The following is a 144,179-nucleotide window of genomic DNA, read 5'->3' on the forward strand; positions in this document are numbered from 1 at the left end:
GCATGAGAGAGCCCCAGTAAGCCAGTGACTCAGCCCCTGTAATAGGGTTAGAGGCAGAGAATCCCAGTGGAAAGAGGGGAACCGGCCAGGCAGAGACAGCAAGGGCGGTTCGTTGCTCCAGAGCCTTTCCGTTCACCTTCCCACTCCTGGGCCAGACTACACTCAATCATATGACCCACTGAAGAGATGAGTCTTCAGTAAAGACTTAAAGGTTGAGACTGAGTTTGCGTCTCTGACATGGGTAGGCAGACCGTTCCATAAAAATGGAGCTCTATAGGAGAAAGCCCTGCCTCCAGCTGTTTGCTTAGAAATTCTAGGGACAATTAGGAGGCCTGCGTCTTGTGACCGTAGCGTACGTGTAGGTATGTACGGCAGGACCAAATCAGAGAGATAGGTAGGAGCAAGCCCATGTAATGCTTTGTAGGTTAGCAGTAAAACCTTGAAATCAGCCCTTGCTTTGACAGGAAGCCAGTGTAGAGAGGCTAGCACTGGAGTAATATGATCAAATGTTTTGGTTCTAGTCAGGATTCTAGCAGCCGTATTTAGCACTAACTGAAGTTTATTTAGTGCTTTATCCGGGTAGCCAGAAAATAGAGCAATGCAGTAGTCTAACCTAGAAGTGACAAAAGCATGGATTAATTTTTCTGCATCATTTTTGGACAGAAAGTTTTAGATTTTTGCAATGTTACGTAGATGGAAAAAAGCTGTCCTCGAAATGGTCTTGATATGTTCTTCAAAAGAGAGATCAGGGTCCAGAGTAACGCCGAGGTCCTTCACAGTTTTATTTGAGACGACTGTACAACCATTAAGATTAATTGTCAGATTCAACAGAAGATCTCTTTGTTTCTTGGGACCTAGAACAAGCATCTCTGTTTTGTCCGAGTTTAATAGTAGAAAGTTTGCAGCCATCCACTTCCTTATGTCTGAAACACCTGCTTCTAGCGAGGGCAATTTTGGGGCTTCACCATGTTTCATTGAAATGTACAGCTGTGTGTCATCCGCATAGCAGTGAAAGTTAACATTATGTTTTCGAATGACATCCCCAAGAGGTAAAATATATAGTGAAAACAATAGTGGTCCTAAAACGGAACCTTGAGGAACACCGAAATTTACAGTTGATTTGTCAGAGGACAAACCATTCACAGAGACAAACTGATATCTTTCCGACAGATAAGATCTAAACCAGGCCAGAACATGTCCGTGTAGACCAATTTGGGTTTCCAATCTCTCCAAAAGAATGTGGTGATAGATGGCTAACAGCCTGCTGCCTGGCCTGCACCCTATTTCATTGTGGAGCTAGAGGAGTTAGAGCCCTGTCTATGTTGGTAGATAAGATGAGAGCACCCCTCCAGCTAGGATGGAGTCCGTCACTCCTCAGCAGGTCAGGCTTGGTCCTGTTTGTGGGTGAGTCCCAGAAAGAGGGCCAATTATCTACAAATTCTATCTTTTGGGAGGGGCAGAAAACAGTTTTCAACCAGCGATTGAGTTGTGAGACTCTCTGTTCTACTTCCGGCGCCGACTGAGATGGCCGCCTCGCTTCGCGTTCCTAGGAAACTATGCAGTTTTTTGTTTTTTTTACGTGTTATTTCTTACATTAGTACCCCAGGTCATCTTAGGTTTCATTACATACAGTCGAGAAGAACTACTGAATATAAGATCAGCGCCAACTCACCATCAGTACGACCAAGAATATGTTTTCCGCGACGCGGATCCGGTGTTCTGCCTTACAAACAGGACAACGGAATGGATCGCATGCAGCGACCCAAGGAAACGACTCCGAAAAAGAGGGAAAAGAGGCGGTGTTCTGGTCAGACTCCGAAAAAGGGCACATCGCGCACCACTCCCCAGCATTCTTCTTGCCAATGTCCAGTCTCTTGACAACAAGGTTGACGAAATCCGAGCAAGGGTAGCATTCCAGAGGGACATCAGAGACTGCAACGTTCTCTGCTTCACAGAAACATGGCTTACTGGGAAAACGCTATCCGAGGCGGTGCAGCCAACGGGTTTCTCCACGCATCGCGCCGACAGAAACAAACATCTTTCTGGTAAGAAGAGTGGCGGGGGCGTATGCCTCATGACTAACGAGACATGGTGTGATGAAGGAAACATACAGGAACTCAAATCCTTCTGTTCACCTGATTTAGAATTCCTCACAATCAAATGTAGACAGCATTATCTTCCAAGAGAATTCTCCTCGATTATAATCACAGCCGTATATATCCCCCCCCAAGCAGACACATCGATGGCTCTGAACGAACTTTATTTAACTCTTTGCAAACTGGAAACCATTTATCCGGAGGCTGCATTCATTGTAGCTGGGGATTTTAACAAAGCTAATCTGAAAACAAGACTCCCTAAATTTTACCAGCATATCGATTGCGCAACCAGGGGTGGTAAAACCTTGGATCATTGTTACTCTAACTTCCGCGACGCATATAAGGCCCTGCCCCGCCCCCTTTCGGAAAAGCTGACCACGTCTCCATTTTGCTGATCCCTGCCTACAGGCAGAAACTAAAACAAGAGGCTCCCACGCTGAGGTCTGTCCAACGCTGGTCAGACCAAGCTGACTCCACACTCCAAGACTGCTTCCATCACGTGGACTGGGACATGTTTCGTATTGCGTCAGATGGAAATATTGACGAATACGCTGATTCGGTGTGCGAGTTCATTAGAACGTGCGTCGAAGATGTCGTTCCCATAGCAACGATAAAAAAAACATTCCCAAACCAGAAACCGTGGATTGATGGCAGCATTCGCGTGAAACTGAAAGCGCGAACCACTGCTTTTAATCAGGGCAAGGTGTCTGGTAATATGTCCGAATATAAACAATGCAGCTATTCCCTCCGCAAGGCTATTAAACAAGCTAAGCGTCAGTACAGAGACAAAGTGGAATCTCAATTCAATGGCTCAGACACAAGAGGCATGTGGCAGGGTCTACAGTCAATCACGGACTACAAGAAGAAACCCAGCCCAGTCACGGACCAGGATGTCTTGCTCCCAGGCAGACTAAATCACTTTTTGCCCGCTTTGAGGACAATACAGTGCCACTGACACGGCCTGCAACGAAAACATGCGGTCTCTCCTTCACTGCAGCCGAGGTGAGTAAGACATTTAAACGTGTTAACCCTCGCAAGGCTGCAGGCCCAGACGGCATCCCCAGCCGCGCCCTCAGAGCATGCGCAGACCAGCTGGCCGGTGTGTTTACGGACATATTCAATCAATCCCTATACCAGTCTGCTGTTCCCACATGCTTCAAGAGGGCCACCATTGTTCCTGTTCCCAAGAAAGCTAAGGTAACTGAGCTAAACGACTACCGCCCCGTAGCACTCACTTCCGTCATCATGAAGTGCTTTGAGAGACTAGTCAAGGACCATATCACCTCCACCCTACCTGACACCCTAGACCCACTCCAATTTGCTTACCGCCCAAATAGGTCCACAGACGATGCAATCTCAACCACACTGCACACTGCCCTAACCCACCTGGACAAGAGGAATACCTATGTGAGAATGCTGTTCATCGACTACAGCTCGGCATTCAATACCATAGTACCCTCCAAGCTCGTCATCAAGCTCGAGACCCTGGGTCTCGACCCCGCCCTGTGCAACTGGGTACTGGACTTCCTGACGGGCCGCCCACAGGTGGTGAGGGTAGGCAACAACATCTCCTCCCCGCTGATCCTCAACACGGGGCCCCACAAGGGTGCGTTCTGAGCCCTCTCCTGTACTCCCTGTTCACCCACGACTGCGTGGCCATGCACGCCTCCAACTCAATCATCAAGTTTGCGGACGACACAACAGTGGTAGGCTTGATTACCAACAACGACGAGACGGCCTACAGGGAGGAGGTGAGGGCCTCGGAGTGTGGTGTCAGGAAAATAACCTCACACTCAACGTCAACAAAACTAAGGAGATGATTGTGGACTTCAGGAAACAGCAGAGGGAACACCCCCTATCCACATCGATGGATCAGTAGTGGAGAGGGTAGCAAGTTTTAAGTTCCTCGGCATACACATCACAGACAAACTGAATTGGTCCACTCACACTGACAGCGTCGTGAAGAAGGCGCAGCAGCGCCTCTTCAACCTCAGGAGGCTGAAGAAATTCGGCTTGTCACCAAAAGCACTCACAAACTTCTACAGATGCACAATCGAGAGCATCCTGGCGGGCTGTATCACCGCCTGGTACGGCAACTGCTCCGCCCTCAACCGTAAGGCTCTCCAGAGGGTAGTGAGGTCTGCACAACGCATCACCGGGGGCAAACTACCTGCCCTCCAGGACACCTACACCACCCGATGTTACAGGAAGGCCATAAAGATCATCAAGGACATCAACCACCCGAACCACTGCCTGTTCACCCCGCTATCATCCAGAAGGCGAGGTCAGTACAGGTGCATCAAAGCTGGGAGCGAGAGACTGAAAAACAGCTTCTATCTCAAGGCCATCAGACTGTTAAACAGCAATCACTAACATTGAGTGGCTGCTGCCAACACACTGTCATTGACATTGACCCAACTCCAGCCACTTTAATAATGGGAATTGATGGGAAATGATGTAAATATATCACTAGCCACTTTAAACAATGCTACCTTATATAATGTTACTTACCCTACATTATTCATCTCATATGCATATGTATATACTGTACTCTAGATCATCGACTGCATTCTTATGTCACTAGCCACTTTAACTATGCCACTTTGTTTACTTTGTCTACATACTCATCTCATATGTATATACTGTACTCGATACCATCTACTGTATGCTGCTCTGTACCATCACTCATTCATATATCCTTATGTACATATTCCTTATCCCCTTAAACTGTGTATAAGACAGTAGTTTTGGAATTGTTAGTTAGATTACTTGTTGGTTATCACTGCATTGTCGGAACTAGAAGCACAAGCATTTCGCTACACTCGCATTAACATCTGCTAACCATGTGTATGTGACAAATAAAATTTGATTTGATTTGATTTGCTGTAGAGCTGATCACTCCCCCTAACTGGGAGGGGGCCAGAGACAATTACTCGATGCCGACACGTCTTTCTAGCTGATATGCACGCAGAAGCTATGTTGCGCTTGGTGATCTCTGACTGTTTCATCCTAACATCGTTGGTGCCGACGTGGATAACAATATCTCTATACTCTCTACACTCGCCAGTTTTAGCTTTAGCCAGCACCATCTTCAGATTAGCCTTAACGTCGGTAGCCCTGCCCCCGGGTAAACAGTGTATGATCGCTGGATGATTCACTTTAAGTCTAATACTGCGGGTAATGGAGTCGCCAATGACTAGAGTTTTCAATTTGTCAGAGCTAATGGTGGGAAGCTTCGGCGTCTCAGACCCCGTAACGGGAGGAGTAGAGACCAGAGAAGAATCGGCCTCTGACTCCGACCCGTTGCTTAATGGGGAAAACCGGTTGAAAGTTTCTGTCGGCTGAATGAGCGACACCGGTTGAGCGTTCCTACAGCATTTCCTTCCAGAAACCGTGACAAAGTTGTCCGGCTGCGGGGACTGTGCCAGGGGATTTATACTACTATCTGTACTTACTGGTGGCACAGACGCTGTTTCATCCTTTCCTACACTGAAATTACCCTTGCCTAACGATTGCGTCTGAAGCTGTGCTTGCAGCACAGCTATCCTCGCCGTAAGACGAGTACAGCGGCTGCAATTAGAAGGCATCATGTTAATGTTACTACTTAGCTTCGGCTGTTAGAGGTCCTGACGAATCGTGTCCAGATAAAGCGTCCAGAGTGAAAAAGTTGAGGAAAAAATAAATAAATATATGAACGGTAATTAAAAAGTGAAAACCGTAAAGTTGTCAGGTAGCAAAATAGGTTGGCAACAAAACGCACAGCAACTCGAAAAAACAGCCACCAATTGTGCAAGTTCTCCCACTTAAAAAGATGAGAGAGGCCTGTAATTTTCATCATAGGTACACTTCAACTATGACAGACAAAATGAGAAAAAAAATCCAGAAAATCACATTGTAGGATTTTTAATGAATTTATTTGCAAATTATGGTGGAAAATAACTATTTGGTCACCTACAAACAAGCAAGATTTCTGGCTCTCACAGACCTGTAACTTCTTCTTTAAGAGGCTCCTCTGTCCTCCACTCGTTACCTGTATTAATGGCACCTGTTTGAACTTGTTATCAGTATAAAAGACACCTGTCCACAACCTCAAACAGTCACACTCCAAACTCCACTATGGCCAAGACCAAAGAGCTGTCAAAGGACACCAGAAACAAAATTGTAGACCTGCACCAGAATGGGAAGACTGAATCTGCAATAGGTAAGCAGCTTGGTTTGAAGAAATCAACTGTGGGAGCAATTATTAGGAAATGGAAGACATAGAAGACCACTGATAATCTCTCTCGATCTGGGGCTCCACGCAAGATCTCACCCCGTGGGGTCAAAATGATCACAAGAACGGTGAGCAAAAATCCCAGAACCACACGGGGGGACCTAGTGAATGACCTGCAGAGAGCTGGGACCAAAGTAACAAAGCCTACCATCAGTAACACACTACGCCGCCAGGGACTCAAATCCTGCAGTGCCAGACGTGTCCCCCTGCTTAAGCCAGTACATGTCCAGGCCCGTCTGAAGTTTGCTAGAGAGCATTTGGATGATCCAGAAGAAGATTGGGGGAATGTCATATGGTCAGATGAAACCGAAATAGAACTTTTTGGTAAAAACTCAACTCGTCGTGTTTGGAGGACAAAGAATGCTGAGTTGCATCCAAAGAATACCATACCCATACCCCTACTGTGAAGCATGGGGCTGTTTTTCTGCAAAGGGACCAGGAAGACTGATCCGTGTAAAGGAAAGAATGAATGAGGCCATGTATCGTTAGATTTTAAGTGAAAACCTCCTTCCATCAGCAAGGGCGTTGAAGATGAAACGTGGCTGTGTATTTCAGCATGACAATGATCCCAAACACACCGCCCGGGAAACAAAGGAGTGGCTTCGTAAGAAGCATTTCAAGGTCCTGGAGTGACCTAGCCAGTCTCCACATCTCAACCCCATAGAAAATCTTTGGAGGGAGTTGAAAGTCTGTGTTGCCCAGCAACAGCCCCAAAACATCACTGCTCTAGAGGAGATCTGCATGGAGGAATGGGCCAAAATACCAACAACAGTGTGTGAAAACCTTGTGAAGACTTACAGAAAACTTTTGACCTCTGTCATTGCCAACAAAGGGTATATAACAAAGTATTGAGATAAACTTTTGTAATTGACCAAATACTTATTTTCCACCATAATTTGCAAATAAATTCATTAAAAATCCTACAATGTGATTTTCTGGAATGTTCTTCCTCATTTTGTCTGTCATAGTTTGTCTGTCAAAGTGTACCTATCATGGAAATGACAGGCCTCTCTCATCTTTTTAAGTGGGAGAACTTGAACAATTGGTGGCTGACTAAATACTTTTTTGCCCCACTGTATCATGGGGTTCCAGTGAGTGGTTGGACTGGTTGGATACACGATGATTAAGGCAGCTAGCAAGCTAGCAGAAGGACGTCGCAATGGAGGAAAGTCTGTTTTTGCCTCCACGTGCGGTGACGTCGATAGACCAGTCATGATGGATTAGTAGGGTTCCGAGTAACAGAGGGGTCCAAGTCCAATTGGCAAAATAGGTATAGTGGCCCAAGTATTTGGCCGATGGTTCTATTCAGCTAACAGTCCAATATGCTCTAGACAACTAGCGGGCCGCATCTAGCAGGCTAGCAGATGGGCATTCAGGAGAAGTCACGGCATAGGGGCCAGTTGAGTACCCCCTCGAGCTGGTTACGTCTGTGAGTTGCCTCTGCCTTGAGTCTCCGAACGTAGGGGAGACAAACACACCTACAACGTGTGAGGTTCTGCACTGCGGCAGTCTCTGAACGTAGGGGAGACAAACACACCTACAATGTGTGAGGTCCTGCACCGCGGCAGCGTAGCCTAGTGGTTAGCGCGTTGGACTAGTACCTGAAAGGTTGCAAGTTCAAATCCCCGAGCTGACAAGGTACAAATCTGTCGTTCTGAACAAGGCAGTTAACCTAGGCTGTCTTTGAAAATAAGAATTTGTTCTTAACTGACTTGCCTAGTTAAATAAAGGTAAAATAAAAATCAGAAAAGTAGTTGGTTTCACTGTACAGCCTTACCTATGGATTGTGATTCAATGACACAAGGTATCAGTCTACTGAGTGACACCCAGAGAAACATTAGGGTCATAGCTCTTATTGCGGGACTCTGAAACAACTGAATTGAGTCACATGTATTGTCAACCTATGTGTATTGAATACCATTCAGAGGAAAAACAATACTGCGTGGATGTTTTGGAGTCTGATTGGGAAAAAATATCTTGGATATTGAGTAGACTGATACCCCATTTAATTGATCCCCAATCCTTAGGTAAAGCCGTACAGTGCAATATGAACGTCAATACACATAATAGGCTGACTGGGGAGGAGATTTCACACAGTCACAGTCCCGCGATAAGAGCTACAACACTAATATTTCGTAAACTCTTCACAGTTGTGTTCTGTGGGTGTCATCAAGTAGACTGATAACCCATTTCATTGCTTCACATTCCAACCTTGTTTAACATTATCTAGTCTAAACATGGCATAATTCCACCAATTGTAACCTTCTGCATCACTTTCAAAGAGGTACTTTTATTTTGAAGGCAAACCGCAAATTCCACTATTGTGCCTAATCCTTATTGTGGCTAGCTTTACAACACACAACCTGGTCCGGTCAAGGCGTCCTAGCCAGATGAAGCTAGCTGGCTGCTTATAACGTTATCTTTGGGCATTAGGCCTTGCTCGCAATCGGCGTTCCAATTAAGTGTTTGATGGCGTTGAGGTCAGGGCTCTGTGCAAGTTCTTCCACACCGATCTCGACAAACCATTTCTTTATGGACCTCTCTTTGTACACGGGGGCATTGTCATGCTGAAACAGGAAAGGTCCTTCCCCAAACTGTTGCCACAAAGCAGGAAGCACCGAACCGTCTAGAATGTCATTCAATGCTGTAGCATAAGATTTCCCTTCACTGGAAATAGCACAAGCATTTCGCTACACTCGTATTAACATCTGCTAAGCATGTGTATGTGACAAATAAATTTGATTTGATTTTGAAATAAGAGGCCTAGCCTGAACCATGGAAAACAGCCCCAGACCATTATTCCTCCTCCACCAAACTTTAAAGTTGGCACTATGCATTGGGGCAGGTAGCGCTCTCCTGGCATCAGCCAAACCCAGATTCGTCCACTGGACTGCCAGATGGTGAAGCATGATTCATCACTCCAGAGAACGCATTTCCACTGCTCCAGAGTCCAATGGTGGCAAGCTTTACACCACTCCAGCTGACACTTGGCATTGTGCATGGTGATCTTAAGGTTTGTGTGTGGATGGAAACCCATTTCATGAAGCACCCAACGAACAGTTATTGTGATGATGTTGCTTTCAGAGGCAATTTGGAACTCAGTATTGATGACTATTGCAACCGAGGACTGACAAGTTTTTACACGTTAAGCACTTTAGCAGTCCCGTTCTGTGAACTTGTGTGGCCTACCACTTCGGGCTGAGCCTTTGTTGTCCCTAGATGTTTCCACTTCACAATAACAGCATTTACAGATTACGGGGCCAGCTCTAGCAGGGCAGAAATTTGACTGAAAAATTCCAACAACTGACTTGTTGGAAAAGTGGTATCCTATGATGGTGCAGCGTTGAAAGTCACTGAGCTCTGCCAATGTATATCTATAAATATTGCATGGCTGGGTGCTCGATGTTATATACCAGTCGGCAACCGGTGTGTCTGAAATAGCACTATATACACCACATACACTATATAAACAAAAGTATCTGTGTCTGTAAACATTGAGGGGATTCTATTAATGTTTCCGATTAACCGGTTTAGCATTGATTGCATTCGTTTTGGAACAGGGCTGCCTCCCGGGCATGAACCGGTTGTCCCGTTTTAAAGTCGGTTCAAAACAAAAGTGATGTAGGTTAAGCACTAGGAGTAATGAGTAGGATTATTGTTTGTGCACATGCAAAAGTGATTGCTTTTGATAAACACGCTTTATCTGCCTTCCCAATGGAAACTAGTTTAAACATTCGAACATATGTTATTTGGAAAATAGTTGTTGTAGGCTATGTTTAGGAATGATGCATTACGCTGCCTTGTTGACAACATGACCAAGCGGCGCAGAATAGGCTCCCTCACTGTCTTTGCCCGTACGTACCACGGGCCATGTCCCAGTGCACCTAATCGAACTCCCTTGCCGTGGGTATGGAAATTGAAGAGTTCCCTAGTTCCGCCACTATCACATTTCTGCTTCGTCACTCTCACTGAGTGTTTTGTTTGCCCAAGTGATGATTGTATGGGTTATTTCAGTTATTTATTTTGTCGCAAACAGCCTACACCCTTGGATAAGATAAGACGAGTTCAGCTTGGTTTGGTTCTTTTGCTGCTGCTGTCGGTAGAAAAGGTCGCGGAAGTATTGGGTCCAATCTGCACAGTGACAGACTGCAGCATCATCGTGATACCGCGTGACAGTGGCTTGGGATACACGCGCAAACGACTCTTTGGTTGAAAAATATGGCGACCGGCGGTTTTGTACAGAGATACGGTTCACGTTTGCTTTTCTCGGGGACCAGTGCATTGTCTGGCAGGAAAACAGGTGAGCAAAGTTGGTTATTTAGCAAATGAATGGGCTGTTCTAGGAAACTATGGTCATAATTTTGACAGCAACCATATAGCCATCGGTTGGAAAACACAGAAACCATCGGAGAGAATAGTTCCCCATTTGACAGCATTTGCTTAAAAACCTCTTAAGGATCGGAGGATCACCTAAAATGACATACACAAATCTAACTGCCTGTAGCTCAGGACCTAAAGCAAGGATATGCATATTCTTGGTACCATTTGAAAGGAAACACTTTGACGTTTGTGGAAATGTGAAATTAATATAGGAGAATATAACACATTAGATCTGGTAAGAGATAATACATAGAAAAAAACATGAGTTTTCTATTTTTGAAATGTAAGAGAAAGGCCATTATATGATTTAGGAGTCAAGGCGCAATTTAGATTTTGGCCACTAGATGGCAGCATGGCATGCGCTCAGTTTTAGACTGATCCAATGAACCATTGCATTACTGTTCAAAATGTTGTATCAAGTCTGCCCAAATGTGCCTAATTGGTTTATTGAAACATTTAAGTACATAACTGTGCACTCTCCTCAAACAATAGCATGGTATTCTTTCACTGTAATAGGTACTGTAAATTGGACAGTGCAGAAAGCTTGAATTTTTGCTAATCTTTCTAATATCAGATATGTTTATGTCCTGGGAAATGTTCTTGTTACTTACAACGTCATGCTAATCACATTAGCGCATGTTAGCTCGGAAACCGATCCTATAGAGGTAAAACACCATCCCCTTTGCATTATCTTCTTTTTGGGAAAAAACTACAGAGATAAACTTCCTTTTACATTTTCCCTGCGCAATATGATTTTCTTCCTTGCAGATATGAGTCAAGGCCAGGGTCAAGCTCCTACAGGGCAGGACCAAGATCAGGTCACTGGTATGGTGTGTCTGGAGTCTGAGCTGCAAGATGGACAGTAAGATCTTATCACACACCCATCACACAATCAGATAGCTTATTTATATTATAGTACTTCTGCTGCAAATGTAAGATACTAAGTATATTATTCCATAGTAGGCCTAAAGGTAGAGTATTACACACTGACATGCAAGTATTCAAATAACAATATTACATTCATGTAATTACCCATAATTGGATGTTAGAGGCAATATGTAAAATACAGTAACACAACTTTATTTGATCCTTTCCATGTTCTTCTTATATTTGTCAGCTATCTAAATGTGACTATCTGTTCTTGTCTATAGGATGAAGGAGGTGGAGGTGGATGAGCAGAAGATTCTATTGGTCCGTACCCAGGGCTTGTACAGTGCTGTAGGGAGCAAATGTTCCCACTATGGCGCTCCTCTAATCAAAGGTATTATCTACACACACATGCATGCACAGAACAACCGCCCACATGCACGCACACTCACCGGAGGGTAAGCAAGTCATTGCATGTTCATGGCTGGGCCATGAGTTAACAGTTATTATTTATTCTAAACCATTGTGTTGAAAATTGGGTCAACCCATACAGGCTTGTTTGTTTTGGTAGTCTATTCATTCATGTAGAGTGTATTTACATAGAGAACACTGTATTCAAAACTCTGTAATGAAAAATGTCATCTGTCAGGCTTGTTGAGAGTTCTATTGATGCAAGTGCACAATAATGGCATTTGTCAAGGTGTGTCATTCACCATGCTCTCTGGATGCTGGCTATGCCCTTTTCATACGTCTCACATTACAATCTGATTGGGTGCAAAAAACGTCAGTGCCGCTATCATTAGTCATAATCGGGTCAAAGTAGGTCGGTACGGTCCGGTGTCCTGGTAAGTATATCGTGGGGGTAATAAACACAGTTATTAGTCACATTGGAGAGTGGAGAGAATATTGTGACTACTGTAGTGTTTTGAACAATGAAAATGTCATGCTCTCTCACGTCACAGGAGCCTTAGTCGGGGACAGAGTGAGATGTCCCTTTCATGGTGCATGCTTCAACATCAAGACTGGAGATATTGAGGAGTATCCTGGCCTGGACTGTTTGCCTAGTTATAAGGTATTGACTTGCTTTATATTAATAATGCAGTTCAATAACTGGGGAACAATAACTGTGAATCAATGGATACTTTGTCTTGAATGTGTTGACTCTGTCACCTACACTAACTCATCTTTATTTTCGAAGGTCAAAGTTGAAGATGGTAAAGTCTATGTGTCAGTAAACAAAAAGGTCAGCAAGAATGCATGATTTTCTCAACATAGTCTCTCTTTCCTAAATGTACATGTAGCTTAGTGAGTACATTTGGTGCGTAGATGAACCTTATGACTAAAGTATCCATGATCTCCTCAGTCTCTGAAGGTGTACAAGCGGGTGAAGGATATGAGCTGCAGAGTGTCAGGGGTCAGGCACACCATCCTGCTGATAGGAGGAGGTGAGGATTGGGCCTGAAATGTCAGGAATAAGGGGGAGGCTTCTTCAGGGAGTGGAGACCTCAAAACTAAATTATGTGTGTGTGCAGGACCTGCCTCTTTGCTGTGTGCCGAGACTCTGCGACAGAACCGCTACGAAGGTCGAATCGTCATGGTGACCAGGGACACCCTGCCACCCATTGACAAGCCCAAGCTCAGTAAGGTAAGGGTGAATGGTCATGGGTCAGTTGAAAGCTATTCTAGAACACTTCCAAAAAGAGCATCTTTTGAGCCCACAAGGTATGTGAAGTTATTTTAGTATCCACAAAGTTTGTAATGCCCCTTCTCATCCTCTCTTGCTACTCCTCCTCAGGCAATGCATTTGGAGAGTGCTAGCCTCCTCCTTCGGCCAGCTGACTTCTTCCAGCAGTATGATATAGAGCTGTGGACGCAAAAGGAGGTGAGACCATGGGGAGGAATAATGTGGCAATAATTAACCTGTTGACAAAGCTTACTGGAGTATCTTTTTATGAGTTGTTAGCTCACACAATGTATTGAAGCCAGATAGATAATGTAGCATACTGTCTTTGGTCAGTAGCACCATGTGATCTAACTTGTGATCAAAGCCCTGGCGTAATCTAAATGTGTGTGTGTGTATTTGCCTGGGTTGTTTGTAGGCAGTATCTGTGAGCCCAGTGGAGAAGACAGTGAAACTGAATGATGGCTCCTTGCATTACTATGACCAGCTGCTCATATCAACAGGCTGCAGGTCAGTGGCCTGTTACTGTTACCCCTCCCTTATCGAACGCCGTTTGGGTCCTTGTGTGTCAAAAAGATCCACGTTAAATTATACTATTTGATGTGTCGATTAACAAAATTCTATTATAGAATATTGTGTGCGCTGACTTTGCTTGTGTAGGCCTAGCACCACCACTACAGTCAGTAGCACTGTCAAAGCTGTAAAAAAAAGTCTACAAATAAGCACACACACCGGCCCCTATTGATGTGTTTACAATACCGCATTGATAATAAGCCATAATTTGTTTGACTGAATGGGAAAGCAGTGTGAACAGCCTTCTATACTCCGCTTCCATTGTTTTGATCACACGGAATGGGATATGTTCAGAGTAGCTTCAGAAAGTAATATCGACACATATACCGATACGGTGAATGAGTTTATCAGGAAGTGCATAGGAGATGTTGTACCCACTGTGACTATTAAAACCTACCCCAACCAGAATCCGTGGATAGATGGGAGCATTCGTCAAAACTGAAAGCGTGAACCCTCGCATTTAACCAGGGCAAGAAAACTGTGAATATGGAAGAATACAAACCGTGTAGTTATTCCCTCCGCAAAGCAATCAAGCAGGCTAAACGTCGGTATAGCGACAAAGTTGAGTCCCAGTTCAACGGCTCAGACATGAGACTTACAGTGCCGTGCGAAAGTATTCACCCCCCTTGGCATTTTTCCTATTTTGTTGCCTTACAACCGAGAATTAAAATAGATTTTGGGGGGTTTGTATCATTTGATTAACCTAACATGCATACCACTTTGAAGATGCAAAATATTGAAATTATGAGTGAAAACCTCCTTCTATCAGCAAGGGCATTGAAGATGAAACGTGGCTGGGTCTTTCAGCATGACAATGATCCCAAACACACCGCCCGGGCAACGAAGGAGTGGCTTCGTAAGAAGCATTTCAAGGTCCTGGAGTGACCTAGCCAGTCTCCAGATCTCAACCCCATAGAAAATCTTTGGAGGGAGTTGAAAGTCCGTGTTGCCCAGCAACAGCCCCAAAACATCACTGCTCTAGAGGAGATCTGCATGGAGGAATGGGCCAAAATACCAGCAACAGTGTGTGAAAACCTTGTGAAGACTTACAGAAAACTTTTGACCTCTGTCATTGCCAACAAAGGGTATATAACAAAGTATTGAGAAAAACTTTTGTTATTGACCAAATACTTATTTTCCACCATCATTTGCAAATAAATTCATTAAAAATCCTACAATGTGATTTTCTGGGGGTTTTTTCTTCTCATTTTGTCTGTCATAGTTGAAGTGTACCTATGATGAAAATTACAGGCCTTTCTCATCTTTTTAAGTGGGAGAACTTGCACAATTGGTGGCTGACTAAATACTTTTTTGCCCCACTGTATATATTCCTAATCCATTCTTTACTTAGATTTACCTGTATTTTGGGTATATGTTGTGAAACTGTTAGATATTACTTGTTAGATATTACTGCACTGTCGGAGCTAGAGGCACAAGCATTTCTCTACACCCACAATAACATCTGCTAAACACGTGTATGTGACCAATAAAATTTGATTTGATTTGATTTATCGTCCCTAGATTGAATAGAGTACTTGTCAGCACTAAGCAAGAGGAGGATATTTTTAGGTCCTTTTGTTGACTACAGTAATCAAATAAGGGCACATTTTAAAGAATCAGTCACACTGGTCCCCTACCTGTCTTGGTATATGCTACCTAGACAATGTCAGAGCCATAGCTATAGGCCTACAGCGTTTGTCACCACATTCTCCATGACAATCACATTCTCATTTGAATTGGTGACCATTTGAAATATAGATGTCAAACTCTACTGAATCTGTATGCCTATCTAATGATCTGTCCAATGCTAGCATACTAGCATGTTAGCTGTCGTTTTACCCACGTCTCCCTCTCTTTCTGCCTCCTTGTAGGGCGAGGCCTCTGAGCTGTCCTGGCTCTGAGTTGGAGGGAGTGAGGATACTGCAGAGCTACGAGGACGCCAAGGAGATCCACCAATCCTGTGTGGGAAAGAAGGCTGTGGTCGTTGGAGCCTCCTTCATAGGTTAACCATAAAGAGATCACTTCATACTGTTCACTGAGGAGAAGTCCTATTTTTTTATTTAATTTATAAATGAAATGTATAAGTAGTTTGTTAACTATAGGTTTGTGACTTGGTTGCTTACAGTAAGTAGAGGTTGTTGTATTTGATTTGTGTGCCTCAACCAAGTTTTCCCTCCTCCATTTTTACATCATAGGTATGGAGGTGGCATCCTACTTGGCAGACAAAGCTGCCAGTGTGGCGATGGTTGGCAACGTCTCATATCCCTTTGAGAGGTCCCTGGGCCCAGAGATTGGGAAGATGACAATGCAGGTCTGAGACAATGGTTATCATATGTAATGTACTCTACCTGATACAATTACCCACCACTAGGCTGCAAACGTTTATGATTATGTAACTCCCAAGTTTTGATAGTATAACTCAAACACAAGTGTGTGTTTCTCCTCTGTCGAAGATGTTGGAGGAGAGCAAAGTCAAGTTCTACATGAACGACGGAGTGGTGGAGATCAGAGGGGAGAATGGCAAGGTATAATAAATCAATATTCACCCAGCAGCAAACATCACCACAACTTACGTCACTCTAATACACGTCATGGACATTCTCTCAAGACCCATAGAGATGATTAAGATTGAACATTGTTGTTCGTATAGGTGAAAGAGGTTGTTCTGAAAAGTGGTGCGGTCGTGGAAACGGATGTGGTGATAGCAGGGATCGGTAGGTAATCTGATACTTCTGCATATCCTTAAAGATCTATAAAGGATCCATTAGAGTTTCCATCAGCTCACACTTTCCCTGTTAAATCTCTCTACATGTTCTCTGTGGAACTTTCCCATCCTATTTCCACAATTGGTTTGAATTAACCAGACCTAGGTTCAAATAGTATTCGGTGTCCGGCAAGCTCAATCAAGCAGAGCTGAAATATTTTAATGAAAATAAATACTATTTGAACCCAGGTCTGATAGATGGGGTTTGACAATGTTGGAGGTATTGATGTAACCATCATGTTTTCTCCTTAGGTGTCATCCCTAACTCTGACTTCCTGAAGGAAAGCCAGGTGGAGGTGGATTCTAGAAAGGCTGTCATCATTGATAAGGTAACCATGATGATGGTTATCATTAACAAGCTATAGTTATGTTAAGGTAATAACTATGGTACTAATGGTTTACACTCCCCAACACATTGCTGCTTCCCTACAGTTCATGAGGACCAACATTCCAAATGTTTTTGGAGCAGGAGACGTGACGTCCTTCCCTCTCACCATACGGAAAGACCAGAGGGTCAACATTGGACATTGGCAGTTGGCATCAGCTCACGGTAAAATCTAATTTTATTTGTCACATGTCTCGTAGAAAAAGGTGTAGACTAACAGTGAAATTCTTACTTACGGGTCCTTTTCCAACAATGCAGAGTTAAAAATATATATGGCTATATATAGGGAGTAGAAAATAACATGGCTATATATAGGGAGTAGAAAGTATCATGGCTATATATAGGGAGTAGAAAATATCATGGCTATATAAAGGGAGAAGAATACAATATGTGTTTGGACCATAATAGATCCTTAGTGATGTGGACACCGAGGAACTTGAAGCTCTCGACCCACTCCACTACAGCCCCGTCAATGTGAATGGGAGCGTGGTCAGCCCCTCATTTCCTGTAGTCCACAATCAGCTCCTTTGTCTTACTGACATTGAGGGAGAGGTTGTTGTCCTGGCACCACACTGCTAGGTCTGACCTCCTCCCTATAGGTTGTCTCATTGTCAACGGTGATCAGGCCTACCACTGTCGTGTCGTCAGCAAACTTAATATGGTGTACAGGAGGGGACTAAGCATGCAGGAGGGGACTAAGCACGCACCCATGAGGGGCCCCCGTATTGAGGGTTAGCGTGGCAGAAGTGTTGTTGCCTACCCTCACCACCAGGATCCAGTTGCAGAGGGAGATGTTCAGTCCCAGGGACCTTAGCTTAGTGATGAGCTTTGAGGGCACTATGGTGCTGAACTCTGAGCTGTAGTCAATGAACAGCACTCTCATGTAGGTGTGGAGTGCAATAGAGATTGTGTCATCTGTGGATCTGGGGAGGTATGCGAATTGCAGTGGGTCCAGGATGTCTGGGATGATGGTGATGATGTGAACCATGACCAGCCTTTCAAAGCATTTCATGGCTACAAATGTGAATGTTATGGGGCTATTGTTACGGTTTTCTTCCGTCGAAAGAGAGTCGGACCAAAATGCAGCGTGGTTAGTTCGATACATCTTTAATGAAGAAAAAAACACGAACAATACAAAAACAACAAATGGAATGAGAAAACCTATACAGCCTATCTGTTGACAACTAACACAGAGACAGGAACAATCACCCATGAAACACTCAAAAGAATATGGCTGCCTAAATATGGTTCCCAATCAGAGACAACGATAATCACCTGCCTCTGATTAAGAACCGCCTCAGGCAACCATAGACTTTCCTAGACAACCCTACTCAGCCACAATCCCAATACCTACTAAAACCCCAATACAAAAACACACCACAAAATAAACCCATGTCACACCCTGGCCTGACCAAATAAAGAAAGAAAACACAAAATACTAAGACCAAGGCGTGACAGCTATAGTCATTTAGACAGGTTACCTTCGTGTTCTTGGGCACAGGAACTATGGTGGTCTGCTTGAAACATGTAGGTATTACAGACTGGGTCAGGGAGAGGTTGTGGCCTTGTGAATGTTAACCTGTTTAAAGGACTTACTCACATCAGCTACGGAGAGCATGATCACACAGTCATCCGGAACAGAAGGTGCTCTCATGCATGATTCAGTGTTGCTTGTCTCGAAGCGAGCAAACAAGGAATTTATCTCTTCTGGTAGACTCGTGTCACTGGGCAGCTTGTGGCTGGGTTTCCCTTTGTAATCCATGACAGTTTACAAGCCCTGCTACATCCAATGAGCGTCAGAGCCGGTGTAGCAGGATTTCTTATATGCATCCGGGTTAATGTTCAGCACCTTGAAAGAGGCAGCTCTAGCCATTTAGCTCAGGGCGGATGTTGCCTGTAATCCATGGCTTCTGGTTAGGATATGTACGTACGGTCACTGTGGGGACAATGTCATTGATGCACTTATTTATGAAGCCGGTGAGAAAAAAAAGACTGCTATGCCTGTATTCTTCATTCATGATCCTGAAACTTTTGTCCCTGCCTATCACTAACACACCTGATTCAGCACAAAAAAACAGAAGTCAACCACTATGGATATGGCAATGAGAGAATGTCAATTGGTTGGATGTTAGAAATAGAATTAACATTTTTAACGTGTTTGCTTTTTCCTCAGGAAGGGTTGCAGCACTGAATATGTTACAGAAGCAGATTAAGATCGATTCTGTTCCTTTCTTCTGGACAGTGCTGCTAGGGAAGAGTGTCCGCTACACAGGTGATAATCCGAGATGAGATAGTGATGCCTCTAAACTCTTAGAAAAAGGGTTCCATACGAGTTCCATGTAAAACCCTCTGGAAAATGTTCCACATGGAACCCAAAAGGATTCTACCTGGAACCAAAAATGGTTCTTCAAAGGGTTCTCCAATGGGGACAGCCGAAGAACCCTTTCAGGTTGTAGATAGCACCTTTGTTTCTGTTTCATTCTACACTCTTAGAAACAGTCACTGTTCTATTAACTTATAGTGCATTCGGAAAGTTTTCAGACCACTTGACTTTTTCCAAATTTTGTTACGTTACAGCCTTATTCTAAAATGGATTACATAATTTTTTCCCTCATCAATCTACACACAATACCTCATAATGATGAAGCAAAAACAGGTTTTTATAAATGTTTGCACATTTATAAAAAATAAAAATCATATTTGCACAAGTATTCAGACCCTTTACTCAGTAATTTGTTGAAGCATCTTTGGCAGCGATTACAGCCTAGAGTCTGTTTCGATATGACGCTACAAGCTTGGCACAACTGTATTTGGAGAGTTTCTCCCATTCTTCTCTGCAGATCCTCTCAAGCTCTGTCAGGTTCGATGGGGAGCGTCGCTACATGGCTATTTTCAGGTCTCTCCAGAGATGGTCGATCGGGTTCATGTCCGGGCTCTTGCTGGGCCACTCAAGGACATTCAGAGACTTGTCCACTCCTGCATTGTTTTGGCTGTGTTCTTAGAGTCGTTGTCCTGTTGGAAGGTGAACCTTTGCCCCATATTCTGAGGTCCTGGAACAGGTTTTCATCAAGGATCTCTCTGTAGGCCTCCCGGGTGGCGCAGTGGTTAAGGGCGCTGTACTGCAGCGCCAGCTGTGCCATCAGAGTCCCTGGGTTCGCGCCCAGGCTCTGTCGTAACCGGCTGCGACCGGGAGGTCCGTGGGGCGACGCACAATTGGCCTAGCGTCGTCCGGGTTAGGGAGGGCTTGGTCGGTAGGGATGTCCTTGTCTCATTGCGCACCAGCGACTCCTGTGGCGGGCCAGGCGCAGTGCGCGCTAACCAAGGTTGCCAGGTGCACGGTGTAGCCTCCGACACATTGGTGCGGCTGGCTTCCGGGTTGGATGCGTGCTGTGTTAAGAAGCAGTACGGCTGGCTGGGTTGTGTATCGGAGGACGCATGACTTTCAACCTTCTTCTCTCCCGAGCCGTACGGGAGTTGTAGCGATGAGACAAGATAGTAGCTACTACAACAATTGGATACCACGAAATTGGGGAGAAAAAAGGGGTAAAATTAAAAAATTAAAATAAATAAATAAAAGGATCTCTCTGTTCATCTTTCCCTTGATCCTGACATGTCTCCCAATCTCTGCCGCTGAAAAACATCCCCACAGTATAATTCTCCTAACATGCATTACCATAGGGATGGTGTCAGGTTTCCTCCAGACGTGACACTTGTTATACAGGCCAACGAGTTCAATCTTGGTTTCATTAGATCTTGTTCTCATGGTCTGAGAGACCTTGTGCCTTTTGGCAAACTCCAAGCGGGCTGTCCAATTTGTAAGTCGCTCTGGATAAGAGCGTCTGCTAAATGACTTAAATGTAAATGTAAATGTCTGTCATGTGCCTTTTACTGAGGAGTGGCTTCTGTCCGGCCACTCTACCATAAAAGCCTGATTGGTGGAGTGCTGCAGAGATGGTTGTACATCTGGACGGTTCTCCCGTTTCCATAGAGGAACTCTGGATCTCTGTCAGAGTGACCATTGGGCTCTTGGTCACCTCCCAAACTTCTTCCATTTAAGAATGATGGAGGCCACTGTGTTCTTTGGGACCTTCATTGCTGCATTTCTTGGTACCCTTTCCCAGATCTGTGCCTTGACACAATCCTGTCTCGCAGCTCTACAGACAATTTCTTCTACCTCATGGCTTGGTTTTAGCTCTGACATGCACTGGCAACTGTGGGACCTTGTATTGACAGGTGTGTGCCTTTCCAAATAATTTCCAATCAATTGATTTTACTACAGGTGGACTCCAATCAAGTTGTAGAAACATCTAAAGGAAGAGCAATGGAAACAGGATGACCCTGAGCTTAATTTCGAGTCTCATAGCAAAGAGTCTGAATACTTATGTAAATAAGGTATGTTTTTTATTTTTAAGAAATTTGCAAAAAATGTATGACAATTTTCACATTGTCATTATGGGGTATTGTTTGTAGATTGATGAGGATATTTTTATATAATACATTTTAGAATAAGGCTGTATCTTAACAAAATGTGGAAGAAGTCAAGGGGTCTGAATACTTTCCGAATGCACTGTATGTTGTCTTATTTGTCTCTCATACCTATCGTTTCCAAGGCTACGGTGAAGGATACACAGAGATCATATTCAAGGGCAAAGTTGAGGAGAGGAAGTTCCTAGCTTTCTATATCAAGTAAGTGACAATGCATTGCTTTACCTTCCCTTTCTGTTTTGGTTGGTAGTTTTGTAAATGTCATATCTGTGCATAAGATGCATCGTGTGTAGTTGGGCACAACATAGGAAAATGTTTTGCAGCGGAAATTAAAATGAACGTTCTTATTGGACAGGACAAGTTCTGTTTTAATATGTTTCCTGGGGGCCTTCCTAGTGGCGCAGCGATCTAAGGCATTGCATCGCAGTGCAAGAGTCGTTACTACAGACCCTGGTTCATTCCCAGGCTATGCCACGTGGCCGGGAGTCCCATAGGATGGCGCACAATTGGCCCAGCGTCGTCCGGGTTTGGCCGGGGGGCTTTACTTGGCTCATCGCGCCCTAGCGACTCCTTGTTGCAGGTCGGGTGCCTGCAGGCTGACCCCGGTCGCCAGTTGAAAGGTGTTTCCTCCAACACATTGTTGCGGCTGGCTTCCGGGTTAAGCTGATGGGTGTTAAGGAATGCGGTTAGTCGGGTTATGTTTTGGAGGACACATGACTCTACCTTCGCATCTCCCGAGCCTGTTGGGGAGTTGCAGCGATGAGACAAGATTGAAAAAGGGGGGTAAAAATTGAAAAAGACCATTTAAATAAATATAATTTTCCTTGAACACAACTCTGAAAGCATACATATGTGATAACCAGGGATGATCAGGTGGTGGCAGCAGCCAGTCTGATGTTTGACCCTGCTGTCGCTCGACTGGCAGAGATGATGTCAAACGGATTAGTCATAACCAAGGCACAGGCACAGTGAGTTACCATTTTATATGTACACAAGCAAGAGAAATATATGTGAGAAAGAGGCAGTGTGTTCATGCCTTAGAATGGTGTTAAGTTAATCAAAATGTTGTATTTCCCACATAATCTTAGTTTACGTCTCTTTTGTAGATCTGATGACCTCAGTTGGTTGCAAATGTAAACCTCCTCTTCCTGCAACACTCCATGGTCAACGCCCGGTCCGACGGTATCTCCTTTAACACTCAAATCAATGGATATAAAAAAACCGAACATTTTCTTACTCCTCTCTCTAATAAAAAGCCAAATGGTCTCAGGATTATGTTTGCTGATCGAAAACTACTGGGTGTTCTGTGTGATCTGTAGTGTTTTAAATATTTTTAGGAATAAAAGGACTATTCTATGACATGTCTTCATTGCCTTTGAATGTCTTTACAGTTACAGTATTTGGAATAATGGTAGTCTATCACACCTTTTCTCAATAATACCATATGCTGTGGTTCAGGTGGTGAGAAATAAGAGTAGTAGCCTCAGGATATCACGGTCCTCCAGTATCCCAGAAGCCCCGGCCCGCCCTAATATTGAATGTGATGCGTTGCCTGTCAGGACTGGAGTGGGGGGAAGATAGAAAGGTGTTGAAAAAGCACTGGATTATGGAAGTGTAACAGCATATGAAACAGCAGCTCAGACATCTTTTAAAAAGATAGATGTAATCCAGGCCCAGTTGTAAGTGAACATTTAAGAACACAATACTATGCCTTCTTGAATATATTCACAGATGGATCTAAGGACCCTAAAACAGGGAGGACAAGTTCAGCTTTTAGTGTTCCTGAGTTGGCAGTGACAAAAGAGCAACAAATCATTTATCTGTTTACACAATGGAGTTGATGGCCATACTCTTGGCTGCAGAGTGGCTGGAGGAGACAGTGTAGTCATCTGCTCTGACTCTGGTGTAGCACGGATTACCTTAAATTAATTTGTGTCTCAGAGCAGACAAGATGTATTATATGAGATTTTGTAAAGGATGGCTAAAAACAGTGGTTAGAAGCAAAGGGAGGTCCTCAGGCCGAGAGAGAAGGGAGGAAAATTTCATCACAAGGCTGAGACTGGTGGGGAAACATCCAACTGGGAGGTGTGATCATTGTCAGGGGGAGATGAATACAGTGGAACACATTCTATTTCAGTGCCAGAAATATTGGAGGGAAAGGGAGCGATTGTTATTAGGTTTGAGGAGTAATGAGGTTGAAGACAAGATTAAGTGCAATGCTGGGGAAATCTTCAGGGGGATGTAGTATTTAATTATGTATTTCGTTGATGAAAATATTGGGCAGGATTTAGGCCTTCGCTGTCTCTGGTTCACACTCCAGTCCAGTTGGTGGCGGTAATCCACCTTAAAGTTGGTTGCCAACCGCCATCTAAAATCCCCAGAAGGAGGAGGCGAAGGCTCTGCTTTCTGCGGTAGCTAGCTAGTTGTTCATGATGATGGAGGAGGAAGAATTGGAATTTGCGGAGGATTTGGAAGCGATTTTGCACCTTACTCCTGAGGTGCAGTTGGCCATCGAGCAGGTAATCGTGTGCTAAGTGGGATAGTTTCTTATCTGCAATGAAAATAGTAATTTGTTTACAGGCATGAGCTAGATAGCTTACCTAATGTTAGCTGTGTTGTTATCCTAGTTAGCCTGCTAGCTACATTAGGCTTGTTAGCTGTTTTAGGGACCTTTGCGTACAGCTAGATAAGTTATTTTCAATACATGTAAACAGTCATATTGTCTCTGAAGTTTTGTATTTCTAGCTAGGTAACGTTAACTGACTAGCTAGCTTTGTCTAACAGCACCCTCCCCTTTGGTAAAAAAAACAGACAGGTTGCCACCCCGGCCTTACTGGTGGTACCTGTCATTGAAACTGACACTAACACGGAACCCAACCCGGGTGCGCCATCGTGCATAAATATATTTTGTCCCCCCCACACCACGATACCCAGGTTAAAATATCAAAACAAACTCTGAACCAATTACATTTATATGAGGACATGTCGAAAGCATTAAACATGTATGGCAATTTAGCTAGTTAGCTTGCACTTGCTAGCTCATTTGTCCTATTTAGCTAGCTTTCTGTTGCTAGCTAATTTGTCCTGTGATATAAACATTGAGTTGTTATTTTACCTGAAATGCACAAGGTCCTCTACTCCGCCAATTAATCAACACAAAACAGTCAACCGAATCGTTTCTAGTCATCTCTCCTCCTAGGCTTTTTCTTCGCTTGACTTTATATTGCCCTGAGGCACTGTGCGGTCACCCATAAGTGATGGTTGCGCTTTGGGTGCAGGTGGTGGGACTTCAACCACCGTTGAAGAGGCTGGATATGGAGCAGGCCCAGGGGAATCAACAAGGCAGGTTAGGGCAGATACCACCCACCCCAGTCGAAAGTGTTCGAGGCAAGATAAGATCGCCTTAATGCTGCTGGTGGGCAGGCGTGCTCTCATGAGAACTGAGTCCAGTTCCATGCCAATGAAGGCGATCCTCTGGCTCTCCAGATGACTACTTGTTGTTTACAATAATGCCCAGCCCACTGATGTGGGTCAGGAGCATGCCTCTATCTGACAGGACCTGGGTCCTGGTCTGGGCACAAATCAGCCAATCATCCAGGTAATTGAGGATCAACAGTCTTTGGGATGTGAGAGGTGCCAGGTCAGCCCTCCATGAACTTTGTGAAAGTGTGGGATGCCAAAGAGAGGCCGAAGGGAAGAACCATGAATTTGTAAGCCCTCCCTTCGATAGTGGATTGGAGGTACTGCCAATGAACTGGGTGAACAGGAACATTGATGTACGCATCCATCAGGTCAAGCGTCACAAGCCACTGGTCCCTGGACACGGCCTGCAACACGCGGCTGGGAACAGCATGTGGAACGTTAATACTTTCAAGTACCCATTGAGGTTGCGGAGGTCCAGAATCTGTTGAAACCCTCAGTCTCTTTTTGGGACCACAAAACAAGTGGAGTAGAACCCACCTAGCTGTTCTGATGTCTCAATCATGCGGATGACACCCTTGTCCAGGAGTGAGGAAATCTCCAGCCGCATGGTTTTCTTCAGGGGGTCGGCCACTGTGATGACACGAAGGCCCCTGAAGGACGGATGCCGGAATTGGAGTCGGTACCCCTCGAGCATTGAAGACAACACCCATGGGGACTCCACACACTCCTCCCACTTTGACTTTTGAGACTGGGAGAAGCGGCCAAGGAAGGATGTGTCAGGGGACCTGCCGGGGCCCACCTCTCCTCTGGCGCCCCGAGCACATCGGTCCCCCAGGCACGTCCCTATGGTGGTGACGGTTGACACCATCACACCTGTCACAAAGGGAAGCCATATGCGCAGCCAAGCCAATAAGGAAGCTTGGAGGAATAGGAACCCGGTGAGGGATAAATTATCCAGTACCTCTCCAAAAACCGGGAAAGACCCATGTGGGAAAAACAGGCTGTCGCTTCACCTCACGCTGTGCCCCTCCTCATTGTCGTCCAATAACACGAGGTGATGGGGCAGGATAGGGACCCCACCCTCGTTCGGGTGCAGGTGGGTGGCGACGGGTCGTCTGCCTTGGACCCGGGGCCTGAGGAAGTGGCATGAACTGTCTCAGGGTCTCCCGGTCCCCACGAACCTTATCGGTCTGCTCTAGAATGTCATCAACCTCTGGGCCAACGTCAGCCTTGGGGTGAGGGGCAAATGTGTTCTGGAGAGCAGCTGGCAGACGGGATTGGGCCAGCCAGAGATGGCGCCAGGAGGTAACCACCTTCCCCATGGCCCGTCCGTTGGCGCAGGCCACATCCCTCTGGAGCAGGGAAAGCAGGCGAGACACATCTATCACTTCCTGGAGGAGCTGCTATGTGCCCTCTTGCAGCAAGGAAAAGAGAGTCTGCAGGTAGGCCTGCAGCAGCATGGCCATGTTGGTAAGGCGGCCAAGAGAGCAGAGGGACCCATATGTGGCTTTCAAGTCGCATCAAAGACTCTGCGGGGGTCCTGCCTTCAGTCGCGGGTTCCGCTCTGGCAGAGGCCCAGCCGTCCTGCAAGGTCTCGCGGAACTCAGCAGAGATGGGGACAGATGGCGAGTCATCACTCTCCACCAGTTGATGACCAGTGCAGTGGCTACCTGAGTGAGTAGGCTCCTCAGTGCCAGCATCGTCCCCCAGGAACAGCCTATCACTGGCCAACAGGGGACAGCTGTTGTTGCCATCTAAGCTGTCAACCTCCTGACGCAGGGCATGCGCCCTCCTTTCAAGGTGGTCCCAGCGGTCTGACTCTGGGCCCAGTAGAGGGACTAACAGCTCGTTGCCGCACCACTCATGAGGGAGGGAGCTCCTCCCCAGCCAGAGCCCCAGCCTGGCTGACCCATTTGCGCATGGTCTCCAATTGTGCCAGGTCCAGGCGTTCTAAGAACACCACACAAAACAGGCATCCAGTATGGCTCAAACCCAGGCAGTGCATACATACACAAGGTATGTGGATGCCAGCATCACAGCTGTCACAACGGGAAGCCATAAGCTCAGCCAAGCCAACAAGGCCACGGAGCAGGGGTCCGACGCCCTGTGAAAGATATGTCGTGACCCGGATGGAGGTATAGGAACCCAGGGAGGGATAAATTACCCGGTACCTCTGCAAACACGGGAAGACCCCTTTTAGGAAAAACAGGCAAACAGCAACCAGGTAATGGATTTGATTTATGTGTTTTACACCAACTGCAATATTACCTAGCCGGTTTAATATCCAAGCAGTAAACAAAAAACAGCACCATATGATGGTGTAACTCCACCAAGGAACTCCAAAGTAAGTGTCTCAACGTAGTGGCAGCCCACCACCATACCCTTGCAGTCTGCAGGAGAAAGAACAAGAAAACGCTGTAGGGGAATTAGCAGAGAACCGGACAGCATGTTAAAGCAATTCACAACACACACAAAACAAGCCAGTCTGCAAGTTGTGTAAGGTTAATACAGTTTGTGGCAGCAAGAGCCACCAATATATTAATGGATGCACACAGAGTCGTAGTGTAATGCTAAAGGAACACAAGCACGGAAGATGCAAATCAACCACGTGCAGCGAGTGGAGCACTCTAGAGGAGGGGCTGGCCATGTGGCCAGCTGCTCCAGGCTGCAAACTGCCAGTGAGTATATTTCCACGCAAGATATTACACTTACCAGTGATTTACCAAGCGAATTTCAAAAAGTTTGTACCTCAAACCATACGGACGTCCGGCGAGAAAATGAAAGAACGTGTCGCGGCAGTGGGGTCTATATATAGGGGCGGACCCCAGCCGTGACACAGGTGTACACGTGAGTTAATCTGTAAATCCTTACCTCGGATGTATCCCTTCACCGTGGAGTGATCCAATATAGTGAAACAAGCAACAACATGTATTTAATGAGCCATATTTATATGCCTTAGGTTTTCCCCAGTCAAGACCCATTGGACAGAGCAGATTTTAATGCTGTGGAATACATCAATACATTGTTTCCTACTGAGCAGGTAAGACTGGAGTCCTTCACAGAAACTAAAGTCCCTTTATATTACACCAAGGCTCTAGTCTTGGATACTTAAAAAATGTATTTATTTATTTTTATTTCACCTTTATTTAACCAGGTAGGTTAGTTGAACAAGTTCTCATTTGCAAATGCGACCTGGCCAGGATAAAGCAAAGCGGTTCAACACATACAACAACACAGAGTTACATATGGAATAAACAAACATACAATCAATAATACAGTAGAACAATCTATTTACAGCATGTGCAAATGAGGTAGGATAAGAGAGGTAAGGCAGTAAATAGGCCGTGGTGGCAAAGTAATTACAATATCGCAATTAAACCCTGGAATGGTAGGATGTGCAGAAGATGAATGTGCAAGTTGAGATACTGGGGTGCAAAGGAGCAAGATAAATTAATACAGTAAGCTATATCATTTCATACATATGTTCTTGTTACATGATGATACAAAGTTATAGTCTAGCAGCTGGCTGACACCACACAAATTTTTCCTGACTTCAGTCTGGAAAGGGACTCTGCCACAGCTACGACCGAAAGTTACTTTTTGTAGCAGGTTAGGGGAGCATTTTCACAAACCCTAAACTTTTTCCTAACATGAACTTAATTCTCCTAATCTGCTGTGTTCATTCTGCTAACCTGCTGCCTAAGTTATCCTAACCTGCTACAAAAAAGTCACTTACGGTCATAGTTGTATTGAAGTGGCGTGTTTACAGGGAATCTCGTCTGGAAAAGCTCTGTGATGTTGTAGGCATGATGCGTCGAATTACCGATTGAGGGGATTCATTTAACCTGCCCTCTGTTGAACCGGTCTATGGCCCCCGAGCACCCGACCCCTTCCAATACAACTGTTGAATTTTCAAATCCAAACAACTCTTTTTTTATTGTCACATACACGGGACAGGTGCAGTTAAATGTGTTTTCAACCCCCCCAGGAGAAATCTCCTGGGGGAAAAACGTTTGGGAGAACGAACCAAAGCTCAAATCAATTTTTGTGTGAATATGGAACTGACAAACTGACTCCTGTGAACAGACAATTGTCAGAGCTCTCCCTCGCTGTTTTCCACGTTAGTCTCGTCAGCCAGGCTAAAAAAGGCCATACAAATGTAACAATCTGAACCTGCACGATCATAGTAAAAATGATGTCCTCAAGCTTCCAGTAAAGCGAGACACAACTTCCTCTTGAATTATGGTTGAACAGTCTCTTTTAGCCTCCGGAAGATGCTAAAATCTCTTGAGTAGGTCGCTAGGTGTTGAAATAAAGATGCTTTAGTATTTTTAAGTGTATACTTTTATTTTTTTTGCTTGCTCTCCTCACTTTTCAAAACATTTATTTAAACATTAAAAAAATGTGTATGGCCTAGCAAAACAAAGGTCTTATTGAACTAGTAGAAGGTAATAGTCATGATGAAATGCCCACTAGATGGTGCTGACTGTGTACCTTTAACATTAGAAAAGGATCCATCATCCAAATCAGTCCATACAACTTGGTTTTGTATGAAGAATGGATTTGAGTTAATACATAATCATGATACCCCTGTGTTTCCTCAGTCACTGGCTAATATAGATGATGTGGTCAACAAGATCCGTCTGAAGATTCGGTGAGTGACCTCACTTTATTATTATTATTATATTTTTCATGAGTTTAACAGAATGTTATTTATTTTGTGTGTTCAGGTGTCTGGATGACAACATCAGGACGGTGGTGAGAGGCCAGACCAATGTGGGCCAGGATGGCAGACAGGTGAGTGAGGGGAACGTCTGGGATTACTCTTCAGTGTGTGGCTACCTGTTGTTCTTGGATCATTTTCCTGCAAAATACCCCTGACTCTGTGTAAATACTTAGGTTGTTGGTTGTTATTTATGAGCTAATTTAAGGATTACGGTGTGTGCATGTGTCAGCACGTGTGCATGTTTGGAAGGGTGCTCGTATGTATGTATGTATGTATGTATGTATGTATGTATGTATGTATGTATGTATGTATGTATGTATGTATGTATGTATGTATGTATGTATGTATGTATGTATGTATGTATGTATGTATGTATGTATGTATGTGTATATGTGTGTGTTTTGGTATGCTTGGTATGTAGCACTGGGCTCAGCGACAGAGTGCTTTGATAGATGAACAGCAGTAGCAGCTTACTGTGAGACCCAGTAGGGCCTTTTGGTGGAGAGAGAGACAGCCAGTCAGTCTACACTGGTGAGCCCCCACAGAGGGTTGACTTTGTGGCTACAAGACAGTAGCATGTTGCTGCTGCCTCAGTCTCACACTCTCTGTACACACCTGCTGTGTCTCACACACACACACTTCATCCATCCAACAGACTGGTGAACTGAGATGTTTTGCAACCTTTTCCCCAGTGTTATTACTCCTAACCCAGACAAATGTGTTGGTGCTCCTCTTTCTGTTTCTCTGTCCTCACTAATGCCATGGAGAAGGACAGGATGAGTCAGAACCATCCCGTTCCCTACTGCTGTCCTACAGGGAATGATTCCCCTCCTTTATTCAGGGGTTAAATTTGGACCTGTGATTTGGTGTCTCGCCGTTTCTAATCTGAGAACGTCAGAAAAAACATTGATGTACTGTAATGCAGATCCTCGCTCTGTCAGGGAACTGTGATTTTGAGGGGAAAGTGACACCTGATGGGGGAGCTGTTTCAGTGTGTGTTGCGTGTTTCTGTGATGGTGGTCCGGTCCTGCTCTGTTACCGCTGGATTATCGGAAATGTTCTGGACAGAATCCACTAACCCGTGGGGTTGGTAAGCGCGAAAGCATGGCACTCTACTGTACCGTTGGGTTTCTGGTCTGGTGGTCTCGTAGCCGAGGGCCTCTGAACCATCCGCATCTCCCACAGAGCTGAGGGAAGATCCTTTCTGCAGATGGAAAGATGGAGAGGTGTTCATTGCAGCCAGAGATGGAGAGAGCGAGAACAGGAGAGGAGAAAATGACAAAGTTGTTGGGTTGGGTGCACACTTGCCTGGCAAGCTAGTTTGGCAGTGTGTGTCCCAAGGTGCCAAATCCACCTACTTAATTGAGCGCTCCTAATGACAAAGGGCAAGCCAGTGAACAGAAAGTTGACAAAAGATGGATGTAAGAACGGAGGTGGAGAAGGGCTGGAAAGATTCCCCTTATATTTAGTCTGTAGCGGCGGCAGACTGGCAGTGATCATCAGAGCAGGGTACGGATGGAGATTTAGATCTCCAGGGGAGGGGTAGATGAAATCAGAATGCCAGGGATATGCCAGAGATATTTGGAGCAGATGGGGGAATTTGGGTGTATGTATGTGGGTGCCTATGAGAGGAGGAGGGGGCTCTTTGATGTTGTTGATTATGATGGAATGAATTACACACACACTGGAAAATCATTCCATTCAGTCTTCTCGAAGCAGTTCGGACTATTTTGTTGTCATTTGTTGTCACAAGTGGTCTGGCCAGCCCATCGTCATGGTAACATGGACCAGAAGGCCAAACATGTCTCACTGGTTCACTGCAGTTTAAACTGCCTGAATCCCATTTAAGTCAACTCTAGTTGCTTCCATTACACCCCATTCTTTTTGGTCTTTACAATCGCACAGTAAACAATTTATAAGTGATGAATAAGTCGCTCTCAGACATACTATTGTTCTCCTGATTATGAAACTTTGCAGACAAAATAAAAAAGGAAACTGTTTCTTCCCAGAGGAAATGGATTCATTGTTCTCAACAAGCTTATTGTGGCTGCATTGAGTATGGAACAGGTAGTGGCGGAGGCTCGGTGTTGGAGGGAGAGTGGGGCGTTATAGGAGTGGGAGAGAGGCTCATTAACAAACCAAACATTTGTTATCAATGACATGTAGCCCAGCCATCATGCCAGAAAATGTTAACTGCATTGAGCTTGCATAGCTCAGTCACCATAACCATTATCCAGCTATACACTGTACATTTCCCATGTGCAGCTAGATGTCCCCACATGGTCAGGTCAGCTGTGGGGCTTTATGGTCGTCAATGAGGCAGCGGATGGGGATCCGGCCGGCGGGCATGTGGATGGGTTATGGTTATTGTGTGTGCATGCGGATGTCTTACGTGTGTTGCAGATGTCTTACTGTAGCTCCTGGCATCTGGGATGTATTTATTAGGAACACTGAGACGGAACCTCCTTGAGAAGCAAACATAACATTAAATATTTCATCTAGGGGAAGTTTACTGAAAGGGAAGATTACTGCTTCAAGTTGGGTTCTCTGCTCTTTCATCTGCTTTGTCTCTCAGTTTTTCATACCATGTACTTTATTGTCCATTTTACATGGAATTTCATTTTGTGACCTCCGCATACAAATACACAAACACAACACACATCAACAATATATTACATGGAGTACAGAAAACTCTCGGTCACTCTCTTCCTCTGTCATTCATCTCTCTCTTTCTTTCCGTCTCTCATTCTCTGATGTCTCTGTTGATGTGTTGCTTTTTATTTTCCCCCAAAACAATATGAACGTATCCTTTAACACTGGGTTAATGTGAAGGTTACCATGTACTTTGGACACGCTAGTAGTGGCCCACCCAACCACAGATATAGAATGACTAGAGTGGACATGCCCATACAAATCTATGCTCATTCTATTTCTATGGACCAAGCATCCAGCTCTTTATACTGGATTCTCAATGCCTTTGCCCTCTCCTGTAATATACCAGAACATATTTCTGTCCCTGTTATTATAGAGTAATTTGTGCAGAGAATAAGCTACTTATTGTGGCCTCGCCTGTTTGCTTTATGAACAAATGTGTATGTTCAGTATGATAAGAGCTTGGTACATATGAAGAATGCCTTGTATTCTGTTTATTGAATGTTGAAAAAGGTCTTAATTTACTATGCACAACCTAGGCCTACCCAATAAACTACAGGGTATATGGATAGGAGGAATGCGTGACTTGTCATTGTGGGGGACATCCACATCTCTTCATATCTGTCAGTGAAGAAACAACCCCTCTAACAGCCCCCTGCCTTCCCCTCCTCCAAAAATCTCCAAATAGAGTCCACATGTGTGGCAGACAGTGCTCTATTTCTGCAGGGTTGAAATATGCCCCCCCCCCCATCTGGGACTGCGTTGGAACAGAGGATGGATGGGGGCGTAGTAGAGATAGCGATCTCAGCCAGGCAGACTAGTGCTGGGCTGTGGTCTCCCGACACCCTTCCCAATGCTCAGACACTTGGGCGATTAGGCTAAACATAGGAAATTAATGTTAGGAGGAGAGAGGCTAGGCAAGCTGGCTTCTCAGGGTCTTTATCAAGGTCTTCAGACTATGGGCTCTACTCAGCGTGTTTGTCGGTTATGTGTGTGTGTTTTTGGTATTGGTTGTTTGGGCCTCAGGCTGTTATGGAATTGGTATTCTGGTGGGTTCTTAATGTGTTTTTAAAGGTAGTTTGTCTCTCGGGGCCTGTTTGAATCAAAATGACATCTGGAGGTCGACAGATTATGATTTTTCAATGCCGATACCGATTATTGGAGGACTAAAAACAGCCGATGCTGATTTTTATATGTGTGTGTGTGTAATAATGACAATTACAACAATACTGAATTAACACTTATTTTAACTTAATATAATACATAAATAAAATCTATTTAGTCTCCAATAAATAATAAATCATGGTCAATTTGGTTTAAATAATGGAAAAACACAGTTGGAGAAGAAAGTAAAAGTGGTAGAAGAGAGTGAGAACATATGAAAGCTGGTGGTTCCTTTTAACATGAGTCTTCAATATTCCCAGTTAAGAAGTTTTAGGTTGTAGTTATTATAGGACTATTTCTCTCTACCATTTGTATTTCATATACCTTTGACTATTGGATGTTCTTATAGGCACTATAGTATTGCCAGCCTAATCCTGGGAGTTGATAGGCTTGAAGTCATAAACAGCGCTGTGCTTCAAGCATTGTGAAGAGCTGCTGGCAAACGCAGGAAAGTGCTGTTTGAATTAATGCTTATGAGCCTGCTGCTGCCTTCCAACGCTCAGTCAGACTGCTCTATCAAATCAAAGACTTAATTCTAATTTAATAAACTCACAGAAATATGAGCCTTAGTTTCCGGATTTGACCATATTAATGACCTATCATTTTGAAAACAAACCGTTTATTCTTTCAGTGAAATTCGGAAGCATTGCTGTTAAATTTCACAACCTTCAATGTTATGTCATAATATGTAAAATTCTGGCAAATTAATTACCGTCTTCGTTAGGAAGAAATGGTCTTCACACAGTTCGCAACGAGCTAGATGACCCAAACTGCTGCATATACCCTGACTCTGCTTGCACAGAACGCAAGAGAAGTGACACAATTTCCCTAGTTAATATTGCCTTCTAACATGAATTTCTTTTAACCAAATATGCAGGTTTAAAAAATGTATACTTGTGTATTGCTTTTAAGAAAGGCATTGATTTTTTATTTATTTATTTTTATTTCACCTTTATTTAACCAGGTAGGCAAGTTGAGAACAAGTTCTCATTTACAATTGCGACCTGGCCAAGATAAAGCAAAGCAGTTCGACACATACAACGACACAGAGTTACACATGGAGTAAAACAAACATACAGTCAATAATACAGTAAAAAAAAAATAATAATAATAATAATAAATTTTTTTAAAAAAAGTCTATATACAATGTGAGCAAATTAGGTGAGAAGGGAGGTAAAGGCAAAAAAGGCCATGGTGGCAAAGTAAATACAATATAGCAAGTAAAACACTGGAATGGTAGTATTGCAATGGAAGAATGTGCAAAGTAGAAATAAAAATAATGGGGTGCAAAGGAGCAAAATAAATAAATAAATTAAATACAGTTGGGAAAGAGGTAGTTGTTTGGGTTAAATTATAGGTGGGCTATGTACAGGTGCAGTAATCTGTAAGATGCTCTGACAGTTGGTGCTTAAAGCTAGTGAGGGAGATAAGTGTTTCCAATTTAAGAGATTTTTGTAGTTCGTTCCAGTCATTGGCAGCAGAGAACTGGAAGGAGAGGCGGCCAAAGAAAGAATTGGTTTTGGGGGTGACTAGAGATATACCTGCTGGAGCGTGTGCTACAGGTGGGAGATGCTATGGTGACCAGCGAGCTGAGATAAGGGGGACTTTACCTAGCAGGGTCTTGTAGATGACATGGAGCCAGTGGGTTTGGCGACGAGTATGAAGCGAGGGCCAGCCAACGAGAGCGTACAGGTCGCAATGGTGGGTAGTATATGGGGCTTTGGTGACAAAACGGATAGCACTGTGATAGACTGCATCCAATTTGTTGAGTAGGGTATTGGAGGCTATTTTGTAAATGACATCGCCAAAGTCGAGGATTGGTAGGATGGTCAATTTTACAAGGGTATGTTTGGCAGCATGAGTGAAGGATGCTTTGTTGTGAAATAGGAAGCCAATTCTAGATTTAACTTTGGATTGGAGATGTTTGATATGGGTCTGGAAGGAGAGTTTACAGTCTAACCAGACACCTAAGTATTTGTAGTTGTCCACGTATTCTAAGTCAGAGCCGTCCAGAGTAGTGATGTTGGACAGGCGGGTAGGTGCAGGTAGCGATCGGTTGGTTAGGTACATTGGTGCAACGACAGTGCTTTTTTCGCGAATGCGCTTGTTAAATCATCACCGGTTTGGCGAAGTAGGCCGTGATTCGATGATAAATTAACAGGCACCGCATTGATTATTTGCAACGTAGGACAAGCTAGATAAACTAGTAATATCATCAACCATGTGGAGTTAACTAGTGATTATGTTAAGATTGATTGTTTTGTATAAGATACGTTTAATGCTAGGTAGCAACTTACCTTGGCTCCTTGCTGCACTCGCGTAACAGGTAGTCAGCCTGCCACGCAGTCTCCTCGTGGAGTGCAATGTAATCGGCCATAATCGGCGTCCAAAAATGCAGATTATGAAAACTTGAAATCGGCCCTGATTAATCGGTCGACCTCCAATGACATCCTCCCTCCCTCTGAGGTAATCACAGATGTGAGAGGGTTGGATTGGTGAAAGCAGTTACTGTAGAGACCTTGCTTTCACTTAATCAATCGGGTATAGATCAATCAATGGTAAACTCAAGGAAGTGAGGCAGAAAGGAGTCATTTTGTATTATTGTAAGTATGTTGATGGTCCTGGCCAGTGGCAACCCTCAACAGGCTTCTCAGCTTCCTGCCCCTGACTTTCCTAGCTTTTTCCTGGTAACAGACTACATGGTAATTATTTATCAGAGCCTGCCCTGCATGCCCGCTGGTTTAACTGAGGGGTCTACCAGTGTGTGTGTGTCCACATACAGAGTCTGCCTGTGACCTTGAGTCTGGCTCTGTGACCCTGTCATCATGCTAAGCCTCTAAGTAGAATAGATGCTGCTTCCTGCAGAGACAAAAAGGAATCCATTGCTGTCAACAAGCAGATTGTGTGTGAGGAAGAGAGAGAGTATGTGTGTGTGTTTTCCCTGTCCGTCCACTTTTGAAGAGCCTTGTAAAAGTGGTACATTTCTTAGGCAGCTGGTGCCGGCTGTTAGGATTCCATTTTTGTGAGAAGGGGAGGAGAGCCCCTCCCACCCACACACACAGACAGACACACCCCACATTGGGCCAGTGTTAGGCCAGTTACCCCCAATTACTCTGGCATCAGATAGCAGTGCCAAAGCCCAGCTCAGACCATCAAAGCCCAGCTGCGTGGCGTAAAATAGATATATTAGATAGCAATTAGTTTACTTCTCTGTGAAAGAAGCTCCACTCTGTTCTCCACCCCAGTTGTTCCAAGAATTTGTGGTCAAACACTAGTCACTAGGACTGCATTTTTAGAGGATTGGAGAGACTGTACATCTTTTGACCAGAGTTGCACTTTATTTGACATTTAGCTTGACACCCTTCTCTGAGCGATGTGATAACACATGTCATGAGCAGGTCTTCTGTCTAGCCAGTCAGTCAGTCTATAACATGGGTTTTTGGGGTTCAAATACATGGATATGGGGTTGTGAATGGGTAGTGGGATATCTCTCTGTGCAGCTGCTGGCAGGAGAGGGAGACCGCTCTTCTTACCGACTGGAATGTGAGCGCAAACTGTGGGAGAAGTTTCTCATCCCCACGCCGTTCCTTCTGGTTTCTCATCACGCTATTTTGCTTGGTTTTCCATTCCCCAGCTGGGGTGCCTATAAATACAACCTGACAGGGAAGAGAGGAGAATAGCATGACTCCAGAATTTCCCTGGTTCTTCCTACTAAACAAAGATGGGTTTGATTAGCCTATAATCTTGAAACCTAGAGCCAAATTCTTACGTGAACACTAGCCTCTGACCTGCTGTAAGGAGAGACTAAATAGCCTGGTCCCAGGTCTATTGTGCTGATTTGACAACTCCTATGGCCATTGTCATGCCAAACAAATCTGGTACCAGGCTAAGGGACGATAGAGAAGTTGAAAAGAATCCTTCTTTGCCTTAGTTGCTAGATGTCAGCTACATCCCACTGTGTCTGAAGAGATGTCTGCCAGAAAGTAAACTTGTTTAGAGAGTCCTGGTACCTAAATGACCTCTTTCAACCCTGTCTCTCTCTCCTTTGTCTCCCTCCCAGGCACTGGAGGAGGCTCAGGTAGCCATCGGCCAGCTCTTTGGTAAAATCAAAGACATTAAGGACAAGGCTGAGAAATCTGAGCAAATGGTGAGTAAACAAACGGAACACAGCCAGACTCTCCCACAGGAGCCATCTTGTTTACCCTGTCTAAAGCTTCAGGGTGTCCCTGGTTGTGTGTGTGTGTGTGTGTGTGTGTGTGTGTGTGTGTGTGTGTGTGTGTGTGTGTCACTGACTGAGGGTGCCCCCTGGGGACTCTGACATACAATGTAGTGTTATTATAAGTGGAGGTAAACCTCCTGCTGTGTGTGGGTTGGTTCTTCCTCTCCTTGTGGGGACCTAATTAAAAAAAATATATATATATTTTTATTTTACCTTTATTTAACCAGGCAAGTCAGTTAAGAACAAATTCTTATTTTCAATGACGGCCTAGGAACAGTGGGTTAACTGCCTGTTCAGGGGCAGAACGACAGATTTGTACCTTGTCAGCTCGGGGGTTTGAACTTGCAACCTTCCGGTTACAAGTCCAATGCTCTAACCACTAGGCTACCCTGCCGCCCCAAATTCCACACAAGGATAGTAAAACAAGGAATATTATCCTCTGTGGGGACATTTCACACATCCCCAGGAGGACAAAGGCTATTTTAAGCATAGGGGATAGGTTTACAATTGGGGTTAGAATTATGGTTAGGTTCTGGGTTAGGGAAAATGTGATTTTGAATGGAAATTAATTTTAGGCCCCACGAGGATAGAAGAACAAAGTGTGTGTGTGTGTATGGGGGGGTCACAGGAAGGCTGCTGGGCTGGGTGGGTAAAGAGGGAGAGGGAACAATGGAGAGGAACCCCTCCCTCAATGGGTATGTTGTAGCAATTATGTCTCAACTCAAACAGATGTCTCTGCTCCTCGCCCCCTCTCTCTCTGCTCCTCTACTTCTATCCCCTCTTCCTCCCTCTCTCTGCTCCTCGCCCCCTCTCTCTCTGCTCCTCTACTTCTATCCCCTCTTCCTCCCTCTCTCTGCTCCTCACCCCCTCTCTGCTCCTCTACTTCTATCCCTTCCTCTTCCTCCCTCTCCCTCTCTCTCTGCTCCTTGCTCCCTCTCTGCTCCTTTACTTCTATCCCCTCTTCCTTCCTCTCGCTGCTCCTCACCCCCCCTCTCTCGCTGCTCCTCGCCCCCCCTCTCTCGCTGCTCCTCGCCCCCTCTCTCGCTGCTCCTCGCCCCCCCTCTCGCTGCTCCTCGCCCCCCTCTCGCTGCTCCTCGCCCCCCTCTCGCTGCTCCTCGCCCCCCTCTCGCTGCTCCTCACCCCCCCTCTTTCGCTGCTCCTCGCCCCCTCTTTCGCTGCTCCTCGCCCCCTCTCTCGCTGCCCCTCGCCCCCTCTCTCGCTGCTCCTCCGCCCCCCTCTCTCGCTGCTCCTCCGCCCCCCCTCTCTCGCTGCTCCTCCGCCCCCTCTCTCGCTGCTCCTCCGCCCCCTCTCTCGCTGCTCCTCCGCCCCCTCTCTCGCTGCTCCTCCGCCCCCTCTCTCGCTGCTCCTCCGCCCCCTCTCTCGCTGCTCCTCCGCCCCCTCTCTCGCTGCTCCTCCGACCCCCTCTCTCGCTGCTCCTCCGCCCCCTCTCTCGCTGCTCCTCCGCCCCCTCTCTCGCTGCTCCTCCGCCCCCTCTCTCGCTGCTCCTCCGCCCCCTCTCTCGCTGCTCCTCGCCCCCCTTTCGCTGCTCCTCGCCCACCCCCCTCTCGCTGCTCCTCGCCCCCTCCCTCGCTGCTCCCCCCCCCCTCGCTGCTCCTCACCCCCCTCTCTCACTGCTCCTCTGCCCCCTCTCGCTGCTCCTCTGCCCCCTCTCTCGCTGCTCCTCTGCCCCCTCTCTCGCTGCTCCTCGCCCCCTCTCTCGCTGCTCCTCGCCCCCTCTCTCTCTGCTCCTCACTCTCTTCTACCGCTTTCCCCTCCTCTCCCCTACCCACCCCTCCCTCTCTCAATCTCTTAGGTCAAGGAGATAACGCGGGACATCAAACAGCTGGACCATGCTAAGCGTCACCTGACCACCTCCATCACCACCCTCAACCACCTGCACATGCTGGCCGGGGGCGTGGACTCTCTAGAGTGGGTACTCACAGTGCCACCTATGGGCGTGGAGGGGAGGGCCAACGGTGGGCTGCGACCCATAGTTTAAAAAGCACCGATCTAGAAGTTACACAGGGATGAATCCTAAGTTAAATACTTGTGGGCGACTCAGACCTTTTCTTGTAATACATGCATTGATGTCAATGGAAGATTTGTGAAAATGTAGCTCTATGTGCATCTCAAGTTAGGAGTTGGCACATAAAAAGGAATACTAAAGATCATTGGAAACCATTGTGCACTGTTACTGCCTCAAGGCAAGGTGCTGGGTCTGTCTTAGTTTGGCACATATACCATTGACTACACGTTGAAGTGGCTGCTCGTATGTGCATCCACTAGCCAGAACTCCAAGCTAGAACTGTCAGTGATCTGTGTGTGTCCCAGGGCAATGACGAGGAAGAGGCAGTATGGAGAGGTGGCTAACCTGCTACAGGGTGTAGTCAACGTCCTGGAGCACTTCCACAAATACATGGGAATCCCTCAAATCAGACAGCTCTCAGAGAGGTAACCATACACGCACACGCATGTACGCACACACCCCTGCACATGCACACACACGGGCAAAACATTCCCTTTCTGAACTGACAGCCAGCCCAGGCCAGGCCTGTTGAGCCCAGAGGAAATCTGTTGTGCTCATCAGAATCAGACCCTGTTTTATATTTACTGAGGAGAGGAGGCTGCAGGCTGCTGAAATACACAGGAAGGAGATGCACTGAATAGGAACTCCTTTATGCAGACATTTTCCACTGAGGGTTTGGGCTGTGCTTTCCACTGGCTGGGTGTGTTTGAGAGAGTGTCCTTGTGTGTGCGTGCCAGAGAGGAAAAGTGTGATTGAGAGAGCGAGAGTGTTTCTTTGTGTATCTGCTCTTGTGTGTGTGATTGAAAGAGTAGGCCTTTGTCCTCTCTCTTCTTTCCCCTCTACAGGAACAGTTCTGGGGTGTGTTAAGCACTAGTCCAGACCCCATACCATCACTACAGAGTAAGGTCTGTGTTCAGCCTTCAACCCAGCTAGTCCCTATGTCCCTCTGGCTGGGGGAGCTAGCTATGCTATCTGCTCTGTTTGCCTTGGATTGGATGATAGAAACATGAATTTAGGAGAGTAAGGAAGTGTGTGTGTGTGTGTGTTGTTGTTGAATGTTTTTTTTTCTTCCACAAACTTATGTTTATCCAGAGTTGTGTGTCCAGTGTCCATCAAAGCCACCCACACACTCTCTTACCACCACTGTTTTGTTATCTGGAAAAGGTTAAATGGAAAATAATGAGTCTTCAGAAGAAATTGACAAACATTTGGTGGGATGACCAGACAGAGGGACAGCTGGAGCATTGGTCTGACTGATTGTCAGGGGCATCTGCAGGGCACTGCCCACCCTGTGGCATGGCATCCATCTTGTTTACTCTGGAAGGTTCTTCTTGTTGCTCTAAGATTTGACTCTGAATGCCCCACCAGATTCACTCTTCACATTAGGCCAGATGTTCTGGTTCCCACCATGGAACTATGTGCTGTACTGTGTAACCCAATAAACTCTTCTGGAATTTGTCTGTCCCAATGAGTAAACAAAACCACTGGCCTGAAACCAGTCAGTCACAACTTACCAGTGGGTCACACCCAACCTAGCTACCATTTTGGAAACTGTTTCATGATGAAAATATCTACAGTTATGCTACACCAGCTCTAAACACCGCTCCAGCTTTCATGATGGCAGTGTTTTCTCAATGTTTCTCCACTGTTTGTGTCATCCACAGGGTAAAAGTGGCCCAAAGCGAGCTGGGGACTCAGATCCTGGCAGACTTTGAAGAGGCCTTCCCCGCTCAGGGGTCAAAGGTGAATGCCTTGTGTGCTATATGTGCGTCATTAAATAATTGTATGTGTGACTATACATTAAATAGATAATGTATGTGTTTACCCAAGGTATTTTGTGTACTCTATATCCCCAGAGAGCAGGGGGACCCAGTAATGTTCTGAGGGATGCCTGTCTTGTGGCCAACGTCTTGGACCCCCGCATCAAACAGGAGATCATCAAGAAGTTCATCAGACAGCACCTCTCTGAGTACATGGTGCTCTTCCAGGAGAACCAGGATGTAAGTTTCAGTTTATTGTACTGCTAAGCATTAAAGTGGAACTGACAGCATTTTAGCAAAATGAAATATTATTCAAATCTGTTCATATACACTCCCAGGAATATGATATGATTCTGACAAGCAAGAATTTGAATATGGTTGTTTACATAAATTCATAGAATGTTTGGGAGTTATGTATAGTAAGGCATTTGTGAAATGTGGCAAAGCGGCTGTGCGTTTGGACAATTAATAGACACTGCAGTAAATAAAATCTAATAAAAACATCAGTCCCCTGTCCAGGACCGGAGTCTATGCAGACCGGTGCGCCATAGCCAATCAGAGCTACAGTAGGCTTATATGCAAATAAGCTATTTGCCACACGGGCCTGCCATCATATACATCGAACTGGACTGTGTGTTTACAGGCAGTAGCAACAGCGCGGCTTTAGATCATTAGAACGCCTTCGCCACTAAATACACTTGAATGGATTTCTACGAATGTGTAAATTACCACTTGGGAGTCCTCTTACATCTGGCAACTTCACAGTCCTATTCATCAAACAACCACGAGATGCCTATCTCTACCTCAGTTGCCTATGCACATCAACAACAACAAGACCCAAAAACGAATACTAGACAGAGCGAGATGAGCTAAACAAGGGAACATTAGGTAAACCCTCTCAAACATTGTAGCTTGTTGGCCATCAAAATTGCACTGATAAACGATGGTGAATAGTACCCTGCTCGTCGTTCTGCCTCTTGTCTGCCAATGCATGCTTGTCCTAACTGAGTTTTGACAAATAAATGTGAACTTGCCTGCCTGCCCATTAGATCGATGCCAAATACATTTGATTGACAACTAAGAGATATGCTAACTGTGGATAAGTAGTTCAAGTTCAGCATAGCTAGCTAGCAAAGTGATTCACATTTCTTGCTAACTAACCAAATGACACCTGTATCTTTAGCTGTAGCCACCGAAAAACGATATGGAGGAAAAAGTAAATCACTCACCCTCTTATCCAATGACATGACATCCTCCCTGCAGCCAGCTAGCTAACGTTAGCCTCTGTGTTTTTAGCTAGCTACATAAATAGAAATGCTAGCCCAGTGGTGTCAAACTCAATCAGCGCACGAGCCATATTTAAAAAGCACAATGTATTTGTGTGCCAGACTATTTGTTTTCAGAACAAAAAGTGTGCAACTGCAAACCAAATAGGCAATTATTTTATTTGAAAAAAATAAGTCCCTTTATAATGTCCAATTATGTACACAGCATGCTGTATATAGCATTTTAACATTAAAACAAACGATAATCTAAATATTTGTCCCGCCTTTTCTGCTGTGCTTGCAGATGTGCATAATATCAAAAAGTATTTCATATTTAAAAATGTTTTGCACTGCATGGATCACCGCTGCTGTTGAATGCAGCATTACTATATGGTGCACTCAAAATGTATTGTACTGTAGTTGAGTAGCCAGCCTAGGCTACTTCTCAAATGTAGCTGAATTCACTGATGCCAGCGCATCAGGCTGTAATTTCATAAAGTAGATGACTCAACTATTATACTCGCTTGTGTGTCCTATTCGTTCCGTGGGCCTTGTATTTGACACGTGCGTTAGCCTTTTAGCCACGTTATGACTGACTTGTGATAATTTCCCTGGCTAGTTTGATTGTATTGACATTCCCAGCCTTAGTTCAGTCGTCCGTTTATGTTCTAAACATTTAGTTATTAAAACTGAAACGGTACGTCCCAAATGGGTGGAGGCAGCAAACAATGTACCAGGCCAGCTGTGATTTACAACCTGATAGCAATATTTTTTGGAGTACCAAGAAATGTATTGGTGAATTATATTGAACTGCATCCATTGATTCTGCCAACAATGTACGTCATGGAATTAAAGTAAAATATAACCTATTTTTAAAACCTCATATGAAGTTGGTTTTGAAGCATAAACTGTTTTTTAATTTTTTTTTACTGATATTATGATGGTCTGTTTCACATCTGCGAAGTAGTTAAAACGCTGTCAGTTCGACTTTAAACTAATGCGGCCATTTTGGGTCCATTACACGAGGGATCTTCGGTAGGTACAAATGGGGATAATGGACACAAAATATATATTTTAGTTTGTGGTCCAAACACAAACTATTATTCCTTTGTAGATCATGTGAATCATAATTGAGATGTACATTGACTGATCTTAAATAATGCTAGTGTTGTGACAGTGCGTCTGTGGATCCTCCACCTGAAAGTGTGTTTGTCCACTGACCTGACTCAGGTAGCTTGGCTGGATAAGATTGACCGGCGCTACGCCTGGATTAAGCGTCAGCTGGTGGACTATGAGGAGAAGTACGGACGCATGTTCCCTGAAGAGTGGTGTATGACTGAACGCATCGCTGTGGAGTTCTGCCACATCACCAGGTACACACACACACCCTGTACTGGAAACTGTTGACAGCTAGAGCCTCACTGTGATCACATTCTATCAACTGTTGTAATAGTTGTTCTCCTCTATCATCCGAACACTATTCAGTATACATTTGATTTACTGTAATTGCTGGACTATAAGCCGCTACTTTATTCCCACACTTTGAACCTCGCGGTTTATACAATGACGCGGCTAATTTATGGATTTTTCCCGCTTTCACAAGATTCATGCCGCCAAAAAACTGAGCCTCCTCACATAATGTGACGTAAAATCGAGCGCGCTCAAACTTCCTATCATTCTGATTACGGTAGTAATTTTGTCACCCTCATCATGGCAAAGACACGGAGAAATGCATATGATGCAGCTTTCAAGTTGAAGGCGATCGATCTGGCTGTTGGAAAAGGAAAGAGAGCTGCTGCACGGGAGCTTGGCCTTAATGAGTCGATTATAAGACTTTGTAAACAGCAGCGTGAGGAACTGACTCCGTGCAAAAAGACAACAAACCTTTCAGAGGGAAGAAAAGCAGATGGCCCAAAGTATTTGCAGACACTCGACATCAGTGTAAATCCTGCATTTAAGGTGGCGCTCCGTGTTCAGTGGGAGGCTTGGATGACAAGTGGGGAGAAATCCTTCACTAAAACGGGCTGCATGCGAAGAGCAACTTATGGTCAAGTGCCAGTGGGTCCTGACAGCGTGGAGCATTGTCAAAAAATCCACTATCATCAACGGGTTTCGAAAGGCTGGACTGCTGCGTGTTGAAGGGGCAGCATGAGCTCAGCGGGGTATTTGCCCCTGGATGAAAGTGACGAGAGCGACAATGAAAACGATCCAACATCGGATGAAGCAACTCCGACACCGAAGGAGATGACTTCAGTGGTTTCAGTACACAGGAGGAGGAAGATAGTGACCAAGTTCATTTGTTTCAATGTACCGGTAGGCACCTGCGGCTTATAGACATGTGTGGCGTATTTATGTACAAAATACATATTTTTTAATAATTCAGTGGGTGCGGTTTATATTCAGGTGCGCTTAATAGTCCAGCAATTACGGTAGTCTTTGTTAGCCTACATGAGCACTGACCTGCTATCACAATCATTCATGCTGCTTTGTGATGTGTTGACAACCCTATGTGTCTGTGTGTCATCCAGGACAGAGCTGGCCAAAGTGATGCGGACGCGGGCCAAAGAGATCGAGGTCAAGCTGCTTCTGTTTGCCATTCAGAGGACCACCAACTTCGAGGGGCTGCTCGCCAAGCGCTTCTCTGGGTGCACCCTCACCGACGGGCCCGGGGTTAGACACTCACTCAATCAATCAATCAATCAATCAATCAATCAATCATCATCATCTTCGGGACATCATTGCTGACACTAGTGTTGTTTTCAGGTGAAGAAGCCGGAGACACCACTGGAGTCCACCAACCCTTTCCTGGAGGACGAGATTGGAGAGGATGGGTCAGAGATGGAGGAGGATCTGGATAGGGTGAGACATGTTTGAGATGACCCTGTCTGAACATCCACCTTGATAGGTATAGGCTGACCTACTGAGGTTATTTGCTGTGTCATGGTGACTCATTATGGGAATATCTCTAGAAGGATCTCGATAGGACCTTTTACGGGATGACTTTGGAAAGAAAATACTCATCCCCAAGAGAGAAATCATGAGTAGTAATTACATCCTACATTGTTGACCATTTTCCGCTCCCCAGCCCAAGAAGCACAAGGCTCCTGACAACCCCTTCCATGGCATTATTTCCAAGTGCTTCGAGTCTCACCTCTATGTCTACATCGAGTCTCAGGACAAGTGAGTTGTGTGTGATGTAGTGTGTGAGTGATGTAGAGATCTGGCACATATTTGTGTGTCCAGAACTTTTCCTTTCTCCCTCATTAGCCCTGTCGTTCCCTCTTGTTTCTGTTTCTTCCGGTTTCTCTCTGCTGGGGCTGAAATGGTTCCTATGAGCTGCATGACCACAGGCGCTGAGAAAGAGGGATTGAAAAGTGATGCTGCAGCAGATCGTTCTTCTCCTTCTCTTCCTCCCTCTCTCTACTCCTTTTTTTTCTCTCTCACTCTCTATTTCTCTCTCACTCTCTTTCCTCTACCTCACCTCCTTCCACCCTCCCCCTCAGAAATGTGGTCTCCCCAGAAACGAGGCACTTATCTGAGGCTTGTTCGTCTCGCGGCAAACCCTAGTATTGGATCTCTGGAGCATTTAGTGTTTGTCAGTCTGACTGGGACTTACATTATCTGGCTATGGCTTCCTTTCACAACAGACATGGCCAGACAATTCTACATTAGGCGTTTCCAAAGCAGCTTGTCTCAATGGAATACAACAGGAGAGAGAATAGTGACCTGATTGTTCATACAAAGTAGATTTTGTTTTTTGTCCTTGGCTTCATTTTACAGTAACAGTGGGGTAAAGTAATAGATCATAACAGCCGTTTAGACATTGATATCAAAGTACAGTGAAGACAGCCGCAATAGAGGGAGAATCTCCTGCCCTGTCTGTCTGTCTCTTCCATTTTATCATCACTGAACTGTGTGTGGCAGGTTGGCGTTTGTCATGAGTCTTGCTCTGGAGGCAGCTCTGCAGAGTGGTCACTTGCTGGCACAGCCACAAAGCCATAAAATCTGATTTTAAACCTATCCCTAACTACACTGCTAACCCTAATGCTAAACCTTACATTTAGACCAAAAAGCTCACTTGAGTTTTTATGAATATTTATGATGAAGCCAATTTTGAATTTTCAGCTGGCCCATCTAGTGTAAATCGCTCAGTTCTGCCTCCAGGGCAAGATTCATGGCAATAAATGTCAACCTGCGTGTGTGTGCTGGTATCTGGGGCTCATCACTGAACTGTGTGTGTTATTGTAATTGTTGTCAGGAACCTGGGGGAGATGATTGACCGTTTTGTGTCAGACTTCCGGGCGCAGGGCCCCCCCAAGGCGGGCACGGAGGACGGTGGAGCGGTGCTGCCCAGCTGTGCTGACCTGTTTGTCTACTATAAGAAGTGCATGGTGCAGTGCTCTCAGCTCAGCACAGGGGAACCTATGATCGCCTTCACCACCATCTTCCAGAAGTACCTCAGAGAGTATGCCTGGAAGATACTGTCTGGAAACCTGCCCAAGTAATTTACTACAGCCTAGCCTAATGATGATCAGATTTATTTGTGTGATGTAGGTCTAGTAATTATTTTTTAAGTGCTTTTTAATCAGGCTGCTCACATACTGTATTGGGCCCTAGAACCAGGATGGCAGGTTGCAGTACTTCCCAGTACGGGTTCTGGAAGACCACCGTGTACTCTGGTTTTCATTCAAACCATTTTTTGGATGATTTCTGGCTTTGCTAGGGAAAATATTCTAACACAAGTTGAACTATGACAACCAGTATAAACTGTCGCCTGCTAGGAGCTGGACTGGGACAAATGCTTCTGTCAAAGCAAGATTACAATTCTGAAAGATGATATATGCTATCATTTGCTTCAATTCCCTTTTGATGAAGGAATCTGACAAAGTTTGTTCATTCAGAAGAGTGATCCGTCATTCTCCGGGGTTTGTTCGATAGTTCATGTGTTTAGTCGTCTGGGTTTGCATGTCATGTGGTGCTGGAGATGTTTACATCGCGGTGAGGACTAATACTTCATGAGCGAAAACATCTTTGGCTCGCTGGCCACATTATAAGACCTATTATTCACTGTGGTTGATAGACATGCACACACACAGACCTCTTGTGTGGTGTGTGTGTGTGTGTATTGGTTTGTGGAGTTTTAAAGGGGGCCCTTTGGGGGTTGGAGCTGTGTTGGTTTTCCCAGAAATCTCGGCTATGGCGTTTATTAATGAGAGGGAGGCGGTTTAGCCATGTTGCCATGGTAACCATGCCCCTCTGTCTGTGTGTATGTCTCTGGCTGTCTCAATTATACAAAACGTTCTTTGAATTATAACCTGTAACTAGAGACAGGAGTTTCTGCTTGTCAGTTCACACTAGGTCCCAGAGTTTTCCCTTTAGAGCTCGTGTGAGCAGACTTCTGTCCCTAATTCACGAGAGAACTATTGACTATTTTTCTCAATCTCTCTCTCACACTCTCTGTCTCTCAGGACTAGCAGTAACAGTGGAGGACTGACCATCAAGAGTCTACTGCAGGAGAAGGAGGGTTCGGAGACTGCTAAGTTCACTCTAGAGGAGCTGTGCCTCATCTGTAGCATTCTCAGTACTGCAGAGTACTGTATGGCCACAACACAGCAGGTTAGAACACACACACACACACAAACACACTCAAACGGGCCTAGACTTAATGTTAAACTATTCTGTGTCTGTGTCAGTTGGAGGAGAAGCTGAAGGAGAAGGTGGATAAGAACCTGGTAGAGAGAATCAACCTGACTGGAGAGATGGACACATTCAGCAAGTACGTACCAAATCCTAGGAGCAATTTCTGCCAACTCAAAATGAACAATAGTTTGAGATAAAGTTGAATAATTGGATGTGAAGTCCCATGACGGTCAACTGTCTCTTTCTGTGTCTGTCAGTGTGATCTCCAACAGTATCCAGTTGCTTGTTCAGGACCTGGACGCTGCCTGTGACCCTGCTCTCACTGCCATGAGCAAGGTGGGACACCCACTGCATTCCTCTCCTCCTTACACTGTCATATTTTATTTTCACTTTCAACCATTCCCTCACTGTCCCTCTTGGTCTCCTTCCCTCTAGATGCCATGGCAGAGCGTAGAGCATGTAGGTGACCAGAGTCCCTATGTGACGTCAGTCATCATGCACATCAAACAGAACGTCCCCATCATCAGAGATAACCTGGCCTCCACACGAAAATACTTCACCCAGTTCTGCATCAAGTTCACCAAGTGAGTTACTTCCCTCTTCACTGTTTGTCAATGTGTGTGAGGAAGACTTGGTACTCCCATTGACAAGATTCTATATTGTCTTTTTTTTTCCCCTCAGCTCTTTCATTCCTAAATTCATCAACCACTTGTTCAGGTGTAAGACTATCAGCATGGTGGGGGCTGAACAGGTAAACATACCCTTTTATGTCATTAGCCTTTACCTAAGTAGAATTATGCTTATGGTCTCCATAATGATAACTTTTTGACAATTGTTTGTTTGCTACCTGTAGCTGATAATTCAGCTAGTTTTATTGGTAACATTGTTTCTTCTTCTGCTTTGTTCTTCAGCTCCTCCTGGACACCCACTCCCTGAAGACAGTGTTGTTGGATCTGCCCTCTATAGGCTCTCAGGTGGTCCGCAAGGCCCCAGCCAGCTACACCAAGATAGTCGTGAAGGGGATGACCCGCGCTGAGATGATCCTCAAGGTGAGCCCTGTGACACTAAAGCATAATTCAGAGTCTACAGACGCCGAGACGCGTTAGTCCGACGTCCCATTGTGACAGATTCACGGCTCTAAGACCACCAGCCGCGCGAGACGCACAGCTCGAACGCGCACCTTCCCAACCAACGCAGCTCCTCTATTATTTGAATGTGTTGACCGTTGGAGAAGTTGCATAAGCCGCACTGAGAATTGGAAAAGTATGAAAGCCAGTGGTCAAATGTTCTAGAACAATGTTCTAGAACACTGCTGCGTGTATATGTACACGTTTTAGACACTGATAGGTGCTTAAAACTACCACGCAACAATGTTTCTCTTCAACCATGCTACAACGTTTCTGTGCAACCACGCAACAACGTTTCATTACAGCCACTTCTATCTAAGCCTAACCTTAACCCACGCTTCAAGGTTAATCCTAACCATTAACCTCTACCCTTTAAATACACTGGCTTGGTTAAACATGACTATAGCCACTGTTCATTCCTGTGTTCTGGCATTAAATAATACGACTAAATACAGGCTATTGTCTAAGCTTTGTGCAGTTTGACCACTGAGCCAAGTATGAACATTGTCTGACTTGACCAGATTATCGATTTAAGTTATATTTTCATTGAATAACTGCATGTTTACAGGCTAATTCTTTCTTTTTAACCCGACTAAGGAAAGAGTTTTATGCCGAAGTTCCCAGTAGAAGGCCACCTCACATTAGGTAGCTGAGGAATAGGAACTGAGCTGTACCCCTGGGTTTTAATGAGAGAGACAGGAGAGGAAGGTAGGCTTTAAAACACATATGCGGACGTGCACGCACACACACAGCGTGTCGATCAGCTGAAGCCAAGAGAGGTGTGAATGGTTAGGGAATGCAGGCATCCGCGTATACTCACGCAAGCAAACACACACACACACTTTTTGGGAATGCTCACACGCATCAGACACATGTATCCATGGCTTGTCTCTTCTACAGAGTAAATACAGTCTGATTGGTTGACCTTGCCCAAGGGTTAGCCAATAGAATGCAGAAAGACAATGGCTCACACCGGTCTTCTTCTCAGACAAACCCCACCCTGCCCTAGAGCCTATCCCCTCACCCTGCCCTAGTCCAGTTACATCTGCCCCCAAGGCTTGTGACCCGATCCCAAATTTCCCTCACCCCCTTGTCACACACACACACACACGCTTAACTGCCTGCCTTAAAGGAATGCAGCCTCAATGTCTGTCTAATGGGTTGTTTTAATGGTCAGCCTTGGACCTGCTCTAATGGTCAGGCTGATCTGTTTTATTGGTCAGCCTGGGACCTGCTCTAATGGTCAGGCTGATCTGTTTTATTGGTCAGCCTGGGACCTGCTCTAATCATGCTACATCAGCCACAGCCATCAGAGCCTAATCTATTCTATTCTGAGCACAACCAATAGGACTACTGAAGTTACAAGCAACGCCTCTTCTCCCTTTCTGTGTTTCTTGTCAAGATTATATATCAGATTATTTTATACAAATCAACTTCTAGTTACCAGATATTCAGTATATGTGGCCCTTCTTTTCTGCTTGTACGATAAACATGCCAATCCACAAAGCAATAATTTGCCCTGAATTACACGTCTTGCTTCACACATTGCATCTATCAGCCGTTAGACAACGCTTCAAAATGTCCACCCGCTCGCCCATAGTGCTTTGCAACAACCTTAGACATTCACAACTGGTAAGTGGCCTCTCCTCAGTGTAAAAGTAAAAACAATTACAGGGGGCAGTTTGGAAAAAACGAATTCTGTCAGAATAGTTCTCTGTAATAACGGACATTCTGGAGTAATAATTACATAACCAACGTTCTCTACTAATACTAGTCCAGTGTGAATGGGGCTTTGGTCACGTGCATGCGATGTGTCACGTAAAGAGAGCAAGGGTGGAGGGAATAGGGAATGTTTTTCCTAAGGATTTCGGTAAAATAACTTTTCAGTCAGAAATGGCTGTAATTATGTTGCAGCTTCAGCAACACGGGCAGCGTGATGAACACTGTTGATGTTGTGTGGTGGTTACTGCAGCAGAGAGGAGAGTGAGACAATGGGTGCTTGTTTTAGTCACTCGCTATCTTTAAAACATAATAATAATACACAGCGCAGCAAGTCTGAGCCCAGCCCGGCACAGTCAAATCAGTTGCTGGTCGGACTCCCTCTAGTCATTTGTGTGTCTTTAAAGAGTGTGCTTAAAGCATCAGTCAAGCTCAGTGAATATAGTTGATTTGATTAAAACACATAGGATGTGTCATTATATGGAAAAATAATACACATCTTAATATGTCTACCAATCGGTCCAAAGAGCAGATGACTCTTAGTCAATCAAGGTTTTTTGTTGTTGTCTGGGACAACCCCAGAACAAAGTAAAAGTTATGGTGATGATGACTATGTAGTAAAGTAGGTTAGGCTGTCTTGAGTATAATGTGTAGACCTGTTCTGGTTAGTCTGTCTGTAGGTTGTTTCTGTCTCTAGCTCAGTTAGCCCTCGTTGGCCTGTGAGATGTGTTTTTTTCCATGCTCTCCAGCCCTCTATCCACCCACCCCAGCCCTCTTCCCCACCACCAGAGCTTTCTTCTGGGGAGGGAGTGGAAAGGCTTCAACACCCCTCCACCCACCTCCTTTTAGCGTGGATGTTTTTTTCCTCTCACTCTCCCCTTCTCCCTCCCTTTCTTTCTCTAGTTTTTACGAGCTAACTACAACACAGTCCCTCCAGGCTTTCCCTGGGCCTCCCTCCAGGACAGTTGCTTAATAAATCACTCTGACCAGAGGGGAAGGAACCTCAAAAATTCCAGACAATCCACAGCGTTCGATGTCCTGTCTCTCCTCTCTGTATCTCTCTCTGGTTTCGCTCTCTTATGTATTTTTGCCCACACTCCTTAGGCACAGAGAGAGGGTGGGAGGGCTTGGATATTGGTGTGTGGGTGAGGGAGAAATGTTTTGGGTGGAGAAAATTAGCTTTTGAAGGGTTACGATTTATTTTATTTTTTTATTCAGTGGGACCTGTTAACCATGTTTTCTGCCCGCTCTGTAGCAAGCAACTTCAATCAGTCTCAATGCTAAGCCCATAGGGCTCTTGTCAAAAGTAGTGCACTATGTGGGGAATATAATGCAATTTTGGATGCAGTGAGTGTAATGTTGGGGCTTTGTTTGAAGCTTTAACTACTTGCACACTGTCTGGTCTGATAGTGGACTAACTCTGGGGCCTGTTTGTTCTTACAGGCCACACACACACACTTATCACGCACATGCATACACACAGAGTTTATGAATCAGTTTGAGTCTGCTGGGAGTTGGTCGTCCCATCAAGGCTCTTGTGAAAGGGGGATCTAAAAAAAACACGCTGCACTTCAGTATTGAGATGTGAATGTATGAGCAACACTGATGTCTCTACCCCTCCCCCCTCTACAGGTGGTCATGGCCCCCCATGAACCCTCTGTGGTGTTTGTGGATAACTACATCAAGCTCCTTGCTGACGGGAACCCAGAGACCTTCCAGAAAACTCTGGATATGAAGGTAAGGGCCACTTCGATTGTGTCCACTTGTTTTGTCTCAATGATGTCACCTGTTTTCAACGGTTATCTCCTACTTCCTCTGTTGTCTTGTTTCCTCTTGCAATAACTGATGTTCTCGTGTGTGTGTGTGTGTGTGTGTGTGTAGGGGTTGAAGCGCAGTGAGCAGAGCAGCATGTTGGAGCTCTTCAGACAGAGGTTACCCACTCCACCCTCGGGGACCGATGGAGGCCCCTCTCTCTCCTTCAGCACCCCCACCCCCGAGCAGGAGAACTCACGCATACGCAAACTGGAGAAGCTCATCAAGAGACTCTGAGTGGACACACACACTTGCACTCACACACATCACCATACCACACACAAATTATTCCAGTAATTCATCTTGAATACTTGTTCCTGCTCTGTTTAATCATAACAGAGAATTGCAGGCAGAGTAAAGACATGATTGTTTCATTTTTGTTAGGAGCATTAATATGAACCTCATGATTTCAAAGTAAACTGTTGGATTATGAAGACATGTCCTCAGCTGCAGAGCTGTACGCACTTATGACTCATTTACTTCTGTATTTCTTTTCTGCTTCTCTTTTTATGACACTAAATAACCAAGCTTTGTAAATGTCGTTAAATGTAGACTATATCATACACACACTATGCATTTTAGCAAAATGTGTTTGTACTTAAAACAGAATCAAGAGCTACTAATTAAAATGGCTTTAGGAGCAATTTGTTGCCGCTTTGGCACCTATCCTCCCAGTCCCAGACTGAGAATAAGGAACTTCAATGTGTTTGAAGCTAACATTTTCAGAATGTTCTCCTAATGTTTTCAGAATGTTCTCCTAGTGTTTTCAGAATGTCATTGTTCTCCACATCTCCAGTCTGTTGTATTTTATTGTGTTTCTCTTAGTTCCCTGTTCAAGTGGAGGATGCAGTTAGTTAGGAGTTTGTGTATGTTTCTAGTTTCCCTTCACAACGGGAACAGTCTCTTGGTGGATGGACCGCATCTCACCATGCATTGCTGTCTCCAGGTTCTTAAGGCCCCAGGTCTGGGACAGAGAGGATCTCTGTGTCATGTCTCCTCAATTAGACAGGAGACAGTCTCTGTCAGTACGTTATAACAAGGAACTCGTGTTCAATGTTGTGGATATATTGTACAAAATTATATTGTCTAAACCTTTTTTATTTTATTTTCTGTTATTCCAGGCCCCTGTGTTTGACACTGACAGTCCTAGATTACCTGTCAATCATAATGAAAACTTGCCAGAAGATATGACCCTACTGTTATGCTTGTTTACACTGTGCTGCACTGGGGTTGGAATGCAAACCATGGATGCAAACCATTACATCAAGACACCGTGGAGCTGGCACAAGATATGGGTTGGAAATGTACCTCAATGCAGGGATGGGATATGCCACTGTACACCTCAGCCATTTTGGAATGGCAGTACCAGCCAATTAGCTCCTTTGTTGTTCAAGTGACTGCACTGGCTACTGTTGTTCAAGTGACTGCACTGGCTACTGTTATCTAGCATGAGGATAAAAATAGACTTTTCTGGGAGAACTATTTGCATTTCAATCTTTTCAATGGATCAGTGCAACTAAAGGTACAATTTGGAGTACAGTGGCATATCCCATCCCTGCATTGAGGTATGTTTTCTGACCCATATCTTGTGCCGGCTCCACGGTGTCTTAATGAAACCATGATTGTGTTCCGACCTCAGTGCAGCTCAGTGTAAACTCACATCTCTCTCTAGCCTAGTCCAGAGGTGTATTCATTAGTCCAAACAAAAACAATAGTTTATTTTGGACAAATTCATGTAGATACCTCCCCGTTTCGTTCAGTTTGCTCCCGTTTAAGAAACATTTTGCAACGGAATCGGCCTAATGAATAGGCCCAGTTGAGGTTAAACTTTTACAGGGGTATTTTTTTCCAGGGGGAGGCGAAGGGGAGTTCCCATGTTTAGTTTTGTTGCCTTTCATGTTTCCTCTCCAATCAGCTGTGAGGGGGTGTTTCCTTTCCTCTATTTCACTGCAAAACAATGAAACCCTTTGAAGGTAGCGAAATTTGAAGACAGGCTGGTGGGACAATCCTCAATCCCTTCTATGCTCTTTTTAGGGTTGGTATCTTCTGGCAAATTTGAATTATGATTGACAGGTAATCTAGGCCTGTCAAACACAGGGTCCTGGAATAACAGAAAATAAAAAGGTTTAGACAATATATCATAAATAGAAAACTATATAATTGTGTGTAATATATCCTTGTTCAACAGTGAACATATGAGTTCCTCTGTTAGACAGGGAATTACACTGAGAAATTAGCACAGTGATGCTAGTGGAGAACTATAATATAAGGAACACAGTTCCTTTAAATACTGTCATTGATCTAATTATTTCTACTGTTGCCTGCTTCAGATGAAGTAGTTATTGCATGTAATAGCAAACACTCTGGATCAGTGGTCTTTTGGATCGGTTCATATATACAGGAACATTTATAATTTGGTGGTGTAGCACGAGAATAAGGATGAGGTTTGAATAATGTGTGTATGGTCAATTATCTATTGTAAATCATTGTAGCTGGGACATGAACGATTGGTGTTGGATTTCATCCTTGGAAAGCCTTATTATCCCCTCCCAATAGTCCTGCAAATTGATAAATGTATGTATAATCTATTCATGCTATTATGCTTTTGATGTACACATTCCTGCCTTCAGTTCATAAGAAGAAAAACACGTTTCTTTGAATTGTCGGAGTAATAGGCTACTGTAATGGTAACTGTACTGTAATGGTAACTGGTGAAAAGCACTAATACGAGGGCTCCCGGGGTTGTAACAAAAATACATCTTAGAACTAGAGGAGTCACTACAGAAACCAAGCTGTATCACAACCAGCTGTGATTGGGAGGCCCATGGGGTGGCGCACAATTGGCCCAGCGTCGTTCGTGTTTAGCCGGTGTAGGCAGTCATTGTAAATACGATTTTTTTTCTTAACTGACTTGCCTAGTTATATAAAAAAAATAGTTTGCTATCATGTTTTTCTTGTTTAAAAAAAATGTATCATACGCCTATCTCTATCTTAGTCCAGGGGTGTAATCATTTGTCCAAATAAAAACAAGAGTTTCTATTGGACAAATTCATGTCGATCACGTTAAAAGAAACGTCTTTCAACAGAATCAGCCTAATGAATAGGCCCAGTTAAACTTCGACAAATGTATTTTTTTCAAGGGGGAGGCCAGAACGAGAGTTCCCATGTTTTGTTGCCTTTCATGTTTCCTCTCCAATCAGCCGTGAGCGGGCGTTTTAAAAGGCGTTTCCATTCCTCTAGTTCACTGCAAAAACAATGAAACCCTTTGAAGGGAGAGAAATTTTAAGACCGATATAGACATTTGAAGACAGATAGACAGGACAATGCGCTGTGCCTTCTCCTGTGTTCTTTTTTTACGTCAGTGCCTGTGACACGTAGCTTGAGTTCACTATTTTGTCAACTTTCAAAGCCACAACGATTTATGTTGTGTCTCTTATTTCGAAGGGCAAAACAGAATGAATTTTAGAAATGTTCGTTGACTTATGAAGGATTTAAATAGCATGCTGTAAAATAGTAAGATATTTTGTTTAGACGCGCGACAGTCGTAAACCGTAGCCTATAGCCAAGCAATAGAGGTTGATTCAAGCCAATTGCCGTCGGCAGAGTTGATTGGTCATTGGGAAGTTACCCGACGCGGAGGATCGATTACATTCAAGGAAGGACACCTCTATGAATTGGAAATAAAGTTTAACTACAGTTCTGCAAACTCATCGCGCAGTAGGCTAAAATCTTGTTTGGGAGCGGCTCGTTTATCTTGTTTTTAAGGACTTTTTTTGTAAAGCAATGGTGGGCAGACTAAACTTGCTGAATGTATGTGACAACGACCCATTGGACATGAGTTGCAAAGCCGAGCGGGGACTTGACAGCCCGGACTCCGGACTACCCCCCAGCCCCAGTCCGAGCCACTGGCTGTTGCCTGACTGCAGGGATAAAGGTGCCATAAGCCCGGTGTCTGAAGACGAGAGCAGAGGGTTATCCTTGGTACGTAGGCTGTCGCACGTGTTACATTAACTGCGAACATCCTGTTATGAAATTGTAAGGCTAAGTTATAGCATTGTTTCCGAAGTATATAGCCTCTGAATGCGTTTCCCTGCATGGCCCATAGTGAGCATATCAGTAGTAAATTGGGTCAATAGTCCAAGCCAATCATGTTCACGACGTCTACCAATTATTTGCTGACTATTCTTGCAGGTTCCCATTTTATCGATTGGATCTGTTCCTCAGCTGCACACCTTGTCCTACGGGGAGGGCATAGAACTTGATCCACTACTGACCAAGGAAATACGGTATGCTGTTTTGAGTTACTGCATGTAGGCTATGAGTGTGATTTTTGAAATGGTCTTAGCACTCCACTGTGTGTTGTCCACTATTTGTGTAAATACCATTAAACAAATGTGGTGGACCACAGATCAAACGTTGCCATTTCTAAAACTATATCTAGCTGAACATGCAGTGAATTGACACTTGCCCAAATGTTGACATTCCTAGATACACATCGTCTGTCCACTATGACTCAGAGCGTCACTTTATCCATGACATGGCCATGCAGCCCAGAGGCCTGGGTCTGGAGAACTGCAGCCAGATGGTCCTGGCTGTCCCTCACAGCACCTGGAGACACTACAAGACCCAGCTGGACTTCCAGCCTCGCCAACGGGCCCAGCGCTTCCAGAGCACCACCATCGTCTACCCCAAGCGTGCTCGCACCATCTACACAACCGAGCTGAGCTACGACAGTCGCCGGCTTGCCAGGAGATTCATGTCGCGGGTGGAGCTGGAGGCTGCTGACCGGAGTAGGCTACCCCAGTAGGTTAGGGGAAGACTGGGCACGGCCTGGGGGAAAATTCCCTGGGCCCTATGGGGGCCAACCATCCACCAGGCTGACATCACCAATGGACCCAGGTTACAGACAGTCATCTATTAGTTTAGATTGGAAAGCATTGTAGCCCATGTTTGAGTACCAGTCTCAAGAGGGAGGAATCTGATCTGGAGTATCAAACAAATAGCAGGGACATCTGTGTGAGGCTGCCATCTACCAAAGGGTTTATCCATTAGTAGCTAGTAAATATATTTCTCTGGTATGTCAAAGTTGGATTCATTTTAATGCAGAGTGTTGAACTGTGGACTGAGACCGGTGATGTATGTATACTATCACCGTAGAGGAACTTGTGAACCAGATTTGGAAGTGAAGGATTGTTAGGGAAGTGTAGTCCGGACCATCACTGTGAAAACATTGTGTTTAGGCCTAACCATTGCAGTGGGGCTCAATGAACAATGACCCTACATTATACGATTCTAAGGCAATAGTGTAGTTTCCATGTGGCTTTTGTAAGTATTCACATTTGTAGACACACAGGGAGTTGTCAAATTACTGTCTATTACTGGGCTTTAAAATGTCTCTTCAAATCACAGGGTATTATGGGGTATTGGTTGCACAACATTACTTACCACAAGCAGAATATCCTAGACTATATACTGTAACACCAAACCCCATCTTAGTCTTGCCTAAACATACACATTGTCATTTACTGTAAGTATGGTCATGGAGCAGAAAACCAGTTTTCTTTCAAATTGTGTAAGTGTTTTTTTCTCCCCACAGAGATCATTGCAAATTGATGAAGTTGATATTAGTTGGTAATGAGTAGCAAGAGATTATCCAATGTGTCATTATTGTTCTGTTATACATCTTTAGCATTTTCCTAATCGTGAAATATTGTTTTTACTAACATCTTGTGAACTGTCCCTCAACAGTTCATTATCTTTGCCTATCACCTTCTGGTTGCTTCCATAGGTTTTGTTTTCTGTATTTATTTGATGCTCATCAACTCCTTCTGGTAGCCTAATAGCAATACACGGCTATCTTCCCTCAAGGTCCTACAAGGATGCACATCTAGAGAACTTGAACTGTCTTGAGATAAGTGCCTTATTGAAGTCAAATGGTATTGCTTTTAAGCTCTGTTTTATAGCAGATTTGAGAAGTTACCATTTTTTTTATGTACTCAATGCGATACATCAATTCAAAATATAATCTTGTTAGTATCAGGATTTTGTTTTGGTTATCAATTAGGGATGTTCCTAGATGAGTAGAGCTACAATTTTAGTGCAATTACACCAACTCTGAGACAGCTATGCCATCTGCAGGATAGAGAAAGTGCTGCACAGAACCAGAATTATTAGTTTGATAACAGCCCCACCTAGATGTGGTGGTGTGTAATGGCACCACTGCTCTCCAAGTGTCCCTTGAACAGCCCCAAGCAGTCTATCACCCCTTGCTGTGAGGCCAGGTAGTGTTTCCTCTGGTTGGGCTTGGTGGGTACCAGCATTTGGCCATGTCAACAGTGTTTCCTCCTTGTATTTCATTGCCTCTCGCTGGGATTTATTGGGGCAGAGGCTGGTCAGACTCCTGGCCATGGTCTTTTTGCCGTTGTAACCCTTGAATATGGGTTTGGACCATGTGGAGGTGCCGTTGATGGCCTGTTGCTGCTCAGTGTCAGTGAGTTAATCTGCTGTGAGTGCAGGATGGCAAATTGGGTTAAGTTGTTTTGATTTCACAGCACTATCACTCAATACATCTGTGTTAAAAAAATGAAGCTTTAAGCTAATCATTGTTTTATTAAGAGTTGACAGGTAGCCTAGCGGTTAAGTGCGTTGGACCAGTAACTGAAAGGTCGCTGGTTCGCATCCCAGATGCCCTTGAGCAAGGCACTTAACACTAATTGCTCTGGATAAGAGCGTCTGCTAAATTACTTAAATTATATTACTTAAAATATATTACTTAAATATAAAAATGTGCAATACGCATAAGTCGCGCCACAATTGTCTTGGTTGCTAAAATTATAAGTTTCCGTTTGACAAAACAATGCATAGTGTTGAGAATCATTGTACCGTCTAAACTGCTGTGAAATACAATATATATGTAAAAGTATGTGGACTCCTTCAAATGAGTGAATTTGGCTATTTCAGCCACACCCGTTGCAGACGGGTGTATAAAATCGAACAAACAGCCATGCAATCTCCATAGACAAACATTGGCAGTAGAATGGCCTTACTGAAGAGCTCAGTGACTTTCAATGTGGCACCGTCATAGGATTCTACCTTACCAACAAATCAGTTTGTCTCATTTCTGCCCTGCTAGTGCGGCCCCTGTAAACTGTGCTGTTATTGTGAAGTGGAAACATCTAGGAGCAACAATGGCTCAGCCGTGAAGTGGTAGGCCACATGTTCACAGAACTGGACCACTGAGTGCTGAAGCGATGAAAAATTGCTTGTCCTCGGTTGCAACACTCACTACCGTGTTCCAAACGTCAGCTTTAGGGGTGTAAAGCCATCATTGGACTCTAGAGCAGTGGAAATGAGTTCTTTGGAATGATGAATCATTCTTCAGCATCTGGTAGTCCGTCATTCTTCAGCATCTGGTAGTCCGACAGACTCATCTGGGTTTGGTGGATGCCAGGAGAGCGCTACCTGCTCCAATGTATAGTGGCAACTTTAAAGTTTGGTGGAGGAAAAATAATGGTCTGGGGCTGTTTTTTATGGTTCAGGCTAGGCCTCTTATTTCCAGTGAAGGGAAATCTTATGCTACAGCTTACAATGACATTCTAGATGATTCTGTGCTTCCAACTTTGTGGCAACAGTTTGGGGAAGGCCCTTTACTGTTTCAGCATGACAATGTCCCTGTGCACAAAGGGATGTACATACAGAAATGGTTTGTTGAGATCGGTGTAGAAGAACTTGACTGGCCTGCACAGAGCCCTGACCTCAACCCCATCGAACACCTTGGATGAATTGGAAAGCCGACTGTGGAGCCAGGCCTAATAGCCCAACATCAGTGCCCAACCTCACTAATGCACTTTTGGCTGAATGGAAACAAGTCCCTGCAGCAATGTTCCAACATCTAGTGGAAAGCCTTCCCAGGAGAGTGGAGGCTGTTATAGCAGCAAAGGGGGGGACCAACTCTATATTAATGCACATGATTTTGTAATGAGATGTTCGACGAGCAGGTGTCCACATACTTTTGGTCATGTAGTGTATCTTTTCAATAACCAAAAATATTGTATTTAACTGTTTGAAGCTTCTGTTCAAAACCTAAAGTTAAAGATGCAAAAACAAAAATGAACGGGTAACATCGAAATAGCCAGTGGTGACCCGTAATGTTTTGAACACCCTACCTGTTTTGCATGTTATTTTGGAATTAATACGTGACACATATCAGTTTGCAAACACTGTAAAAACTTCTTTTTTTTCAAGAAATCAAGTTAATAAAGCTGCAAACAAACATTGTCTCTTTTTGCTTTCTTGAGTATAGCAGCTCCAAAATGCAGGTGTTTCAGCCTAGCTCAGTGCTTTCTGTGGTGGTGGGGCAGCCAGCAGAAACCTTAGGGGTTCGTAGTGTTCTCCAGTTGCGCCGTGATTGCCTCAGTGTTCTTTTTTGTTGAAATTTACCTCCTTTTTCTCCCAAATTTAATTATGATCTTGTCTCATCGTATAACTCCCCAACGGGATTGGGAGAGGCGAAGGTCGAGACATGCGCCCTCCAAAACATGACCCACCAAACTGCACTCCTTAACACCCAGCCGCTTAACCCGGAACTAGCTGCACCAATGTGTCAGAGGAAACACCATTCAACTGACGAATGAAGTCAACCTGCAGGCGCCCAGCCCACCACAAGGAGTCGCTAGAGCACGATCAGCAAAGTAAATGCCCCTCCCCTAACCCGAACGATGCTGGGCCAATTGTGCGCTGCCCTATGGGACTCCTCACTCATGGGGACACAACGTCACCACAAAATCTACGGGGAGAGCTCAACAATTCAAGCCCCCTGGGTACTGCCATAGAGTTACATTAGAAGTGCCCGTCCAAGAAGGCTCAAGGTCATTGCCCACAGATAAAAGGACGTCAAAATACATATCTACAGTAGCTTTGATTAGACTGATCATGTCAACATCATACTTTCAAAATCTTAGCTAGAAGTCATCATTATGAATCAAGTCAACAATCTACTGGCAAATCCTTGTCGTATGAAGAGAAATTATAGATAAAATGGATCGGCACTCATCGTCCATTGGACATAAACATTGCAAGTTGGAAATCACAAATTCAATAATGAGTCGTTTGTAAGTATTCAGGGGTAAACAGCAAGCACTGCAAAGCAATCACTGACTCCGGAGGAGGTGTCTGCCGTTTTACAGTCCCCTAAACAATTGTGTTTTCACGTTATTTATAACTTATTTTGTACATGTTTCTGCCACCATCTCTTATGACCAAAAAGAGCTTCTAGATATCAGAACCGCGATTACTCACCCCGTACTGGAAGAAGATTTTTTTCTTTAATGAGTCGGACACGAAGGAGTTACTTCTGACGCCCGATAAGGCCCTCATCCTCGTCATGAGCAGGAGAAAGAGACGGAGATATCCAAGGACGTAGGTCTGGATGCCTTGTAAGTATCCAATGGCGAGTGGGTAATCTGTCTTTACCATCGGTCCTATTAGCCAACGTACAATCATTGGATAATTAAATAGATGAACTACGAGCACGTACAGTGGGGCAAAAAAGTATTTAGTCAGTCACCAATTGTGCAAGTTCTCCCACTTAAAAGATGAGGCCTGTAATTTTCATCATAGGTACACTTCAACTATGACAGACAAAATGAAGAAAAAGATTCCAGCAAATCACATTGTAGGATTTTTAAATGAATTTATTTGCAAATTATGGTGGAAAATAAGTATTTGGTCACCTACAAACAAGCAAGATTTCTGGCTATGAAAATTACAGTGGGAGAACTTGCACAATTGGTGGCTGACCAAATACTTTTTTGGCCCACTGTATATCCTACCAACGGGACCTTAACTGTAATATGTTATGTTTCACTGAATCATGGCTGAACAACGACATAACATAGCTGGCGGGTTTTATGCTGTTTCGGCAGGATAGAACAGCCAGCTCTGGTAAGACAATGGGTGGCGGTCTATGTATATTTGTAAACAACAGCTGGTGCACGGAATCTAAGGAAGTCTCAAGGTTTTGCTCGCCTGATAAGCTGTAGACTAAACTATTTACCAAGAGCTTTTTCATCTACGGTGCCTTGCGAAAGTATTCGGCCCCCTTGAACTTTGCGACCTTTTGCCACATTTCAGGCTTCAAACATAAAGATATAAAACTGTATTTTTTTGTGAAGAATCAACAACAAGTGGGACACAATCATGAAGTGGAACGACATTTATTGGATATTTCAAACTTTTTTAACAAATCAAAAACTGAAAAATTGGGCGTGCAAAATTAATCAGCCCCCTTAAGTTAATACTTTGTAGCGCCACCTTTTGCTGCGATTACAGCTGTAAGTCGCTTGGGGTATGTCTCTATCAGTTTTGCACATCGAGAGACTGAAATTCTTTCCCATTCCTCCTTGCAAAACAGCTCGAGCTCAGTGAGGTTGGATGGAGAGCATTTGTGAACAGCAGTTTTCAGTTCTTTCCACAGATTCTCGATTGGATTCAGGTCTGGACTTTGACTTGGCCATTCTAACACCTGGATATGTTTATTTTTGAACCATTCCATTGTAGATTTTGCTTTATGTTTTGGATCATTGTCTTGTTGGAAGACAAATCTCCGTCCCAGTCTCAGGTCTTTTGCAGACTCCATCAGGTTTTCTTCCAGAATGGTCCTGTATTTGGCTCCATCCATCTTCCCATCAATTTTAACCATCTTCCCTGTCCCTGCTGAAGAAAAGCAGGCCCAAACCATGATGCTGCCACCACCATGTTTGACAGTGGGGATGGTGTGTTCAGGGTGATGAGCTGTGTTGCTTTTACGCCAAACATAACGTTTTGCATTGTTGCCAAAAAGTTCAATTTTGGTTTCATCTGACCAGAGCACCTTCTTCCACATGTTTGGTGTGTCTCCCAGGTGGCTTGTCGCAAACTTTAAACAACAATTTTTATGGATATCTTTAAGAAATGGCTTTCTTCTTGCCACTCTTCCATAAAGGCCAGATTTGTGCAATATACGACTGATTGTTGTCCTATGGACAGAGTCTCCCACCTCAGCTGTAGATCGCTGCAGTTCATCCAGAGTGATCATGGGCCTCTTGCTGCATCTCTGATCAGTCTTCTCCTTGTATGAGCTGAAAGTTTAGAGGGACGGCCAGGTCTTGGTAGATTTGCAGTGGTCTGATACTCCTTCCATTTCAATATTATTGCTTGCACAGTGCTCCTTGGGATGTTTAAAGCTTTGGAAATCTTTTTGTATCCAAATCCGGCTTTAAACTTCTTCACAACAGTATCTCGGACCTGCCTGGTGTGTTCCTTGTTCTTCATGATGCTCTCTGCGCTTTTAACGGACCTCTGAGACTATCACAGTGCAGGTGCATTTATACGGAGACTTGATTACACACAGGTGGATTGTATTTATCATCATTAGTCATTTAGGTCAACATTGGATCATTCAGAGATCCTCACTGAACTTCTGGAGAGAGTTTGCTGCACTGAAAGTAAAGGGGCTGAATAATTTTGCACGCCCAATTTTTCAGTTTTTGATTTGTTAAAAAAGTTTGAAATATCCAATAAATGTCGTTCCACTTCATGATTGTGTCCCACTTGTTGTTGATTCTTCACAAAAAAATACAGTTTTATATCTTTATGTTTTGAAGCCTGAAATGTGACAAAAGGTCACAAAGTTCAAGGGGGCCGACTACTTTCGCAAGGCACTGTATATTCTTCGTAGCTGTCTATTTACCACCACAAACCGATGCTGGCATTAAGACCGCACTCAATGAGCTGTATACGACCATAAGCAAACAGGAAAACGCTCATCCAGAGGCGGTGCTCCTAGTGGCCAGGGATTTTAATACAGTGAAACTTAAATTCATTTAACCTCATTTCTATCAGCATGGTAAATGTGCAACCTAGAGGGGAAAAAACTCTAGATCACCTTCACTCCACACACACAGACGTGTACAAAGCTCTCCCTTGCCCTCCATTTGGCAAATCTGACAATTCTATCCTCCTGAATCCTGCTTACAAGCGAAAACAAAAGCAGGAAGCAACAGTGACTCGGTCAATAAAAAAGTGATCAGATGAAGCAGCTGCTAAGCTACAGGACTGTTTTGCTAGCACAGATTGGAATATGTTCTGGCATTCTTCCGATGGCATTGAGGAGTACACCACATCAGTCACTGGCTGATGACATCTCCACAGTGACTGTATGTACATACCCCAAGCAGAAGTCATGGATTACAGGAAACATCCGCAATGAGCTAAAGGGTAGAGCTGCTTTTTCAAGGAGCGGGACTCTAACCAGGAAGCTTATAAGAAATCCCGCTATGCCCTCCGGCGAACCATCACAGGCAAAGCATCAATACAGTACTAAGTTTGAATCGTACTACCGTCGCTCGTCGGATGAGGCAGGGCTTGCAAACTATTAGACTACAAAGGGAAGCACAGCCGTGAGCTGCTCGGTGACACAAGCCTACCAGATGAGCTAAATTACTTCCATGCTCGTTTCGAGGCAAGTAACACTGAAACAGGCATGAGCGCATCAGCTGTTCCGGATGACTGTGTGAGCACACACTCTGTAGCCGATGTGAGTTAAACCTTTAAACCGGTCAAGGCCATAGGCAGAGTTGCAAAGAAAAGCCATATGTCAGACTGGCCAGAGACACTGGACAGAGGAACTCTGCCTAGAAGGCCAGCATCCCGGACTCGCTTTTTCACTGTTCACGTTGAGACAGGTGTTTTGCAGGTACAATTTTTTTTATTTTATACATTTGACCCCCTTTTTTCGCCCCAATTTCGTAGTTTCCAATTGTTTTTAGTAGTTACTATCTTGTCTCATCGCTACAACTCCCGTACGGGCTCGGGAGAGGCATAGGGCCAGAGTCATGCATCCTCCGACACACAACCCATCCAAGCCGCACTGTTTCTTAACACAGCGCACATCCAACCCAGAAGCCAGCTGCACCAATGTGTCGGAGGAAACACCGTGCCCCTAGCGACCTGGTCAGCGCGCACTGCGCCCGGCCCGCCACAGGAGTTGCTAGTGCGCAATGAGACAAAGATATCCCTACCGGCCAAAACCTCCCTAACCCAGACAACGCTAGGCCAATTGTGCGTTGCCCCATGGACCTCCCGGTTGCGGCTGGCTGCGACAGAACACAGAGTCTCTGGTGGCAGTGCCTTAGACCACTGCGCCACCCGGGAGGTTGCGGGTACTGTTTAATAAAGCTGCCAATTCAGCACTTGTGAGGCGTCTGTTTCTCAAACTAGACACTTTAATGTACTTGTGCTCTTGCTCAGTTTTGTACTGGGGCCTCCCACTTCTATTCTGGTTAGGGCCAGTTTGCGCTGTTCTGTGAAGGGAGAAGTACACAGCATTGTACGAGATCTTCAGTTTCTTGGCAATTTCTCTCATGGAATAGCCTACATTTCTCAGAACAAGAAAAGACTGACTAGTTTCAGAAGAAAGCTCTTTGTTTCTGGACATTTTGAGCCTGTAATCAAACCCACAAATGCTGATGCTCCCGATACTCAACTAATCTAACGAAGGCCAGTTGTATTTTAATCATGTACTTTAATCAGCACAACAGTTTTCAGCTGTGCTAACAATTGCAAAATGGTTTTCTAATGATCAATTAGCCTTTTTTAATGATACACTTGGATTGGCTAACAAAACTTGTAGTTGGAGCACAGGAGTGATGGTTGCTGATAAAGGGTCTCTGTATGCCTATGTAGATATTCCATAAAAAATCTGCCGTTTCCAGCTACAATAGTCATTTACAACATTAACAATGTCTACACTGTATTTCTGATCAATTTTATGTTATTTTAATGGATTTTTAAAATATTTTCTTTCAAAAACAAGGACATTTCTAAGTGACCCAACTTTTGAACGGTAGTGTACATATTATCTCTACTAACCGGTGCCCCTGCACATTGACTCTGTATCGGTACCCCCTGCATATAGCCTTGCTATTGTTATTTTACTGCTGCCCTTTAAATATATGTTACTTTTATTTTTTACTTAACTTATTTTTGTTAATTGCATTGTTGGTTAAGGACTTGTAAGTAAGCATTTCACTAAGATCTTCACCTGTTGTATTTGGCACATGTGACAAATAACATTTGATTTGACTAGCCTGATCTTCATTGGAGTGGATTTGTGGTCCAAGTCTGGTTATAAGGGTCTCTTTTCCAAGCCTAAAAGGATAAACGTTCGACATTGGCCATCAATCTAGCATGATTTCTGCAGCTTTCAAAACAACTGCAAACTCAGAACTTTGGAAATCTCAGACTTCAGTGAGTTGAGGACAACTGGGAACTCAGAAAAAAACGAGCCTGTGGATGTATTTCAAGGCCTACCTTAAAACTCAGTGCCTCTGCTTGACGTCATGGGAAAATCAAAAGAAATCAGACAAACCTCAGAAAAAAAATTGTAGACCTCCACAAGTCTGGTTCATCCTTGGGAACAATTTCCAAATGCTTGAAGGTACCACGTTCATCTGTACAAACAATAGTAAGCAAGTATAAACACCATGGGACCACGCAGCCGTCATACCGCTCAGGAAGGAGTGGTGTTCTGTCTCCTAGAGCTGAACTTGCTTTGGTGCGAAAATTGCAAATCAATCCCAGAACGACAGCAAAGGACCTTGTGAAGATGCTGGAGGAAACTGGTACAAAAGTATCTAAATCCACAGTAAATGAGTACTATATCGAAAGAACCTGAAAGGGAGCTCAGCAAGGAAGAAGCCACTGCTCCAAAACCACCATAAACATGCCAGACTAAGGTTTGCAACTCTACATGGGGACAAAGATAGAAAAAATAGAACTGTTTGGCCATAATGACCATCGTTATGTTTGGAGGAAAAAGGGGGAGGCTTGCAAGCCGAAGAACACCATCCTAACTGTGAAGCACGGGGGTGGCAGCATCATGTTGTGAAGGTAATTTGCTGCAGGAGGGACTGGTGCACTTCACAAAATAGATGGCATCATGAGGCTGGAAAATTATGTGGATATATTGAAGCGACATTTCAAGACATCAGTCAGGAAGTTAAAGCTTGTTTGCAAATGGGTCTTCCAAATGGACAATGACCCCGGGCATACTTCCAAAGTTGTGGCAAAATGGCTTAAAACCTCTTGGGGCTAGGGGGCAGAATTTTCACTTTTGGATAAATAGCGTGCCCAATTTCAACTTCCTGCTACTCATGCCAATAATATAAGATATGCGTTTTATTCATATATTTGGATAGAAAACACTCTGAAGTTTCTAAAACAGTTTGAGTCATGTCTGTAAGTATAACAGAACTTATGTAGCAGGCAAAACCCCGAGGATAACTGTTCAGAATGTTTTTTCCTCTCTCTGTTCCCTGACCTGTCATTGCCAAGGGATATTTCTTAGGAACCTGTTTTCAGTTCCTACCGCTTCCACTGGATGTCACCAGTCTTTGGAATTTGGTTGAGATTATTCCTTTGTGCAATGAAGAAGTAGGCCAACTAGGAACTGGGTACACCTTTGTGAGTTGCGCAAGATGTGAAAAGTGGGGCTGGTTTGTTGTCATTCCTATATTGAACACAGATTGCCCCGTCTACAATTTTGATTGATTATTAACGTTTAAAAATACCTAAAGATGTATTACAAAAGTAGTTTGAAATATTTTCGCAAAGTTTATAGGCAACTTTTGAAATATTTTGTAGTGACGTTGCGTTTTTTGTAAGCAGTTTTTTCTGGTATCAAACGTGCTTTATAAATGGACATTTTGGATATATATGGACGGAATTAGTCAAACAAAAGGACCAATTGTGATGTTTATCGGACATATTGGAGTGCCAACAAAAGAAGCTCATCAAAGGTAATGCATGTTTTATATTTTATTTCAGCGTTTTGTGTAGCGCCTGCAGGGTTGAAATATGCTAACCCCTTTGTTTACTGCTTGTGCAGATGGTGCAGGCTATCAGATAATAGCTTCTTATGCTTTCGCCGAAAAGCATTTTTTAAATCTGACATGTTGGCTGGATTCACAACGAGTGTAGCTTTAATTGAGTATCTTACATGTGTGATTTAATGAAAGTTTGAATTGTATAGTATTTTATTTGAATCTGGCGCTCTGCATTTTCCCTGGCAATTGGCAACATTTGTGTCCTGCCTATCCCTAACTTAAGGACAACAAAGTCAAGATACTGGAGTGGCCATAACAAAGCACTGACCTCAACCCTATGGAAATGTGTGGGTAGAACTGAAAAAGCGTGTATGAGAAAGGAGGCCTACAAACCTGACTCAGTTACACCAGCTCTGTCAGGAGGAATGGGCCAAAATTCACCCAATTTATTGTGGGAAGCTTGTGGAAGGCTACCCAAAACGTTTATCCCAAGTTAAACAATTTAAAGGCAATGTTACCATACACTCAATTAGTATGTAAACTTCTGACCCACTGGGAATGTGATGAAAGAAATAAAAGCTGAAATAAATTATTCTCTCTACTATTATTCTGACATTTCCCATTCTTAAAATAAAGTGGTGATCCTAACTGACCTAAAATAGGGAATTTTTACTTGGATTAAATGTCAGAAATTGTGAAACTGAGTTCAATGTATTTGGTTAAGGTGTATGTAAACTTCCGACTTCAACTGTATGTGTACTGTAGCTAAGAAAGTAATACTAAGTGTATGTTGTGTGGTAAGCTGTTAGTAGCCCATGTGCCTCACCCTAATAATTTGTTCCCTTTAATAATAATATTTTTTCCCCTTTAGAGAATTGTAGCCATCAAAAAGAGCTTCCATTGTCTGCTTATATGCCCCCTTTATTTATCCTACGGTTCTGACTTTGTGTACAGGGAGAATACTGCAAGAACGGCCCATGTTTTGAATTCTATTGCTGTACATTTCAAAAGTGCTGAACAAATTGTTATATTGACTACGTTCATCCCAGCTCGCTCATTAATGTCTTAATCGAAATTACGGATTGGCTCTTATCCACTCGTTGTCCCCTTATGTCATAGTTAGTAAACTCAAGAAAAAAAGAAACGTCCCTTTTTCAGGTCCCTGTCTTTCAAAGATAATTTGTAAAAATCCAAATAACTTCACAGATCTTCATTGTAAAGGGTTTAAACACTGTTTTCCATGCTTGTTCAATGAACCATAAACAATTAATGAACATGCACCTGTGGAACAGTCGTTAAGACACTAACAGCTTACAGACGGTAGGCAATTAAGGTCACGGTTATGAAAACTTTGGACACTAAAGAGGCCTTTCTACTGACTGAAAAACACCAAAAGAAAGATGCCCAGAATCCCTGCTCATCTGCGTGAACGTGCCTTAGTAATGCTGCAAGGAGGCATGAGGACTGCAGATGTGGCCAGGGCAATAAATTGCAATGTCCGTACTGTGAGACGCCTAAGAGAGGGAGACAGGATAGACAGCTGATCGTCCTCGCAGTGGCAGACCACGTGTAACAACACCTGCACAGGATCGGTACATCCGAACATCACACCTGCGGGACAGGTAGATGATGGCAACAACAACTTCCCGAGTTACAACAAGAATGCACAATCCCTCCATTAGTGCTCAGACTGTCCACAATAGGCTGAGAGAGGCTGGACTGAGGGCTTGTAGGCCTTTTGTAAGGCAGGACCTCACCAGACATCACTGGCAACAACGTCACCTTTGGGCACAAACCCACCGTCGCTGGACCAGACAGGACTGGCAAAAAGTGCTACGACATCCTCCTCCCTCATGTGGTACCCTTCCTGCAGGCTCATCCTGACATGACCCTCCAGCATGACAATGCCACCAGCCATACTGCTCGTTCTGTGTGTGATTTCCTGCAAGACAGGAATGTCAGTGTTCTGCCATGGCCAGCGAAGAGCTTGGATCTCCATCGCATTGAGCACGTCTGGGACCTGTTGGATCAGAGGGTGAGGGCTAGGGCCATTCCCTCAAGAAATGTCCTGGAACTTGCAGGTGCCTTGGTGGAAGAGTGGGGTAACATCTCACAGCAATAACTGGCAAATCAGGTGCAGTCAATGAGGAGGAGATGAACTGCAGTACTTAATGCAGCTGGTGGCCACACCAGATACTGACTGTTACTTTTGATTTTGACCCCCCCTTTGTTCAGGGAAACATTATTCCATTTCTGTTAGTCACATGTCTGTGGAACTTGTTCAGTTTATGTCTCAGTTGTTGAATCTTGTTATGCTCATGCAAATATTTACACATGTTAAGTTTGCTGAAAATAAACGCAGTTGACAGTAAGATGACATTTCTTTTTTTGCTGAGTTTACATATCAATTGTCAGTAGAAACCACATTTGTTTAAGCAAGTCAGACATATCAGTTATCTGTTTTTAAAATGCATTAAATGAGACTGAATTAACTGTTTTGCTGCCAGACAGGACTCTTCTGACAGCCATGTGTAGCCGTGGTTAGGTGTTGGGACTTTGCTGTTGGGACTCTTCTATTGAGACAGCTTTACATTGCCTTGCAAAAGTATACACCCTCTTGGTGTTTTTCATATTTTGTTGCATTACAACCTGAATTTAAATGGATTTGTATTTGTATTTCATGTTATGGACATACACAAAATAGTCCAAATTGGTGAAGTGAAATTAAAATAAGTACTAAAATAAAACTGCAAAGTGGTGCGTGCATATCTATTCACCCCCTTTGCAATGATGCCCCTAAATAAGATCTGATTACCAATTACCTTCAGAAGTCACATAATGAATTAAAGTCCACCTGTGTGCAATCTAAGTGTCACATGATCTCCGTAAATATACACTTGTTCTGAAAGGCCCCAGTGTCTGAACAGCACTAAGCACCACCATGAAGACCAATGAGCTCGGCAAACAGGTGAGGGACAAAGTTGTGGAGAAGTACAGATCAGGGTTGGGTTATAAAAATATATCAGAAACTTTGAACATCTCATGGGGCACCATTAAATCCATTATTACATTTCTAAAAAAGAATATGGCACCACAACACACCTGCTCAGAGAGGGCTGCCCACCAAAACTAAAAAGATCCCAGTGACTAGGTGTGCCAAGCTTATAGAGACATACCCCAAGAGACTTGCAGCTGTAATTGTTGCAAAAGGTGGCTCTGCAAAGTATTGCCTTTTGGGCGTGAATAGTTATGCATGCTCAAGTTCTGTTTTTTTTGGTCTTATTACTTGTTTGTGTTACAATCCCCAAAATATTTTGCATCTTCAAAGTGGTAGGCATGTTGTGTAAATCAAATGATACAAACCCCCCAAAAATCTATTTTAATTCTAGGTTGTAAGGCAACAAAATAGGAAAAATGCCAAGGGGGGTGAATACTTTCGCAAGGCCCTAACAGTTTGTGCACACCGTTTGTCAATGTTGTAGTCCAATTAATGTATTATTTAGTGTTGGTTAGTGGCTTTGCTGGGTTTGCCCCACTGAGATGTACATGCCACTGGAAATCGTGCACAAAGAACGGATAGATATACAGGTTCTTAGACTTGCTTTTAATGAGTGACAGATCTATAACTGCATTTCTATATTAATTTGGTCAGATCGCCTAAAAAGTTACATATTGCAACTTTAACAAAAATCTATGACAAACATTAAACAGATCCGTTTTGGGGTTACAATGATAACGTTATGGTAAAACAGTTGTGGGTAGGCCTATAGGCTTACGCTGGGCATTTAACTAGATTTTGTGAGCATCAAACCAACCTGGTTCATCGCCAGAGTTTAAAGGCGAGCTCTGACCATTTCTCGTAGATCCACGCTTCTTTTTATATTTTGTTTTGTCCTTTCTCTTCTTCCTCTTGCTGTCCTTTTATTTGAAAGAAACAGTGGTTTAATTGACCCTGGTCAGTCGACTGCTCTTCCCTCAGCTAAAGGCTGGCAGACTCAACGGTTAACCCGTCAACTTCTTTTGTTTTCATTTTAACAATTTACTATCTGTGATAGTAAAAAAAAAAAACATCCACTGAGGCTATGCTTGATCCATTTCTGCTGCAGCTCTCTCCTCCCCTGATTGCTAAATCATTAACCCATATTTTTAACCTGGTGATTATGTCTGGTACTATCCCCAAGGTTTGGAAGGTGGCCCATGTACTCCCCCTTCACAAAGGTGGTGACCCTTGTGACCTAAACAATTATCATCCTATTTCTAAACTTTCTTGCCTAGCTAAAATATTAAAATCCTTGATTAATTCTCAGCTAAGATCTTTCTTATCTTAGAAATGTGTTTTAAATGTAGACCAGATCATAGCACACATAGCAGATCATATCTCTGCTGTATCCCTAGTTATAAATGATGTGGCTTACTGTATGGCTAAAAGGCAACATTGTGCTGCCCTCTGCATTGACCTGTCAGACTTTTGATACTGTTGATCATTCACTGCTAATTCAGAGGCCTTCCTCAATTGGCCTAGACAGGTGCATGTAACTGGTGTACTGATGGTGTTAAATCAGGTTTCTGGATATTGGCCCTTTTTCATGTCACGGAAACATGGCCTTGTATCAACCTACATTTATAAAGCCCTTTTACAAAATGTCCCACTGTACTGAACATCTTTACTAAACTTTAAACAGGAGTTACCACACTCAGTCTCAGGGATAGTTAACTCTGGAAACTCCTTTGGTCTCTACTGAGTTAGGTAAATCAGCTTTTACTTTTCTTGCACCTTTTTATTTGTGGAACAATCTTCAAAATGTTCTTAAATGTGGTGTTTTTGTGCCTTTGGGGCAATTCAGAAGGCTGATTGAGGACCTTGTTACTGATGAATATTGTAATTACTTCGCCACCATGGCCTATTTATTTCCTTACCTCATTTGCACTCACTGTATATTTTATTTTGTTCTACTGTATTATTGATTGTATGTTTTGTTTATTCCATGTGTAACTCTGTGTTGTATGTGTCGAATTGCTACGCTTTATCTTGGCCAGGTCGCAGTTGCAAATGAGAACTTGTTCTCAACTAGCCTACCTGGTTAAATAAAGGTAAAATTAATGTTTGTTTTTTATGACGATGTTCTTTCTCCTTGCATTTTGTATTTATATTGATGTGTGTATTTTCTGTAATTCGGGGCTCATCTGTAAATTAAAAAACAACAACCCTGGTCTCAGTATGACTCCTTTAACCTTATTTTTATTTTATTATTTTAACAATTCTATCGCTCGCGTTGGTAGACGTCAACGCTTCCTGACTCCATACCACCGTATCAACGTTTATCCTGTGTTTCATTCTCTACGGACTCTTGGGCTAAGTCGATACAACATCAAACTATTGATAGTTAAATAAAGAGTTAATTTTCCTTTGATACATTGTTTGTCAACTGCTTTATATCGAAGCATACATAGCACTCACTACACGTTATACAACGTATAAAACAAGACACCATATTTTGTTACAATAACCAATCGCTGCAACACTAGCTCCTCGCATGTGACCCTCCACAGAAACGAACCAATGAGACACGATCTAAACAATACTGACGTCAATGAGAGGTGTGACTTCACTAACAAGTCTGGGCAAAACAACTGCGTAATACAATTGTCTATTGTCAGGTCCAATGAACATTATTTGACTACGCGTAATTGAGTTAAAGAATCAGTCTTAGTCTAGTAATATGCACTTTCACTTTTTACAATGAATTCAAAAACAACTCCAAGGGACGATCCATTAGATGACGGGTGTGATATAAGCAATGCACAACTCATCAGGATACTTTCGGAGCGTCTCGGTGAGTATGACTGTTTATTGAAATGTTTGCTAACAGCATTCCTAGACGAGATGCATGCCCAATGGGATTATTGAATACTATTAACTGTTTTCATGAACCGTATTCTCTGCTCTTCTGTATCCTATGCCTGAATGTACATTACAGCAATACAGTGCCATAGTTTATATCCTACATTTGAAAAAGTTGTCCATAGGTCAATCTATACAGTTAATAAAATACAGTAACTATTACTTCTCTGAAGTTTCCTTACTACAGTATCTTTCTTATATTTCATCTACTCTAGCCCCTTCTGACCAACCTAGTTTGACTCCCCCTGCTGGTACCAGTCTGACTCCTGGTGGTACCAGTTTGAGCGCTGGTGCTGATCAACACAGTCCGACACTGGGTGTGTGTGTGGTCAATGATGGCCAGTCCCTTGCCAAGGAGGAGAGAATCGAAGGCCAAATTAAGAAACGGTAAACCCATTCATGTATATTATGCCAAGTTTAACCTTTGATAACAGTTCTCAACACTGCCGTGCCATACAGAGAGATTTGACTCTGGTTCCCTTTATATGATGTGTGACGACCTAGAAAAAGCTCAAACTAAGTTTATTCAATTACTGGGTCATACAGCTGCAAAGACTAAGCATGATTACACAAGCACATATATTTATAACCTACTAATAGGCGGGGTCAACTCCTTGCACATCTAGACAGCCTGCATCTCTGTAGCTCGGCAGGAACTTAATTGGTTCCTCTCACTGGTGAAGTCATGGCTCTGCCTGATGCTTGAACCTGCGTGGAAGTATGTGTGTGTGTAAGATAGGACTGTTGTGGTGGGCCCCTCTGGTCCCCCTCCCAGAGGTTGCTTCTCACTTTATATGTTGATTGAAGTCCTCGCTCCTCCCTAGTTCTGCAGCTGGCCTGCCTTAGTCTCTAACTATTAACCCTGCCTCCCTCTTTAGAAACATGGGACAGAATATTAACTTTCTGAACTTCCCCTTGTCTCCCACCCTCCATACACCTAATTCCTATCCACCCTTCATTGACCACATATACATTCCTTATACATGTAATCAATAAGTTATATTAATGGTAACAGGAATAACAATATTTCAAGCTAGAATCCAACAGATGCTTTTGTGCAACATAGAGGGGATCAGCAACTTCTGTTCTGTGTGTGTGAGAGAGGGATGATTAACAGCTCCTGTCTGTGTGTGTGTGTGTGTGTGTACATTAGGGCTGGGAATGGCCAGGGACATCACAATGATATTATCACGATACTTAGGTGCCGATACGATATGTATTGCAATTCTCACGATTCTATATGTATTGTTAACTATACAGTATGTCTGCTGCAGAGAGACAAGGGAGCCATGATAAAAATTAGTTTTCATCAGTCATGGAAATGAAAGTGCTGAAAACATGTTGGCTCACTATTTAAAAAGATGGAGAACAAGCTACTGTATAGGATGAAAAATACCCTCTTTTTGACACAGGTACAGCTATCTAGTGCTAGCTAACGCTACCTAGCTTAAAATATTTGTTTTACAAATCGATACTTGGAGTCACAGTATCAATATATCATCCAAAATAATATTGCGATATGTAAACTATCAATTTATTTTTATTCGTCCGTCCATCAGGGGTCACATGGTTGTGGCCCCGTTCGAGAGGCTGAGCAACAATAGGAGCACTTTTACCCTGTCAGTCCCAGACCAGAGTCCAATGGAGAGGTTCAGTAAGCATCACCTGAATGTTACTCAGCTGTGTGAGCAGTCATGGTGTGAAATTAAAGTGGTCTATGGGTTCCTCAAGCCTCATATGAAGAGGAGAGAGATGAGAAGGACTGCAGTGACGACAGGGGCCAGTATTCATCTTGCTAGAGGTAAGCAGCATGTTGTAACCTAGAAAGTAATCATACATTTCCATAACCATAATGAACTACTTCATGAGCCAATCCTGAATGGAAGGTCATTGGCCCATAGACTGCTTTCATGTAACAAGTAATTTTGTAACTTCAACTTTCCCCGTAACATAAATCCCTGTGTTTTCATGTGTATGCTTGATCTCTTTATGGATGATGTGGAGGTAGTTAGTGATAACCTATTTCCTGTCCTTGTATATATGTGTCTAGAACTGGAGGCAAACCCAGATGCTGTGACTGTGGTTGTTCATACCAGAGAGGACAGGGAAGCCTTGAAACTCATCAACCTGATACAGATGGTCCCAGCTCTGGAGGCAGGTATGGTGGTACTGATCAGGTTTGATAGAGTACACTAAATATGATCATACTGTAATGATGACAAAAGATGATAAACTGTTGCAAATAGCCATCTCAGAATCTGTTTGTGTTTCCCAGGCCAGCTTGTACGGGAGTTTCCAGTGTTAGGTGTGTTGGATGGGGTGTTTTTCCTGGGTGTGGTTGATGAGCTGTATTGTAGTAAGTCTGGGGATCTGGTCCTGAGTGAACTGAAGACCCGCAGTCACAACTCCCTGCCGCATCCTGCCCAGGCCAAGGGACACTCTCTACAGGTAGGCTCCACAAAGTGCCGGTCCAGCCAATAAATGACATAAGAGGCCGCTAGCGGGACTGTCATACGAAATAATGTCCCCCGGCCAAAAAATGTCCCCCTCTGCGTCACAATGGGATTCGATCAACTATTAGTGTCCATTGCTATATCAACGGTGTGATGTCCTAATGATTCGAATTTTGGAGATCATTACAGCCTAAATTATGTTATTTTTATCATCGCTATGCAAACACCCGGCTAGAATTTCTCTGAATGTTGTGCCAGTACTTCGCCTGGTTGGAAAGATAAAATAAAATCTTCTTGAGGGATGCCATTGAAGTGCAAGCTACATACTCAAACTGGACAGAAAGCTATAATAGCTAGCTAAATATAACTGGATAGTTAGCCCGCTATTGTAGCTGGCTAGCTGACTTTTTATTTATTTAACCTTTTATTTAACTAGGCAAGTCATTTAAGAACAAATTCTTATTTACAATGACTGCCTACCAAAAGACCTCCTGCAGGGACGGGGGCTGGGATTAAAAATCAAACAATGGTCTATATGACAAAAGACACCACGACAAGAGACAACACAAATACACCATTCTGAGCGTTCCATTTGTAAGAAGGGAATATGATGGGAGGAGGAGGAGGAGATGCGCACACACACCCCTACACCCCAGATAGAGCAGCACCAGTCAGCTCTGGAGTTCAGGATCCCCTCCATTTTTGTCTCACCTTTATTTTCAATCCCACCCTTAACCTGTTGGGACTCTGTAGTTATGTTTTAGGTTTTCTTTTATTTTTTTAATCAGTTAAAACAACTATTTTGGGCTGTAATTTCCTTGTTTGTATATTTCTGTTTTGGTGAAGTGCAATTGTCCTGTACAAAGCCTGTATTTAATACAGCTTGAGTTAAAGTTAAAAGAAGAAAAAAAACCTTTATACACTATCAGCCCTTTTCCTGCTCTTCTGGAGTTCCAACAAATGTCTATTCAGTGAATATTACTGTTTGTCCTCCAGGTGATATTATCCTCTTGCTCTTTTTCATTTTTTTGTTTGTCTTTGCTCTTTAAGAAACGGGTAAATTGTATAGGTTCAAAACCATAAATTCAATATCTACATTTCTTTTGTTTTGTATTTTAAAAATCTCGTAGTGTAGTAACTATGGTACAATTGTGTGTTCTGTCTTTTGGGGGCTATTCTTGTTCATCACCTGTAAACAACGCAACAAAGCAGTTCCTAAATTTGTAAGTCGCTCTGGATAAGAGCGTCTGCTAAATGACTTAAATGTAAATGTAAATGTAAACTACATAGAGATCAAAGACAACATAGCATGGTAGCAACACAACATGACAACAATATGGTAGCAACACATGGTAGTAGCACAAAACATGGTACAAACATTATTGGGCACGGACAACAGCACAAAGGGCAAGAAGGTAGAAGCAAAGCAGCCACAACTGTCAGTAAGAGTGTCCATGATTGAGTCTTTGAATGAAGAGATGGAGATACAACTGTCCAGTTTGAGTGTTTGTTACAGCTCGTTCCAGTCACTTGCTGCAGTGAACTGAACCTTTAACAGAATGTGACTGGCAGAATGGGTGTTATGTGGAGGATGAGGGCTGCTGTAGATATCTCAGATAGGGGGGAGTGAGGCCTAAGAGGGTTTTATAAATAAGCATCAACAAGTGGGTATTGTGACTATACACAGATGACCGATTTACAGAGTAGTATAGAATGCATTGATGTGTCCTATAAGGAGCATTGGTGGCAAATCTGATGGTAAAGAACATCTAGTTGCTCGAGAGCACCCTTACCTGCCGATCCATAAATTAAGTCTCTGTAATCTAACATGGGATGGATGGTAATCTGAAACAGGGTTAGTTTGGCAGCTGGGGTGAAAGGGGAGCGATTTACGATAGAGGAAACCAAGTCTAGATTTAACTTTAGCCTGCAGATTTGATATTTGCTGAGAGAAGGACAGTGTACCGTCTAGCCATACTCCCAAGTACTTGTATGAGGTGACTACCTCAAGCTCTAAACCCTCAGAGGTAGTAATCACACCTGTGGGGAGAGGGGCATTCCTCTTACCAAACCACATGACTTGTTTTTTTTAGGTGTTCAGCACAAGGTTAAGGGTAGAGAAAGCTTGTTGGACACTAAGAAAGGTTTGTTATAGAGCATTTAACACACAATCCGATGGAGGGGCCAGCTGAGTATAAGACTATCTGCATATAAATGGATGAGAGCTTCCTACTACCTGAGCTATGTTGATGTAAATTGAGAAGATCGTGGGGCCTAGGATCGAGCCTTGGGGTATTTCTCTTGGTGATAGGCAGTGGCTGAGACAGCTGATTTTCTGAATTCATGCACTCTTTGAGAGATGTAGTTAGCAATCCAGGCCAAAGACTCCTCAGACACCAATACTCCTTAGTCAATACCCACAAGAATGCAATGGTCTACTGAATCAAAAGCTTTGGCCAAGTGAATATAAATAGCAGTACAACATTGCTTAGAATCAAGGGCAATGGTGACATCATTGAGGACCTATAAGGTTGCAGTGATGCGTCCATAACCTGAGCGGAAACCACATTGCATACCCGAGAGAATACTATAGATATCAAGAAAGCCGGTCAGTTGATTATTGACAAGTTTTTCCAACACTTTTGATAAACAGGGCAAAATAGAAATAGGCCTGTAACAGTTCGGACCAGCTTGATCTCACCCTTTAAATAAAGAACAAATTGGCTGCCTTCCAAGCAATTGGAACCTCACCAGAAAGGTGAGACAGGCTTGGTGATGATAGGGGCAGCAACCTTAAAGAAGGGTCTAAACATCTGACCCAGATGTTTTTTGGGGATCAAGTTTAAGGAGCTCCTTTAGCACCTCGGACTCAGTGACTGCCTGTAGGGAGAAGCTTTGTAGCGGGGCAGGGGGAAAAGAGGGAGATTAGGAAATGTTGAACTACCCGCGTCCTCCTTCATTCGCGACCTCTACGAGGTAAAATAGAGCCAAGCAACCAGTATAGCAATGGACGCTTTGGTTCATTACGTAATCAGGTCAGAATTTCACAAGTTCAAGCAACAGCCCTTGCAACAGAATCTAGAACTCATTGAATCCCATTGTGTGGGGGGGGGACTCTTTTTGGCAGGGGGACACTATTTGGCATGACAGGCCCCCAACCATCTACACTGTAAACAAAAATCAAGTTGTTTCAACTAAATATTATTAAGTAACTGGTTCCACAACCTTTTTTTTTAGTTTACTCAACTTTTTGATCAAAGTGTTACCAGAACTTAACATTTTGTTTCTCAAAATGTCTCGTGTTCATTTAGTTTGAAATTGTTATTTGGGCAGCTTACCTAAAATAAAGAATGTTACACACACACACACAGTGATTTTAACATACAATGTTTTCAACTTACATATTGTACATGATTACATTGCATGTTAATTTATACAGTAATTCATATTCAACATGTCCTCACCTGCGATTTGAACTCAAAAACATTTGGTTCACAGCATTCCAATCTTCTGGAGCTAAGTTTGGGCCAACACATTTTCTTTTAGTTCAGGTAACACTAGGACAAAAAAAACAGTGTAGCACTTACACTACCGTTCAAAAATTTGGGGTCACTTAGAAATGTCCTTGTTTTTCAAAGAAAAGCACTTTTTTTTTGTCCATTTAAAATAACATAACGTTTATCAGAAATGCAGTGTGGACTTTGTAAATGTTCCAAATTACTATTTTTTTTTGCTGGAAACAGCAGATATTTTATGGAATATCTAGAGAGGCTCATTATCAGCAACCATCACTCTTGTAATTCCAATGGCAAGTTGTGTTAGCTAATACAATCTTCAAGTGGCAGCTTCATTAAACAGTACCCTCAAAACACCCGTCTCAACATCAGCAGTGAAGAGGTGACTCCGGGATGCTGGCCTTCTAGCAAAAACAAGGACATTTCTAAGTGACCCCAAATTTTTGAACGGTAGTGTATATCTCAATGCCTTAGCAATTACTGGCAGTCTTTGTGGTATTAATATGCAGGGAGCATAAATTGTACAATTGTTAACTAACAAATACTTTTTTCAAGTTAGAACCCATGTATAGAACCCAACTACATACATATATATATTAGGGACCATTATCTGCTACCTGGACTTTAGTCATAATTAGTTGAAACAAGTTTTCTTTAGTGTAGCTTAGGGCCCCCAAAAGGCCCTATGCTACACTACCAGACCACACACTATGTCGCTCTGATGTTTCGCTGACCTCTTTGGTGTAGCTCTCTCTGACCTTTCTCTCTCTTTCTGGTCTCATTTATCTGTCCCTCTGGTCTCTGACTCTTCTCTGATCACTTTCTCTCTCTGATCTCTCTGTCAGGTGGGTGTGTATAAGCTGCTGTTTGACTCTATGGTTCAGGGTTCTGTGAAGAGGGATCAGCTCCTCCACTTCCTCAAGCTCCGGCCCCACCAGGCCTTTGGGTCAGAGCTCCAGAGGTATGCCCAGAAATTGGGCCTCCTGGCAGTCACCTTCGGAGAGCTTGTGGACCACCTGTTGGTTGTGCTACATTTCTCTAACCTCCAGCCCATTGACAAGCTATGCCTGGAATACAGACATCAGAGCTCCGGAGTCCTCATAGGAAACAGGGAGGTAGAGTTTGAGGAGACCCAGCTAAGGGCTGAGCTCAGGGACTACCTGGCCTTCTGGAGGGGGGAGAGGGAGCCCCATGGAGTGGATATTGAGGATATAGAAGAGGCTTGGAAGTGTAGGATGTGCCCCTATGAGGAGAGCTGTGAATGGAGGAGGAATAGGTTGCAAGAGGTGATGGTTGATGGCAGTAAGAAAGCCAAATTGGATGGTTCTAAATCCGAGACTCCCAATTCAAGTCGGAGAGTCCCAAATTGAAGTTTGTCAGGTCTGAGAATCCAAAATGGGAGAGTCCAAGGTTGGACAGTCCAACAGTGGATAGCCTGACATCTGCATGACTTCCGTTATGATTTTATGGGTTTACAATAGGGTTGAATAGCGGGGAGGGGCCTCCCATTCTGGGTTCGAGTCCAGGCTCTGTCGCAGCCGGCCGTGACCAGGAAACCCATGGGGCGGTGCACAATTGGCCCAGCGTCGTCCGGGTTTGGTCGGCAGGGATATCCTTGTCCCATCGCGCACTAGCGACTCCTGTGGCGGGGCGGGCGCAGTGCACGCTGAACCGGGTTACCGAGATCTACTGAGATTTCCCACCCAAACCCACTCCCTTTTCCCCGGATAAATAACTGAGAAACCGGTAAATTAGAATACATTATTTCAGTATGACGTAAAATGGAACTGTTAAATTATACAGTTGAAGTCGGAAGTTTACGTACACTTAGGTAGGAGTTGTTAAAACTCATTTTTTTCAACCACTCCACAAATTTCTTGTGGACAAACTATAGTTTTGGCAAGTCTGTTAGGACATCTACTGTGTGCATGACACAAGTAATTTTCCAGCAATTTTTTACAGACAGATTATTTCACTTGTAATTCACAGTATCACAATTCCAGTGGCTCAGAAGTAGGGGTCGACCGATTAATCGGAATGGCCGATTAATTAGGGCCGATTTCAAGTTTAAATTTTTGGACACCGATTTGGCCAATTAAAAAAAAAAAAATATATATATATATATATATATATATATATTTTTTACACCTTTTATTTAATTAGGCAAGTAAGTTAAGAACATTCTTATTTTCAATGACGGCCTTGGAACGGTGGGTTAACTGCCTTGTTTAGGAGCAGAACGACATTTTTGTCAGCTCGGGGATTCAATCTTGCAACCTTATGGTTAACTAGTCCAACGCGTTAACCACCTGCCTCTCATTGCACTCCACGAGGAGCCTACCTGTTACGCGAATGCAGTAAGAAGCCAAGGTAAATTGCTAGCTAGCATTAAACTTATCTTATAAAAAACAATCATAATCACTAGTTAACTACACATGGTTGATAATATTACTAGTTTATCTAGCGTGTCCTGCGTTGCATATAATCGATGCGGTGTGCATTTGCGGAAAAAGGACTGTCGTTGCTCCAACGTGTAACTAACCATAAACCTCAATGCCTTTCTTAAAATCAATACACATAAGTATACATTTTTAAACCTGCATATTTAATTAGCTAAAAGAAATCCAGGTTAGCAGGCAATATTAACCAGGTGATATTGTGTCACTTCTCTTGCGTTCATTGCACACAGAGTCAGGGTATATGCGATAATAATAAACGTTTTGTTTTCGAAATGATAGTTTCCGGATTCGACCATATTAATGACCAAAGGCTCGTATTTCTGTGTGTTATGTTATGATTTGATATTTGATAGTGCAGTCTGACTGAGCGGTGGTAGGCAGCAGCAGGCTCGTAAGCATTCATTCAAACAGCACTTTCGTGCGTTTTGCCAGCAGCTCTTTGCTGTGCTTCAAGCATTGAGCTGTTTATGACTTCAAGTCTATCAACTCCTAAGATTAGGCTGGTGTAACCGATGTGAAATGGCTAGCTAGTTAGCGAGGTGCGCACTAACAGCGTTTCAAAGGTCACTCGCTCTGAGACTTGGACTAGTTGTTCCCCTTGCTCTGCATGGGTAACACTGCATCGAGCTCAGTTAGGGGCGAGGAGAGGGACAGAAGCTATACTGTTACACTGGCAATACTAAAGTGCCTATAAGAACATCCAATAGTCAAAGGTATATGGAATACAAAATGGTATAGAGGGAAATAGTCCTATAATAACTACAACTTAAAACTTACCTGGGAATATTGAAGACTCATGTTAAAAGGAACCACCAGCTTTCATATGTTCTCATGTTCTGCGCAAGGAGCTTAAACGTTAGCTTTTTTTACATGGCACATATTGCACTTTTACTTTCTTCTCCAACACTTTGTTTTTGCATTATTTAAACCAAATTGAACATGTTTCATGATTTTTATTGATGTGTTAAAATAAGTGTTCATTCAGTATTGTTGTAATTGTCATTATTACAAATTCCTTAAAAAAATTGTCCGATTTTAATCGGTATCGGCTTATTTTGGTCCTCCAATAATCGGTATTTGCGTTAAAATCATAATCAGTCGACGTCGAGTTCACATACAAAGTTGACTGTGCCTTTTTAAACAGCTTGGAAAATTCCAGGAAATAATGTCATGGCTTTAGAAGCTTCTGATAGGCTAATTGACATAATTTGAGTCAATTGGAGGTGTACCTGTGGATGTATTTCATGGCCTACCTTCAAACTCAGTGCTTTTTTGCTTGACATCCATGGGAAAATCCAAAGAAATCAGCCAAGACTTCAGAAAAAAATTGTAGACCTCCACAAGTCTGGTTTATCCTTGGGAGCAATTTCCAAATGCCTGAAGGTAACACATTCATCTGTACAAACAATAGTAAGCAAGTATAAACACCATGGGACCACGCAGCCATCATACCGCTCAGGAAGGAGATGCGTTCTGTCTGAGGTAGTCACCTGGAATGCATTTCAGATAATAGGAGTGCCTTGTTAAAAGTATATTTGTGGAATTTCTTTCCTTCTTAATGGTGGTAGTGTATACCAGTTATTTATTCAGACCCATTACCATTCAATCTTCGTGAAGAGAAATGATAGCCATCTGCATCTTATTCTAGTCCTATGTTATTCAAGCATGACATTACAATGATGGTATGGACAACACAACTTATTTCATTCAGGGGTGCAACTTTCACTGGGGGGGGAATTGCATTTTTGCCCCCCCCCCCCTTCTCATTGTAATGTGATACAAAAAGTGGCAACAGTGTGCTTTATGACCATGTGGACGCCTCAGCATGGTCGCTGGATTTTGGACCATGTGGACACATAGTGGTCTGTCAGGCTATGTGGAGGCCAAGCTTCTGGAAGGCCGGATTTTTTTCTTGTTCAGTTTGTCCTTTTGTTTTTTATCTTATGCTTGTTTATTTTCATATTTTTCCTGTAAAGCACATTGTGTTGCATAAAGCTTGATTTGATTTGACCAGTTTGTCATTAGTTGTTCCTTTTGTTATCCTTTTTTTCTTGTTTTTGTAGTAAATATTTCATCTTATTTTCATTTTTTTCCTGTAAAGCAAATTGTTGCATTACATGTCTGAAATGTGCTGTATAAAGATTGATTTGACCAGCATAGTTCAGTGTGTATGTGTTGCCCTCTTTCACGGAGTTGTAAAAGCAAGCCGAGCAGAAACTTGCATTATGAGGTGGCTATTTGTACTATCTGACAGCGGTTGTTTTTATGGAAATGTTTTGTAGCCTTTTTTGTCCGGTTTCAACAGAAGTAAATGAACTTGGCTAGCTTTTGACAGTTTTATCAGAGGGAGAGAGCTGGTTAAAAGTTGGCTAACGTTACTGTAGCTATTCTTTTTTTTTCTTCAATCACAGTAGACCTGAGTCAAACGATGAAACCATCGACCAAATGATTGAAAGAAGATATTCTGACGTTTTTCAATGTGAGTTTATATTAGTCAATATGGCATGTAACATTATTGATCTGTCAGTTTCCCTAGCGAATTCCATACTTTTCACACTGACACAGTAATAAACGGCTCTAATGTTAAAGGCTTCAATGTCATGATGCACAGTACAGATCTGCGCTGTACCAATTTTTTCATACCCCTTCCGCCCCGCAGTTTTTCATACCGCACCCACTAGCTTTCTGTCCGACTCCCACCCGCTACCGCAAGAACTGGTCCCAAACCCAACCACAGTCCTGACATGTTATTTTAGGCGAATGTGACGCAACCCATTGCCAACCATAATCCCAACAATGTTGTGCCCTATAGGTAATATCAAATGCACAAAAATAACTTGAAATAGGTTAAATTACCAGAAATTCTCACATGGCCCTTATATTAGGCTATCTGTATTACTGGGCTATATCAGTGACCTTTTATCCACCTGTGTACTTAATCAGCTTGTTGATATGCCACACCTGTGAGGTGTATGGATTATCTTGGCAAAGGAGAAACGCTCACTAACAGCGATGTAAACACATTTGTGCACAACATTTGAAAGAAATACGGTTTTGTGTGTTTGGACAATTTCTGGGATGTTTTATTTCCGCTTATGAAACATGGGATGAACACTTTACATGGGTTTATATTTTTGTTCAGTATATTTTATAGTTTAACGTAAACTCACCCCATTTCGTACAAAAGTGCGCAACCGCAACATTCAAACGAGGCGACAAAGAACTAATGGGACTGTAGCGACTGTGTTGAAGTCAAAATCGGGGGTGTGAACTAGGTTTCTATTCAAGCGTTGATCGACATGGCAATGGCTCTAGTATTGGAGAAAAGTTGAGAACTGACCCTCCGTGTCATGTAACTTACAGCATGCATAAAGCAACTATTTCTGTCTTACAATCTCTCTCCACCAGGTGTAGCACTTCTATCATCCTTTAAAAACAAGAAATTGACAGTGACTGGGGTAAGGGGGGGCTCCTGGTCATTTTATTCGTCATCATTCTCAAAGCCGCTGTTTACTTATAAGATCACTTTAGCACCGCCCTAAAAACCCGATTCAAATTCGACACAAACCTTCAAATAGGTATGTAATGACACATGTAAACTCTTTATAGTGTTTTATTTACATTTTAGAGGCGATAAGTTGGACGGATCGAGTGAAAAAAGCAATTTTCCCACACAAGATCTCGTCTTCTCACTATCACGCATTAGTTTCGCTTCCCCACCCGCCATTTTTAAAAAGACCCGATGGGGCTCATTGCCTGCTTGAGTTATGCAGAAACGGGCAGCGTTTAGGTCATGTAATTGATTCTGGTGGAAAGGGGAGAAATTGTGCTTTACAATGGTATTGACATTAATTAAGGACAATTGTACGGACCAAGGCGATGTACGAGTTTACGTTACCTTGAAAGAGTGGGAAGATTTTCAGATGGAGAAATATGGGTGATCAACATTTATTTTTAGGCTATTCTAATTAGGAAATACATTTCCTTGGAAAGATAACTGCCCCGTGCTTCTCCGCCCATTCATAGGCTATATAGCCTACTCCATTTAATTGAGACCAAACACGCACCTCATCTCGCAGGTATGGCTACTGAATTTGAAGCAGCAAGAATGATGACAGCGACACTTGCTATGTTTTGCTTAGACCTAGAAAATATCCAGTGCTGGATCCTGCGGGAACAGGATGCAGTACCTCTCGCGGCAAGATGTATTAATTGTTTCACTGTTTGCACTGTAAACATTCTAATGAAAGCAATCAGCTAAATCAATTGTCCCCCCTCATTATTTCCCCTGCCCCACAGAAAAACCATCACGTAAAAGCGCGGGGGTCCGTCTGTGTAATCATCCTATCCTGCAACACTGATCACAGATCTGCTCTTTTATTTGTAGACATGGAGGTTATGGGGAGGGCCGGTGTGGAAAGTAACTGATCTTGGCACAGGTCTTGTCTTAGGAGTGGTGGTCTGCTAGTGAAGGTCCCTACGTAAATCACGGAATGTAGCTAGGCCAGTCGTCTCACTATTGAATTTGAAACGTGGGAAAGCCAAATAAAAAATGGATGAGAGAAAGCAATCGAGTTTGTTTTTTTTCAAGTCCACAAATCCAGAGAAAGATGGTGATTCGAAACCTAAACGACCCAGAAAACTGCCAGTGGAGGAGAAGAGGAGTGAGGGGAAATCCGCTCCTGATGGCGATGCTTTAGCTAGCAGCTAATCCCGCCAGTTCAGCAGTTCTACCGGCACCTACACTAGCTAGTAGCGAGTCATACTCAGCGGGAGGCAGGGTCAGTTTAAGAACAAGCAAATTTATAACCCTGGCTTTTCGTGCAATATTCAAAACTGGGCTGTACAATAACAGTCCCGCTAATGGCTTTGAGCAAGAAATTGACTTTGAGCAATACTTTTACTTTCAAGAGTTAAATTAACTTGACATAACTTCCTTCCCAAACTTATTCTGTACTGTGAAGTTAATAGTTAACAAAATGGCGCCGGAAGAAATGGCAGCAGTTTTACGGGCGCCCAACCAATTGTGCTATTATGTGTTTTTGTTCATGTTATTTGTAACTTATTTTGTACATAATGTTTCTGCAACCGTATCTTAAGACAAAAAAGAGCTGGATATCAGGATATCGATCACTCACCTCAGATTAGATGAAGATTCTTTCTTCAACAAGCAAGACTCACAGGACATTCATCAAACACCCGACAGGGCCAACATCCCCGTTATTTTCAAGAAGAAGCGACACGGATACAGAGGACAAAGAGCCGGATGCCTGGTCAGGACCCAAAAAAGGCGAGGGGGAAAGCTGCCGTTACTGTCAATACTATTCGCCAACGTGCAATCATTGGACAATAAACTAGGTACGATCACGAATACCCTACCAATGGGACATCATGTCCAATGGGACATCAAAACTGTAATATCCTATGTTTCACGGTATCGTGGCTGAATGACGACATGGATATTCATCTAGCGGGATATACGCAGCACCGGCAAGATAGAACCGCACACTCCAAGATGAGGGGGGGCGGTCTGAGCATATTTGTAAACAACAGCTGGTGCACGAAATCTAAGGAAGTCTCTAGATTTTGCTCACCTGATGTAGAGTATACTGTGATAAATTGCATGCCACACTACTTGCCTAGAGAGTTTTCAGCTATACTTTTCGTGGCTGTTTATTTACCACCACAGATAGATGCTGGCACTAAGACTGTGATCTGTATAAGGAAATAAGCAAACAGGAAACCACTCACCCAGAGGCGACGCTCCTAGTGGCCGGAGACTTTAATGCAGGGAAACTTAAATCAGTTCTACCAAATTTCCATCAACATGTTAAATGTGCAACCAGAGGGAAAAAATTCTAGATCACCTGTACTCCACACAGAGACGCGTACAAAGCTCTCCCTCACCCTCCATTTGGTAAATCCGACCACAACTCTATCCTCCTGCTTACAAGCGAAAATTTAAGCAGGAAACACCAGTGACTCTGTCTATAAAAAAAAAGTGGTCAGATGAAGCCGATGCCAAACTACAGGACTGTTTTGCTATCACAGACTGGAATATGTTCCGGGATTCTTCTGATGGCATTGAGGAGTACAACACATCAGTCACTGGCTTTATCAATAAGTGCATCGAGGAGGTCGTCCCCACAGTGACTACGTACATACCCCAACCAGAAGCCATGGATTACAGGCAACATTTGCACTGAGCTAAAGGGTAGAGCTGCCGCTTTCAAGGTGCGGTACTCTAACCCGGAAGCTTACAAGAAATCCTGCTATGCGACGAACCATCAAACAGGAAAAGTGTCAATACAGGGCTAAGATTGAATCATACTACACCGGCTCCGACGCTCATCTTATGTTGCAGGGCTTGCAAACTATTACAGACTACAAAGGGAAGCACAGCCACTACCAGACAAGCTAAATCACTTCTATGCTCGCCATGAGGCAAGCAACACTGAGGCATGAATGAGAGCATCAGCTATTCTGGACAACTGTGTGATCACGCTCTCCGTAACTGACGTGAGTAAGACCTTTAAACAGGTCAACATACACAAGGCTGCTGGGCCAGACAGATTACCAGAACGTGTGCTCCGGGCATGTGCTGACCTACTGGCAGGTGTCTTCACTGACATTTTCAACATGTCCCTGATTGAGTCTGTAATACCAACATGTTGCAAGCAGACCACCATAGTCCCTGTGCCCAAGAACACAAAGGCAACCTGCCTAAATGACTAGAGACCCGTAGCACTCACATCCTAGACCCACTCCAATTTGCATACCACCCTAACAGATCCACAGATGATGCAATCTCTATTGCACTTCACACTGCCCTTTCCCACCTGGTCGAAAGGAACACTTATGTGAGAATGCTATTCATTGACTACAGCTCAGCGTTCAACACCATAGTACCCTCAAAGCTCATCACTAAGCTAAGGATCCTGGGACTAAACACCTCCCTCTGCAACTGGTTCCTGGACTTCCTGATGCCTGATGGGCCACCCCCAGGTGGTGAGGGTAGGTAGCAACACATCTGCCACTCTGATCCTCAACACTGGAACTCCCCAGGGGTGTGTGCTCAGTCCCCTCCTGTACTCCCTGTTCACCCACGACTGCATGGCCAGGCACGACTCCAACACCATCATTAAGTTTGCAAACGACACAACAGTGGTAGGCCTGATCAACGACAAGACAGCCTATAGGGAGGAGGTCAGAGACCTGGCCGGGTGGTGCCAGAATAACAACCTATCCCTCAACGTAACCAAGACTAAGGAGATGATTGTGGATTACAAGAAAAGGAGCACCGAGCACGCCCCCATTCTCATCGACGGGGCTGTAGTGGAGCAGGTTGAGAGCTTCAAGTTCCTTGGTGTCCACATCAACAACAAACTAAAATGGTCCAAACACACCAAGACAATCATGAAGAGGGCACAACAAAGCCTATTCCCCCTCAGGAAACTAAAAATATTTGGCATGGGTCCTGAGATCCTCAAAAGGTTCTACAGCTGCACCATCAAGAGCATCCTGACCGGTTGCCAATGCATAGTGCCAACTGTAAAGTTTGGTGGAGGAGGAATAATGGTCTGGGACTTTTATGGTTTGGGCTAGTGTATGTGAAGTATATGTGAAGTATATCATATCAGGTCATGGAGAGAAATAACTCCTAGTCTGACACCTACAATCACTAATGTCCATACAGCCTAATTTAGTCAGATGCTTACGTGGCCTGTCCACAAGAGATTATCTGTTTGCTAACGTTCACAATTTATCTATTTAAAAAAAAAACTGTGATTACTTCCTAAAGTGTGAAAAATATCAAACTGAGAAAATGACATTTTATATTGTGAAAAGAAAATATAATTATGAATACAAAACCTACATGCAATGTTATTTTTTTATATATACAGCACCTTGTAGGCTCGACCCTAATTGATCTCTGACTCCTGGAGTTGCATGGCAAAGGGTTCAGGAACATAAAGGAAGCACAAAGGACAATGCCAAAGGATTAGTCAGCCCTTCCCCCCTCAGAGGGTCCAAATTGTATCTGTCTGTTACAGTATCCAGAGGACTGACCATTGACTGTGTGATACAGTAGATACCAGACATGAATACTATAGTGTTATTCTATCTGAATGTTGTCCCCTAAAGAGGACTCTGAAGCTATCTATGCATATGTTACACGCATTTGGAAAGTATTCATCAATATGCACACAATACCCCATAATAACAAAGTGAAAACAGTTTTTATAAATGTTTGCAAATTTAGAAAAACAATAATAATACCTTATTTACATAAGTATTCAGACCCTTTGCTATGAGACTTGAAATTAAGCTTAGGTGCATCCTGTTTCCATTGATCATCCTTGAGATGTTTCTACAACTTGATTGTGGTACATTCAATTGATTGGAAATGATTTGGAAAGGCACACACCTGTCTATATAAGGTCCCACAGTTGACAGTGCATGTCAGAGCAAAAACCAAACCTTAAGGTCAAAGGAATTGTCCTTAGAGCTCTGAGACAGGATTGTGTTGAGGCACAGATCTGGGGAAGGGTACCAAAAAATGTCTGCAGCATTGAAGGTCCCCAAGAACACAGTGGTCTTCGTCATTCTTAAATGCAAGAAGTTTGGAACCAGCAAAGACTCTTCCTAGAGCTGATCGCCCGGCCAAACTGAGCAATCAGGGGAGAAGGGCCTTGGTCAGGGAGGTGACCAAGAACCCAATGGACACTCTGACAGAGCTCCATCTCTGTGGAGATGGGAGTACCTTCCAGGACAACCATCTCTGCAGCACTCCACCAATCAGGCCTTTATAGTAGAGTGGCCAGACGGAAGTCACTCTTCAATTTGAAGGCACAAGACAGCCCGCTTGAAGTTTGTCAAAAGGTACCTGGCACCTAACGGACACTCAGACCACGAGAAACAAGATTCTCTGGTCTGATGAAACCAAGATTGAACTCTTTGGCCTAAATGCCAAGCGTCACGTCTGGAGGAAACCTGGCACCATCCCTACAGTGAAGCATGGTGGTGGCAGCATGCTGTGGGGATGTTTTTCAGTGGCAGAGACTGAGAGACCAGGATCAAGGGAAAGATGAATGGAGCAAAGTACAGAGGGATCCTTGATGAAAACCTGCTCCAGAGTGCTCAGGACATCAAACTGGGGCAAAGGTTCACCTTCCAACAGGACAACGACCATAAACACAGAGCCAAGACAATGCAGAAGTGGCTTCGGGACAAGTCTCTGAATTTCCTTGAGTGGCCCAACCAGAGCCCAGACTTGAACCCAATCAAACATCTCTGGAGAGACCTGAAAAGAGCTGTGCAGCGATGCTCCCCATCCAACCTGACAGAGCTTGAGAGGATCTGCAGAGAAGAATGGGAGAAATTCCCCAAATACAGGTGTGCCAAGCTTGTAGCGTCATACCCAAGAAGACTTGAGGCTGTAGTCGCTGCCAAAGGTGCTTGAACAATTTACTGAGTAAAGGTTCTGAATATTTATGTAAATGCGATATTTCAGTTTTTTTTATATATACATTTGCATACATTTCTAAATACCTATTTTTGCTTTGTCATTATGGATAATTGTGTGTAGATTGATGAGGGGGGAAAAATATTTCATCCATTTTAGAATAAGGCTGTAACATAACAAAATGTGGAAAAATTAGTGCACTGTATGTATGATCTCTGTGGTAACTTGTGAACTCTAAATTACTCTATAGAAAGGGGTTTTATGGTTCATTTCTGGGATCTTTTATTTCAGCTCATGAAACATGGGACCAACACTTTGTGTTGCATTTATATTTTTGTTTCGTGTATCTTTATGGAGTGAGAAACATTTTAGTAGGTTAATTGCTTAGTCTTATTATGAGCCGCATGTGAGGTACAGTGTATACACTGCTCAAAAAATAAAGGGAACACTTAAACAACACAATGTAACTCCAAGTCAATCACACTTCTGTGAAATCAAACTGTCCACTTAGGAAGCAACACTGATTGACAATAAATTTAACATGCTGTTGTGCAAATGGAATAGACAACAGGTGGAAATTATAGGCAATTAGCAAGACACCCCCAATAAAGGAGTGGTTCTGCAGGTGGTGACCACAGACCACTTCTCAGTTCCTATGCTTCCTGGCTGATGTTTTGGTCACTTTTGAATGCTGGCGGTGCTTTCACTCTAGTGGTAGCATGAGACGAAGTCTACAATCCACACAAGTGGCTCAGGTAGTGCAGCTCATCCAGGATGGCACATCACTGCGAGCTGTGGCAAGAAGGTTTGCTGTGTCTGTCAGCGTAGTGTCCAGAGCATGGAGGCATTACCAGGAGACAGGCCAGTACATCAGGAGACGTGGAGGAGGCCGTAGGAGGGCAACAACCCAGCAGCAGGACCGCTACCTCACTACCTCCCCTTTGTGCAAGGAGGAGCAAGAGAAGCACTGCCAGATCCCTGCAAAATGACCTCCAGCAAGCCACAAATGTGCATGTGTCTGCTCAAACGGTCAGAAACAGACTCCATGAGGGTGGTATGAGGGCCCGACGTCCACAGGTGGGGGTTGTGCTTACAGCCCAACACCGTGCAGGATGTTTGGCATTTGCCAGAGAACACCAAGATTGGCAAATTCGCCACTGGCGCCCTGTGCTCTTCACAGATGAAAGCAGGTTCACACTGAGCACATGTGACAGACGTGACAGAGTCTGGAGACGCCGTGGAGAACGTTCTGCTGCCTGCAACATCCTCCAGCATGACCGGTTTGGTGGTAGGTCAGTCATGGTGTGGGGTGGCATTTCTTTGGGGGGCCGCACAGCCCTCCATGTGCTCGCCAGAGGTAGCCTGACTGACTGTGAGAACATATGCTGGTGCGGTTGGCCCTGGGTTCCTCCTAATGCAAGACAATACTAGTCCTCATGTGGCTGGAGTGTGTCAGCAGTTCCTGCAAGAGGAAGGCATTGATGCTATGGACTGGCCCGCCCGTTCCCCGGACCTGAATCCAGTTGAGCACATCTGGCACATGTCACGAACCGGCTCAAAGCCCGTAACAAAGGGAGACAACGTGGAGATAATGAGTAGAAAGATATATATTTATTACCTAAAGCAAATAAATATAATATACAATGGTGTGTGTAATCAGTAATCAGTAGTGTAAGTGAGTGTTTTGCATGCGTGAATGTGATAATGCAGGGTGATGAAAGGTGCCAAAGCAAACAAACAAACAAACGGCCATCAAGAACCACAACACAATCTACAGAGGGTGTCTGCATGGAGAGAGTCTCCTCCATGAATGGGGAAGTGGTGTATTTATCCTGGGAGACACCGGGCCCAGGTGTTTCCCATGTAGCTGACGACCCTCCCAACTCCGCCCACCAGCATCCTAATAAGGAAATAACAGAGAGAATACGGCAGACAGAGTGGGAGGGTCGTCACATCCCCCCCCATAAAACCGGGGACCAACAAGGACCCCGGAACAAAATACCAGTCTCTAAGTTCCAAATAAACAGCGCACCCGGTCAGACCGGCGACAACCCTGTTCATAAGTCGCTGAAAAGTGGCAGGTGCATTGCGCAGACCGAAACTCATAACTGAATACGAGTACAGACCAAAGGGTGTAATAAAGGCAGAGATTTCACGTGCCCTACTCGTCAGTGGCACCTGCCAATAGCCTTTTAACAGGTCAAATTTGCTCACAAACTTAGCTGCACCGACTTGATCAACACAGTCCTCCATCCGAGGAAGAGGAAATGAATCTGGTTTTGTGACACTGTTTACCTTACGGTAGTCCGTACAAAAACGGTTTGTTCCATCCGGTTTACTGACCAAGATACAGGGAGAAGCCCAACTGGAGAAAGAAGGCTCTGCTATCTTACTCTCCAGCATGTACTTGACCTCAGCATCCAGACAACGTAGTTTCTCTGAAGAAACTCTATAGAAGCGTTGACGAATGGGGTCAGCACCTCCAATGTCAATATCATGTTCTATTAAGTTTGTACGTGTAGGTGTATCAGAAAACAAACCTGGAAATCTCTGAATCAGACCAACTATCTCTTTCCGCCCATCAACAGGTAGGTGAGTGAGAAGACTGTCTAAAATATCCAGTGTTTCTGAATTTTTCAATCTACCCTGCAATATACAATCGTCAGGACCAGGAACATCTTCCTCCTCATGCACAGATCTAGCACGACAAGAACCCAAGGAAACAACGGTATCAGCCAAAAGAACAGGTTTACCGTCCTCTGTAGAATCCCACTGTTCAGTCTCAGAGGAACGTGCATAATAGGGTTTTGACAAATTTACATGGCACAGCTGGTGTGCTTTCCTCCGTTCTGGAGTGGCAACTAGATCATTTTGCTCAGTGCACTGGCGCACCACTGTATATGGACCTTGAAACTTGGCTTGAAAAGGAGAACCAACAATTGGCAGCAGAGCAAGAACCTGGTCACCTGGACTAAAGTGACGAGGCTCAGTTCGGCGATCAAATATGCCCTTCATCCTCTCCTGTGAAGATGATAACTTCTCTTTAGCCATTTCACAAGCGGCATACAGCCGTCGCCGGAAATCACACACATACGATAACAGGGACTGAGGAGGCTCGGGAGACTTCCAGTCATCCTGGAGAACAGATAAAAGTCCACGCACCCTATGTCCAAACACAAGGTCATTTGGACTGAAACCTGTGCTCTCCTGTGAAACTTCCCTAGCAGCTAACAGTAACCAAGGCAACCCCTCCTCCCAATCCTTATCCATCTCAGTACAATAAGCTCTCAACAAAGACTTTAGTGTTTGATGGAAACGTTCCAGTGCTCCTTGACTTTGCGCGTGATAGGCGCTAGACAAATTGTGTTTAATATGGAGCTGTTGAAGAACCTGACCAAACAGATTAGAGGTAAAATTAAATCCTTGATCACTCTGAATGACCTTAGGGATTCCAAACAATGAGAGAAACTGAGTCAAAGCTTTTAACACCGATTTAGTCGTGATAGATCGGAGAGGATAGGCAGCAGGAAACCTAGTGGTCTGACACATCACAGTGAACAGGTAACTACTACCCTTTTAGAACGAGGCAGAGGACCCACACAGTCAATAATCAGATACTCAAAAGGTTGGCTGAGTACAGGAATAGGAAACAATGGTACTGGTTTAATAGCTTGATTAGGCTTACCAGTTAATTGACAGGTGTGACAAGTTTTGATAAAATCAGAAACATCCTCTTTAATCTAGGCCAAAAGAAATGTCTTAATATGCGATTGTAGGTTTTCCTCACCCCCATATGTCCAGCCACGTCGCTGTGAGAAGTTTCCAACACCAACTTACGAAGCTTAACTGGTACAACAACCTGACTAATTGCCTCCCCAGAAAAACACTATCATGAGACACCCACTTTCTCATCAGGACATCCTCTTGGAGAAAATAGCCATGGGCGACATCTCCCAACTGTTCTATAGGCACAATTTGATCACGCAACTCTTCCAACGTGGGGTCATCCCGTTGCATTGATTAGATCTGAGCGGGTTACAGATAACGGGATAACAGGGAAAACAGTGACATACTTTGTATTATTATCATTAGTCGGCGCAGTGACCAGTTCGCCACGGCTCATAGAACGTGTCACTGCACACGCAGAGAACACCTCTGGGAAACTCTGTACACTCTCATCAGGAATCCCAACAAATGACGGCTTAGTGGAAACCACTAGAGATGGAGACACGACAGGCCATACACGCTCACCAGCCAAGTTATTCCCAAGGATAACATCGATACCCTCAATAGACAACGAAGGACGCACACCCACAACAACTGTAGTGCAGCTCATCCAGGATGGCACATCACTGCCAAGCTGTCAGAAGGTTTGCTGCTGTCAGGAACTGTCCAGAGCATGGAGGCGTTACAGGAGACAGGCCATTCATCAGAGACGTGGAGGAGGCCGTAGGAGGGCACAACCCAGCAGCAGGACCGCTATCACTCCTCCCCTTTGTGCAGGAAAAGAGTAAGCACTGCCAGATCCCAACACAAATGATTCAGAAGCACCTGTGTCTGCTCAAACGGTCAGAAACTTCATGAGGGTGGTATGAGGTCCCGACGTCCACAGGTGGGGTTGTGCTTACAGCCCAACACCGTGCAGGATGAAAGGTAAATGTCTGAGAACAAAGATTGGACTTTCCATTCTCCTGTGCTGAGGAATGAAAGTTTCACACTGAGCACATGTGGACAGACGTGACAGAGTCTGGAGAGGCTTGGAGAACGTTTGCTGCCTGCAACATCCTCCAGCATGACCTTTGAGGTCAGTCATGGTGTGGGGTGGCATTTCTTTGGGGGCCGTTCCATTTCGCCAGATAGCCTGACTGACTGTGAGAACATATGCTTGACAGTTGTGGGTTCCTCCTAATGCAAGACAATACTAGTCCTCATTACCATGGGTGTCAGCAGTTCCTGCAAGAGGAGTTGATGCTATGGACTGGCCCGCCCGAGACCTGAATCCAGTTGAGCCTGGCACATGTCACGAACCGGCTCAAAGCCCGTAACAAAGGGAGACAACGTGGAGATAATGAGTAGAAAGATATATATTTATTACCTAAAGCAAATAAATATAATATACAATGGTGTGTGTAAACTCAGTAATCAGCAGTGTAAGTGAGTGTTTTGCTTTCGTGTGTGATTAAGGGTGATGAAAGTGCCAAAGCAAACAAACAAACAAACGATCAAGAACCACAACACAATCTACAGAGGGTGTCTGCATGGAGCTCTCCATGAATGGGAAGTCATTTATCCTGGGAGACACCGGGCACAGGTGTTTCCCAGAGGACGACCCTCCCAACTCCGCCCACCAGCATCCTAATAAGGAAATAACAGAGAATACGGCAGACAGAGTGGGAGGGTCGTCACACACATCATGTCTCGCTCCATCCACCAACGCCATGTTGCACCACAGACTGTCCAGGAGTTGGCGGATGCTTTAGTCCAGGTCTGGGAGGAGATCCCTCAGGAGACCATCCACCACCTCATCAGCAGCATGCCCAGGCGTTGTAGGGAGGTCATACACACTACTGAGCCTCATCTTGTTTTAAGGACATTACATCAAAGTTGGATCAGCCTGTAGTGTGGTTTTCCATTTTAATTTTGAGTGTGACTCCAAATCCAGACCTCCATGGGTTGATCAATTTGATTTCCATTGATAATTGTTGTGTGATTTTGTTGTCAGCACATTCAACTATGTAAAGAAAAAAGTATTTAATAAGAATATTTCATTCATTCAGATATAGGATGTGTTATTTTAGTGTTCCCTTTATTTTTTTGAGCAGTGTATAATATGAATATATCAAATATTGCCCCACCACCACAACCTCAGGCGGCTGAAGAAATTCAGCATGGCCCCTATGTCCCTCTACTTGAAAATCAGAGACAAAGTTTGAATATTGCTGTCCATCAATGACTCCCACCCACATTTACTGAGCTTGAGCAATTTTAACAAAAACAGTGGACAAATGTTGTCCTAAGAGTTGTGCAAAGTTGGTAGAATCATATTCAAAATGATTCCCAGCTGTAATGGCCACCAAAGGTGATCCACCAAAGGGTTTAAAGACATACTCAATCAATACATCTTTGTTTTTTGTTTTTTATGTATTTGGAAAATGTTCAAAAATTATCCTTTAAATTTGAACATGTGGAATAGATTGTGTAGATTGGTAGGGGGAAAAAAAATCGAATTTATTATTTTTTTAAAATGTAATTTAAATTTTAAGTCAGCAAAATGTGAAGACTAAGCAAACTTTCACTAGCTTCTCTATTATGTTAGAGGTAGGAAAGCACAGAATAAGGTCTTGCATGTGAAGTATGAACAAAACCCCTGTTATTTCTCCCACCAGGTGGTGCTAGTGTATAAGACCCTGGGTGTTTTTTTACTGATGCTTATGATTGTGAATTATTCTTTTATCTTTATTTAACTAGGCAAGTCAGTTAAGAACAACAAATCCGGACAATGCAGAGCCAATTGTGTGCCGCCCTCTGGGACTCCCAATCATGGCCGGATGTGATTCAGCCTGGATTCAGACCAGGGACTGTAGGGTCACCTCTTGCACTGAGATGCAGTGCCTTAGACCGCTGCGCCACTCGGGAGCCCAAATGTTCCCAATCAGTAATTTTGTATGCCAGTTTTCATTATTCATAATCAATCAATCAAATGTATTTATAAATGATGTCACAATGTGCTATACAGACACCCTGTCTAAAACCCCAAACAGTAAGCAATGTAGATGTAGAAGCACAGTGGCTAGGAAAAACTCCCTAGAAATGCAGGAACCTAGAGAGGAACCAGGCTCTGAGGGGTGGCCAGTCCTCTTCTGGCTGTGCCGGATTGAGATTATAACTGTACATGGCCAAGATGTTCAAACGTTCATAGGAGGCACCTAGGATTTGATTGCCATATTACCTGGCTCTGTACTATGCAATTCACTTCTCTTTAATATCCTGAAAGTGAGTTTCCTAAAATGAATCTTAATTAGAATATAAATGTATAATTATTAAATGAATAAGGCCTGTTTCTCTCTCTTTTTTGGCAGTCAGAACACAGCATATTATGCAGAGTTCATTCCAGGTTAATTTTAGCCTGGTCCCAGATCTGTTTTGTACATGATGGTGACCATAGGAGTTCACAGATCTATGACCAGGCTAGATTAGTGTATCAGTGTATTGTTATTGAGTCAAGATTGGGCAGTGGGGTTGGTTGATTTTATATTTGGCTGTCAGAGACACGGAATGCGACTCAAATGGAACCCTATGCACTATGTTGTGCACTACTTTTGACCAGGGCCTATGGTAGTACACCATATAGTCAATAGGGAGCCATTTGGGACACAGACAAGGGCACCTGGTGTCTGGACTGCATCCTCGTTATCGGCTATGACACATTAGCGGGCTAACGCTTCACACGTCTGGCATCATAATCAGCCACATTAGAGACTTCACATCTCCTCTGAGACACAAAAACATCTACACAAGAGCTCAAACAAAACATGTTGCAAAATGTGTTTAGGAAATGTCCCTGGTATTGAGTACTATGTGATCAAATGGTATTAGAGCCTTAGTTTTACTATGACTTGTATAAACTACTAATATCCCCCCAGGGATGAATAAAGTTATTATATTCTGTACAAGAAATCTCCTCTCTTGCTGCTGGATAAGCTTGTTGTTGCAAGCTTTTTTTGTGGGCTTGAATTTGTGACCAGATGCCTTGTTAAAAATATATATTTCTCTGTATTGTTACTCAAAAATGAGTGATTTTAAAGACACGGCTGGTTTAGGTGCAGGCTTTCAGTGAAGTGTATGGTCAGTAGTGATGCAGTACAAATAGAGTACGTAGGCCTACTGTATGCTTATGTGTTTACCTCTGAAGTATTTCCTTGTTTTTTTGTTTTTCTGTCCATTCTGATTATCTATTAGATGAGAAATGGCAAGCTCTGGTATGAAGGCTGCCTGTCTGCCATTTGTTAGATATTGTATTTTTACCAAAGCAATCACTGCAGGATTTTAGTATCGCATTGTAACACTGCCATACAAAGTAGAGTACTCTTTATGTACATGTTTTTACCTCCAGATAATTACTTTTCCTGGCAATCAAAAGATCCTCTTAAATCAGATTAAATCTGTCTGCCATCTGTAAATTCTTCTTACCAAACCAATTGCTGCCCGTGGAAAATAAATTATCTCTGATGGACCATCAGAATACATGGCCTCTAGTTTCTCTGATGGACCATCAGAATACATGACCTCTAGTTTATCTGATTGACTCCATCAGAATACATGGCCTCTAGTTTCTCTGATTGACTCCACTTCAGCCCTCTGTCTGTAGATCAATGGAGACATCCTTTACATCCATATTGACTGTTTGGAGCTGAAGAGTCAACAGTTTAATGTGTCTGTCTAGTGCCGGTCCTTTACTATGCCGACAATGAGGCCACAGTATGTGTCTGTCACACACACACACACACACACACACACACACACACACACACACACACACACACATATACACCAAATGGAATGGGTAATGCATCCATCCAGCTGTAATTCAGAAAGGCAGTAGTCAAGTGAAGGTCTGCTCTACTCTATGTTCCTATATAACCACCAGGTCAGTGGCTAATGGCCATCTCTGTGAAGTGTTTGCTCTTCTCTGATGTAAATAGGGTGGTTTTACCTCCCACTCTCTTCCCCCAAATTCCTTTCTCTCTGCCCTCTGCCCTCTCCCCACCTGCCACTGGTCTGCTCTGCAGTTAACGGGTGGTTTAAAAAAGATATACAGTACCAGTCAAAAGTTTGGACACACGTACTAATTCCAGGGTTTTTCTTTCTTTTTTCTTTTTTTCACATTGTAGAATAATATTGAAGACAAACTATGAAATAACACATATGGAATCATGTAGTAACCAAAAAAGTGTTAAACAAATCAAAATATATTTTATATTTGAGATTCTAGCCACCTTTTGCCTTGATGACAGCTTTGCACACTCTTGGCATTCTCTCAACCAGCTTCATGAGAAAGACACCTGGAATGTATTTCAATTTAAAAGGTGTGCTTTATTAAAAGTACATCTGTGGAATTTATTTCCTTCTTAATGTGTTTGAGCCAATCAGTTGTGTTGTGACAAGGTAGGGGTGATATACAGAATATAGCCATATTTGGTAAAATACCAAGTCCAAATTATGGCAAGAACAGCTCAAATAAGCAAAGAGAAATGACAGTCCATCATTACTTTAAGACATGAAGGTCAGTCAATCCCGAAAATGTCAAGAACTTTGAAAGTTTCTTCAAGTGCAGTCGCAAACACCATCAAGTGCAATGATGAAACTGGCTCTCATGAGGACCGCCACAGAAAAGGAAGACCCAGAGTTAAATCTGCTGAAGAGGATCACATTTAGTCCAAATTTGAGATTTTTGGTTCCAAACAGTAGGTGATGATATCCGCATGTGTCGTTCCCACTGTGAAGCTTGGAGGAGGTGGTGTAATGATGTGAAGGTGCTGGTGATACTGTCTGTGATTTATTTAGAATTCAAGGTACATTTGACCGGCATGGCTACCACAACATTCTTAAAAATAAAAAAAATGTTACCCCTTTTTCTCCCCAATTTCGTGGTATCTACTATCTTGTCTCATTGCTACAACTCCCGTACGGGCTCGGGAGAGACAAAGGTTGAAAGTCATGCGTCCTCCGATACACATCCCATCCCAACCAAGCCGCACTGCTTCTTAACACAGCGCGCATCCAACCCGAAAGCCAAACGCACCAATGTGTCGGAGGAAACACCGTGCACCTGGCAACCTTGGTTAGCGCGCACTTCGCCCGGCCCGCCACAGGAGTCGCTGGTGCGCGATGAGACAAGGACATCCCTACCGACCAAGCCCTCCTTAACTCGGACGACGCTAGGCCAATTGTGCGTCGCCCCACAAACCTCCCGGTCACGGCCGGTTACGACAGAGGCTGGGCGCGAACCCAGAGTCTCTGATGGCACAGCTTTAACCACTGCGCCACCCGGGAGGCCCCGCTACCACAACATTCTGCAGCGATACGCCATCCCATCTGGTTTGCACTTAGTGGGACTATCATTTGTTTTTCAACAGGACAATGACCCAAAACACACCTCCAGGCTGTGTAAGGGCTATTTGACCAAGAAGGAGAGTGATGGAGTGCTGCATCAGATGACCTGGCCTCCACAATCACCAGAGCTCAACCCAATTGAGATGGTTTGGGTTGAGTTGGACCACGGAGTGAAGGAAAAGCACCCAACAATTGCTCAGCATATGTGGGAAGTCCTTCAAGACTTTTGGAAAGGCATTCCACAGTAAGCTGTGAACTTCCCAATACTAACCCCTAGCCCAAAGAAGTTAAGAGATTTCTTCTTAAGTGCCATTTTTTCCTTAACGTATGGAGAGTGGAGTAAAGAGTCAATATTTCTGCTAGCTTCCTTTTTGAAAACCAGAGTGTTTCATTCTGAGGGTATCCTAAAAATAATTTCGACTAAGGGTACATATTATACCCACTCGACATTTAGGGGAAGGACTGCCCGTTCCATGATCTCGCCATCACGGTTGACAACTCCATTGTGTCCTCCTCCCAGAGCGCTAAGAACCTTGGCGTGATCCTGACAACACACTGTCGTTCTCAACTAACATCAAGGCGGTGGCCCGTAGTAGGTTCATGCTCTACAACATCCGCAGAGTATTGTTCACACAGGAAGCGGCGCAGGTCCTAATCCAGGCACTTGTCATCTCCCGTTGGATTACTGCAACTATTTTGGCTGGGCTCCTGCCTGTGCCATTAAACCCCTACAACTCATCCAGAACGCCGCAGCCCGTCTGGTGTTCAACCTTCCCAAGTTTCTCACGTCACCCCGCTCCTCCGCTCTCTCCACTGGCTTCCAGTTGAAGCTCGCATCCGCTACAAGACCATGGTGCTTGCCTTTGTGAGGGGAACGGCACCTCAGTACCTCCAGGCTCTGATCAGGCCCTACACTCCAAACAAGGGCACATTAGCGGGCGTTCATCCACCTCTGGCCTGCTCGCTCCCTACCACTGAGGAAGTACAGCTCCCGCGCAGCCCAGTCAAAACTGTTCGCTGCTCTGGCCCCCAATGGTGGAACAAACTCCCTCACGACGCCAGGACAGCTCAATCACCACCTTCCGGAGACACCTGAAACCCCACCTGTTTAGGAATACCTAGGATAGGATAAAGTAATCCTTCTCACCCCAAAGATTTAGATGCACTATTGTAAAGTGGCTGTTCCACTGGATGTCTTAAGGTGAACTCACCAATTTGTAAGTCGCTCTGGATAAGAGCGTCTGCTAAATGACTTAAATGTAAATGTAATTTAGGGGCCATAGCGTGCCTGTGTGCATCCTGTACACCAGCCACCCCCATCCCACCCTACCCTGAAACGGATCCCTGTACTGTAAATACAGTAAGCTTTTACACACTTCCCTTCTCATCATTGCGCTTGATGGTGTTTGTGACTGCACTTGAAGAAACTTTCAAAGTTCTTGACATTTTCGGGATTAACTGACCTTCATGTCTTAAAGTAATGATGGACTGTCATTTCTCTTTGCTTATTTGAGCTGTTCTTGCCATAATTTGGACTTGGTATTTTACCAAATATGGCTATATTCTGTATATCACCCCTACCTTGTCACAACACAACTGATTGGCTCAAACACATTAAGAAGGAAATAAATTCCACAGATGTACTTTTAATAAAGCACACCTTTTAAATTGAAATACATTCCAGGTGTCTTTCTCATGAAGCTGGTTGAGAAAATGCCAAGAGTGTGCAAAGCTGTCATCAAGGCAAAGGGTGGCTACTTTGAAGAAGCTTTTTTGGTTACTACATGATTCCATATGTGTTATTTCATAGTTTTGATGTCTTCACTATTATGCTACAAGTTAGAAAATAGTAAAAATAAAGAAAAACCCTTGAATGAGTAGGTGTGTCCAAACTTTTGACGGGTACTGTATATATATATATATATATGTCTTATTGTAATATATACCGGATAGGTGCAGTGAAATGTTTATTTTCCCTCACCCTCTCCCCCCACCAGAGGTAGGGGGCACTAATGAAGTTACTCCGGCCTTAACGACTCTCCAGGGGACACTAATGAAGTTACTCCGACCCTAACGACACTCCAGGGGCCTCTAATGAAGTTACTCCAGCCCTAACAGTGCTCATTGAGGCCCTTAAAAGCCATGCCACAGCCTGAGATGATGGTGCTAGCCACTGCAAAGTGCTCCCTGCCCTCATTCACCTCAGCAAACACCCCTTCACCTGGAATTAGACTGCACTCACCACTAATGTGCCAATTCTGGCTGGGGCTTCTGGTCTTTCTCGTTTTCTCTTTTTTTTCTCTCTCGTGATCTTTTAAAGTTTGTCTGTCTCACTATCTCGCCCAATCTGTCTCTCTATACTGTTTTCTCTCTCCCTCTTTCTCTCTCTTTTTGTCCATCTGTCTCAGCAGATAGCACAGCTCAGTCCCTGTTCAGTCTGATTATAAACCTGTTGAAGAGACATGATGAGACACTTGCTTACACAGCAAGTGACAAACAAGCCCATTAACAGAGAGATAAAATATGGCTTAAACACATTATCTTTGAAATATGTCTAAAAGAGATAAAAGAGAGAGATAAAAGAGCAAGGTTTGTGTTCACTATGGATCTATGGAGAGTGGAGTAAAGAGTCAATATTTCTGCTAGCTTCCTTTTTGAAAACCAGAGTGTTTCATTCTGAGGGTATCCCAAAATAATTTCGACTAAGGGTACATATTATACCCACTCGACATTTAGGGGCCATAGTGTGCCTGTGTGCACCAGCCACCCCCATCCCACCCTACCCTGAAACGGATCCCTGTACTGTAAATACAGTAAGCTTTTACACACTTCCCTTCTCATCTGTGTCCCTTTGATCAATAACTACATTTAACAAGGATAAACTGCTTGACTGGCAACCGAGGAGTAATACAGTATAACTAAACTAACAACGTAAGCTCTGTGTTGCTAGTGGGGACCAATAGGAATTTACAGCTGCCAGCTGGAACTGGGCCCAGATTCACAAAACACTTTGTACTTAGGAACCTTCTTAGGACAATAAAAAAGCTAATGAGATTGTTTGTGAGTGCAATTCCTTAATCATTTCTTAAGAATTCATGATTTTCTTACGAACTTCTCAAATATCTTCTTATGAACTTCTTAACAATCTTCTTAAGATGATTATCCCTAGGCAACTGAGCTAGCTATCTAGCTAGCAAGGGAAATCATGTTTGCATATTTCTTACATTAGCTGTGTCTAGACTTGACAGTTCATGCAGATTTTGTATTAGGAATGGCAACTTTACGTAAGTTTCTTTGTAAGTATAACGTTAAGGAAAAAATGGCACTTAAGAAGAAATCTCTTCTTAACTTCTTCGGGCTAGGGGTTAGTATTGGGAAGTTTGGATGAATGTGGTGCCCAAAGTAAACTGCCTGTTACTCAGGCCCAGAAGCTAGGGTATGCATATAATTGGTAGTATTGGATAGAAAACACTCTAATTTCCAAAACTGTTAAAATAATGTCTGTGAGTATAAAATAACTCATATAGCAGGCAAAAACTTTAGGAGAATCCATCCTGGATTTTTTTTTTCCAGCTCACCACTCATTATAACGGCTGTCTATCAAATCAAACCAAATCAAATGTATTTATATAGCCCTTCTTACATCAGCTGATATCTCAAAGTGCTGTACAGAAACCCAGCCTAAAACCCCAAACAGCAAGCAATGCAGGTGTAGAAGCACGGTGGCTAGGAAAAACTCCATAGAAAGGCCAAAACCTAGGAAGAAACCTAGAGAGTAACTAGGCTATGAGGGGTGGCCAGTCCTCTTCTGGCTGTGCCGGGTGGAGATTATAACAGAACATGGCCAAGATGTTCAAAAAAATGACCAGCATGGTCAAATAATAATAATCATAGTAGTGGTCGAGGGTGCAACAGGTCAGCACCTCAGGAGTGAATGTCAGTTGGCTTTTCATAGCAAATCATTGAGAGTATCTCTACCGCTCCTGCTGTCTCTAGAGAGTTGAAAACAGCAGGTCTGGGACAGGTAGTACGTCCGGTGAACAGGTCAGGGTTCCATAGCCACAGGCAGAACCGTTGAAACTGGAGTAGCAGCACGGCCAGGTGAACTGGGGACAGCAAGTAATCATCATTCCAGGTAGTCCTGAGGCATGGTCCTAGGGCTCTGGTCCCCCGAGAGAGAGAAAGAAAGAGAGAATTAGAGAGGGTATACTTAAATTCACACAGGACACTGGAGAAATACTCCAGATATAACAGATTGACCCTAGCCCCCAACACATACACTACTGCATCATAAATACTAGAGGCTGAGACAGGAGGGGTCAGGAGACACTGTGGCCCCATCCGATGATACCCCCGGACAGGGCCAACTTTGCCAAAGCACAGCCCCCACACCCCTAGAGGGATATCTTCAACCACAAACTTACCATCCTGAGACAAGGCCGAGTATAGTCCACAAAGATCTCCGCCATGGCACAACCCAAGGGCGGGGCGCCAACCCAGACAGGAAGACCACGTTAGTGACTCAACCCACTCAAGTAACGCACCCCTCATAGGGACGGCATGGAAGAGCACCAGTAAGCCAGTGACTCGGCCCCTGTAATAGGGTTAGAGGCAGAGAATCCCAGTGCAGAGAGGGGAACCGGCTAGGCAGAGACCGCAAGGGCGGTTCGTTGCTCCAGTGCCTTTCTGTTCACCTTCACACTCCTGGGCCAGACTACACTCAATCATAGGACCTACTGAAGAGATGAGTCTTCAATAAAGACTTAAAGGTTGAGAACGAGTCTGAATCTCTCACATGGGTAGGCAGACCATTCCATAAAAATGGAGCTCTATAGGAGAAAGCCCTGCCTCCAGCTGTTTGCTTAGAAATTCTAGGGACAATTAGGAGGCCTGCGTCTTGTGACCGTAGCGTACGTGTAGGCATGTACGGCAGGACCAAATCGGAAAGATAGTTAGGAGCAAGCCCATGTAATGCTTTGTAGGTTAGCAATAAAACCTTGAAATCAGCCTTTGCCTTAACAGGAAGCTAGTGTAGGGAGTCTAGCACTGGAGTAATATGATCAAATGTTTTGGTTCTAATCAGGATTCTAGCAGCTGTATTTAACACTAATTGAAGTTTATTTATTGCTTTATCCGGGTAGCCGGAAAGTAGAGAATTGCAGTAGTCTAACCTAGAAGTAACAAAAGTATGGATGACTTTTTCTGCATCAACTTTGGAGAGAAAATGTCTGATCTTTGCAATGTTCCGCAGATGGAAAAAGCTGTACTTGAAACAATGGGAATATAAAAGGAAAGTCTATGGGAATATAAAAGGAATACCTCCCAGATTGCAGTTTTTAGGGCTTCCAGCAGATGTCAAAAGTCTTTAGAAAGAGTTTCAGGCTTGTTTTTTGAAAAATTAGCTAGAATTTGTAGTTTTTGTAAGTGGCTCCCATTTTGGCTGTAGTGTTGTGGTGCGCATCGGTGAGGGTGCGCACTTATTTATCTCCGGTAATGAACATGCTATTATCCGTCTTAAATTGTATTGTTTATTTACATATTAGGGTACCTGAGGATTGATTAGAAACATTGTTTGACTTGTTTGGACAAAGTTTATTGGTAACTTACGGGATTCATTTGAATGCATTTTAAACGAGGGAAACCGGTGTGCCAACTAAACTGACTTTTTTGGGATATAAAGAAGGACTTTATCGAACAAAAGGACCATTTGTGATGTAGCTGGGACCCTTTGGATTTATTTTATTGCTATTTCTGACTTTCGTGATGCCTCTACTTGGTTGAGAAATGTTTGTAATGCGTTTGTATGCGGGGTGCTGTCCTCAGATTATCACATGGTGTGCTTTCGCCGTAAAGACTTTTTGAAATCTGACAAAACGGCTGGATTAACAAGAAGTTAAGCTTTTAAACTATGTAAGACACTTGTATTTATATTAATGTTTAATATTACGAATTTTGTATTTTGAATTTCACGCTCTGCAATTTCACCGGATGTTGTCGCGGTGTGCCGCTAGTGGCACGCCTTTCCCAAAGAGGATGGATAACCAAGGAAAGCGCCATAAAAACTTCAGCAAACAAGAGCTTGAAGTGATAGTGGAGGAAATAGCAGCCAGTAAAAGGTTGCTGTTGGGTGACTTGATAACTGCGGGGTCACTGCAGACAAAAAAGAGAGGATGGGCCGAGTCTGGGCCGAGTCTGTCTCTGCCGTCGGGGTTATGGCAAAGGACAGTGAGAAGTGGTTCGATATGGTTCGATATCAAGTCGGCTGCTAAGAAGAATGGAGCTGACAGACCATTAATGTGGACCAGCTGGAGGAGAAGGTGTTGGAGAGATGTTGGTAGAGGGAATGTGCAACTGGTAAGTTAGATAGCTACCTTAGCTAGCCAACGCGTCCCGACATTATAGCCAACTACATAGCTAACGACGTTAACATTAGCTAAGTTAGCCAAGTTCTTCTTTGCAAATTGATGAGATAACGCTAGCCATTTAACACTTCTAGAATGTTGTAATATATTGTTGATTACTAGCTAGCTAGATAATGCACATTTAATTTGTTATCTTGCTGTAGTTAAATATCCGGTAGCCTGTGGTGTCTGTGGTGCAAGAAAACGTTCATGTTCACAAAAGTATCCATTCGTCTCAAGACAAGGGTTTAGCTGTCCTAAAGTTAAGAAATCCTAAAGCAATTATTTTCAAGAATCCCATTTCTTCTTAACTTTTTTCTTAGGAAGAAACTTAGGAAAAACCTTAAGAACATTTTCTATAACTTTATTGAGGAATAGCAACTTTGCTTAAACTTTCTTCTTAAGTCTATAGTGCAGGAAAAAATGGCAGTTAAGAAGAAATTTCTTCTTAAGGTTTTGTGAATCCATCCCCAGATTCACAAAACACTTCTTACGCAAAAACTTAAGAAGCTTCTTAATTAAGAAAAAACTAAGAAGTTCATAAAATAGTTCCTAAGTGCAATTCCTCAACAATATCTTATTAAGGATTTTCTTACAAACTTCTCAAATATCTTCTTACAAATCTTCTTAAGATGTTTGTTGCTAAGCATCTGTTTTAGCTAGCTATATAGCTAGCAATGGCAATCATGTTAGCATATTTATTACCAAGATTACTGTTCTTGGCTTTACAATAATCAATACTGAAACTTCCAGATGAAGTTTGTGAGTGAATTAAAAATGTCCAATTGCTTTCATGAGTTTTTTCTGCCCTGAGTTTATTAAAACGGTTTAGCAATCTTAGAATTAAGAACATTTCCAATAACTTTATGTTCAATAATCTAATTTCTTCTTACCTTTTTGCTTAAGGAGAAACATAAGAAAAAGCGCAAGAACATTTCCAATAACCTTTTTGAAGAATAGAAACTTTGCTTAACTTTCTTCTGAAATCTATAGTTAAGGAAAAAAATGTCAGTTAAGAAAAAATGTCTTCTTAAGAAGGTTTTGTGTATCTGGGCCCTGCCATTTTCCCTTAACTATAGACTTAAGAAGAAAGTGAAGCAACGTTGCTATTCCTCAATAAAGTTATTGGAAATGTTCTTAAGGTTTACACAAAAGCTTTGTTTGTAAATTATGTCTGAGTGTTGGAGTGTGCCCCTGGCTATCCATACATAAAAATAAAAAAACACTTGTGCCTTCTGGTTTGCTTAATTTAAGGAATTTGAATTTAAGGAATGTCAAAATACTTTTGACACTTAAAGTATATTTTAGCAATTACATTTACTTTTGATACTTAAGTATATTTAAAACGTGATAAAGGTGATATTTTACTGGGTGACTTTCACTTTTACTTGAGTCATTTTCTATTAAGGTATCTTTACTTTTACTCAAGTAGGACAGTTAGGTACTTTTCCCACCACTATCCATAGCCTTAAACTGTATGACGACAGCATCTGCAATATACCAACCCGTAACGTGCAGTAGTTATTTGCAAGCTGACAAGGCACACCTCTCCACCAAGATCCTGTAAGTATAAATCTTCTACAGTATATGTAATGCAATGCCCAGCCCATTTAATTTGCAGGGGTACCCAGAGCTAAAAAACACAGGTACACCCTCAGGCCAACCCTCCTCTTTCTCCTTCTTTATTATTCAATTCCCATAGGATACCTAGTGCTGAGCTGAGTGTGAGTGAATAAACTTAATGCATTTCTTTTTAGGTATTTATATGTGAAGTGGTGAGAGAGAATAGATAGTTCCTCAGTTCAGAATCCGACACTGCCAGCCAGCCATTCCAGAACCCAAGAACCACAGTATGGGACTGAGTGTGCCAGTGGAGTCAGCTAGATAGTAAAAACATATTTACCCTGCTGCTTGCCTCGGGCTTCTGTCCCTCCCCATTCCCTCCCTGGCCTCAGCAATCCCTAAAAGCTGGGACCCAATTCTGGGAACAAATGTGAAACTGTCTGTACCAACTAGGAAACCCTGGGAAATCCCAGGTTGTCCAATCTCATCCTTTCTTGTCAAAATAAGTCATCCCCTTTAGAGCCCTGGATGAAATGAAATGCAATGGCCTATCTCTAAGCCTCATGCTTAGTTTGCACTCACAGTCAGCATAAGAAGAGAACCTCCGTAGACTACCTATTTATCTTGCTAATGCGGATGCACTTATGGTGTATTTCTCGGAACATAGTCAGGATGTCTGGGCCATTGCCTCTGGCTAATAGGCCTTTTACAGTAGTCCATTTGCTAGACACCACAATCAGTTACAGTCCATTTAGTCACTTTTGCTACAGGCATCTTTTCAGTGCTCATTCACTCATCCATGTGCTGTGGTTGTAGATCTAACAAGAAGAGTTGGAGAGAGTATTACACAATTATGTTTAGGACAATGATCAGTGGTGTAAAGTACTTAAGTAAAAATACTTTAAGGTACTACTTAAGTAGTTTGAAGTTATGTACTTTACTATTTATATTTTTGACAATTTTAACTTCACTACATTCTTGAAGAAAATGTACTTATTACAACAAATTTTCCCCGAAACCCAAAAGTTCTCATTACATTTTGAATGCTTAGCAGGACAGGGAAATTGTCAAATTCACTCACGTATCAAGAGAACATCCCTGGTCTTCCCTATTGCCTCTGATCTGGCTGACTCACAAAACACAAATGCTTTGTTTGTAAATGATGGAGTGTTTGAGTATTGGAATGTGCCCCTGGGTAGCAATCTGGTTTGCTTAATATATGGAATTTGAAATGATTTATACTTTTACTTTTGATACTTATTTATATTTAAAAACAAACTTTTAGACTTTTACTCAAGTAGTATTTTAATGGGTGTATGACATGATGAGGTTGGACCCAGGTGCTGAGAAGAGACCAGACAAGGAATCAGCGGGTAAGAATATACATAATAAAAGTCTGTGTAGTCGAAAGACATGGGTAATCATGAGATCAGCGGTCTCCTTCGACTGAGGGGTAATCATGAGATCAGCGGTCTCCTTCGACTGAGGGGTAATCATGAGATCAGCGGTCTCCTTCGACTGAGGGGTAATCATGAGATCAGCGGTCTCCTTCGACTGAGGGGTAATCATGAGATCAGCGGTCTCCTTCGACCGAGGGGTAATCATGAGATCAGCGGTCTCCTTCGACTGAGGGGTAATCATGAGATCAGCGGTCTCCTTCGACTGAGGGGTAATCATGAGATCAGCGGTCTCCTTCGACTGAGGGCAACTTGGGTAAGGCAATTAAATGGGCTGCCTTGGAGAACCGATCAACGACCTCCAAGATAATGGTAAGCCCTTGGGATGTAGGTAGGTAACCCTGTTCCACCTGGACACAGGTGGAACAGGCCGCAACAAAGGATTTCACATCCTCAATCATGTTGGGCCACCAGAATTTCTGCCTCAGGAACTCCAATGTCCGATTAACCCCCGGATGCCCAGTTAATTTAGAGGAGTGTCCCGATTGTAGCAGTCCAGAACGGGCTGATCGCGGAACCTAAAGTCTGTTAGTGGGACCCCTGCCGGGGTCAGGTTCTCGGGTCTGGGCTTGTCATACCGTATCTATACTCCATAACACGAGGGCCACAATGCGGGAGCTGGGGATGATGGGCTCGGAGTCCCTCTCCTCGTTAGAGACATCGTGTTGGTCGGGACAGGGCATCTGCTATCTGATTATTGTATCCCGGGTGATTGGCTAGAGTGAAGTAGAACCTGTTGAAAAAAAACAGAACACACCTAGCCTGGCGAGCGTTCAACCTCCTGGCTTCTTGAATGGAGACCAAGTTCTTATGGTCCGTCCAGATAATGAAAGGATGAGGTGCCCCCTCTAACCAGTGTCTCCACCCCTCAAGGGCCCACTTGACTGCCAAGAGCTCCCGATTGCCTGCATCGTAGTTGCGATCCGCTGGCGAAAATCGCTTGGAAAGAAAGGCACTTGTGCATTCTCTTGACCCCCTCGTTCCACTGCGCCAGTGTCCGAGGCGTTCCCACCTCTACCACGATGGACGAGTAGGATCAGGATGAATGAGAATGGGTCCGGAGCTGAAACGTCCCTTGAGCTCCATGAATGCCCTGCCTCACGAGTCCAGCCAAAACAGGCCTGGGACTTGCAGGTTAGGGCCTTGAGAGGCACTGCCACATCACAAAAGATCTGTATAAAACGCCTGTAAAAATTGGTAAACCCGAGGAACCGCTGGACTTGTTTGAGTGTAACGGGACGGGTCCAGTCAGTGACCACCCTAACCTTAACAGGGTCCATTTGGATGCCGGCAGTAAAGATAACGTGGCCCAGGAAAGAGACTTGGGATACATGGAACTCACTTTTCAATCTTGACGTAGAGTTGACTTTGCAGGAGGCTGGACGTGGATGTGTTCCAGAAGGGTCTTGGAGAAGATCAGGATGTCATTGAGATAAATAAAGATGAACCGATTCAACATATCACTAAGAGTGTCATTGACCAATGCTTGGAAGATTGCCAGTGAGTTCGATAATCCGAATGGCATGACTAAATACACTAGGGGTGTTAAAGGCAGTTTTCCATTCATCTCCCTCCCTGATTCTCACCAGATTGTAAGCGTTGCGGAGTTCCAGTTTGGTGAAGAATTGTGCCCCCTGGGCCAGCTCCAAGGCGGTGGACATCCAATCAAATGTATTTATATAGCGCTTCTTACATCAACTGATATCTCAAAGTGCTGTACAGAAACCCAGCCTAAAATCCCAAACAGCAAGCAATGCAGGTATAGAAGCACGGTGGCTCTGAAAAACTCCCTAGAAAGGCCAAAACCTAGGAAGAAACCGAGAGAGTAACCAGACTATGAGGGGTGGCCAGTCCTCTTCTGGCTGTGCCGGGTGGAGATTATAACAGAACATGGCCAATATGTTCAAATGTTCATAAATGACCAGCATGGTCAAATAATAATAATCACAGTAGTGGTCGAGGGTGCAGCAAGTCAGCACCTCAGTAGTAAATGTCAGTTGTCTTTTCATAGCCGATCATTAAGAGTATCTCTACCGCTCCTGCTGTCTCTAAAGAGTTGAAAACAGCAGGTCTGGGACAGGTAGTACATCCGGTGAACAGGTCAGGGTTCCACAGCCGCAGGCAGAACAGTTGAAACTGGAGCAGCAGCATGGCCAGGTGGACTGGGGACAGCAAGGAGTCATCATGCCAGGTAGTCCTGAGGCATGGTCTTAGGGCTCAGGTCCTCAGAGAGAGAGAGAGAGAAAGAGAGAATTAGAGAGACCATACTTAAATTCACACAGGACACCGGATATAACAGACTGACCCTAGCCCCCCGACACAAACTACTGCATCATAAATACTGGAGGCTGATACAGGAGGGGTCAGGAGACACTGTGGCCCCATCCGATGATACCCCCGGACAGGGCCAAACAGGCAGGATATAACCCCACCCACTTTCCCAAAGTACAGCCCCCACACCACTAGAGAGATATCTTAAACCACCAACTTACCATCCTGAGACAAGGCCAAGTATAGCCCACAAAGATCTCCGCCACGGCACAACCCAAGGGGAACCTTTAGGCTTTATTACTGCCACTTTTAGTGAGTTTGGTACACATCCGGTGGATAGAGAGCTGTTTATTATGTTCAACATAGGAGGGCCAAGCACAGGAAGCAGCTCTTTCAGTAGTTTAGTTGGAATAGGGTCCAATATGCAGCTTGAAGTTTTAGAGGCCATGATTATTTTCATCATTGTGTCAAGAGATATAGTACTAAAACACTTGAGTGTCTCTCTTGATCCTAGGTCCTGGCAGAGTTGTGCAGTCTCAGGACAACTGAGCTTTGGAAGAATACGCAGATTTAAAGAGGAGTCCGTAATTTGCTTTCTAACGATCATGATCTTTTCCTCAAAGAAGTTCATGAATTTATTACTGCGGAAGTGAAACCCATCCTCTCTTGGGGAATACTGCTTTTTAGTTAGCTTTGCGACAGTATCAAAAATACATTTCGGATTGTTCTTATTTTCCTCAATTAAGTTGGAAAAATAGGATGATCGAGCAGCAGTGAGGGCTCTTCGATACTGCACGGTACTGTCTTTCCAAGCTAGTCGGAAGACTTCCAGTTTGGTGTGGCGCCATTTCCATTCCAATTTTCTGGAAGCTTGCTTCAGAGCTCGGGTATTTTCTGTATACCAGGGAGCTAGTTTCTTATTTTTTTTATTTTTTTTATTTCACCTTTATTTAACCAGGTAGGCTAGTTGAGAACAAGTTCTCATTTGCAACTGCGACCTGGCCAAGATAAAGCATAGCAGTGTGAACAGACAACACAGAGTTACACATGGAGTAAACAATTAACAAGTCAATAACAGAGTAGAAAAAAAATGGGCAGTCTATATACAATGTGTGCAAAAGGCATGAGGAGGTAGGCGAATAATACAATTTTGCAGATTAACACTAGGGTGATAAATGATCAGATGGTCATGTACAGGTAGAGATATTGGAGTGCAAAAGAGCAGAAAAGTAAATAAATAAAAAAACAGTATAAAAACAGTATGGGAATGAGGTAGGTGAAAATGGGTTTGACATTATTGACATTATGACAAATGTTTTTAGTTTTTACGGGTGCAACTGCATCTAGGGTATTGCGCAAGGTTAAATTGCTTTCCTCAGTTAGTTGGTTAACTGATTTTTGTCCTCTGACATCCTTGGGTAGGCAGAGGGAGTCTGGAATGGCATCAAGGAATCTTTGGGTTGTCTGAGAATTATAGTACGACTTTTGATGCTCCTTGGTTGGGGTCTGAGCAGATTATTTGTTGCGATTGCAAACATTATAAAATGGTTGTCCGATAGTCCAGGATTATGAGGAGTAGGGGGTAACGGGGTAACGGTTCTTAATCGTGATCCTGTTTAGCTCTCGGTAGTTGATGTAGGGAAGCAGACCTCCATAATTCTTTCCCACGAAGAAGAAACCTGCTCCAGCTGGGGATGTTGAGGAGCGAATGAAACCTGCCTCCAGCGACTCCCCGGATGTAATTGTCCATGACTGCAGCTTCAGGGATCGAGAGGGAGTAAACACAGCCCCGGCGATGGGTGGAGCCGGGTAGGAGTTATATGATGCACTCGTATGGACCATAAGGTGGGAGAATGGTGGCTTGACTCTTACTGACGGCCTCCCGGAGGTCGAAGTATTCGGGATGGAGAGTGGAGAAGTCTTGGTCTTCCATGGATGGATGCAGGGGGATGCTTCGAGACTCTAGGTGGGGGTCTTAGACATCTAGTCTGGCAGTTCTTACCCCAGTCTAGAAGGTGTCCCGTGGACCAGGAGAGTAGTGGGTTATGTAGTGCTAGCCAGGGGTACCCTAGGATTAGGGGGTTCTCGGGAGCCTTGATCAAAAGAAAACTAAGAGTCTGAATGATTCACCCCAACCTGTAGTGGAATAGGCTTGTTCTGATATTCCACCTGGCCGGACCAAATGGGGCATCCATCGAGGTCTTGAATCTGCAGATTGATGGGACATTTCACTCAGGGGATTTGTAATTCTCTGGCGAAGTCTTGATCAATGAAGTTCTCTGCGACCCCGGAGTCCATGAAGGATTGAATCTGGTGCTGACGGTTGTCCCAGTGGTGGGTTGCATTTAGTGACAGACGGTGACTGTGTATCCTGGAGGTAACTGCACAGCTTGTCAGGGTCTCCCCTTGTCCTGGCGAGCCCAGCATTTCCCGTCAGCTCTGGGCATGTAGCACGGATATGACCGAGACCTTCGCAGTAGAGGCGGCAGCCTTCGTGCATGCGCCTGTCACGCTCTCGTGTGCGTCTCAGCTGCATGGGCTCCACAATACTGGGTTCGGGGGGCTTGGGGTGCTGAGGAAACTGGGATGGTGTCAGAAAAGCGATGTCTCACCCATTCTCGAAGGCGGATTTCGATCCTGATTGCCAGCATTATCAGAGAGTCGATGTCCACTCCCAGTTCCAGAGAGGCCAGTTCATCCTTGATGGAGTTGGACAACCCCTGGTGGAAAGCGGTGACCATTGCCTCCGTATTCCACCCACTCTCGGTGGCAAGGGTACGGAACTCAATGGCAAAGTCAGCCACTGGTCTGGCCCCTTGGCGGATGTTGAACAGTCGGGTGGCTGCTTCTCATCCGCCTAATGGGTAGTTGAAGACTCGTCGCAGCTCGGCAGTGAAGGCTAATATGGAGTTGCAGGATGGTAGCTGCTGTTCCCACACCGCCGTTTCCCACATCAGGGCCTTCCCAGAGAATAGAAAGATTATATAGGTGATCATGGCCCGATTGGTGTGGAACGAGGAGGGCTGTAGCTCGAACACCAGAGAGAACTGGGTGAGGAAACCCTTGCATCCTCCCGGGTGGCCGTCAAACCGCTCGGGGCCTGGGATCTTGGGATTCCGGTGCAGGTTCCCTGGAGGAGCTACGGCGACACCTGTAGCACTGGGTGATGAGACTTGGGCATTTGTTCCACTTTGGTTGGGGTTGGACTGTGGTTGGAGGGAGTCGGTAAGTGCCCAGAGGGTTTCTGATATCTGGAAGAGTTGTTTTTGCTGCTGCCCCAGCAGTGCTCCTTGATGTGTTACAACATTCTTGATCTGGGTGATCTCTGCTGGGTCCATGTTGTGAGCTGAAGCTTGTTATGACAAGAGAGAGAGAGAGAAGAGACCAGACGAGGAATCAGCGGTTGAGGATAAACATAATACTTTACAGAGGAATGGTAACATATGGATCACAGTAACACTGGGAAAACAACAAACACTCAGTCTCAAAAACTCACGCAGGAGACAAACGCACACAGCACATAATTCAAGCTTCACAAAGGACAACAGAAAACACAGCTCTTTTAACAGGGAAATCATAATGATTAAATAGGACACACCTGAGTGTCGTCAAAATGTCTCTAGGACGGTCTCTGCCGCCCTCTGGTGACAGGTGGAGCCATGCCAGGGTGACTCACTTTTACTTGAGAAATGTTCTATTAAGGTATCTTAATAGATATCTATGATATCATAGTTGTGTCTAATATCTTGTTCTATGTTTGAGTGAAACAGAGGTCAAATCTGAAATGTCTCCCTACCCTATTCCCTAGCAATAAAGGGAATAGGCTGACATTTTGGACGCAGCCAGAACCTTGGATAGGCTTTTAGGCTGGCTGCAGTGAGAGAGATGTCACGCTACATGGCTGCTTACTGAAGTGGGAAAGGATAAGGTGTGTGTGTGAGAGTGTTAATATTATTTACATGTGTGCACTCATGTATGCCCGAAAAGGAGGTACGGTTAATTGGGTCGTTGATTCAGTATGTTGGCCAATTAATATGATTTAATGTCAGCAGTGTGTCTGGAACTATGACAACCAGAATGTTTTCATCTGGCGCCCATCGCCAACACACCTATAATCCTCTGGGAGTGTGGTTTGACGCCATGCTCTGAATATTATCACCTGCCTAAGTAGTTCTTACACCACTCTGGGTGTCATTTTCCACATGCAAAACAGCAGTGACCTGTGTAAAAACGTCTAGTGTTGTTCCCAGCAGTGAACAGGGAACAAAGGTCTATGAATATGAAGTCAATTATCATGTGATGGTTATGTAGATGTTCCACAATCATCATGTATCAAGTGAGTTCTTTTCAGCTGTGGTGTCAACAGGGTGTGTGTGTGATATGTTATGGTGGGCCAATTGGGACATATTCTCTGGCAATCAATAGATGACAGGTTTTGTGGCTATCAATGTAAGGATGATCTCTGTCTGGACTTCACTTCAGCTCTCAACAAATCAATAAAGCCTCATTTACCAAACATTGATTTGCTGCAGCATGAATGACGATGAGTCATGTAATCATTATATGATTTCTATCCTTGTCTATTCTGTATCTATGATATCTTCCCCATCTCTCTCTCTAACCCCCCCCCCCCCCCTCTCTTTCTCTCTCTGTCTCACACACACAGCCTCTTGATACTGTTTTACTTATTCCCTCAGAGGCTAGAGGGCTGAATTAATGAGCTATTTTGGGAAAGTTGAGCTTGCCAGCCAGCCAGCCCATCTCTCCAAGACATTAGAGAGAACATCAGGCCATTTAGAACCGTTCGCGTTGCATTGGGTGATGGATTAAACTGGATATATAGCCTCTGTAAAAGAGGGAATTCAGAGTGAATATGATTAGAACAGAACAGGTCTACCTCTGTGATGACAGTCTCTTCTTCCTTTCATTTTCCATTTTATTTGTGCTAACTCTGGAGTTCATCACCAAAACACGTCATTTAATTAAGGTCATTCTGTTTTCCTTTTTCAATTTATTTTCCCTGACCATCACCTTTTCCTTGTGTGTTCACTGGCAGATAGAAACCTAATGAAAAAAAGCTCTATGTTTGTCATTAAATTGGGATTCGTCTTGTGTGAATCAATGCTTTCCCCTGTATGCTATGTGTACACAAATTAATTAGAAAAATTATTAGTGACACTATTCCCTTTCCCGTTAGTTTGGCAAATGTTATCCATCTTATTTCAGCGTCCAGTTTATCTTAATTTCATGCCAGGTTAGGCTGCTGCTAGACTCCAAGAATACAGCTGGCACTTTGACCACAAAAACAAGACCCAAAGAGTGTCTGTTTCCTGGACAACACAGTGTTTTTAAATCATTCATTAATGGTAGTGTGTGGATCAAGTGACATGCAGTCTTTGTACTATTTATTAGGACTTTAGTGTCGGGACCAACAGACCTGAGATCAAATACTATTTTTATTTGCTTTAGCCTGCCTGGAGTGGCAAAGGGGTAGCTTTTTCACTTTTGTGACCACTCTATTGGATCCATTGCTCCAGGCAAGCTAAATCAAGCCAAGCTTAAGTATTTGAAATGATTTCAAATAATATTTGAACCCTGGAAGCCAGTATATTTGAAGAAAGCAGAGTAATAAAATGTGGCCTAGACCTTGTCATTATTCATAACATTCGTCAAATATCCTGACTGTTCTCACTGTTTATAAACAAGAGAGGATACATGGGACATTTTTGGCCTCACTATCCTGACCTCAACCGAGGATTCGCTAGTCCAAATAAGGCTGTATTTCTTTCTTTTTCTGTCCTTTCACATTCTCTGTGTCCCTTTCTCCTATATCTGTTTACTTCTATCTCTTCATCTCTCCCTTTCTGTCTCTATTTCTCTTAATCACTCTCCTTTTTTCACTGTCTCACTTTCTCTCCCTTTCTCCATCCCTCGCCTTCCGTCCCTCCACACTGCCAGTTCTTGCCCTTGGGTGAGTCATATGAACATTGAGAGCAGCTCAATTCCAATTCCATTACCCGGTGTGTGTCAGCTAGCGTTCAGGGTGCTCTGTGCTCGATGTCACAATGGCCTCTGCTGATAATCTTGAATGTTCCTATGAAATTACTTACCTTTTAAATTAGTATTCTAATTACTATTTCTATGGTTCCAATCACATATTGACTCCTCTCCACATCATCATAGTCACAGAGATCCCGAAAAATCGACTAACAGGAACAAAACAACCAGAGATGCTTTCTGGTCTCATCATCACCATTATTCCTGATGATGCCATTGCCTGGCTGGTTGGCTGGCTCATGTCATTCTCATTATCCCCAATGTTCTTTCCTACAATGTTGCAATTAAAAAAACAAACCATAACATCATCCATTTGGTGCATTCTGAAAAATCTGAATTTCTGGTCCTTGCCTCTGATTTCTCAGTATATATTCAGTAGCTGGGGCTCAGTCTCAGTTGTTTACGTAGCTAGGAACATTGTGAACCAGATAACCTGATCTTGATGAGCCTCATATTCCCATGCCAACCTAACATATATACCAGTGAAATGGAGTCTGACACAGCAGGGGTTGGTGGTGGCTGACAATCTTGTCTAGGAGCTCTACGAACAACTCCTTCGACCTCATGGCTTGGTTTTTGCTCTGACATGCATTGTCATCTGTGGGCCCTTATCTAGACAGGTGTGTATATTGACAAATCATGTCCAATCAAATGAATTTACCACAGTTGGAATCCAATCAAGTTGTAGAAACATTTTCAAGGATGATCAATAGGATCATCCTTGATCCTTAGGATACACCTGAGCTCAATTTCGAGTCTCATAGCAAAGGGTCTGAATAATATGTAAATAAGGTATTTCTGTATTTTATATTTAATAAATATGCAAACATTTCTAAAAACCTGTTTTTGCTTTGTCATTGTGGGGTATCAATTTGTATCAATTGTATTATTAAAGGCTGTAAAAGTCAAGGGGTCTGAATACTTTCTGAAGGCACTGTACATGCAGAGAAGGACAAACAGAAAGAAGCAGAGAGAGGCTTCTTTCTCTAGGGCCATCTCTGTCTTTATTTGAAGAATCTTCTTTTCTTTTTTACTAAAATCTATTGATTTTGTGGGTCTCATGAACAACAGATCTGGTTAATAATTCAAGGTTGTTACCAAACCCACTGGGCAAAAACTGGTTAAATCAACGTTGTTTCCAGGTCATTTCAACAAAAACATCATGATGATGTCAGATCAATGTGGAAACTGATTGGATTTGCAAAAAGTCATCAATATAAGGGAATTTCATATTTTTTCACCCAACTTTTAACCAAAATTCAATGACATGGTGACATGTTTTGTTGATTTCATGTTGAATTCACATTAGTTGACAACTCAACCAAATGTAAATCAAAAATAGATGTTGAAATGATGTCTGTGCTCAGTTGTAAGCTCAGATCACTTTGTTTTGGGGAGCATTTGAGGTTTTCAGCATGCTTGAAGAAATCTATTGGTACTGTGAAATGTACTACAGCTATCTATAAAACAAAGTAGTTGTTTTCTAAAACAAAATCTCCATCTTAAAGTATTTTCACTCCAATCTATTGATGATAGTGTAAATTTAAGAGAACGGGAACAGGGTGTTTGAGCGGAGTGCAGTACGCAGGACCCTGGGATCCAAAAAATCTCTAACTCTTTTCATTCTCAGAAGAACTGAAGAACATCTCTAATCAACAGACTAGTCCACATCTCCAACTAACACATTCCAACTGTGAGTTCCTCTATGCTTGATTGGTAGGTAAAATATTATTGAAATGTTTTATTTTGCACACATGTACAACAGCGTATTTTTAGTTTGTGTGTATGTTTCTGAGAGAGAGAATGAGTAAGAGTTTGTGTGTGTCAGAGTGTTTGTGTGTGGTTCATTCCTGCCATTACTCATCTCTCTAACCTGCTTGTTAATACGCTGTTTCACACTGACGCTAGGCAATTACTCACTACACAAAGACCTGCCCCACCCCAAAGACCCAACCACAACCTTGTGGACAGCCAGTGTGCCTGAAAAGAAAGCTATCGGGCCTTTCACGTTGACTTTTTTATGTGCTATCTGTCTCTCTGCAGTGTACATACTGTATGTACAGGTAACTGTCAAAATAAAGGAAACACCAACATAAAGTGTCTTAATTGGTCATTGGTCCACCACGAGCCAGAACAGCTTCAATGCACCTTGTCATAGATTCTACAAGTCTACTGTTGGCCAACTAATAGCCTAACCACTGATTAGGCAACATTATGGACTGAATGTTCAAATCTTATTGACAAATTGTTTTGCTGTGACAATATAGGTCAAATGAATATCCTACATACAGCGCATTCGGGAAAGTATTCAGACCCCTTGACTGTTTAAAAAAACAGAAATACCTTATTTACATAATTATTCAGATCCTTTGCTGTGAGACTCTACATTGAGCTCAGGGGTATTCTGTTTCCATTGATCATCCTTGAGATATTTCTACAACTTGACTGGAGTCCACTTGTAGTAAATTCAATTGATTGGACATGATTTGGAAAGGCACACACCTTTCTATATAAGGTCCCACAGTTGCCAGTGCATGTCAGAGCAAAAACCAAGCCATGAGGTCGATGGAATTGTCTGTAGAGCTCTGAGACAGGATTGTGTCGAGGCACAGATCTGGTGAAGGGTACCAAAAAATGTCTACATCATTGAAGGTCCCCAAGAACACAGTGGACTCCATCATTCTTAAATGGAAGAAGTTTGGAACCACCAAGACTCTTCCTAGAGCTGTCAGCCTGGCCAAACTGAGCAATCGGGGGAGAAGGGCCTTGATTAGGGAGGTGAGCAAGAACCCGATGGTCACTCTGACAGAGCTCCCGAGTTCCTCAGTGGAGATGGGAGAACCTTCCAGAGGAACAACCATCTCTGCAGCACTCCACCAATCTGGCCTTTAGGGTAGAGTGGCCAGACAGAGAAAGGCATGACAGGCCGTTTGGAGTTTACCAAAAGGCACCTAAGGGACTTAGACAATGAGAAACAAGATTCTCTAGTCTGATGAAACCAAGATTGAACTTTTTGTCCTGGAGGAAACCTGGCACAATCTGCACGGTGAAGCATGGTGGTGGCAGAATCATGCTGTGGGGATGTTATTCAGTGGCAGGGACTGGAAGACTTGGCAGGATCAAGGGAAAGATGAACGGAGCCAAGTACAGAGGGATCCTTGATGAAAACCTGCTCTAGAGCGCTCAGAACCTCAGACTGGGGGCGAAGGTTCACCTTCCAACAGGACAACGGCCCTAAGCACACAGCCAAGACAACGCAGGAGTGGCTTTGGGACAAGTCTCTGAATTTCCTTGAGTGGCCCAGCCAGAGCCTGGAATTGAACCCAATCGAACATCTCTGGAGAGACCTGAAAATACCAGTGTAGTGTCGTGGAAATTTCCTGTATTACCAAATCATGAGGGAGCAAACCACACACAAGTCAGAGTTATCATAAAGTAAATTTTTAATTATATGAGCTTCACCATAGCCCTGTGACTCTCAGATCAATTCAGTGTCGATAAATAAATTCTCTGAGAGTGCTTACAAAACAGTCCTTAGTATCATTTATAGCCAAGACACACCCATCAAAACTCACATGACGAATAACAGATCGTAGAACATTATACAAAGAAAGACTTTACTTCAGAGAGGAGTATCCCATAGCCAGACAGCATTGGCTATAAATTATCGTTCAGTTTGGTCTCCTAAACTAAGCTCTTAACTCGTTCTTGGTACCACTTGGAATCAAAAACATTACCCCATCCAATGGCATATATCAAATACAGTGGGGCAAAAAAGTATTTAGTCAGCCACCAATTGTGCAAGTTCTCCCACTTAAAAAGATGAGAGAGGCCTGTAATTTTCATCATAGGTACACTTCAACTATGACGGACAAAATGAGGGGAAAAAACCCAGAAAATCACATTGCAGGATTTTTAATGAATTTATTTGCAAATTATGGTGGAAAATAAGTATTTGGTCACCTACAAACAAGCAAGATTTCTGGCTCTCACAGACCTGTAACTTCTTCTTTAAGAGGTTCCTCTTTCCTCCACTAGTTACCTGTATTAATGGCACCTGTTTGAACTCGTTATCAAATCAAATCAAATCAAATGTATTTATATAGCCCTTCGTACATCAGCTGTTATCAGTATAAAAGACACCTGTCCACAACCTCAAACAGTCACACTCCAAACTCCACTATAGCCAAGACCAAAGAGCTGTCAAAGGACACCAGAAACAAAATTGTAGACCTGCATCAGGCTAGGAAGACTGAATCTGCAATAGGTAAGCAGATTGGTTTGAAGAAATCAACTGTGGGAGCAATTATTAGGAAATGGAAGACATACAAGACCACTGATAATCTCCCTCAATCTGGGGCTCCATGCAAGATCTCACCCCGTGGGGTCAAAATGATCACAAGAACGGTGAGCAAAAATCACTGCATTGCATGTATAGTCTAAAGTGTATGTGTGTCTCTCTGTTGGGGAGAGAGAGAGCTTTAACAGAAGCTGGGTGCATGAGAAACAAAGTGCATCGTGGGAACATAGATTGTTGAGCATTGCCAGTTCTGGAACCTTCCATCTCCCATGGCAACCCTTCCCTTGGGTCCTCAGCACTGAGAGACCTGCTTCCCAGAGGTCATCATAGAAAAGTATCATATAAATAGAATAACCAGAACCAACAACAACAACAGGTTCTCAACTCAAGTCACTTTACATAGACCAAATGTATTTTGCTGAACAGTACTTCACTGCTGTTTCATGCTCATTTCCCACAGATTCATGATCTGACTGGCTAGTCTTTCCCCTCTGATTCCAGTTCTAGCTTTCAGCCCCCACCCCAACCCCCCTTTCCTTCGCCCCACCACACACAAACATGCACACTCCTCTCTCTCTCTCTCTCTCTCTCTCTCTCTCTCTCTCTCTCTCTCTCTCTCTCTCTCTCTCTCTCTTTTGCCAGGGTTGCTCCATCTCTGTCACCACACAGCATCATAGTTTGATCCCCGTGGCCTTGCAGATAGGCAGGCCTCTCTCTGAGGAGTGTAAGGGCCACAAGGTTGTGTTCTGTTTACCCTACATTCAACACACACACTAAGCACCCCGACAGTGCCAGAACACACACACATTCTCAGAACATTATGCCCTCAATGGTGACCCGCTTAGCTACATTGTCTGTAAGTGAGTGGTCAACCGAGAAGAACGTACACAAAGAGGGTCTGTGTGTGTGTGTGTGCGTGTGCTTGTGCGTGTGCATGTTAACAAAGCAGGTTGCCTAGCTTCTTGTGTCTGTATGGATTTGGCAGAAGTTCAGCATCTAAACATATGGGTGGGTGCTGTAAATGCTCCTCTGACAACAGTCGTCCATGATTAAGCCAACATTGTTATGGCTGCCTACACTGATATTATCCATAGGCTGATGTGCATCATGGTGGATATAAGCTGTCACAAGAGCACTGATATCGATGAATTAATGGGCCGAAATAAAACGTATCAGAAACTGTTACTCTACTCAAGATTTCTGACATTACCCTTGATCACATTACATCCATCATGACAATGTAATGGTTTGGTTTATCTTTACCAGTAATGATCAGTTATGTCATTTATATAACAGTGTTATGACAAGACACTCCAGAGATTCTAAAGAATACACCCCCTGTGGTAGTATATCCATAGGGGTCTCTCTCTCTAGAGATACTGTTTGAACAGTTAAGATCTACCCTCTCCCTGGTTGAAGATTGAATCTACTTCTAACACACCTCATTAATCTCTATTCAGATCACCCAGGAGCAGGGCGGGAGGTCCAACAACATCTTCATTACTCTCCCTCTCTTTTTTCCTGACTCTTTAACTCTGTCACTCTCGTTCTCTTCTTTCTCTAACTCCCTCCCCCTCTCTATCATTATCTTCTTACCTCTCTCGTCTCTCTTCTCCCTCCACCTCTCTATCATTATGTTCTTACCTTTCTCGTCTCTCAAGCGTGAACCACTGCACCAGGGCAAGGTGACCGGAAACATGACCGAATACAAACAGTGTAGCTGTTCCCTCCGCAAGGCAATAAAACAAGCTAAGTGTCAGTATAGAGACAAAGTAGAATAGCAATTCAACAGGCTCAGACACGAGAGGTATGTGGCAGGGTCTACAGTCAATCACGGATTACAAAAAAAAAACATCCCCGTTGTGGACCAGGATGTCTTGCTCCCAGACAGACTAAATAACTTCTTTGCTCACTTTGAGGACAATACAGTGCCACTGACATGGCCCGCTACCAAAACCTGCGGACTCTCCTTAACCGCAGCCGACGTGAATGAAACATTAAAACGTGTTAACCCTCACAAGGCTGCAGGCCCAGACGTTATCCCCAGTCGCGTCCTCAGAGCATGCGCAGACCAGCTGGCTGGTGTGTTTACGGACATATTCAATCAGCCGTATCCCAGTCTTCTGTCCCCTCATGCTTCAAGAGGTCCACCATTGTTCCTGTTCCCAAGAAAGCTAAGGTAACTGAGCTAAACGACTACCGCCCCATAGCACTCACTTCCATCATCATGAAGTGCTTTGAGAGACAAGTCAAGGACCATATCACCTCCACCCTGCCTGACACCCTAGACCCACTCCAATTTGCTTACCGCCCCAATAGGTCCACAGACGACGCAATCGCAACCACACTGCACACTGCCTTAACCCATCTGGACAAGAGGAATACCTACGTGAGAATGCTGTTCATCAACTACAGCTCAGCATTTAACATCATAGTACCCTCCAAACTCGTCATCAAGCTCGAGACCCTGGGTCTCGACCCCGCCCTGTGCAACTGGGTACTGGACTTCCTGACGGGCCTCCCCCAGGTGGTGAGAGTAGGTAACAACATCTCCACCCCGCTGATCCTCAACACTGGGGCTCCACAAGGGTGTGTTCTGAGCTCTCTCCTGTACTCCTTGTTCGCCCACGACTGCGTGGCCATGCACGCCTCCAACTCAATCATCAAGTTTGTGGACGACGGCCTACAGGGAGGAGGTGAGGGCCCTCGGAGTGTGGTGTCAGGAAAATAACCTCACACTCAACGTCAACAAAACAAAGGAGATGATCGTGGACTTCAGGAAACAGTAGAGGGAGCACCCCCTTATCCACATCGACGGGACAGTAGTGGAGAGGGTAGTAAGTTTGAAGTTCCTTGGCGTAAACATCACGGAAAAACTGAATTGGTCCACCCACACAGATAGCGTTGTGAAGAAGGCGCAGCAGCGCCTCTTCATCCTCAGGAGGCTGAAGAAATTTGATATGTCACTCACAAACCTTTACAGATGCACAATCGAGAGCATCCTGTCGGGCTGTATCACTGCCTGGTACGGCAACTGCGCCGCCCACAACCCTAAGGCTCTCCAGAAGGTAGTGAGGTCTGCACAACGCATCACCGGGGGCAAACTACCTGCCCTCCAGGACACCTACACCCCCCGATGTCACAGGAAGGTCATAAAGATTATCAAGGACAACAACCACCCGAGCCACTGCCTGTTCACCCCACTATCATCCAGAAGGCGAGGTCAGTACAGGTGCATCAAAGCAGGGACCGAGAGACTGAAAAACAGCTTCTATCTCAAGGCCATCAGACTGTTAAACAGCCACCACTAACATTGAGTGGCTGCTGCCAACATACTGACTCAACTCCAGCCACTTTAATAATGGAAATTGATGTAAAAAATGTATCACTAGCCACTTTAAACAATGCCACTTAATATAATGTTTACATACCCTACATTACTCATCTCATATGTATATACTGTACTCTATACCATCTACTGCATCTTGCCATCTTTATGTAATACATGTATCACTAGCCACTTTAAACTATGACACTTTTATGTTTACATACCCTGCATTACTCATCTCATATGTATATACTGTACCCGATACCATCTACTGCATCTTGCCTATGCCGTTCTGTACCATCACTCATTCATATATCTTTATGTACATATTCTTCATCCCTTTACACTTGTGTGTATAAGGTAGTAGTTGTGGAATTGTTAGGTTAGATTACTCGTTGGTTACTACTGCATTGTCGGAACTAGAAGCACAAGCATTTGGCTGAAAAATAATAGCATCCCTGCTGTTGTCCTTTTGTATGTCTCTAAATGAGTATTAGAAAATATTTGTCTTGTTTATAAACACTCGCTGACTGACTGACTGTACAGCTTATCCTCAACCTGCCTGTAATGAATAACTGAATAACGTGTCAATCAATAGTACTGTACTTTAGCATTTCAGCTGAGGTCAGGGCCATCACGGACATTGCTATCGAGGCTGTCAGTCAGTGGAGCAAATAACTCCTCATTAAAGTGCTGTGGTACAGTACACAGTCTGGAAGGAGTTGCGAGAGATTGTCTGATATACAGTTGAAGTCGGAAGTTTACATACAGGTTTACATACAGGTTGGAGTCATTAAAACTCGTTTTTCAACCACTCCACAAATGTCTTATTGACAAACTATAGTTTTGGCAAGTTGGTTAGGACATTTACTGTGAACATGACACAAGCATCTTTTCCAAAAATTGTTTACAGACAGATTATTTGACTTATAATTCACTGTATCACAATTCCAGTGTGTCCAGTGTGTTTACATACTGTACACTAAGTTGACTGTGCCTTTAAACAGTTTGGAAAATTCCCGAAAATTATGTCATGACTTTAGAAGGTTCCGATAGGCTAATTGACATCATTTGAGTCAATTGGAGGTGTACCTGTGGATGTATTTGAAGGCCTACCTTCAAACTCGGTGCCTCTTTGCTTGATATCATGGGGAAATCAAAAGAAATCAGCCAAGACCTCAGAAATAAAATGGTAGACCTTCACAAGTCTGGTTCATCCTTGGGAGCAATTTCCAAACGCCTGAAGGTACAACGTTCATCTGTGCAAACAATACTATGCAAGTATAAACACCATGGACCACGCAGCCGTCATACCGCTCAGGAAGGATACCCCATGATATCAAGCATCTCTAGTGTCTCCTAGAGATGAACGTACTTTGGTGCGAAAAGTGCAAATCAATCCCAGAACAACAGCAAAGGACCTTGTGAAGATATTGGAGGAAACAGGTACAAAAGTATCTATTTCCACAGTAAAACTAGTCCTATATCGACATAACCTGAAAGGCCGCTCAGCAAGGAAGAAGCCACTGCTCCAAAACCGCCATAAAAAAGCCAGACTATGGTTTGTAACTACACATGGGGACAAAGATCGTACTTTTTGGAGAAATGGCCTCTGGTCTGATGAAACAAAAATAGAACTGTTTGGCCAAAATGACCATTGTTATGTTTGGAGGAAAAAGGGGGGGGCTTGCAAGCCAAAGAACACCATCCCAACCGTGAAGCACAGGGGTGGCAGCATCATGTTTCGGGGGTGCTTTGCTGCAGGAGGGACTGGTGCGCTTTACAAAATAGATAGCATCATGAGGATGGAAAATTATGTGGTATATTGAAGCAACATCTCAAGACATCAGTCAGAAAGTTAAAGCTTGTTTGCAAATGGGTCTTCCAAATGGACAATGACCCCGAGCATACTTCCAAAGTTGTGGCAAGATGGCTTCAGGACAACAAAGTCAAGGTTTTGGAGTGCCATCACAAAGCCCTGACCTCAATCCTATAGAATATTTGTGGGCAGAACTGAAAAAGTGTGCGCGAGCGAGGAGGCCTACAACCCTGACTCAGTTACACCAGCTCTGTCAGGAGGAATGGGCCAAAATTCACCCGACTTATTGTGGGAAGCTTGTGGAAGGCTCTGCAAAACGTTTGACGCAAGTTAAACAATTTAAAGGCAATGCTACCAAATACTAATTGAGTGTATGTAAACTTCTGACCCACTGGGAATGTGATGAAGGAAATAAAAGCTTAAATAAATCATTTTCTCTACTATTATTCTGACATTTCACATTCTTAAAAAAAGTTGTGATCCTAACTGTGTCACGCCCTGGCCATAGAGAGGTTTTTATTCTCTATTTTGCTTAGGCCAGGGTGTGACTAGGGTGGGCATTCTATGTTCATTTTCTATGTTTTGGATTTCTGTGTTTGGCCGGTTGTGTCTCTGATTGAGAACCATACTTAGGTAACTTAGGTAACACGTACCACGCTGCACCCTGGTCTTCACCTTCTTCCACCAACGGCTGTTACAGAGGAGCAGCGCTATCTGGAGAAATGAACATGGGAGGAGATACTGGAAGGCAAGGGACCCTGGGCACAGGCTGGGGAGTATCGCCGTCCGCAGGAGGAACTGGAGGCAGCTAAGGCTGAGCGGCAACACTATGAGGAGTTAGCACGGCAGCGCAACAGGCACAGGGCGGGGGCACACGGGGAGATTGGCGGAGTCAGGTGAGAGACCTGAGCCAACTCCCTGTGCTTACCAGAAGCAGCGTGGTACTGGTCAGACATCGTGTTATGCAATGAAGCGCACGGTGTCTCCAGTGCGTGCTCATAGCCCAGAGTGCCTGTCCGGCGCTGCCAGAGTCTCCCGCCTGTCCGGAGCTGCCAGAGTCTCTCGCCTGTCCGGCGCTGCCAGGGTCTCCCGCCTGACCTGGTGCTGCCAGGGTCTTCCGCCTGTCCTGGCGCTGCCAGGGTCTCCCGCCTGTCTGGCGCTGCCAGGGTCTCCCGCCTGTCTGGCGCTGCCAGGGTCTCCCGCCTGTCCGGCGCTGCCAGAGTCTCCCGCCTGTCCGGCGCTGCCAGAGTCGCCCGCCTGTCCGGCACTGCCAGAGTCGCCCGCCTGTCCGGCGCTGCCAGAGTCGCCCGCCTGTCCGGCGCTGCCAGAGTCGCCCGCCTGTCCGGCGCTGCCAGAGTCTCCCGCCTGTCCGGCGCTGCCAGAGTCTCCCGCCTGTCCGGCGCTGCCAGAGTCGCCCGCCTACCAGGGGCCCGCTGTGAGGGTCCCCAGTCCGGGGTCGGCGGTGAGGGTCCCCGCTCCAAAAGCGCCACCTAAGTGGGCCAAGCCTAAGGTGGAGCGGGGTCCACGTCCCGCACCAGAGCCGCCGCCGTAAAGAAGGCCCACCCGGACGCTCCCTTTTAGAGTCCGGTTTTGCGGCCGGAGTCCGCACCTATATATATAATAATAATCAATCATTTAGCTCTTTATTTAGCCATCTTATATATAAAGCCTTATTTGTTCATCAAAAATTGTGAAAAACTCACCACAGGTTAATGAGAAGAGTATGCTTGAAAGCATGCACATAACTCTGCAATGTTGGGTTGTATTGGAGAGAGTCTCAGTCTTAATTAATTTTCCACACACAGTCTGTGCATGTATTTCGTTTTCATGCTACTGAGGGCCGAGAATCCACTCTCACATAGGTACGTGGTTGCAAAGGCCATCAGTGTCTTAACAGCGTGATTTGCCAAGGCAAGAAACTCTGAGTGTAGACTTATCCAGGGATCGGGCAGTGGCTTCTGATTCAATTACATTTTCACAGAACCGCTTGTTCGCAATTTCGATGAGGCTCTCATTCAAATATCGGTAAGTGGACTGGAGGCAGGGCATGAAAGGGATAACGAATCCAGTTGTTTGTGTCGTCCGTTTCGGGAAAGTACATGCGTAATTGCACACCCAGCTCACTCAGGTGCTTCGCTATATCACATTTGACATTGTCCGTAAGCTTGAGTTCATTTTCTCATAAAAAAAGCATACAATGATGGAAAGACCTGTGTGTTGCCCTTGTTAATGCAGACAGACATTGAATATTGTTACGAAGAGTCCCTGTAAACCTAGATTCAGATCATCCAGGCGAGAAAAAACATCACCCAGATAGGCCAGTCGTGTGAGAAACTCGTCATCATGCAAACGATCAGACAAGTGAAAATTGTGGTCAGTAAAGAAAACTTTAAGCTCGTCTCACAATTAAAAAAAAAAATGTGTCAATACTTTGCCCCCTTGATAACCAGCACACTACTGTATGTTGTAAAAGTGTTACATGGTCACTGCCCATATCATTACGTAATACAGAAAATACATGAGAGTTCAGGGGCCTTGCTTTAACAAAGTTAACCATTTTCACTGTAGTGTCCAAAACGTATTTCAAGCTGTCAGGCATTCCCTTGACAGCAAGAGCCTCTCGGAGGATGCTGCAGTGTACCCAAGTCGCGTCAGGAGCCACTGCTTGCACGCGCGTTACCACTCCACTATGTCTCCCTGTCATGGCTTTTGCGCCATCAGTACAGATACCAAAGCTGTCCAGTACTTTAAAAACATCCTCCCATGTCCTGGTTTCCAGTGGTTTGCAGAAGAGGATGTCTTCCTTAATTGACCCCCCATAACCGTAACGGACATATACCAGCAGCTGTGCCAGGGCCGCCACGTCTGTTGACTCATCCAGCTGTAACGCATATAATTCACTGGCTTGTATGCAAAGCAGTTATTGTTTCAAAACATCTCCTGCCATGTCACTGATGCATTGTGAAATAGTGTTGTTTGATGGAGACATTGTCTGTATAGTTTATGTTGGCATTTCCCCCAGCATTGTCCCAGGTATATCCGCAGCAGCAGGAAGAATGAAGTCCTCCACAATAGGACGGGGCTTGCCTGTCCTAGCCACTCGGTAGCTCACCATATAAGATGCTTTTAGCCCCTTCTTATTAATGGTATCGGTTGAGGTTATACATGTCTTACTACTCAAAAGTCGTCTTTATTCTCGCTCAAAAAACTCCCGTGGCTTATTTTTCAAATGGTCATGTTTCTTTTCTAAATGTCCGCGAAAGAGTGAAGGTTTCCCACGAGAGAGTAAAGGTTAATGTGATTTAATGTTAATTATTTGACTAGGTTACCTGTATTTGACATTGTGTTATTTGACTGAACACTAGATGGTTTCATTTTGTTTTTGGCAGTGAAACGATGCTACTCAGGAGAGAGAAAAACCTCACCCAAATGTATAGCCCAGTTGGAAAATATAAATGGACTATTTGAAAATGTGAATAAAAAATCGATTAAAAAAATGTGAATCACATTTTTATTTGGCGTACCCCCGACGGCATTGCGCGTACCCCAGTTTGCGAATACATGCATTAGAGAATAACAGTTGAGGCTGAGGGGAGGGTGGGAGGGATAAGGGTAAAATGGGATGAGGGGAGGATGGGATGAGGGGAGGGTGGGAGGGATGAGGAGAGGGTGGGAAAGATGAGGGGAGGGTGAGAGGGCTGAGCGGAGCGTGGGAGGGCTGAGGGGAGAGTGGGAGGGATGAGGAGAGGGTGGCAGGAATGAGGAGAGGGTGGGAGGGATGAGTAGAGGGTGGCAGGAATGAGGAGAGGGTGGGAGGGATGAGGAGAGGATGGGAGGGCTGAGGGGTGGGAAGTGTACAGAAGGGCAGGCAGTGTTGAGATGATAGTTCCCAGATGCAGGAGGGAGAACACACAAGGACGGCACAACACACAGTCCTGTTGGACAGCCTCTGACAGTACTATAATTTCAGTCTTCCACACTACAGCTGGTTTCCATCCCAATCAGGGAGGCAATGAGATTTAGAGAGTGGGGGACATTTGTTTAACCAAAGCCCCACAATTGGTTCTCTTCACATAAACTATGACTATGACGGAGACATGAGGGAGGCCTCCCACAGTTGTTTCTCTCCTCACTCCACCTCTCTCTCTCTTTATCCAGCTCACCCTCTCCTTGGTGACGTCATACTGTATCTGTGGCTGGAGATTAATCTTTTTCCAATTAAACCAATTAAAAGATCAATATCAGTTGATCATGTAGAGTAGACTATAGAGATCAGCTGTAAAAATCTGTCTTTTAGTGCACCATCATCAAGCACTAAATACTTCATCATAAATATATCATAAATCTATTAATAGCGTTTGATTTCTCATTCCCAGTTTAAACACACCGTATATAAATGAGTATGACCTCTGCTGAACAATCAAAGCTCCCTGCTAGATTCTGCCCGTCAGGGCTCTTCCTATGTCAGTCAGATTGTATCGGGTCATGTTCTCTATGGCACCGTTTCTGTTATCGATATCCTTTGGTGTGTGCTTATGTTCCCAGACCTCTCAAGGACCACAGCCCCTGTCAAGGACCATTCCCCACCAGTTCCTTTGTTCAAGTGGTACACTTCAGTTTGTGTGTGTGTGTGTGTGTGTGTGTGTGTGTGTGTGTGTGTGTGTGTGTGTGTGTTGTGTGTGTGTGTGTGTGTGTGTGTGTGTGTGTGTGTGTGTGTGTGTGTGACATGGGTGACTGCGCATGTTTCTAAAACCTTGGGTCTTGCGGAACAATTTGTCATCCCTAAACAAAACAATAAAGGGTGTGTGCTTGTTTTTCGATATCCTGTGACGTTCCTAGAGGGAGTGTGTGTGTGATGGGCCATAACGTGTCCTGAGAAGCAGGTGTGTTGAACTGTATATCATGATGACCTCCAGGCTTAAATAACCTCCATTCTTACTCTACATCAACTCTCTCTCTCTAGATCAACTATCCTCCGTCTCACTCATTTTGGTCTCTTCCTCCCTTTCACAATCTTCCCTTTCTTTTGAATGAGCATCCCTCGCTCCACAGACTTAGAATATAATATATTTTCATGGCTATTAAAAAGATGAGGCCAAAGTTCTGTTCTGTTCATTTCTTATTTCTCTTCTTTGGTTCAGCCTCATGAATATCATTAGCTGTTGGCTTCTTGTATCTCACTAAATTAAATCGTCTCATCATAGGTTCAAAGATAAACGGTTGAACCACATGCACCAACAACAGACTGGAGGTTGGTTAATATCTAAGCACACACACACACACACACCAGAATACAACACACACACACCACAATACAACACACACACACCACAATACAACACACACACACACACCACAATACAACACACACACCACAATACAACACACACACATCGCAATACAACACACACACACACATACACACAATACAACACACACACACAACAGAACACAATACAACACACACAACACAAGTAGATTCAAGCCATGTATATGCTACGTGTATTACCTTACAACAGTGCCATTTATTCAACACATTCTCTAGGAATCCCAAAAGATGATGGGCGGAAACCTTTTATGAAAGTCGATGACTAAACTCCTCTAGAGAAAGAAGCAACAATGACAGACAGTTACACGTTACTCTTTGTGGACTTTACAAAGACCTAACTAGGTGTTGAATAAAGCTAAATAAATTGCCTCTTGTCTTCTCCAAGTATTCAATTTGCTTGGTAGGTGACATCAAAGATTTCCAGGTAAGAGTTTATAGCCAATCCTTAATCATAATGGCCATATCATCGCAATGGCATCTGCCATTCTGCCATTTGATTGGTCTTCCACTCCCAAATCACAGGACCGGAAGGGTGTTACTGTGAACGGTGTGTGTGTATGTGTGTGTGTGTGAAACAAGGTGACAAACACAATGTTCTTCTGTCTTGTCTATTGCCATCTGAATAGTTAATTACACTGACTCATCCACCACAGGTCCTCACCATTAGTCCTCCCTGACAGGCTACAGCTCTCTGTCAGTCTGGTCCTCACCATCATTCCTCCCTGACAGGCTACAGGTCTCTGTCAGTCTGGTCCTCACCATCAGTCCTCCTTGGCAGGCTACAGCTCTCTGTTAGTCTGGTCCTCACCATCAGGCCTCCCTGACAGGCTACAGCTCTCTGTTAGTCTTGTCCTCACCCTCAGTCCTCCCTGGCAGGCTACAGCTCTCTGTTAGTCTGGTCCTCACCATTAGTCCTCCCTGGCAGGCTACAGCACTCTGTCAGTCTGGTCCTCACCATCAGTCCTCCCTGGCAGGCTACAGCTCTCTGTTTGTCTGGTCCTCACCATCAGTCCTCCCTGACAGGCTACAGCTCTCTGTCAGTCTGGTCCTCACCATCAGGCCTCCCTGAGAGAGCTCTCTGTTAGTCTGGTCCTCACCATTAGTCCTCCCTGACAGGCTACAGCTCTCTGTCAGTCTGGTCCTCACCATTAGTCCTCCCTGACAGGCTGCAGCTCTCTGTCAGTCTGGTCCTCACCATCAGTCCTCCCTGGCAGGCTACAGCTCTCTGTTAGTCTGGTCCTCACCATCAGTCCTCCCTGACAGGCTACAGCTCTCTGTCAGTCTGGTCCTCATCACCAGTCCTCCCTGGCAGGTTACAGCTCTCTGTTAGTCTGGTCCTCACCATCAGTCCTCCCTGACAGGCTACAGCTCTCTGTCAGTCTGGTCCTCACCATCAGTCCTCCCTGACAGGCTACAGCTCTATGTTAGTCTGGTCCTCACCATCAGTCCTCCCTGACAGGCTACAGCTCTCTGTCAGTCTGGTCCTCACCATCAGTCCTCCCTGGCAGGCTACAGCTCTCTGTTAGTCTGGTCCTCACCATCAGTCCTCCATGACAGGCTACAACTCTCTGTCAGTCTGGTCCTCACCATCAGTCCTCCCTGACAGGCTACAACTCTCTGTTAGTCTGGTCCTCTCCATCAGTCCTCCCTGACAGGCTACAGCTCTCTGTTAGTCTGGTCCTCACCATCAGTCCTCCCTGACAGGCTACAACTCTCTGTCAGTCTGGTCCTCACCATCAGTCCTCCCTGACAGGCTACAGCTCTCTGTCAGTCTGGTCCTCACCATCAGTCCTCCCTGGCAGGCTACAGCTCTCTGTTAGTCTGGTCCTCACCATCAGTCCTCCCTGACAGGCAACAGCTCTCTGTCAGTCTGGTCCTCACCATCAGGCCTCCCTGAGAGAGCTCTCTGTTAGTCTGGTCCTCACCATTAGTCCTCCCTGACAGGCTACAGCTCTCTGTCAGTCTGGTCCTCACCATTAGTCCTCCCTGACAGGCTACAGCTCTCTGTTAGTCTGGTCCTCACCATCAGTCCTCCCTGACAGGCTACAGCTCTCTGTCAGTCTGGTCCTCATCATCAGTCCTCCCTGACAGGCTACAGCTCTCTGTCAGTCTGGTCCTCACCATCAGTCCTCCCTGACAGGCTACAGCTCTCTGTCAGTCTGGTCCTCACCATCAGTCCTCCCTGGCAGGCTACAGCTCTCTGTCAGTCTGGTCCTCACCATCAGTCCTCCCTGGCAGGCTACAGCTCTCTGTCAGTCTGGTCCTCACCATCAGTCCTCCCTAGCAGGCTACAGCTCTCTGTCAGCCTGGTCCTCACCATCAGTCCTCCCTGACAGGCTACAGCTCTCTGTCAGTCTGGTCCTCACCATCAGTCCTCCCTGACAGGCTACAGCTCTCTGTCAGTCTGGTCCTCACCATCAGTTCTCCCTGGCAGGCTACAGCTCTCTGTCAGTCTGGTCCTCACCATCAGTCCTCCCTGACAGGCTACAACTCTCTGTCAGTCTGGTCCTCACCATCAGTCCTCCCTGACAGGCTACAGCTCTCTGTCAGTCTGGTCCTCACCATCAGTCCTCCCTGACAGGCTACAGCTCTCTGTCAGTCTGGTCCTCACCACCAGTCCTCCCTGACAGGCTACAGCTCTCTGTTAGTCTGGTCCTCACCATCAGTCCTCCCTGACAGGCTACAGCTCTCGGTTAGTCTGGTCCTCACCATCAGTCCTCCCTGACAGGCTACAGCTCTCTGTTAGTCTGGTCCTCACCATCAGTCCTCCCTGGCAGGTTACAGCTCTCTGTCAGTCTGGTCCTCACCATTAGTCCTCCCTGACAGGCTACAGCACTCTGTCAGTCTGGTCCTCACCATCAGTCCTCCCTGACAGGCTACAGCTCTCTGTTAGTCTGGTCCTCACCATCAGTCCTCCCTGACAGGCTACAGCACTCTGTCAGTCTGGTCCTCACCATCAGTCCTCCCTGACAGGCTACAGCTCTCTGTCAGTCTGGTCCTCACCATCAGTCCTCCCTGGCAGGCTACAGCTCTCTGTCAGCCTGGTCCTCACCATCAGTCCTCCCTGACAGGCTACAGCTCTCTGTCAGTCTGGTCCTCACCATCAGTCCTCCCTGACAGGCTACAGCTCTCTGTTAGTCTGGTCCTCACCATCAGTCCTCCCTGACAGGCTACAGCTCTCTGTTAGTCTGGTCCTCACCATCAGTCCTCCCTGACAGGCTACAGCACTCTGTCAGTCTGGTCCTCACCATCAGTCCTCCCTGACAGGCTACAGCTCTCTGTCAGTCTGGTCCTCACCATCAGTCCTCCCTGGCAGGCTACAGCTCTCTGTCAGCCTGGTCCTCACCATCAGTCCTCCCTGACAGGCTACAGCTCTCTGTCAGTCTGGTCCTCACCATCAGTCCTCCCTGACAGGCTACAGCTCTCTGTCAGTCTGGTCCTCACCATCAGTCCTCCCTGGCAGGCTACAGCTCTCTGTCAGTCTGGTCCTCATCATCAGTCCTCCCTGACAGGCTACAGCTCTCTGTTAGTCTGCCATAATTTTCAGATGGGTCCAAAACAACAACAACAACATCACCATCACTCCTAAAAGCAGCAGTTTAGGGGCACAACCTAATATAGATTGCTTCCCAAATGGTGCCCTATTCCCTATAGTCCACTACTTTTGATCAGAGCTATATGGCCCCTGTTCAGATGTAGTGCACTATAATGAATAGTGTGCCATTTCGGACACAGACATAATATAAACATGTTATGTATCCATCTAATATGAGGTATAGCACTTAGCCCCATATATCACCAATCAAGGGAGTCAGCGACAAGCTACCTGGAAATGTTCTGAGTAAAATTCAAATTGAAGGTCATCCAATCCCCATGGAGAATACGTTAGGAAAAAACATTCAGGTGATACAATTATTACTGAACTTGTCCACTGCCCTGTTTTCCCTTTCTGTTCTTGGACAACGCTCAGTAATTTACCATAAATCCAGCTGTATATCTTCTGCCTCCTGTTCTGTCTGCACTTTCTAGATTGTTAATGCATCAGTGGATGGGCAACATTATGTTTGGATTGCCTCTGTAAGAGTTTTATTTGAGGGCCATTTAGTACATGTGGAGCTTACATCCACTTAATGAAATGTATACATTGTAATTGTCACAATATGGCCCTAATGTACTGCAGTCTCTTCTTATACATTCATTATGCTTTCAATCCTCTGCCGGCAGGCTTTTAGTGGTACAGACATTGTAGTTGCTATAGCTATCCTATCTATATTACCTTTGTGAAATACATTACTGGTGTTGCTTGGATTCAAGATGTTCTGTAATATAGAATCTATATAATCTTTGATGGAAGAACAATTGATTCTATAGTCTCAACTACCCTGGGTACAAATACAAATATAGCCATAGTATTTCACAAATAAAGACAACATTGAAAGAGAAAATGTAACTGTACATCCATAACAGAATTGAATAGGAGATGTTTACGCCTGTGACAGTCTGACACCGAGGGTTTATGTATGGGAGCTGGGATGCTCCATTCTGAAGTTTCTCTTGCTCACACTGCTGTTGAGATTGAGCAGCGAAGCGTTCGCAGCTCTGCATTATATTACTGACTATTCAAAGGCGCGCGCCGAGAACACCATGTATCCCGATTTGGAACGACTTGGAGAGGGGGTGTCCATGCCTTTCATGTGGTGAAGGAGAAAACACTTCATTTACACTTCATTTACCCAGGAATAGACGTAGAGGAAGGCAGCCCTTCTGAAGTGGAGTGCTTCGTTTTGAAACACAGTAGAGGCGACGGTGGGTGTTCTCCAGTATACAGTTACGATCAGCCATCGAAACTTCTGCTTCGATCATCTGTTTTCAATAAGGATTGCTTCTGAACTGAAAACGTAATTAACCATATAAGGCTGGAGATGTCACAGTTGAAATGTTACTGTAGGAAAGAAAGTGGAGACCTTGTTGTGCGCATTCTGGTTTATCCCAAAGAAAGCAAGTAGCCTATATGGTTACGCGCACGTTGTGCTTTGTGAGAAGAGGATTTCAACCAAACGAAAATGGCCCGGATTATTCTTTGCGCTTTGACATTAGTTTTGGCTGACTTTAATTAAACATAACTGTAGGTTATAACTAACTGAACATCCGTGGAATTGACCCCACAGTCCAAATGATGGAATGGCTCGTTGCTTTGTGTATTGGGATTCTGGTGGCCGTCATTTGGTCAGCTTCGAAATATTTTGGTACCCAGGGCGAGCCAGACGCACTCCTCCAGGGGCTCGGAATTTCACGGCGGCAGACGAAGGAGATGGTCTCAGAGAGGTGCGTCTCAAACCGGGGGGTCCCGGTGGACGGTGCTAATGCCCAGACATCCGACAGGGCAGGTGAGAATAAAGTCTCCGATGTTGCGCTGATATGCAAACCCTCGGCGCTGGCCAACTATCTCTTCAAACACTGCAGGACTTTCAGCAATTTCATAGCGTGCACTGGATGGACTTGGCGGGCGAGTGCGTTTCTTCAGACAGTTTACGGCGCGTGCTGGCCGTACGAGAGCCCGGCGTATTTCGTGCGAGACTACCTGCAGTTGAGCGACGACGGTCTGGTGGCGCTGGACTGGGCAGTGTCGATGGCCGGTGCGTCGTACCAGAAACGGAGGAGAACCTCGAGTAATTCCACGAGCCCAATCCTCCTCATCATACCCAACTCTTTTGGGAAAATCACTAGAAATGTGCTGAAGGTAGCCTAATGATTTAATGAATGAATGATGAAATGTAATGCAATATTTGATCATAACCAGGCTTGTTCTTGTTCATCAAGTGAAAACACCCTCAGCCACAATGTGCCCAGGGCCCACCTGGGCCCTATTTGTCTTATGGTATGAATGAAGGATACATTATGCTAGTTGTCTTGCTCCTTTTTACCTTTACTCTGACATCATAATTGTTACATAGAACACAGCGTACCGTTCTATGAATGTCTATTAGGGACTGTTGTGGACAGTCTCACGGGCAGAAATACGTTTTACATCAACTCTAGACTGTAAAGGGGCACCTGTGAATTTGACAGCAGTTTACAGGCAGCTTGGTGGTAAGTAAAATGCAGTATTTCATATAACATTACACCTACTGTAATAATATGGATTCAAAGCAAGTACTGTATAATGACATACAGTAGAATACAGTCAAATCGACTGTATTATACTGTAACAAGTACAATGCTACCATAATCTGAATGAATGGATGGATGGATGAATGAAATTCATTGAGGGGAGGGTTCAATCTATGAAGATTTTTGTAATGGTGAAATTACATAACAGTGAAATTATGTCTAATTCATCACTGCAGTGGTGTAAAAAAAAAGGAGGTTGAACAAGAGAATATGAGAAATGACCAGTGCCAATGCGTATTCCCATTGAGCATGGGGGGAATCTTGATTCAAGTCAGTCTTGGCAAGCTGAGGAGGAGAGCAAGAAAGTGAACAACAAGAGCACAGTGCCATGCGATAAAACCAGGGCTTCAGAACAGTGATTGTTGTAATTGAGAAAAGCTTTAAGAAGGCCTTGCTCTGCCTTGGCAGGCTATGAGTGAAGGGATCACATCACTGCAGCTGCACTCCCAATAGCATAGTCCCAGATCATTTTGTGCTGTCTTGCCAACTCATACATTATCACCCCCTACTAAATAAATACAAATCAGCAAGACAGCACAAACAGATCTGGGACAAGACTACACTCCAATGCCCGTTAGCCTTATAATGAGTCACTGTACCCTGCAGTCCAGACAATGTTGACACATTCTTTTTACACTTTCTACCCAAACCAGATCAAAAGCACCTGCCTAATCCACTGTAAAGTAGCCCAATTGAATGTACAACCGGACAATCTGGCTTGCATTGTTCCAAGCCTGATTTATGTACTCTGTTACTTTTGAGAGCAACAATAAGTCACTACCTTGACTGCCAGCACCCCCTACTAGCCTAGTCTGTCAACAATAAGTCACTACCTTGACCGCCAGCACCCCATACTATCCTAGTCTGTCAACAATAAGTCACTACCTTGACCGCCAGCACCCCCTACTAGCCTAGTCTGTCAACAATAAGTCACTACCTTGACCGCCAGCACCCCCTACTAGCCTAGTCTGTCAACAATAAGTCACTACCTTGACCGCCAGCACCCCCTACTAGTCTAGTCTGTCAACAATGGGAGCATTCATAGGCGCCGATTCACTATAAACAGCCTGTCAGCAATCATCAGAAAAAAGGGAATTAGGTTTAAGGTTTAAGTGAATGATTGTAGCCTAGGGAGATGAGAGAGGAATAGATGGAAGGGGGAGAGGGAGAAATAGGGAGAATGAGAGATGCGAGAGGGAGATTTGGAGAAAGATCAATTCTGTCAGATGTGTCAAATGTGACTTTACTATTTTCTGGGAGATGGAGAACTGAATCAAATGAAATCAAATGTATTTACAAAGCCCTTCTTACATCAGCTGATATCTCAAAGTGCTGTACAGAAACCCAGCCTAAAACCCCAAACAGCAAGCAATGCAGGTGTAGAAGCACGGTGTCTAGGAACAACTCCCTAGAAAGGCCAGAACCTAGGAAGAAACCTAGAGAGGAACCAGGCTATGAGGGGTGGCCAGTCCTCTTCTGGCTGTGCCGGGTGGAGATTATAACAGAACATGGCCAAGAAGAAAAGGAATTCAAAATAAAAGTTAAAGTGAATGATTTTTATGTCTGTAGCCAAGGGAGATGGGGAAAGAAAGAGAGCGTGGGATAGGTGGGAGATAGATTAGGATATTTGAAGAAAGATTGAACTAAAAGCGACTTATGTCAGATGTGACTTTCCTTTTTCCTGAGAGACCCAGGGAGCATCAGAGTGAGAGAGGGTGATCGGATGAAAGGAAGAAAGAGAGAGTGAGTAAAGGGCCAATTCTGTTTGAATATTTTTTTATTTTGTCTTAATGGGTCAGCTCCAAGCATGTGTGTGTGTGTGTGTGTGCGTGTGCGTGCGTGTGCGTGTGTGTGTGTCGGAAAGAAAGAATGAGGGAGAGAGAGAAGGAGAGGGAGAGAGAGAAAGCAGATAAGAAGAGTCTGGGAGAGGAGAGCGGGAGAGAGAGAGTGGGAGAGAGAGAGGATAAGAAGAGACAGGGAGAGGAAGAAGAGAGAGAGAGAGAGAGAGAGGGGATAAGAAGAGACAGTGAGTTGAGAGCAGGAGAGAGAAAGCGAGAGAGAGGGAGAGAAGTTGAGAGGGAGAGAAGTTGAGAGAGAGAGAGGATAAGAAGAGACAGGGAGAGGAAGAGAGAGAGAGCGAGAGAGAGAGAGAGAAGTTGAGAGAGCGAGAGAGAGAGAGGATAAGAAGAGACAGGGAGAGGAAGAGAGCGAGAGAGAGAGAGAGTTGGAGAGAGAGAGAGAGAGGATAAGAAGAGACACTGAGAGGAGAGCGGGAGAGAGAGAGGGAGAGAAGTTGAGAGAGAGAGGAGAGCAGGAGACAGAGAGAGAGGATAAGAAGAGACAGGGAGAGGAAGAGAGAGAGAGAGAGAGGGGATAAGAAGAGACAGGGAGAGGAAGAGAGAGAGATAGAGTATAAGAAGAGACAGGGAGAGGAAGAGAGAGCGAGAGAGAGAGAGAAGTTGAGAGAGAGAGGGAGAGAGAGAGAGGATAAGAAGAGACAGGGAGAGGAAGAGAGAGATAGAGAGAAGATAAGAAGAGACAGGGAGAGAAAGAGAGAGAGAGAGAGAGAGAGGATAAGAAGAGACAGGGAGAGGAAGAGAGAGAGAGAGAGGTTAAGAAGAAACAGGGATAGGAGAGCGGGAGAGAGAGAGAGAGGATAAGCAGTGACAGGGAGA

General features: G+C 44.1%; 5 protein-coding genes across 7 annotated transcripts in view; all 5 read left to right on the forward strand.

Moving 5' to 3' along the window:
- Window positions 1-10,272: 10,272 nt before the first annotated feature.
- On the forward strand, window positions 10,273-22,863 carry aifm4 (apoptosis inducing factor mitochondria associated 4). 3 transcript variants are annotated; one of them, XM_029672621.2, is made up of 19 exons: window positions 10,274-10,669; window positions 11,518-11,611; window positions 11,901-12,010; window positions 12,579-12,688; window positions 12,815-12,859; window positions 12,980-13,061; window positions 13,149-13,261; window positions 13,412-13,498; window positions 13,716-13,807; window positions 15,742-15,872; window positions 16,066-16,181; window positions 16,324-16,395; window positions 16,521-16,584; window positions 16,887-16,963; window positions 17,067-17,184; window positions 19,193-19,291; window positions 21,630-21,705; window positions 22,368-22,472; window positions 22,611-22,863. In XM_029672621.2, the coding sequence occupies exons 1-19, from the start codon at window positions 10,588-10,590 to the stop codon at window positions 22,639-22,641; spliced, it is 1,704 nt and encodes a 567-aa protein (XP_029528481.2). In that variant the 5' UTR covers window positions 10,274-10,587; the 3' UTR covers window positions 22,642-22,863. The 3 variants fall into 3 exon arrangements, 1 of the variants encoding a protein (XP_029528481.2); XR_010465050.1 differs by lacking the exons at window positions 22,368-22,472; window positions 22,611-22,863 and adding an exon at window positions 21,299-21,411 and having other exon boundaries at window positions 10,273-10,669; window positions 21,630-21,711; XR_010465051.1 differs by lacking the exons at window positions 19,193-19,291; window positions 22,368-22,472; window positions 22,611-22,863 and adding an exon at window positions 21,299-21,411 and having other exon boundaries at window positions 10,273-10,669; window positions 21,630-21,711.
- Window positions 22,864-23,890: 1,027 nt separating this feature from the next.
- LOC115136809 (vacuolar protein sorting-associated protein 53 homolog) lies at window positions 23,891-55,625 on the forward strand. Its single transcript, XM_029672623.2, has 22 exons — window positions 23,891-24,023; window positions 27,887-27,967; window positions 29,532-29,581; window positions 29,658-29,724; window positions 37,530-37,616; window positions 39,502-39,617; window positions 40,020-40,139; window positions 41,379-41,457; window positions 41,571-41,714; window positions 43,970-44,112; window positions 45,268-45,409; window positions 45,503-45,598; window positions 45,825-45,919; window positions 46,998-47,240; window positions 48,208-48,355; window positions 48,433-48,515; window positions 48,637-48,715; window positions 48,815-48,963; window positions 49,061-49,130; window positions 49,291-49,428; window positions 52,858-52,962; window positions 53,107-55,625. The coding sequence occupies exons 1-22, from the start codon at window positions 23,934-23,936 to the stop codon at window positions 53,272-53,274; spliced, it is 2,493 nt and encodes an 830-aa protein (XP_029528483.1). The 5' UTR covers window positions 23,891-23,933; the 3' UTR covers window positions 53,275-55,625.
- An 85-nt stretch (window positions 55,626-55,710) lies between these two features.
- On the forward strand, window positions 55,711-61,309 carry LOC115136810 (refilin-B-like). Its single transcript, XM_029672624.2, has 3 exons — window positions 55,711-57,018; window positions 57,229-57,323; window positions 57,526-61,309. Exons 1-3 carry the CDS (start codon window positions 56,821-56,823, stop codon window positions 57,842-57,844), a joined length of 612 nt encoding a protein of 203 aa, XP_029528484.1. The 5' UTR covers window positions 55,711-56,820; the 3' UTR covers window positions 57,845-61,309.
- Window positions 61,310-74,505: 13,196 nt separating this feature from the next.
- Window positions 74,506-85,817, forward strand: LOC115136812 (exonuclease V-like). Its single transcript, XM_029672625.2, has 6 exons — window positions 74,506-74,734; window positions 75,018-75,189; window positions 76,362-76,603; window positions 76,853-76,960; window positions 77,078-77,250; window positions 81,616-85,817. The coding sequence occupies exons 1-6, from the start codon at window positions 74,641-74,643 to the stop codon at window positions 82,138-82,140; spliced, it is 1,314 nt and encodes a 437-aa protein (XP_029528485.1). The 5' UTR covers window positions 74,506-74,640; the 3' UTR covers window positions 82,141-85,817.
- A 54,085-nt stretch (window positions 85,818-139,902) lies between these two features.
- LOC115136813 (protein ABHD15-like) overlaps window positions 139,903-144,179 on the forward strand; it is a 34,703-nt gene continuing 30,426 nt past the window's right edge. Inside the window, exon 1 of the mRNA XM_029672627.2 lies at window positions 139,903-141,073. Within this exon, the coding sequence (XP_029528487.1) occupies window positions 140,507-141,073 (567 nt within the window). The 5' untranslated portion in view covers window positions 139,903-140,506. The remainder of the gene's footprint in view (window positions 141,074-144,179) is intronic.

Source organism: Oncorhynchus nerka, linkage group LG11 (assembly GCF_034236695.1).
Source record: "Oncorhynchus nerka isolate Pitt River linkage group LG11, Oner_Uvic_2.0, whole genome shotgun sequence".
Classification (NCBI taxonomy): domain Eukaryota; kingdom Metazoa; phylum Chordata; class Actinopteri; order Salmoniformes; family Salmonidae; genus Oncorhynchus; species Oncorhynchus nerka.

What these genes read in the sequence shown, in the direction of transcription:
- aifm4 (XM_029672621.2), top strand. Translation starts at nt 10,588, where the DNA reads ATGGCGACCGGCGGTTTTGTACAGAGATACGGTTCACGTTTGCTTTTC. An exon ending in ACAAGCCCAAGCTCAGTAAG is followed by an intron (nt 13,262 to 13,411) that starts GTAAGGGTGAAT and finishes ACTCCTCCTCAG; the next exon opens with GCAATGCATTTGGAGAGTGC. An exon ending in GCAGTTGGCATCAGCTCACG is followed by an intron (nt 17,185 to 19,192) that starts GTAAAATCTAAT and finishes CTTTTTCCTCAG; the next exon opens with GAAGGGTTGCAGCACTGAAT.
- LOC115136812 (XM_029672625.2), top strand. Translation starts at nt 74,641, where the DNA reads ATGAATTCAAAAACAACTCCAAGGGACGATCCATTAGATGACGGGTGT. An exon ending in CAGTATTCATCTTGCTAGAG is followed by an intron (nt 76,604 to 76,852) that starts GTAAGCAGCATG and finishes ATATGTGTCTAG; the next exon opens with AACTGGAGGCAAACCCAGAT. An exon ending in GGTCCCAGCTCTGGAGGCAG is followed by an intron (nt 76,961 to 77,077) that starts GTATGGTGGTAC and finishes TGTGTTTCCCAG; the next exon opens with GCCAGCTTGTACGGGAGTTT.
- LOC115136809 (XM_029672623.2), top strand. Translation starts at nt 23,934, where the DNA reads ATGATGATGGAGGAGGAAGAATTGGAATTTGCGGAGGATTTGGAAGCG. An exon ending in AAGATCCGTCTGAAGATTCG is followed by an intron (nt 29,582 to 29,657) that starts GTGAGTGACCTC and finishes TTGTGTGTTCAG; the next exon opens with GTGTCTGGATGACAACATCA. An exon ending in CTCTCACTGCCATGAGCAAG is followed by an intron (nt 48,716 to 48,814) that starts GTGGGACACCCA and finishes CCTTCCCTCTAG; the next exon opens with ATGCCATGGCAGAGCGTAGA.
- LOC115136810 (XM_029672624.2), top strand. Translation starts at nt 56,821, where the DNA reads ATGGTGGGCAGACTAAACTTGCTGAATGTATGTGACAACGACCCATTG. An exon ending in AGAGCAGAGGGTTATCCTTG is followed by an intron (nt 57,019 to 57,228) that starts GTACGTAGGCTG and finishes CTATTCTTGCAG; the next exon opens with GTTCCCATTTTATCGATTGG. An exon ending in CTACTGACCAAGGAAATACG is followed by an intron (nt 57,324 to 57,525) that starts GTATGCTGTTTT and finishes TGACATTCCTAG; the next exon opens with ATACACATCGTCTGTCCACT.